This window comes from Schistocerca cancellata, chromosome 2 (assembly GCF_023864275.1).
Source record: "Schistocerca cancellata isolate TAMUIC-IGC-003103 chromosome 2, iqSchCanc2.1, whole genome shotgun sequence".
In the NCBI taxonomy this organism is placed as follows: domain Eukaryota; kingdom Metazoa; phylum Arthropoda; class Insecta; order Orthoptera; family Acrididae; genus Schistocerca; species Schistocerca cancellata.
This window is the reverse complement of record NC_064627.1, coordinates 383546604-383690782: the sequence shown is the minus strand read 5'-3', so window position 1 is coordinate 383690782 and position 144179 is coordinate 383546604. Positions and strand designations below refer to the sequence as shown.

Sequence of the window (144179 nt, the reverse complement as noted above, 5' to 3'; positions counted from 1 at the left end):
TTGCTGCGAAAGGTGGATATACACTGTACTAGTGCCGACATTGTGCATGCTCTGTTGCCTGTGTCTATGTGCCTGTGGTTCTGTCAGTGTGATCATGTGATGTATGTGACCCCAGGAATGTGTCAATAAAGTTTCCCCTTCCTGGGACAATGAATTCACGGTGTTCTTATTTCAATTTCCAGGAGTGTATTAAAGTACTGTGCTGCACATGTTAGCCCTGCAAAATATTAAAGTACTGTGCTGCACATGTTAGCCCTGTATTTAGCCATATTTGTAATTTTTCCTTTGGGAATAGTCAGTTTCCTGAACAATTGAAGTCCTCAGTAGTAAAGCTGTTTTATAAAAAGGGAGAAAGGGATAACGTAGACAATTTTAGACCTATTTCTATGCCATCATTGTTTGCTAAATTTATTGAAAAGGCTGTGTATGTAAGGATAATTGATCATTTTATATCACATGATTTGCTATCAAATGTACAGTTTGGCTTCTGATTTCATTTAAAACTGATAATACTATATTCTCTTTTCTCTGTGAGGTACTGGATGAGTTAAACAAAATATTTCAAATGCTAGGCATATTTTTTGATTTAACTAAGGTGTTTTATTGTGTTGATCACCAAATTTTGCTCCAGAAGTTGGACCATTACGAAATATGGGGAGTAGCTCACAATAGGTTCACCTCTTACTTCAACAGACAGCAAACAGTCAATATGGTCATTATTCACTGTGTTGAAAATGGGTGTGATGTGGGGTCTGAGTGGGGTACAGTCAAATGGGGGGTGCCCTAGGGATCAGCATTGGGGGCCACTCCTGTTCCTTATTTATACAAATGATATGCCCTCTAGTATTACGGGTAACTCTAAAATATTTCTGTTTGCTGATGACACTAGCTTGGTAGTGAAGGATGCTGTGTGCAACATTGGCTTGGTTTCAAACACTGCAGTTCATGAACAAGTTCATGGCTTGTAGAAAATAAACTAACGTAAATCACAGTAAGACTCAGTTTTTACAGTTTATAACATATTATTCAACAAAACCTGACATTTTATTTCACAGAATGGGCATATGATTAGTAAAACTACTCAGTTAAAATTTGTAGGTGTTGAGATAGATAGTAAGCTGTCATGGAAAGCCCAATTTCAGGATCTTGTTCAAAGACTTAACGCTGCCATTTTTACTATTTGATATCAGAAGTGAGTGATCGTTCATCACGAAAATTAGTCTACTTTGCTTATTTTCATTCACTTATGTCATATGGTATTATATTTTGGGGTAACTCTTCCCATTCTAAAAAGATATTTTTGGCTCAGAAACGGCTGGCTCGGGCACTAAGTGGTGAAGTTTGCGAACCTCTTATCGACCTCTGTTCACTAGTCTGGGTATTCTGACATTGGCCTCTCAATATATATATTATTTACTGTTGTTTTTTGTTAACAGTATCAGCTTATTCTCAAGAATAAGCATCTTTCACTCAGTTACTACTTGGGAGAAATCCAACCTGCATTTGGATCGGACTTCCTTAACTCTTGTGCAGAAAGGTGTGCAGTATATTGCTGCATCCATTTTCAATAAGCGATCACAAAAACTCAAAAATCTTAGCAGTAATCCATGAGCTTTCAAATCGAAACTGAAGAGTTTCCTCAGGGGTCACTCCTTCTATTCTGTTGAGGATTTCCTTGAAAAATTAAGCTGAATCTTATGTTATATTGCTGACTTCATTTACTGAAACTTATGGTTTGACTTTTTTGGGTTCATGAACATTTTATTTTTATCTGTTATTGCTTTTATGTTGCAATTTCATGTACTGACACATTCCATGATGTTGAAGATTTACTCCTCAATTTGGTCCTACGAAACTCGATGTGTAAATAAATAAATCGCAATACATTGAGGGCTGGACCCCAAACCTTGTTTAAATTGAATCCTCCACTTCTTTTTACTAGTTTTCTTGAGGTCTTTGTTTTGATTAGCTCCTTATCTACACTGTCCCAGAAACTCAGCATTTGCACAATAATAATAGCCTCATTATATTTTGTTTCTTGATTATATTCAAGGCAGCTCTTGGTGACAGCTGATTTACTTGGTCATTTAGTCAAGTCTGTTGCTGATGTTCCTTACATCTCTCCTTGATTGTTCCAATAGGCTGCCCCATATAAGACATGTCACATTCACATGGAATGTGGACTATGTTTAACATTACAAGGAAGATTTTACCTCTGTTGACAGAAGCAAAATACACTGGATACCATGTTCCAAAAAAAGTCTATGATTTTCTAGTTATTGTGCCAGAATAAGGCAGATAAATGATTCTTGGCTTATCTCTCTCTGTCTCAGTCTCAACTTGTTTCTCAGATGTTCTTGCCTGCCTGTAATGCCCATTCAATTTGACAATCTGAATACTCAATCCTTTGGACTGATATTTGTAATGTTTTGTAACTCTTCATCGAGACTCCCCTTGTCACAAAGAGTTCAAGCTCTATGGAGCAGAGTCTTGGGGTCTGCCTAACTAATACCTTAAGAGCTATGAACATTTGTTCAATAGAGGAGATGTGTTTCACACTAGCGAAGATGAGCAAGTGCTCATAGCTCCTCAGGTATGCATTCTAGAGCCCATGTTTACTAGACATTTTTTCTTGTTGTGGTCCATACTACCACCTCTGAAAGTTGTGTACCCTGTGTTCTCAGCAACAACTGTATCAATATATGTATTCCACTATCAGATGCATCAAAATGATTTTTGATTGCAGCTTTTGACTCATTAATTACCAAACAAGAGACCCTTACTTTGAACTGACACATTTACAAATCTCTATCATCCTTGAAAGTCTGTAACATCATCACAGAATTACTTTGTATATAGATGCATTTATAGGTGCTTTTGACTGTAAGTTTGACACTCTGTAGTGTCATTGGGTGATGTTTCCAGACATGGGTTCCCATATAAATTTTGATCTACTAAGTCCCCTCTACAGGCTCTAGAAGCATGTAACAAGAATTATGAAACAAATCGTATAAAGTTATTCGTACAAGGAAATGAAAAGTGGCCTGCTACATACTGATCATAGAACATAAAACAATGATGACATTCTTTTTGTTAATATCTTTGTGTGACAGCAATATTAATAACTAAAAACTTTGTGTTTGTTACACAATCCATAGGAATATCATCTCAGTGTAAGATCGAGGGAATTGCACCTTGCAGGTGAGAGTATTAAAATCCTAGTGGTTAACCATTGAATCATTCACAATAAAGCGCCAGAGTTTGAAGTGCTCATGAAATGCAGTGAAGTTCACATAATACTGGGTACAGATTATTGATTGAAACCTGAAATTGATAGCAGTGAGATTTTTGCAGAAAATTTAAGGGTATATAGAAAGGATAGGCAAATGGGAAATGGATGTGCTGTAGTTGTCACAGTACACAAGAAACTCAAATTCATTGAGATAGAAACTGAAGCTACATTTGAGATTGTCTGGGCAAGACTCAGCATAAAAAAAAATGGTTCAAATGGCTCTGAGCACTATGGGACTTAACATTTATGGTCATCAGTCCCCTAGAACTTAGAACTACTTAAACCTAACTAACCTAAGGACAGCACACAACACCCAGCCATCACGAGGCAGAGAAAATCCCTGACCCCGCCGGGAATCGAACCCGGGAACCCGGGCGTGGGAAGCGAGAATGCTACCAAACGACCACGAGATGCGGGCACTCAGCATCAGGAGTGGGCATAAAAGGATATTTGGATTCTCCTATTATCCACCAGACTCATCTCTAAATGTGACCAAAAACTTTAGGGAAACCATCAGTTTGCTTATATGTAAGTTCCCCAGTCAGATGGTAAACACTGTGGACTCTTTAATCATCCAACAATCAATTGGGAGAATTTTTGTTTTTTTTTTATTGGTAGGTATGGTAAGACATACTGTGAAACATTACTAAATTCCTTCTCTAAAAATTCCCTGGAACAGATAGGCTGAAACCCCAATCATGATAGGAATATATTGGATCTAATGGCAACAAATAGATTTGACTTCTTTGAGGATGCCCACATTGAAACTAGTATCAGTGATTGTGTGATTCTGACAACAATGATTACCAAAGTATAATGGACAATTAAAACAAGCAGAAAAATATCAATAAACTAGATTAAAAATCAGTAGTGTTGTATCTCATGGAGGATCTTGAAACTTTCAGTACAGGGCAGAGGCATATGGAGGAACTATGGCTCAAGTTTAAAAGAACAGTTGACCATGCACTGGATAGATAACATTGATGACCACATGCTTGATAGCTTGTCTGTCTGTCTTTGGAACAAAATACACCACTAATTCTATGTAGCAGAGATCCATCAGTTTGTTAATAGGTTTTTGGATGTGTATGGCATTATATGTCCACACACAGGTCATGTTATCATGGAAATAATGGGCCACTGATTTGGATACACAGTGATGGTGCCCGATAGCAACCCAGAGGAGTTCCATGGGATTTACATCACATGAACTTGGTCACTGAGACACCAATGTGAGTTCACTATAATGCTCCTCAAATCACTCAAGCATTATGGGATGCAGGTGGTTCGCAGTTGTCAGCTTGTCTTTGATTACTACCACAAGTCCCATGCAAGTGAAGGAGAGTGTCTCCCATAGCATAATACCTGCTCCCACTAGGCTGCATCCATGGCATTTTGCACATTTTGAGCTGCCTTTCACCTCGATGATGTCATTTGAGGAGACGAACAGGGGCCTAATGTAGCAAAAATGTGATTCACCTATAGAGCCAAAACATTTCCATCGATTGATGGTTAAATCCTGATGGTCCAATTCCCACAGCAATCATAACAGATGATGTTTCTGGATCAACATGTAAATATGTAGAGGTGGTCTGTTGCTCCATGTTCGCAATGTACAAGGAATGACGTGCTCTGAAACACTTGTGCATGTGATAGGATTTTGCTCCTTCAAAAGAGATGCCATAGATCACTGTCTATCATACTTTACAGAGCAGACAAGCCCCTCAACTCCATGCTCTGTGAAGTGTCATGGACTTACACCATTTCGCATCTAGTGGTAGTTCCACTGTCCTCTTACCACTTTCCATAAATGCTCACAACAGTAGCATGTGAACGTTTGACCAGCTTTGCCATTTTTGAGTTACTCATTCACAGGCTCTGCGTAATAATAATCTGCTCTTTGTCAGAATCACTTATCTCAATAGATTTCCCAATTTGCAGCTCATATCTTTGCTAGGGTGATCCCCCGTCTATGTTTGCTCCTCTTAAATACTTTTGTAACTGCATCATGTACCCGTAATATCAGCAGGCAGCATCCTTGTCACAGTGGACAGTGGTCATAATGTTTTGGCTTGTCAGTGTATGTACCCAACAGAACAGTTCATAATGGAAGGGATCCTCCGTGATATACAGTCACCTTAAAGGCTCTTTTAAAGAAACAGAGACAACTGCATAATAGGTGTAAAACATAGTTGATAGGTAGAGAGATGTTGAATGAAACATGTTTGGCTCTCAAGAGAAAAGTTTGTGAATCCTTCAGTGATTACCATAGCAGAATACTGCCAAACGATCTTTCACAAAACCCAAAGAAATTCTGGTCATATTTAAAGGCTGTTAATGCCACCAAAGTTAGTGAATGAGACAGAATCTGAAATTGAGAGTAGCAAAGCAAAAGCTGAAATGCTTAATTCTGTTTTCAAATGTTCCTTTATGAAAGAAAATCAATGAAAAGCCTCAGTTTAATACTCATACCACTGAAAAGATGAGTGAAATCAGTAAGACAGTGGTGTTGAGAAGCTGCTGATATCATCAAAATGGAACAAAGTTCCAGGGCCTGATGAAACCCCTATGAGATTCTGTATTGAATTTGCAGCTGAGTTTATCCCCTCTTCAAAGTATAATTTATCATAGATACCTCCAAAAAACTGTGCCCAGTAGCTGGAAGAAAGCACAGGTAACATCCATCCACAAGAAAGATATTCGAAGTGATACACAAAACTACTGTCCAATATGCTTGACATTGATTGGTTATAGAATCTTAGAACATATTCTGGGCTCAAACACAATTAGGTATCTTGAACAGAAAGACTTCCTCCATGCCAACCAGTGTGCATTCTGAAAACACTGATCATGTGAAACCAGACTTACACTTTTCTCCCGTGACATACTGAAAGCCTTGGATTGAAGCAGTCAGGTAGATGCAGTACTTATCAATTTGCCAAAAAGTATTTGACTCAGAACCATACCAATGCTTATTGTCAAAAGAATGATCATGTGGGGTATCAAGTGAAATTTTTGTCTGGATTGAGGACTTTTTGGTAGGGAGAAAATAGCATGTTATCTTGGATGGAGAGCCATTGTCAGTTGTAGAAGTAGCTTTGGATGTGCCTCTGGGAAGTGTGTTGCAACTCTTACAGTTCATGTTGTATATTTATGACCTTGTGGAGAATATTAACAGTAACTTCAGAGTTTTTTCAGGTGATGAAGTACTGTCTGAAAGAAGCTGTATAAATATTCAGTCAAATCTTGGTAAGATTTCAAAGTGGTGCAAAGATTGTCAGCTTGGTTTAAGTGTTCAGAACTGTAAAAGTATGCATTTCACAAAAAGAAAAAATGTGGTGTCCTATGACTTTAATATCAATGAATCACAGCTCAAATTGGCCAACTCATACGAATACCTAGATGTAGCACTTAAAGGAATGATCACATAACACTCAGTTGTGGGTAAAGGAGGTGGTAGACTTTGGGTTATTGGTAGAATACCAATAACCCAAAGTGCAGTCAGTTTACAAAGATATTGCTTACAAATCACTTGTTTGACCCACTCTAGAATATTGCTTAGTTGTGTGGGACCCTTACAAAATAGGATTAATGGATTATATTGAACTGTATCGAGAAGTGCAGCATGAATGGTCACAGGTTTGGTTGACCTATGGGGGAGTGCTGCAGTGATGCTGAAGAAACTGAACTGGCAGACTCTTGATAATACTTGTAAACTATCCTGAGAAAGTATGTTAATAAAGTTTCAATGACTGGTTTTAAATGATGACTCTAGAAATATACTACAACCAGCTTATGCACTACTCACATAGGGACCACGACCACAATATTAGAATAATTACAACATCCAGAGAGACATCTGAACAATTTTATTCTTCCTGGGTTCCATACTTAAATGGAACAGCAAGAAACCTTAATAACTGAGACAATGGGGCATATCTTCTGCCATGCACTTCCTGGTTGTTTGCAGAGTATGGATGTAGGTATAGCTGCAGTGCATAATGGCAGCATGCTCACATGTGCTACAACCATTACGGCAGTGTTTGCATTTGGTGCCACTGGCAAGAAGCCAAAATAAGGGTATGTGCTTCACTCACTGGCAGTGCCATCATTGGACAAGAGTTCCTGTTGGCATGCTGCCATTGTAGCCTCACTCTCTCTTGCTTCATCCATGCTCAGTGAACGTTCCACTCACAGACTGGGAGAGTTACGTGTTATTGTAGGATGAACTTTGAATGAGATTGGACTCAATCTGGACTATTATTTTTCAGTTAATGGTCTCTTGTGCTTGTGCACTTCTAGTGCTCAGCTCACTACTGTTGTATATGTTTTATGTGTTCTTGTTAATAAAGAAATGCAGATACTACAGTTTTCTGGTTATGAGGTTGTTCATTCTCACATGTGTTCCATGAGTATGATGGCTTTTGTGTTAGTTCAGTTGCTACACCAACAGCAGCGGCAGTAGCTTACTCAGCAGCAACAGTTTGAATAGCAGCAATGCTAGTTTGAGCAACAACAGCAGTTAGATTTGCCCCTCTGCACGATCTTTTCCACCATTTCAGGAACTGAAGGAAGGTTGGGTGGTGTACATGCACCATTTGCAGCAGCATTTCACAATGTTTCAGGTGGAGGACATATCTTTCCAAAACTCTTTCCTCTTGTCTTAGACAGAGGCCAAAACATTTAATTTACTCTGGGAATTTGCTCCATTAAAGAACCCAGCAGTGCTACTGTTCCTGAATTGCATGAGCTGCTCAATGCTTATTATCTTAACCAAGCCCACATTATTTTTTCTTGTGTGGAGTTTCATCAGTGACAAAAGAAACTGGGCCAGTCCTGTCAGGTGCTGGTGGCCAACCTCTGTGGTTTAAGTAGGAAGTACAAATTTATTTGTGCTCATTGTAAATAGTCCAGTGCCAACTCTCTGAAATGTGAAATTGTTGGATTTCTTCTCTGGACAGGGAGATATGGCATGAGGCCTTGGATTTAGAATTCGTATAGTAGAAAATGGTCTTTCTCTTGCTGGGGCATTTGAAGTGTCACAGACTGTGGCAGAACAAACTGAGTACGTCATGGAAGTGGCGCCAATCTGCATGTTACCACAGCAGAAACATCATTCACCAATGCCCTCATCATGCTCATCTGACTCGTGCAATTTGCTGTTGGATGGTGCCCCCTTTCAACATGGGTCCCTCTTGTGTCCTGATCATTTCCATGCACACACACATCTTCACTGCCTGTACTCATGGGCATAGTGTGCGGCTTGTCATAAACATGGCCATTTTGCAGCTGTCTGCTGTAGCTGCCCCTGCAGCCAGTCATTGGTCACGGACATAGAGTTTTCAGAAGTCCATAGTGTTACACCAGTGCATGGCCAGGAGCTCAGTGTTCCCAGTAAGATATGCACATTCAGCAGCAGCTATTCTGTTTCCAGGTCAACACCTGGGCTACTGTGTCTTTCATGAATCTTGAAACCTGTTTTTGTTAGAGACACCCCTCTCTTTCCCCAACAGACTTTCATTTGGTTGGTTATGGGGAGCAATCCATTTCTGTTCATGGCCAGTGCATGATAGATATTGATTATCAGCATGTCATGAGAGCAACCACATGTTTGACTACTGGCAGTGTGATGTAAAATATTTTTGACCTTGGTGCATTCATGGTTTTTTGATTTTGTCTTCAGGTTTCTGTATACCTTGTTTCCAACTGCCTCCTGTTCCAGGCATTGGACGAGCTCTGATGTGACTGGATTGGGTGCTGCAAAAGACTGGGAGGCTCACATCATCCTTAAACCTATAGCTATTCCTAGATTTTGTCAAGCTCAGTCTGCCCATTTTACTTTGTGACTGGCTGTCCAGGACAAATTAGGTAAGTTTCATGGCCTGTGTATCACTGAATCCATTCATTGTATCCAGTGGGTTATGTCTCTGATCGTTATTCGTAAGCCTATGGGGGCACTTCATTTGTCCAAAGATTGTAAGTCCACCATTAACACCCACTCAATAGCTTGATAGTAGATTGCTACTCCATACCTGGCACTGAAGAAATACTCATGAAGCTCGTGGGTGGTAAGTGATTTCCAAAAATTGACTTGATAGAGGTGTACCTACAGCTTCATCTTGATTCCACCTCTAAACAGATTATGATCATTAACACTCCCTCTGGCTCTACTTTTATTTGCACATGTGATTCAGCTTAGCAAATGCTCCCACCAAACTACCTTGATGACATCATTCTCACTAGTCCCAAGGTAATAGAATGCATCTTGTACCAACAATTATCATCTCACTTTGAGAATCTAGGAATAATTAATGCTACACAATACGGGTTTAGAAGAATCTGTCAACCATTGATACAATCAACACGGTAGTCAGTTACATCCTCAAAGTTTTCGAGAACAAAGGCTTTGCTCAGGTCTCATTCTGTGACCTAGCAAGGCCTTCGACTGTGTTGAGCACATGCCACTACTAGAGAAACTAGAATTCTATGGCATCAAAGGAAACAGTCTCAGACTATTAAAAGCTTACCTCAACAACTGTAAACAGGTAGTTTTTGTTGGTAAGGAAATGTCAAATATAGAAAATGTTAAAGTAGGTGTGCCTCAGGGATCTGTACTGGGGGCCTTCCTGTTTCTGATAATGACCAATGACCTCCCCACGTTTATTAGATCCACCACTGTATTGTATGCAGATCATACGACTTTTCTTCATAGCAGTAACAATCTTAATGATCTTAAAACCTGTGCTGAAAATACACTCACTAATGCAGCATATTGGTTCAGAGCAAATGGTTTCCTGCTAAATGAAAATAAAACTCAGCAGATAATCTTCACTCTAAGAGACAAGCCACTATCTGATGACCCTAGTTCTGTTAAATTCCTTGGAGTTTATTTAGACGAAAAGTTATCCTGGGGCCAACATGTAAACTATATTAGTAGTAAGCTATCTAGAGTAATTTATTTATTAAGACAACTCAGAAATTGTGTACCTGAAACATACATCAGATCATCTTATTTTGCATTTTTCCAAAGTATAATATCCTATGGCATTATCTTGTGGGGTAACTGTAGTCATATACATGACATCCTATTATTGCAGAAGAAAGCCATTAGGATCATTACAAATTCTTCACATAAGGCTCACTGCAAACCCTTATTTACCAAACAAAAAATTATGACTGTAATAAACCTCTATGTATACAATGTCTTAATCTTTACGAAGAAGAACCTACAAGATGTGAAACGTAGAGAAAATGTACATTGTTACAACACAAGAAGCATCAAACACATATACACGCCTTACCACGGACTATCAAAATCAATAAATAGCTATGAAGTCACAGGGCACAAACTATTTAATAAGCTGCCACATGCCATACAGGATCTTCCTGGACATACATTCAAAGAAAGACTGCATGAATGGTTTATTGCCCACCCGTTCTATGATATCAATGAATTCTTCAACTGTAAAATGCAGTAATCCAACAGATGACCCACTGTACATTTATTGTAATATAAGCTAAAATATTTCAGTAGTCAATACCTTATCACACTGTATTATAAATTGTAACTTCATTTGACGTTGTCAATTGCTGTAATGGCCTAAAGACAATAACATCTTTATTATTATTATTATTATCATGACAGGAACCTGTCCATTAATTTGCAAGATGTGAGCTTTAAGTGCAATTTGATGAAGTTGAATTTTTTTCTAGGTGGACATTGAATATCTTGGCCACCCTCTTTTAAAGGATAGTTTCAAACCTGTGAAACAGCAGATGGTGGCCATTGCCAACCTACCTAAACCATGGAATCTGAATGAACTCAAATCGTTTCTGGGTAACATCAGTTGTTATATAAAATTTCTCCCCAACATGATGGATATCATTCATCCACTCAACAGCTTGTGCAAAAAAAGGTGTTCCTCCCTTTCAGTTGGTGGATTGTGACAGAGCATTCACCTGCACAAATCACTGCTCATGTCATCATTGTGTCTTGCTACTTTTACACTGCGTAAACAGCTTGTCCTTGCCACAGATGCTTCCCTAATATGGAGTTGGGGCAGCCTTAGCTGACAAAAATTCTGACAGTTCTGTAAAGCCTATCATGTATGCATCCAAGACATTGACAGCTTAACACAATTAAAAAGGCAGCTTTGTGAGTTGTATAAACAGTCCAAAAGTTTCATCATCTTCCTCTATGGCAATAAATTCCATCTCATTACCAATCATAAACCACTTATGGCACTTTTTGGCAGTCATCTCTGATAATGTCCCACAGTTCACTTCAGCATTGTTTCATACTTTCTGCACCTGCAGTAGTGTTACTCACCTAACTTCCACTCCATTTCACCCACAGTCAAATGTGGAGGGGAAGCATATGGTGTGTACATTTTACACACAGTTAAAAAACTGTTGGCAGATTTCACTGCAGACTCAGCACTGCCTCTGCTTCTCAACACCTAAAGGGCCACATCCCCAAGGATCTCATTGCCTTCTCTATTAGGAGATCTGATGTTTTATTAGTAACTTTGATGATGCAATACTGTCATCACTGAAAATAACTTTTTCTCCAAGTCTGACAAACTCTGAAAAGTCATTGATATACAGGGTGCCCATTTATATTGACCACCCTAAATAGCTGTTTGTCTAGATGCAAATTGCAAAATGTTTCAAGAAAACGTTGTTTACCTGTGAGGGGGACACCAGTGAGCATGATTGCCTTCGTTATAGCTTTGTTTTTTTACAAAGATATGAACAGTAGTATGACTTTTCTTAAATGGCACCCTGTATTTTTTATTCAGTAATTCATTTCCTCTCCTAAAGACCTAGTCAAAAATGTATCACAGTGTACCATTCACCAAAACACAACATTATTAATTACATAACACAGCACTTAGTCAGGTACTCAGGGTAATGGAACACATCCACATGCTGACGATGACAGAGGACAAATGTAAAAATAAGTAGAATGCACACCCATCATTCCGTCAACCATTGTCAGTTGAAGAGTTGTGTGAGTAGAATGTCCACCAACTAAGAGAAAGTAGAATTGCTACTCATCTATGGCGAATGTAAGTTAACAGAACAGTAATTGCAATACTATTTTCTTATGTACAGGTACATTTAGTACAGTAGTTTAGTCCTTTTAAATACTGTTGTGTAGAGTAGGCATACAGAAAAGACTGTCCTTCCTACAAACTGCATCGACATAATGTTTCTTTCATTGTTATTGTTGAAGGTAGGTGAAATGCTATGCAGGCACAGAACTGTACAGAGAGCGATATCCTTACAAGAACCCACCTTCCTGATGGATGTTTTCTTATCTTGTTGCGACACTTCAGGAAACAAGAAGTTTTAACCCATGACAATGCAGCCGTCATAGCATTCGCACAGACGAAGCTGCCAAAGTTACTGTTCTCGCTTCCGTTGCTGTGAATCCACATGTGAGCACAAGACAGCTTGAACATGAGCCTGGTATTCCTAAAACCGGTGTACATCGTATTCTTACATGTCACCGGTTCCATTCTTACCACATACAACTACAACAAGAATTACATGGGAATGATTTCCAGAATAATGTACAGTTCTGTCAGTGGGCAAATCCTTGCCTACCTGAACTTCTTCTCCAATGTTCTATTTACTGATGAATGTTCCTTCTCAAACAAGGGACAGGTAAATAAAAGGAATGTGCATTATTGGTCCAGCAACAGCCCACGGTGGCTTAGACAGGTGGAACATCATCATCAATGGAGAGTTAATGTCTGGTTTGGGATGCTTGGTATTACAATTATTGACCCTTATTTCATCAATGGTAGTCTAAACGGCACAGCATACACCAAATTCCTCAGATGAATTCTTCCTCCTCTTCTGGATGAAATGCCGCTAAAACCGGATTGCTTATGTGATATCAACATGATGGATGTTCAGCACATAATGCCTTGCATGCACGTCATGTTCTGAAGTGAAGGTATCCTGCCAGATGGATTGGTCGAGGAGAAACTGTTATTGGCCTGTTAGGTCTCCTGATTTAAATCCTCTGGAATTTTTTCTTTGGAGATGCATTAAAGACATTGTCTATCGCAATATTCCAACAACTCCAGAGGACATGCAGGAATGTATCATGCTTGCTTGTAATTCTCTTCAGCAAGCAACCCTGGAAGCAGTAAATAATTATTCCATTCAACAAGTGCGCCAGTGTTTCAGTGTCCAGGGTCACCACTTTGTGCACCTTTGAATGTTCTACTCCTGGTCAATGGTACAGATGAGTCAAAGTCAATTTTTTGTTATGTTTTTACTTGGTTTTCATTTGTTTTCTGACAACTCCAGCAAGTGGACAATTTTGTGATCCCTGGCTCAAAGTCAATGTTGTGTTATGTAATTAATAACGTTGTGTTTCAGTGAATGGTAGTCTGTGATACATTTTTAATAGGTCTTTGGGAGTGGAAATGAATTACTGAATAAAAAATACAGGGTGCCATTTAAAAAAGTCACCTGCTGTTCATATCTTTCTAAAAAACAAAGCTACAATGAAGGCAATCATGCTCATTGAATGTTCCCCTGATGGCTAAAGAACATTTGCTTGAAGCATTTTGTAATTTGCATCTGGACAAACAGCTATTTAGAGTGGTCAAGATAAATGGGACACCCGTATAATAAGTACAGCGCTGGATTCTGTATGCTACCTGAGGAAAATCTATGTTTATGTTTCTTGTCTAACAATTGTTTTGCTAAACTGTTTTAGTAAAAATTTATTATCACAAAACGTGTGAAATATTTTATTGAGCCCTATTTTCCAGGTAAGACTGGAACCATTCTTTACTATTCCTCTTACACCTAGTGCTTTAGTTTTTTTAGTAGCATTTTATGGTCGAAAGTGCCAAAAGCCCTAGATAAGTCTAAGAATATGACTGTAAAACAGTCCATTTTTGTGATCTTTGTTATGGGTGAAACATACTTCTCCTACCTCTGAAACCAAAGCTAGCTTTGTTAAGAAAGTTGTGTTTATCCAGCTAACTAATTAGTCCATCTCTCATGATTGATTGAATTATTTTTGAGAATGCTGACGGTAGTGATACTGGTTTGTAGTGTTTCACAATTCTGTGCTGTGGTTCAGGCTTAGCTCAAGCACACTTTAGGTAATCTGGAAAAATACTTAAATTAAAGGACTCCTTTGTTATGCTTATTGATAGGGGTTGTACGATGTCTGTGCATGTCTTCAGACCAGAGTCTGTAACAACACCTATGTTGGCTTCTTAGTTTTTAATTTATGTATTGTCTTCCTAACTTCTAGTTCTGAGAAGGGAAGTTGCTACTCATCATATAGCAAAAATGCTGAGTCACAGATAGGCACAACAAAAAGACTCTGAAAATTAACGCTTTAATTGTGAGAGTCTTTTTGTTATGCCTATCTGTGACACAGCATCTTTGCTATATGGTGAGTAGTAAGTTCCCTTCTCATAATATTGTTACATTCCATCCTGGATTTCCCATTGCTTGGATTCTAGTTCTGTTGTAGGAAACAACATCATTTTGCTTGCAGCATAATTCATAGTGAGTGCTACATGCGTTTTAAGAAATTTTTGATTCAAACTTCTCCACAATAACAGAGAAATAGTCATTTACAATCTTTCAAATTCCTTCTTTGATATGTTTGTTACTATAATTTTGTCTACCTTACCTAGGTTCATGTTTTATAACATCCCATTCTATTTTGCTTTTATTTTTTGCATTATATATTATTTTGAAATTGAATGATGTTCTGCAGCAAACAGTAGCCTCCTGTATATCTTTTTGTACCTGATACTAATTTAGGAAATGTGGACTGGTGTAGTGCTTGTGAAAAGTACTGAGAGTTTTAAGTGTCTGGAGGACTCTTAATGCTCACAGGTATAAATATGTTTTCTGTAGCTGCTGTTATTGGACTGCCTACTTTTGAATATATCTCCTCAAAAATTAATTTAAACAATGACCAGAATTTAGAAAAATTAGCATCTAGATTTTTTTCCCATACACTTCAGCTCACATTCGTTTTGCCAATGCCCTAGAAAAATAAATGTAATTTTCATTCCATGAAGATCTGTTTGTAGATCTTTAGTATTGCAGGTTTTACCAAGAGTACCTTTAGCTTTATTATCTGACAGTAATGATCAGAGAGGCCAAGATCTGTTACAAATACTATAAACTTTTCCCATTGATATCTGTAAGACATGGTATAAGATTGATTCTGAACTTTTTGATACTGCAGTAGCAGTGTTTATCATTTATGCCATGCAAAAAGTGTTCAGAATATTTAAGAAGTTATAACTAATTCCATCCTCAACAGCTGTGTTTATACTCATAACAACATATACCAGTACAATTATATTACGTATATTGGCCTATGATCTCTTTAGGGACTATATTTTTGAAACTAATGCCTATTGATGGGGTATGCAGTGTCTGCACAGGTAAACCTAATGCATTTCTATTTGGTTATTTATTGGTGTGTTCAGTGTTTACTGCTGTTGTGAGGAAGTAATCATTGAATTTAGTTACAAATAATTTAAAAGTATGACAAGTTCTGACTGAGCTCTTTTCTAAGGGCTCCTTTTTATTTGGGTCACTGTTTCTGTTTGTTTCTTGTTTAATAATGATGTTCCAAACAATTTTTGCCTTGTTCTTTGGACATCATTTTGTTTTAGGATAGTATATGTGTTTTGCTTTTCTAATGACAGACTCAAGGATTTTACAATAGATGGCAATGAAGTTCCAAATCTTCTGAATTGGGTAGAGATCTCTCTTCCAACTGGAAGTGTCCTCTGCTCTCTAATAAATGTGACTGAGTCACTTTTTCTGATTCCATGATATAATACTTTTCTTCTGTGGTCTGCACTTAATTTATCTGTAAATTTTAGTGTTAAAATTTGACCTTCATCAGCAGATAAATCATTGACTATTGGTTTTACTGTTGAATCACTGAACTTTGTTGGGTCTAAAAACAAATTCACAGTAGCTGTTACATTATTCCTTCAGTCTTCATAGGGAATTTCTATGTGGAAAATGTGGACATCAACAACTGTAAGTGTATACCGTGAGTATTATCTGACAGAAAATCAACATTACAGTTTCAATAAACAATGATTCGCCAGTTGAGGGGACTTGTATGTGAATAATTGTCAAAATATTGATTTTTTAATTATTGTCTAATAAAATTGTCTGTAGTTTTCTGAATAAGTAAAAAGGAAAACAGACCACAGAAAGTACCAAAATTAGAGGAAAAGTGGCTGCACGCACCCTGACATCCCTATGGCACACAATCAGCTCTGTTAAAAATAAAGTTTTGCTGTCATGTGTTTTGTTTTCATGACTTTTTAGTCCCTTAAGTTGGCTAATCTGTGGAAGCTTTACAGTTGCTTATCTTTGGTTTATATAGAGAGTTTAGTCATTGTTTGCTGTTTAGGCGTGAATATTTTGTTTACAGCGAAGTAATTTTGTGCGTGAGTTTCATATTGCATGCATGAGTTTCTTAGTCCACTTGACAGCAATGAGAAGAATTAACAAGTTTGGTGTCAAACAATGTAAATGTTATGGAAATCAGTTCACCAAATGGATTAACTCTGCTAATACTGAAATACGTGATACAACACTTGAATCAGCTTCAACTGCTCCAAGTGCCTTGAAGCTAAACCACTGGACAATGGGCTTGACAGTATTAATGCTGATAATATAGGGAAGCCAACTATTGATTCAGGTTGTGTTATTGTTGAACCATCTGCTCTGTCTGAACTAATAAATAAACCTTTGCAGTGTAAGGAATGTGGCAATAGTAGTGTGGAGGTAGTTGATGAGATACATGCTATGAGGTGTATAGGCAGGGGGTACAGGAGTGCACAAATTTCTGTGCTCTTATGGACTTGCCTCCCCATACAAGATTTGACAGGTACAGTAAAATTATTCTACAGACTTAAGAAGAAGTAGCAAATGATAGTATGATAAATGCTGTTCAGGAAAGTGTAGACATGAATGACAGCAGTACATGTATGTCTGCAGCCCTGGATGCATCCCTGCAATGAAGAGGCCATAGATCCCTAAATGGTGTAGTGACAGCTACCCCCTTGGACAATGGTAAAGTCATTGATGTGGAATGTATTACCAAGTACTGTCATGGCAGTACTAGTGGAACTGATAATCATAAATGTTTGATTAATTTTAGTGGTTATAGTGGAGGGATGGAATCTGAAGGTGCTGTGAAAATATTTCACATGTCAGTGGAGAAATATGGTGTGATGTATACATCTTACCTAGGAGATGGAGACTCAAAAGGTTACCAAAAAGTTTGTGAATCCAAACCATATGCAGACACAAAAATTGGAAAAATGGAATGGACATGTTGGTCACGTCCAAAAAAGGTTAGGTACAAGACTGAGGAACTTGAAGAGTAATTTGAAGGGAGAGAAATTTGCTGGTGGCAAGTGCATTAGTGGATGTAGTCAGCTTACAGATAAAGAAATAGATAGGTTGCAGTATTATTATGGACAAGCCATAAGACAAAATAAAAATGACCTTGAGGGAATGCAGTATGGACTACCTACTTTCATAAATCATCCACAGGTGACAACTCATGTCATGCACTCTGCCCACTTGGCAATGACTCATGATAAGGCTACCAGAGGGCTGTTACTCAAGGTGAGACCTACAACCATAAACATTCATAGCCATTTGTTACAATGAAAGTTATAAAACCTGTATGTAGGGATCTTAGTGACACAAGATTATTAGAGAAATGTTTACATGGTAAGACTCAAAATCCAAATGAAAGTTTCAACAATTGTATATGGGAACAGATACCAAAAACTGTTCTAGTAGGACTGAATACTTTGAAAATAGGTGTACTAGATGCTGCTCTATGCTTCAATGACAGTGCTGTGTCAAGGCTTAATGTTATGGAACTGATGGGAGTGCCAGGTGGACTAAATATGCATAGAGCACTAATAGCCATTGACCGAAGAAGACTCTTCAAATCAGAAAAATCAATGTAAGAAGCCACCAAACTTAAACAAGAATGAGAAGAAGAAGAAATGGGAAAAAGGGAATGGAGGAAGAACAACGCAAGAAACAAGCTGAATATGGACCTGGGATGCATTAGTGCCATGCAAGTTCAATATAAAAAGCAAGTTTTAAGTTTAACTTTAATTTCCTGAAAGTTAAATTATTTCATATTCTAGTACACTTTGGCTAGGAACTATTAAATATAGAGAGCTGAAATGTTGTATACTGTCTTAAAAATACTTAACTAAAATGCAGACTACTGTTGTGACTTAACTTTGAAAATAAAACCCTTTTTTGAAGAAAAACCCTGAATTCATTTCCAAAATTTTTGATAATCATACTTTAAATTTCTTGTACCACAATTTATGACAGCAGCATCTTTTCAGTAGTTTGCTGGAAAGGGGTAGGCTGTCAAATGTGTTGACTTGGAGCAGAAGAGGCACTACAGGACATTTTAATTTCCATTGCCTATAATTTTACAAATAAATTCAAAAAACTTTGTCAGCATGACCGGGAAGGATTCAGGATTCGCACTCATAGCAGTGGAAGTAAAAAAACATACAAAATAATTTTTTTTGCATATGAAATTTCATAATTTTTTACTTACTATTGGCTGTATGTGTTGCTATAGGTACACTTTTCTTCATAAGCAAGAGGGATTCTTCCATGAATTTTGTGCAGCATACAAACCATACTTACAGGAGTGTGAAACTATGGAATTTATTTATGAAATAATGAATGAGATGTTACATTTTAAACTTCATGGTTAGAAAAAACTCAAATTTTATAGTTAATTATCTCAATTTTTTCCATAGTCTTTAATAGACTTTGAAAATTCTAGAGTTTTGCATTAAAGAGTTCATGTTTAATAAGCATACCAAGTTTGAAAGTAATAGGATATTTATTTAGGGTATTACATGAACTTAAGTACAGAAATTTGTGTTTTGTGGAAACTGGCCATTAAAGTTTCTGCATGCTTGTATTTGGCATTGTTCAGAACTGGCCAGCACCATAAGCAGGCTCTTTTTCATTTTCTAAATCAGTCGTCTAACTTTTCACATTCCTATGATGCACTCTTCTTGATTTTATCACCTCCAAAAATGATTTATCTGCTTTCACTACATGCTCTCTGTCTGTCACATACAAAACTTTGATGCAGTTCACTCCGGGCTTAAATTCCATTTTCTCTAAAGCATATTTCCTGTTTTGCACACCATCATTAAAACATCAAACTGTATCATAAACACCAACATCAATGCATTTCATCCCACAAAAATGGTTTTTGTCAATCTTTTCCATATAGATTGGTTAAAACTTCCATTTGGGTTTTGGGTACCACAGTGAAGACATTCCTTCAGTGGAAGTATCAGTATCAATAGTCCTTTGTTTCACATATGACAATCTCTGGTGTAAATAAACATTCAAATTCTGCAGAGCAAAATACACTTTGTATGACAGAAGAATGCTGTGCAAAGGGGTGTGGTGCTGCATTTTGGTATGTTTAAGACCAAATACCTCCCATGAACCATGGACCTTGCTTGCCGTTGGTTAGGAGGCTTGCATGACTCAGCAATACAGATGGCTCGACCGTAGGTGCAACCACAACGGAGGGGTATCTGTTGAGAGGCCAGACAAACATGTTGTTCCTGAAGAGGGGCAGCAGCCTTTTCAGTAGACGCAGGGGCAACAGTCTGGATGATTGACTGATATGGCCTTGTAACACTAACCAAAATGGCCTTGCTGTGCTGGTACTGCAAACGGCTGAAAGCAAGGGGGAAACTACAGCCATAATTTTTCCCGAGGGCATGCAGCTTTACTGTATGGTTAAATGATGATGGCGTCCTCTTGGGTAAAATATTCCGGAGGTAAAATAGTCCCTCATTCGGATCTCCGGGCGGGGACTACTCAAGAGGACATCGTTATCGGGAGAAAGAAAACTGGCGTTCTATGGATCGAAGTGTGGAATGTCAGATCCCTTAATCGGGCAGGTAGGCTAGAAAATTTAAAAAGGGAGATGGATAGGTTAAAGTTAGATATAGTGGGAATTACTGAAGTTCGGTGGCAGGAGGAATAAGACTTTTGGTCAGGTGAATACAGGGTTATAAATACAAAATCAAATATGGGTAATGCAGGAGTAGGTTTCATAATGAATTAAAAAATAGGAGTGCAGGTAAGCTAGTACAAACAGCATAGTGAAAGCATTTTAGTGGCCAAGATAGACACGAAGCCCATACTATAGTAGTACAAGTTTATACGCCAACTAGCTCTGCAGATGATGAAGAAATTGATGAAATGTATGATGAGATAAAAGAAATTATTCAGATAGTGAAGGGAGATGAAAATTTAATAGTCATGGGTGACTGGAATTCGATAGTAGGAAAAGGAAGAGAAGGAAACATAGTAGGTAAATATGGATTGGGGGTAAAAAATGAAAGAGGAAGCCGCCTGGTAGAATTATGCACAGAGTGTAACTTAATCATAGCTAACACTTGGTTCAAGAATCACGAAAGAAGGTTGTATACATGGAAGAAGCCTGGAGATACTAGAAGGTATCAGATAAATTATATAATAGTAAGACAGAGATTTAGGAACCAGGTTTTAAGTTGTAAGACATTTCCAGGGGCAGATGTGGACTCTGACCACAATCTATTGGTTATGAACTGTAGATTAAAACTGAAGAAACTGCAAAAAGGTGGGAATTAAGGAGATGGGACCTGTATAAACTGACTAAACCAGACGTTGTACAGAGTTTCAGGGAGAGCATAAGGGAACAATTGACAGGAATGGGGGAAAGAAATACAGTAGAAGAAGAAGGGGTAGCTCTGGGGGATGAAGTAGCGAAGCAGCAGAGGATCAGGTAGGTAAAAAGACAAGGGCTAGTAGAAATCCTTGGGTAACAGAAGAAATATTGAATTTAATTGATGAAAGGAGAAAATATAAAAAATGCAGTAAATGAAGCAGGCAATAAGGAATACAAACATCTCAAAAATGAGATCGACAGGAAGTGCAAAATGGCTAAGCAGGGATGTCTAGAGGACAAATGTAAGGATGTAGAGGCTTATCTTACTAGGGGTAAGATAGATACTGCCTACAGGAAAATTAAAGAGACCTTTGGACAAAAGAGAACCACTTGTATGAATATCAAGAGCTCAGATTGAAACCCAGTTCTAAGCAAAGAAGGGAAAGCAGAAAAGTGGAAGGAGTATATCAAGGGTCGACACATGGGTGATGTACTTGAGGACAATATTATGGAAATGGAAGACTATGTAGATGAAGATGAAATGGGAGATATGATACTGCGTGAAGTGTTTGACAGAGCACTGAAAGACCTGAGTTGAAACAGGGCCCCGAGAGTAGACAACATTCCATTAGAACTACTGACGGCCTTGGGAGAGCCAGTTCTGACAAAACTCTACCATCTGATGAGCAAGATGTATGAGACAGGCGAAATACCCTCAGACTTCAAGAAGTATATAATAATTCCAATCCCGAAGAAGGCAGGCGCTGACAGATGTGAAAATTACTGAACAATCAGTTTAATAAGTCACGGATGCAAAATACTAATGCGAATTATTTACAGACGAATGGAAAAACTGGTAGAAGCCAAACTTGGGGAAGATCAGTTTGGATTCCATAGAAATGTTGGAACACGTGAGGCAATACTGACCTTACAACGTATCTTAGAAAACAGATTAAGGAAAGGCAAACATATGTTTCTAGCATTTGTAGACTTAGAGACAATGTTGACTGGAATACTCTCTTTCAAATTCTAAAGGTGGCAGGGGTAAAATACAGGGAGGGAAAGGCTATTTACAATTTGTAAAAAAACCAGATGGCAGTTATAAGAGTTGAGGGGCACAAAAGAGAAGCAGTGGTTGGGAAGGGAGTGAGACAGGGTTGTAGCCTATCCCCAATGTTATTCAATCTGTATATTGCGCAAGCAGTAAAGGAAACAAAAGAAAAATTCAGAGTAGGTTTTAAAATCCATGGAGAAGAAATAAAAACTTTGAGGTTCGCCGATGACATTGTAATTCTGTCAGAGACAGCAAAGGACTCAGAAGAGCAGTTGAATGGAATGGACAGTGTCTTGAAAGGAGGATATAAGATGAACATCAACAAAAGCAAAACGAGGATAATGGAATGTAGTCAAATTAAATCGGATGATGCTGAGGGAATTAGATTAGGAAACGAGACACTTAAAGTAGTAAAGGAGTTTTGCTATTTGGGGAGCAAAATAACTAATGATGGTCGAAGTAGAGAGGATATAAAATGTTGACTGGCTATGGTAAGGAAAGCGTTTCTGAAGAAGAAGAATTTGTTAACATCGAGTATAGATTTAAGTGTCAGAAAGTCGTTTCTGAAAGTATTTGTATGGAGTGTAGCCATGTATGGAAGTGAAACATGGACAATAAATAGTTTGAACAAGAAGAGAATAGAAGCTTTCGAAATGTGGTGCTACAGAAGAATGCTGAAGACTAGATGAGTAGATCACATAACTAATGAGGAGATTGAATAGAATTGGGGAGAAGAGGAGTTTGTGGCACAACTTGACAAGAAGAAGGGACCGGTTGGTAGAACATGTTCTGAGGCATCAGGGGATCACAAATTTAGCATTGGAGGGCAGCATGGAGGGTAAAAATCATAGAGGGAGACCAAGAGATGAATACACTAAGCAGATTCAGAAGGATGTAGGTTGCAGTAAGTACTGGGAGACGAAGAAGCTTCCACAGGATAGAGTAGCATGGAGAGCTGCATCAAACCAGTGTCAGGACTGAAGACCACAACAATGACAACAAGATAAAATAACATGTCTTATAATCTCTCAAGTATATATGTTATATACATTAAGCTATTCAGGAATATGTGCACCACAAAATAGGCATATTTTTGAAAAATTGATTTGGCTTCTTGCCCCCCCCCCCCCCCCTTAAAGATAAAAGTGTAAAGAACTTACAGGGAAAAAATAAACCTTCTACTTTGTTTGTCTTTTGATTAATGTGTACCTGTGATGCACATAAATAATTAGCATGGTGTATGTCATTCGCAACAAAAAAATACAACTAAGAAAAAGTGAGAGAGCTAAAGCTGTGGTCCACACATGAAAATGTTCGTAAAAGATGTCTTAAAAGATGATAAGCATTATATGGGCTTACAAATCTCATTTTTTGAGTTACACTGTTTAGAAAACTGACAATTATTACAAGGTCTCCCTTGGTTTTGCAGATCAGTCCACTTAAGTCATCATAACTTTATTAGATTAGATTAGAGATTAGATTAGATTTACTTTCATTCCAATTGATCCTTAGTGAGGAGGTCCTCCAGGATGTAGAACATGCCAGAAAAACAATAATACATGACAAACATTTACAACTCAAACAAATAAGCTAATGTACCATTCCACAGGTCCCAAGTGAAATGATCATCATTTTTTTAATGAACACTATATGAAAGAATCATTTTACAAATACTAATGCAGTGAATTTAAAATAAAAAAGTTTTTTAATTTATTTATAAGGTAATAAATGTGTAATACAACTACTATAATACTTATTTACAATGAACACATTACTGTACTGAAATGGTACAGAAGTTAGATTGTACTTGCACACACACACACACACACACACACACACACACACACACACGCTTATTTAGAATGAACACATTACTGCACTGAAATTGTACAGAAGTTATATTGTACTTATATATAGATACACACAAATCAGTTGGTTCTACTGAGAAATTCATCGCTGGAGTAGAAGGAGTTGGCCACCAATAAATCCTTTAGGCTTCTCTTACACTGAATTTCATTGGTTGCTAAGATTTTATGGCTGCTGGCAAATTATTGAAAATGTGTGTTCCTGAACAATGCACACCTTTTTGTAAAAGACTAAGTGACTTTATATCATTGTGAAGACTATTCTTATTTCTAGTATTGATTCCATGAATTGAGCTGTTGGTTTGAAAAAGTGATATATTTTTAATGTCAAATTTCATTAAGGAATAAATATAGTGGGAAGCAGTAGTTAGTATCCCTAGTTCCCTAAACAGGCTTCTGCAGGATGTTCTTGAGTTCACACCACATATAACTCTTACTGCACATTTTTGTGCCTGGAAAACTTTAGCTTGGCTTGATGAATTACCCCCAAAAAATAATCCCATATGACATTATGGAATGAAAGTAAGCATAGTATGTCAGCTTTTTCATTTTTATACCCCCCTATGTCTGACACAATTCACATTGCAAATAGAGATTTGTTAAGATGCTTCAGCAGTTCTCTGATGTGCTCCTCCCAGTTGAATTTATTATCAAGCTGTAATCCCAAGAATTTAACACTGTCCACTTCTTCTATCTGCTTGTCATTGTATTTTAGACATACACTCGTGGGACACACCTTACAAGTTCTGAACTCCATTTAGTGTGTTTTTTCAAAGTTTAGTGACAAAGAATTGGCTAGGGACCAGTGATTAATGTCCAAAAATATTTTATTAGCCAATCTTTCTAAGACTACACTTGATTTGCTATTTATTGCAATATTTGTATCATTGACAAACAAAACGAACATGGCATCTAGTAATGTTACTGATGAAAGGTCATTGATACACACAAGAAAAAGTAAGGGCCCTAAAATGGAACCTTGTGGGACCCCACATGTTATTAGTTCCCAGTTGGATAAAGCCTGATAGCTTGATACATGTCTCTTTCCTAATAACACCCTTCATTTCCTGCCAGAGATATAAGATTTGCACCATTTTGCAGAATTTCCTGTTACACTATAATATTCTAATTTATGTAAAAGGATATTGTGTTTTACACAGTCAAATGCCTTTGACAGATCACAAAATATACCAGTTGCCTGCAATTTTTTGTCTAATGAATTAAGCACATTTTCACTGTATGTGTAGATAACCTTTAGAAATACGAACTGTGACTTCGACAGTATGTAATTTGAAATAAGATGGTTATAAAGCTGATTGTACATTACTTTCTCTAAAATTTTTGAGAATGCTGGCAAAAGTGAAATTGTATGGAAATTTGATGCTATTTTTTTATCTCCATTCTTAATCAGTGGCTTAACTTCAGCATATTTCAACCATTCAGGAAATATTCCACTGATAAACGACTAATTACACAGATAGCTTAGTATGTTACTTAACTCAGAATCACATTCTTTAATTAACTTTGTTGATATTTCATCATACCCACTAGATGTTTTTGATTTAAAAGATTTTATCATGGACATTATTTCTGCTGCGGTAGTGAGCATCAAATTCGTATTATGGAAGTTACTTGAAATGACTGGTCTGAGGTAATCCACAGCAGAATCTACAGAACCTGACAACCCCATATTTTCAGTAACAGCTGTAAAATGTTTGTTAAAAAGTTCTGCAACACTATACACATCTGTCACCAATGTATCATTTACTCTTAATGCTATTTGTTCCTCTTCATGTCTGGTTCTACCGGTCTCCTCCTTCACTATATCCCATATTGTCTTTATTGTGTTATCTGATATGACTGTCTTTCCCTTGTAATATATTTGCTTTGATGTCCGTATTACAGTCTTTAATATTTTGCAGTATTTCTTGTAATGTGCTATTGCATCAACATCAGAACTGTTTCGGATTGACAGATACAGTTTTCTTTTTTGTTTTACAAGATACTGCTATTCCTTGAGTAATCCATGGCTTCTTTGTAGACTTTGCTCTAGCCTTGGTAAGTTTTGGGGGAAAACAGTGTTCGAATAAGGTAAGCATTTTATTAGCAAAAGTGTTGTATTTTTCATTCATGCCATGAGCACTGTAAACATCAGTCCAGTGAATGTCTCTGAGGAGTGTCCTAAAATAATCATTTTTAGCTTATTGAATATCCTCTTGAGCTCAGATTTAACAGATTTTGTATCCTGTTTAGTATTAACATTTAACAGAAGAAACTGCATGCCATGGTCTGAGAGGCCATTGACTATTGGTTTTGTGATATAATTTTGTTCATTGGACTTCTCTATAAAGATATTATCAATGGCAGTTTGTGAGCAATTGGCTACCCTAGTGGGGAGCTTTACAGTGGGAATTAAGTTTTATGATAGTGTTAATAACTCAAATAAGTTCTTATTGGGAGAGTCTTTAAGGAAATCTACATTGAAATCACCAGCAACCACTATTTCTTTGTTTTTGGTTGTTAAATGGGCCAGTACAGCTTCAAGGTGGTTTATGAACAGATTAAAGTTAGCTGCAGGTGCTCAATATGCACTTAATATTATGAAGGATTTTTTGTGAAATTCTACTTCTGTTGCATATGCTTCCATATCCTGTTATAGGCAAAATTTATGAATGTCTATGTTCTTAAATTTATGACAGTTCCTGATGAATGTGGCAACTCCTCCTTTCTCCATTTCTGATCTACAAAAGTGAGATGCTAACCTAAACCTTGTAACACTTAAAAGTTCTATAACAGTGGTTACATGATGTTCAGAGAGGCAGATTATGTCAGCTGGGTTTGAAGACACTGATTCATCTATGCAGATAATTAATTCATTAATTTTATTTCTCAGTCCTCAAATATTTTGATGCAATAAAGATAGCTGACATTTCACATTGACTGAGTTAAAAATGGGTAGAGTTAAAATATCTGCTGACTGTTGAAAATTCTTAACCAGTAGCTGTTTATGCTGATGTAATAAGCTAGAATTATGCTTTTTGGTTTCTTTCTCAAACTGAACCTTTCTTAAAATTTGGTTTCTTTCTGTCCTCCCTACCCTAAAAAAGGGTCTTTTCTGAACCCTATAACCACTGGTATTTTATCACTCATGACAGTGCCTCCCCCCTTTAACTTTCCTGCTATTTTCCCAGCCAGTTTACCCTTCCCCTTCCTGTAGAGGTGAAGGCCATGCCTAGTATAATCCCACCTATTGAGAGAATCAACAGGAACCACACCAATGCGTGACCTTGCACCTGACATAAGCAGCCGTTCCAAGTTCCAACTCCAAATTAACTCTCTTGACAGAAGAGTTCAAATGAGGTCGGTCATGGCGCCCAAGAACAGATACAAACTCAACACTAGTATGCTTCGGTGCTGATGCAATCTTTGCCAGGCCACACTCTATACTGTACCCAGGATCTCTGTCAATACTATTACATGCCCCACCCGCTATAACCATGGTGTCTTCCTTAGTTAAATATTTGGAAAGTGATCCTAAACCCTCTGTCACCTGCTCCAGACAAGCACCAGGTTTAAAAAAATTGGTGACCTGGTATTCTGATCCTAGTTCATCCTACAAAAGTTGGCCAACACCTCTTCCATGGGAACTACCTAACAACAACACTTTCTTCCTCTTTACTGATTTCCCTACATTCTTACTTTTCGATTTGCTACCGTAAGTTAGTTGTGCCCTGTCTACACCTGCAACTGCTTGAGGCTCACCAGCTTCTCACTGAAGCAACAGGTCAAACCTATTTTCCACATTCACCATGAAGCTGTCAGACAAAGTTCTAGGCCTGTTCCTCCTGTTGCCTGTTGCCACTTCCCACCTCTCTTTACCCTACTCCCTCCTTAACCTCTCAAGATCTCCCCTGGCCTTGTCTAACTCAGCCTGCAGGGCAGCAATTTTCCCCTCCTGTTCTAGTATCTTCCTATCTCTACTACAAATCCTACAAAACCACTGATGAGTCTCATTTACTTCCCCTATTCCCACACCACTACAGTCACCCACATGGAAAAAACTACAGCACCCATCACACCAAAGCCCCGACCTAACAATTCTACGGCAAGTCAAGCATTTTTCATTTATGATAAACGTAATAGTTTATTAAGAATAAGTCAGTTAAATTACAGATAAAGTTAAATTACAGATAAGTTCCTAGTGAGAGAGCTAAAGCTGTGATCCACACATAAAAATGTTTTTTTCAGTAATATCCAGGCTTTGTCCAAGCTATAGTATTTTGCTAGTGTTAGTAGCTATTTGAACTGTAACTATATTGATTCTACAGTTATCTTTTGCAGATGCATTTATCATAAAAAGGCTTAGAGAACATATCAGAAGGCAGTTGCATAAGATGGATGCAACTTTAGTCAGACTTGATGCTTCTGTTATTTAACTGTGCAGGTAAAATCTTACTAGAAGCATGTAGTTGCAAACCATGCTGTGTATGATGAGACAGAGTGAGGGGCAATGCATGAATCATACCCATGTGTGAAAGTCCTTCTGTCCTGAGAGGTCTGCATTAACATATTCCATATAATGCTTCATCCAGGGTGATTCATATCACTCAAAGTGACATGATCTTCATATTAGTATAAGGAACTTTTTCAGCAAAGACCTGATATCATCCAGATTTGTACAGACCTTCCAGATTTGTGTATAAAATCTTTTCAGTGTTCAGATAGCAATTAATTGGAGTTAAAACTCAGACTGTCAAAGAATAACACAATCTTCTTTGTCAGAAAATGATTGTTTGCTGGGAGCAAAGTTTGCTTTCCTTATAGTGGTGTTCAAGCTTGTAATTAGTTTGATGTTGTCATTTGAAATTCTAAGTTATGTTGGTGGTGACCTGGAGGGCAGGATACATATGTGCAAGTGCATGAAATTAGTAACATGGTAGTATGCTCTGCCCCACAGGCCTGTGATTTGAGACCCAAGTTTCTCCTGGCATATACAACTTTCAAATAACTTCTGGGAATTCAGCCAGGTAACACTTTCAGCGACCGCCGATATTTTGGCGGGAGAACACCCCGCCATTTTCAAGGCAAACTGCAATGGACAGGCGACGTACATGCAAATTTAAAAGCATCTTGCTTCTCTGTTGAGTCCACAATTAGGTCAGTGTGAACATCATATCAGCAACTCAGCTGATTTTTTACGTTGTTTGGAGGGACTGCAGTTGAATTACTCTGATATTTTAGTGAGTTACGATGTGGTCTCTCTCTTTGCTCGTGTTCCTCTGTCTGATTCATTGTGGTTAATTGAGGCTAGGTTTGGTGCTGACTTAACTAATCTCTTTTGGCATGTGTTGACATCCACTTACTTTTTATTCAATGGCCAGTATTATGAGCAGACAGATGGAGTTGCGATGTGTAGTCCGTTATCTCCTGTGATTGCAGATTTGTTTATGGAAGACTTCGAGGAACAAGCATTGGAGTCAGCACCTTTGAAACCTGCCTGTTTCTTTAGATATGTTGATGGTACCTTTGTTGTTTGGCCTCATGGTAGGGAGAATTTGAATGACTTTCTAGAACATCTGAATTCGATCCACCCGAACATTTGTTTTACGATGGAGGTGGAAGAGGATGGTTGCCTTCCCTACCTTGACTTGTTGGTTAGGAGGAAGGATGATGGATCATTGGGACATGCAGTCTACAGGAAATGTACTCACATCAACTTGTACTTATAGGCTAATAGTTGTCACCATCCGGCTCAGCATGAAGAGGTACTTTACACCTTGGTACACAGGGCACATGAAGTTACTGACACTGAGACTTTGCCAACTGAGCTGTCCTGTCTTGAAGTTACATTTTGTCAAAATGGTTAAAATGATAGACAGACTGAACTTGCATTGCACTATCGACCAACTGTACATTAGGTGATTGATGATAATTCTGAGTCAACATCCAAGTCTTCTGCCTTTTTGTCTTATGTAGGAAACACTTCCAACAAGATTGGTCATATTTTATGGAAATATGATGTGAAATGTGTTTTCTGACCTCCATCTAAAATTATAGTGCTTTTGAGTTCTGTTAAGGATGATCTTGGTCTGTGTAAGGCGGGTGTATATCGTATTCCTTGTAGCTGTGGCATGGCATATGTTGGTCAAACTATCAGGACCGTGGAGGACTGATGTACTGAGCATAAACCACACACACGATTACAGCAGCCAAGTAGATCTGCTATTGCCAAACATTTCTTGGATACTGTTCACCCCATGTTATGTAATAACATCGAGTTATTGGCATGCACGTCCAGCTATTGGGACAGTATTATTAAGGAGGCAGTTGAGATTAAATTAGCGAGCAACCTTGTTAACAGGGATGGAGGTTTCTGTTTAATTTCTGTTCGGAATCCAGCTCTCTCCCTTGTCAAAAAACAGAGGGACAGAGTCAATGCTACCTCACCTGCAAATTCATAGCCTCACTATCGATAGCCCTGACTTTGGTAATCTTTGGTGGCATTAGTTTTCAGTGTGTGTGTGTTATCTTTCCTGCTTCAGTCCAAGAACTGAGGTTTTAAACTTGCATGTACGTCACCTGTCCATTGCAGTTTGCCTTGAAAATGGTGTGGTGTTCTCCCGCCGAAATATCGGCAGTCACTGAAAGTGTTACCTGGCTGAATTCTCGGAAGTTATTTGGAAGGACTGTGATTAATTGATGGGAGGGGAACAGAGAACAGCTCTAGCTTCATCTATCTCCTTAAAAGTTATTATTTTTGGTCATATTTCTTTGAAGACACTGTCTCAATTGCTTATTTCCAGGCACAGTGCAGATTGTAACCTCCTTCTCTGTTACAACTGTTATTGGATATGCAAATTTCTGTAGCTTCTTTGATTACAAAATCCCATTAGGTTGATAATGGGAGAGGACTTTTGTTTTCCCAAACTTGATCTTGTCCCTTTCCACTTTCCATAAGGCTGTGTTCCTCAACCCATGATTTCTCAAGATTTCTACATTTAATGTGTCATATATGTTCAGCACAGCACTTGGCTATGGTGCAGACTGCCTGTCCTAAGTTATTTTCACCACCTTTACACGTCATACTATAGACATAAGATACTCTCATATCCAGGCTGTCTTTCACTGGATGTAGCAAATCCTTAATTTTCCACAGAAGTCAGAATACTGGTCTAATACAATATGGGCACAATATGTGTCCAGTTTTGCTTGAGGTCACCTCACAGAATGGAAGGAATGCTATGGATTTGTCTTTTTCCATTGTCTACATTTATCATCAAATACAGCTCTAATTTGATGTGGTTTACATCCATATTTCCTAAACACAATCTTAAGTTGTTTCAGTTCAGAACTGAGGTGATTATGGTGTGAAATTGTCTGTGCACAGAATAACCTCTCCCCAGTGGGCTTGCCACTCTTTGGTGCATTTGTGCTTGGTTACCAGGGGGCCCCAGCCTTTGCAGAATCTTTTCCCTGCTATTCTTTTTCCCCTCCCTTGGAGAACATATCGGATGTTATTGGGAATGTTCTGCATTGTCCATTGCTGACGTAAGAACAGTCTCACCACTGTTTTTCATTCCCTTTTCCTTTCTTTGTTTACCTTCTCCTATCCTTCCTCTGCTTCAGTGTTTGAGTTTCCTCATTTTCTTCTTCCTCCCTGTGCACTCCTGAAGTCTGGCCCATGCGTCTGACATGTAACAGGTGTCTGGGTACCACTTAATTCCCAGCCCAGGATTGTCAGGTAGGGTTCATACATACCTCCTGGTACAGGCCAGCCAGCCCGGGATTGTCAGGTAGGGTTCACACATACCTCCTGGTACAGGCCAGGACCAGGGAGGGATGACTGCTTGAGCTCTACCTTCCCAAGTTGCCAATTGGTACCTCTGTCAGGTGTTTGGGAGGTGTGAACAACCACCTATGGTGGGTGCACCGCTCTCTGGGGCCAGGTCCCCAGTTGGAAGGAGCACACAATCGGAGATGCTGGCAATCATGAGGGATTTTCTCACAATGAGCCCATCATCTTCACAGTCAATGTCTACAAAATGTAAACGGAATGACACTAATGATTCAAAGACCCTTCCAGCTGCACCACTGTTCCTTGTGGTTTCACGTACTGAAGACAGTCAGTCCTTCATAACGGCAAATCCGTTTCTTATTCAGAAAGGTGTTGATATAATTGCTGGCCCTGTGAAATCCTGCTCTTGTTTACTGAATGGAACTTTGTATTGGGGACAACTTCTGATTCTCAAGCACAACAACTGCTTGCCACTTCACATCTCCATGGCTATCCTGTTCATTCAAGGCCCATAGAACTCTGAATTCTTCTTGTGGTATTATTTACAATAGGCTGTTCGACAGTCTGACTGAGGCTGAAATCCAAACATACCTCTCTGATCAGAGTGTCATTGCCATCCATGAGATGAAGAAAAATGTAGATTCCTCCTTAATGCCCACACACAATCTTTTTCTCACATTTGATAGAGGGGTGCTACCGTCCGAGATCAAAGCATGCTATGAAGTTATCACAGTCCAACTGTACATTCCAACTGTGATGCACTGCTACCAGTGTCATCATTTCAACCACACTTGAATCTCTTGTTGACACAAAGCCGAATGTGTAACCTGTGGTAGGGATATGCACAAGGGTGACTGTTCTCTTCCTTCTCCACGCTATATCAAGTTCAATGTCAACCATATCACCACATCTCAAAATTGTCCCACGTATCTCAATGAGTGATTTGTCCAGAAGATGTGGGTAAAAGAAAAAGTTCCTTACCCAGTCGCTCGCAAGTTATTGGCTAGTCTCAAGCCCTGCGTTATACCGTCTGGCACTTACAGTACTGTTCTTGCTACGTCTCGCTCCATGAAGGACATGGCCACACAGGCATGTGACCTCAAATTTAGTTCTGAGGTTGCAAAATCACTCAGTGTCAAGGTAGCATCACTATCCTCTTGTCCAGCTGTGCAACAAGCCATCAAACTCTTGCCTCAAGGGGCGAAGTCACCAGCTACACAACCGGCAGGCCGGAAAGAACAGAAGGAATACTCCCATGAAGACTTCCTATGTCCTTCCAGCCGACAAACACCTCGGTCTTCTTCTGCTAACTGAAAAGGCTTGAAGAAGTCCAACAATGGCAAATGGTCTTTTCCTTTGCCATCTCGAGAATCCTCTTTGATGGTGGTACCACATGATACCTTCGCCCGGTCAGCCTCCGTGTCGGTAGTGCGCACCACAAACCATTTTTCTGCATTGGACTCTGCAGAACAATAGCACAAGAAAGCAGATGCTTCTGTGGACCTCATGGAGCAGGATCCTCCTGCCTCTGTGCCCTGTAGCAGTGAGGCTTCACGGGCTGGCACTCAGCAGCCGCTGAGGTGACACTCCTTCATTTTTTCCTCATCATGACCCTTCCAGTGGAACGTTTGGAGCCTTTGATCCAACAAAGAGGATTTATGGCTGCTTTTAGAATTGCAGCATCCCCTTGTACTCTGCCTTCAGGAAACGAAATTGGATCCTCATGACTGCTTTGAGCATTCGCATTTCTTCCCAGTCCATTTTGACCTTCCCCCTGAGGTCAGCATTCCATCTCATGGAGGAGTCATGCTGCTCATACAGGGTGATGTAGATAGTCAACCCATCTCCCTGACTACCCATCTTCAAGCTGTTGCAGTTCACCTTTTCCTTCCTCACCTGACTTTTTCGCTTTGTACTATTTATATCCCTCTGTCATTTAATGTCACCAGGGCAGATCTCCTCCAGCTTATTGGGCAGCTACCTCACCCATTTCTGCAGCTCAGTGACTTTAATGTACACCATCCCCTTTGGGTTTCTCCCAGAACCTGTCAGAGAGATGCCCTTTTGGCTGACCTTCTTAATCAACTTACCTCTCCTGCCTTAACACAGGAGCACCTACATACCTTTCCAACTCCTTGCACACCTATTCCCATTTGGACCTGTCCTTCTACACTGCCCAGGCTGCCCATCATCTTGAATGGTCCATTCTATCTGACACTTCCTCAAGTGACCATTTCTCATGTGCTATCCATTTTCTAGTTCCTACCCCACCTGAGTTAACGCCCAAATGGCAGCTTACTAAGGGCAACTGGTAACTTTACTATTCCCTAGCGACCTTCGACAAACATGATTTTCACAGTTGTGATACAAGGTGGATTATCTTATAAACATTATCCTTACCACTACAGAACTTTCCATTCTCCACATTTCCTCTTTACCACACCATGTCCCAGTCTCTTGGCGGACTGAGGCATGCCACAATGCAATATGTGCATGGAGATGTGCTCTCCACAATGGCAAACTGCATTCATTATAATCAGATGTGTGCACAGTGCTGTTTTGTTATTCAGGATAGCAAAAAAGCTAGCTGGATTTCATTCACCAGTTCTTCTAACAGTTCTGCTCCCTACTCTGTTGCGTGGGCCAATCTCTGATGGCTCTCTAGGACCATGATCTACTCCCCCATTCCCCCATTTTCAGCCTGACAGTAGTAATGAGTGCTGCAGGGCTGCCTTTTCTATGAGGGAGCTAGATCATGCTATCACTTCACCCTGATCCTCTGTCCCAGGACCAGATGCTGTTCACATTCAGATGTTGCAGCAGCTCTCTCTTGCGGGCAAGAACTTTCTGCTTAATACATACAACTACTTCTGGGCAGAGGGTACATTTCCCAGAGGCTTGCATGAAGTCACTGTGATGTCCATACCTAAACCCAGTAAGGACAAACACCTTCCTTCTCTCTCACCAGCTGTATTTGCAAGATGATGGAACATATGATTCACATCCGGCTAGTATGATGGCTCGAGTCTCACAATTTACTAACCACTGCGAAATGTGGATTTTGAGCACGCCGTTCTGCTGTTGACCAAGTCATCACTTTTTCCACCCATGTCATGAATGGTTTTCTGTGGAAATACCAGACTGTGGCCATGTTTTTTGATTTGGAGAAAGTCTATGACACCTCCTGGAGGACTGGTATCCTTCGTACTCTCTACACATGGGGCTTATGTGGCTGCCTGCCCCATTTCCTTCAGAAATTTTTAACAGACCAAGTTTTCAAGGTCTGCGTGGGTTCTGCCTTGTCAGACATCTTCATACATACATACATACATTAATCCCGTCCGCCGCTCGTGGTCTCATGGTAGCGTTCTCACTTCCCGAGCACGGGGTCCCGGGTTCGATTCCCGGCGGGGTCAGGGATTTTCACCTGCCTCGAGATGACTGGGTGTTTGTGTTGTCCTCATCATTTCATCATCATCCAGGAAAGTGGCGCAATTGGACTGAGCAAAGATTGGGTAATTGTACGGGCGCTGATAACCACGCTGTTGAGCGTCCCACAAACCAAACATCATCATCATCATCACATTAATCCTTGTTCCATAGATCATGAATACAACATTTCATGATAATGTGGAATGTATCACTTTAATGTAAGTTTTCTTTACACAAAATAATTTATTTATTTATTACTTTTATTTTTATTTTTTTATTTTTTATTTTATTTTTTTTATTTTTTTGCTGTTACTACTTCATATCTGAGAATTCATCTACTGAGTAGAAGGAGTTGTCATTCAGGAATTCTTTTAATTTGCTTTTAAATGTTGGTTGGCTATCTGTCAGACTTTTAATACTATTTGGCAAATGACCATAGACTTTTGTGGCAGCAGAATTCACCCCTTCCTGTGCCAAAGTGAGATTTAATCCAGAATAGTGAAAATCATACTTTCTTCTAGTGTTGTAGCTATGCACTTTGCTGTTACTTTTGAACTGGGATGGGTTATTAATGACAAATTTTATAAACAAATATATGTATTGTGAAGGTATTGTGAATATCCCAAGTTGCTTAAATAAATGTCTGCAAGGTGATCTTGGGTGGGCTCATCCAGGAAAACAATGTGCCTCAGTGTTCCATCCTGATCGTCATCCTCTTTGCTATTGCCATTAACCCTATAATGGCCTGTCTCCCGCCAGGCATCTCCAACTTCCTTTTTGTTGATGATTTTGCCATTTATTGCAGTTCTCCGCAGACTTGTCTCATTGAATGGCATGTTCAGCAATGTCTCGATTGTCTTCACTCATGGAGCATCGACAGTGGCTTCCGTTTTTTCACTGACAAAACCGTTTGTATGAATTTACGGTGGTGCAGTTGATTTCTCTCACCATGTTTACATCTTGGGCCTCTTGCACTTCTGTTCATTGAAACTACAAAATTTCTGTGGCTTATGCTCAATAGGAAACTCTCTTGGTCCTCCCATGTGACTTACCTGGCAGTCCACTGTACAAGGCCCCTCAATGTCCTACATGTCCTCAATGGTACTTCCTGGGGCACAGATCGAACCACCCTCCTCCATTTGTACCAGTCTCTAGTCCATTCTTAACTAGACTATGGGTGCCGTGTTTATGCATCTGCATATCTATCCCTCTTGTTCTATCTCAATACTATCCACCAGTGTGACCTCCACTTGGCCACTGGCGCCTTTTACACTAACCCTGTTGAGAGTCTGCATGCAGAAGCTGCTGAACTACCACTGTCCTACAGCCTTGAATTTCTCATCAGCAGGTATGCCTGCCATTTGTCTGCCATGTGTGGCCACACATCCTATGCTTCCTTCTTTCATGACACCTTTGATCATAAGTATGGGGATCGACCCTCTTCTCTGTTACCTCCTGGAGTTTGCTTTTGGTTCTTGCTCCGGTAGCTTAACTTCTCACTCCCTGCAACTTTCCCGGTGGGTGTGAACACTTCAGCAGCTTGGCTTCATGTGGTGGTCCGTGTTCACCATGACCTTCATTCGCTTCCTAAGGACGCTACTCCAACCTCGCTTTATTGCCTACAATTTCATGACCTTTGCATGGAACTTTGCAATAGTACCTTTGTGTAAGCTACTCCAGCCTCGCTCTATTGCCTTCAGTTTCATGACCTTCTCAAGGAACTTTGCGATAGTACCTTTGTGTACTCTTGTGGCTCTCGGACTGACCATAGTGTCAGGTGTGCCTTCATCATTGGCACCAACGTTTTTCGGTATCAGCTTCCAGAACATCACTCAGTGTTTACAGCAGAGCTCTTCACCCTGTATCAGGCCACACAACATCGGGTGACAGGGCCCTTCAAAGCCTCTGTGTGCTCCACACCATCCATCCCTTAGTGCAAGGGTCCAGGAAAGCTGTCATTTGCTCACTCTTGGTGGAGCCAATGCGCTGTTTATGTGAGTTCCTGGTCATGTTGGTCTTACAGGAAAAAGGCTGCTGACGCTGCTGCCAAGGCTGCAGTCCTCATACCTCAGCCCACTAGTTCTTATATTCCCTCCAATGATCTCTGTGTTGCCATCTGTGAGGGGGTGGTGTCACTGTGGCATTACCACTGGTCCTCCCTTCATGGAAATAAGCTCCAAGTTATTAAGCCTCTCCCAGCAGCTTGGACGACCTCCTATCATCTCTCCCGCCATGAGGAGGTCATTTTAGCTAGGTTGCATATTGGGCAATGCCTTTTTAGCCATCATCATTTGTTAAGTGGCACTCCCCCACCACTTTGTAAGCATTGCACCCAAGTTTTAACCATCCGCCATTTCCTGACAGAATGCCCATTTTTTAACCATTTACGTTCCCACTTGGGTTTTCTGTCTGAGTTATCAGCCATTTTAGCAAACAAAGAGTGGGCTGTCCACTGCATTTTACTTTTTATCCATCATAGCAATATAGTGAAGTCCATTTAAATTTTAATTCTGGACTTTCATTTCTTTCTGGTGTATTTTATAGACCTTTCTCCATGTACCTGGTTTTAGCTGTCTTCTCTTACATCAATTGGGATTGACGTGTAGTCATTTTTTAACTCCTCTCTGTCTTTGTGTTCTATAATTTTAACCTGGGCACCTAGTTGTTTTTGCACCCTAAAGACAAAATGAACAAACAGAATGACTTAATCATCCATTCAATTTACATTCAACCAACACATCCAAAAATGGCAACTTGCCTCTCATTTCTACTTCTACAGTAAATTTTATGACAGTATGTATGGAGTTCAAGTGATCCAAAAACTGATGCATTGCACGCATTCCATGAGGCCAGATTAAAAATGTATCTTACACATACCTATAAAAACAAACTGGCCAGAGAGGAGCAGAACATAAAGCTTGTTCTTCAACAACTTCCAAAAAAAAGGTAGCAATGTCTGATGATAATGGAGAGCCCACAGGCCTTACCATCAGTCATTTCATAACATTTCCAACAGTACAGAAAGTAAGTGGTTGTCAAGATGTATTGAAAAAGTTAGATAATGCCAGGTGGAAAATGGGCAATTAGAAGTTCCAATGTGTCTACTATCGATACTTTTCTAGATAAAGACACCATGTCTAGGTTCACCATAATGCTGCTGAGAACTAACAGTACCATTTAATCATCTCAACAAAAGCTTCATAGTTCCAAATGTGGTGGCTGCAGTTGATGACTTTAGGTGCCAAGAACTTTGTCTGATGTTTTATCAATTTTTATTTGGGAGGCACTATGGTATTAATGATTAGGCTGAGTGGAATGCCCTCTTTTGGCAAACCACATGTCTAGGTAGTCTGGCAATATGAGATATGAGGCCCTTAACAACCTTATCAGGAAGCTAGAGTTTTTCAAAAGCTGTCCTATTTACCTGATGCTTGTGGACATTGGGTCCCTCTTGAGTAAGTGATATGTGCTATCAGAAACTCTGGCTTTTTTTATGGCGCGTGCAGAATTAAGGACCACAGGCACAATCAAAGACCTTGCCTCTCTGCAAAGCTGATGTTGAACTTTGTTTGCTTAGCCATAGCCATAGCACAGCCTGCTGCTCATCTTACCCCATCTTCTGCATTTCGTGAGAGGTGCCTGACAGACTGTTGCACTCCATTAATATGTCCATGATGTGGCAGTTGCTGCAGCACTGACCCAAAATTTAAACATTTACTCAGGGCCAAAATAGTTTCAGCATCCAAACCTTAGTCAGAGAGATTGATAAGAGTTTTCTAAGCCCCTGCTTTTGCAGGCACTCCATTTATTCTGGTGAGTCATTCAAATTTGTTTATTTCCCTCATGGTCTCTTTGCTTAGGCTGGTGTGCTACTGAGCAGTGGCTGTTGCAACTGCCCAGTTCCAATGAAATGCAGACAAGACTGTGAACAGAAAGAGAGACAGTTAAATAAACTATGTGAATTAATGTCAAGATTGTAGACCTACCTGGTGTTTTGAGTTCTCTCTATTACAATGGCATGGCTTCTCCTTCTTAGAATCCTGTCTGTGAAACCAAATGAATATGATGTTTCATCTCTGCTACTTGTGTTCTTATCCTGCAGCACTGCAGGAAAACTAATGTGCTGAGCAGCTGTAAACATTTCATGCACAGTTATTCCAGTTGGTGAACACGGAACATTATATTCTCCCCACAGAAGAATCTGATATGACACAAAAGTTTTTTTGTGTTGGCATTCTTCTACAAAATCTTCTTGCATTTGAACTGCATCATATCAGAGTTAAGATTTGAGCTTCCAAAGATTAACACCATTTTCTTAGTCAGGAGATGATTGTCTGCTGGGAGTGAGGTCTGCTTTCTGTATAGTGGAATTCAAGCTTGTAACTGGTTAGGTGACATCAACTAGAATTCCAACTTCTATTGGCAGTGACATCAACTGAAGGGTGAGATTTGCTTGTGAAATGCAGGAAAATGGCAATGTGGTGGAATCCCAAGCAATATCGTCCAACTGATGACTAGCTGGAATGCCACTCTAAAGGAAGCAGATTTTTCTCCCAGCTGACAGTCATCTCCTGACAAATCTATCTTCAAAAGCTTGAGCTTTAACTCTCATCTGACACTGCATGCTCATCAAACCTTGTTAGGCACAGTGCAAGTATTCAGGACAAGAAGGAAACCACTGTTGCAGTACAATGCTTGACTCGGTGTCACATGGGGCAGCATCCAGCATCAGTTATGGCCACAGCAGCTACAGGCCACATCCCAACAGTGACCATGTGCCCCCCTCATCTTGCCTGTGCTGCTTGATCCAGCATGAGTGTGCTGCATGCTCTAAGCATTCGGCTGTTTGTGACAAATGTTGAAAGAAAGGCCATATTGCATCAGTATGTAACTCCTCTTTAAACTTGGTGGACACAGCAGTACCAATGGACATAAACTGTATCTTGGACTGTCTCCCTGAACAAATTGTTGGGCTCCCCTCCTTTCACATGGGTTCCATGGAAGTTGGTTAGCTACAATAAACAGCAGATTCCAGTATTCGATCAGTTCTCCGCTCCTGTCTCTTACAAATCTATTGTTCACCTTCTCACCTTCCTTGTTGTGAATCATCTCCATGCTGCAGACTTGTTTGGGTTAAATGTGTTTTTAGCACTTTCAGTTTCTCCTTTGTTGATGAGGTAAATTTAGTGTCAGATGAAGTTCTGTATCAACAGTTGGAGTGCCCCTGCTCTGAGTTTCCTTCTCTATTTTCCCCTGGGCTTGGTTGTGCTAAAGAGTTTCAGGCCCACATTACCATAAAAGAGTCCCCCCAATCCCATTTTTTTCGGGTATGGCAGGTGCCCGTCACATTGCCCAATTCTGTCGAGGACGAATTATACCATTTGGCAATGTTTGATGTAATTTGACCTGTTTCTTCTAGTGAATGGGCTACACCACTGGTCATTGTTAAGAAGCCAGTCGGTATGCTTTGCTCTGCGGCAACTTCAGTATCACAATTGATGCATAGTGCATGATGATAGATACATACCCTTTGCCCCACCCTGATAGGTTGCTGAAAAATTATCAGATGGCCACTACTTTTCCAAGATTGATTTGTTGGAAGTGTACCTCCTTCTCCCCTTGCATGATGGCACTGATCATCTTCTCATTGCCAATACACCTTTTGGCCTGTACCAATCTCAGTGCTTGCCTCTTGTCATTGCTAGCATGCCCAGAATTTTTCAGAATTTTTTAGAACAATTGACAGCCTCTGTGCCTGGCTGTATAAATTACCTTGATGATATCATTGTTTCAGGCTCTTCCACTGAAGCAGTCTCCAATCATTGTTTTCTGTTTTGTAGTCTGCGGATCTCAAGTCCAATCTTGCCAAATCTCAGTTTTTCAGCCATCAATTGAGAATGTAGGTTTTGAGGTTTTTCACACAGCCCTTAGCATCATCTTGGGATGGTGTTGGCATACAAATAAGCAAACAGGTCTGAATGACAGATTGCTTATGCTTCTAAGACTTCAGCAACAGTATTCTCAGATTGAAGGAGGCTTTAGTGATTGTGTTCACACTCAAGAAATTTCACATCTTCTTGTACAGTTCAAAGTTCCACTTAATCACACAACGCAATCCTTTGGTTGCTCTTTTTAACTCTTCAGATTCTATGCTGGACAAGGCAGCACATTGTTTGCAGTAGTGAGATCACCTCCTCTCTCATTGTCATTATAATATCTATTACCAGCCAACAGGAAAACACATCAAGACCAATCCATTATCTCACCTTCCCATTGGGCCAGACATGCTGTTCGATCAGGATGAGTTGCTTTTTTTCTATTTAGAAAATGAGAACCAGAACACAGTCGACGGTTTTCTCATCACTAGTACCATGATAGCATCACACATTGCTGCAGATCCTGTACTTAATCAGGTCCTCTCTTTTGTGTGGCATGGTTGGCCAGAAAAACACAAGGGGCCCCAAAGCTTTGGCCCACTGGCATGTGTATTAGCCAGGCATATACAGGGACATTACATGGCTTATTACTACTTGCACTCCCCGTGTTCAGCAACAGGCAGACCTGCAGGCATCTTTTTCCACCTGGACTATGCTACAGTGCCTGTAAGAGTGTCTAAATGTCAATTTTGCTTGGGCCTTCCTAAATCCGTATTGGCTCATTGTGGTGGATGCCTATTCCAAGTTTACGTACATGGTTTGTTGTCTGCGGCGGTGACTCTTTTGGCCCTGTCTGAGATTCTTGCAATTGAGGGTCTTCCACATAACACAGTTGCCGATAACGGCCCCCAGTTTGTTTCTCAAGAATTTGCATCTTTTTGTCAGGCTAGTGGTGTTTGCCACCTTACAGCTCCCCCATTTCAACCTCAATCCAATAGTGAGACCGAATGCATGGTTCGGACATTTAAAACTCAGATGCAGAAGTATGTATCTGGCAGGTCCCCTGAAGCTGCTTTAGACCTTTTATTAAGTTTTTACTGTTTGACTCTGGTGGGGGACAAGAACCTGGCTGAGCTGCTACATGGACACCAACAACATACCCTCCACCCCTGCTGCATCCAATGTCACATTTGCCGGCATATTTGGCTTTGAGATGGTTCCGGCCAGGTATGCCTGTCTGGTCTCGTGGGTTTGGTCGCCAGCTGAACTGGGTTTCAACCATCATCAAGCATTATTGGGAGCAGTGCCTGTGTATTGTCTGCACTCCTGACTGGAGACACCCCGTCACTTTGACCAGCTCCAGCCACATACAGCGGGGTCTGTTTTGGAGGGTCCATCACCTCCCCTACCCCTGCCACTGCCACTGCCAATGCATGTTCCTGTGTCATAGATGGTTCAGTTTACATTGCGGCAGGAGTCACTGCCTGGTAGATCACTGTCTGGGTTTCCTGACTCTGCCCCCACTCCTGGACTGCCATCGCCAGTGCAACCCTTGCTGCATCTGATGCTGCAGCCATTGCCACCTCCGTCGCTGGGTCCTGTGTGGCTGTCATCTATGATACCGGCATTACTGCCACCAGCACTGACTGCTGACCTCAACGGGGTGGTACTATCCCTGGTCCTGCCCTATGGCCTCTCACAAGAGGGAAGACAACACACCAACCTGCCCGTCATCAGTTCCGCTCCTACTTGCTGGTGCCTGCCCACCACATGCTGCAGCAGCCACCATCATCAGGCAATGAAACTGATGTGAGGAACATCATTGGTGCTTACCATGACTCATAATCTCAGTGCTTTGTGAGGTCAGTGCTTTTTTTTCATGGTAACATAGCTTTTTCGGTAGCAGTGTTTTTCAGTTCCAGTGCATTTTTTCAGTACCATGCAATTTCTCTCTACCATGTATTTTTTGTGCCAAGTATTTTTATGTATGTATGTCATTTTCCCACCCCCAAAGATGAGAAGAGTGATGTATCTTCACTCAAGATATGCATGATTTCAGAGATTGCGCATTCATACAGCTCACAGGCCCGCTTATGGAGGCCACTTGGGTTGGCCTCCAGGCACACTCTGGTAAGTTGCGAAGGAAACAATGTTATTTAAGTGATCACCAGCAAGTGCTAGGCCTATTCTGCAACCTGCATTACTGCTGTCCAGTCAATGTGTGTAGTGCTATGCACAACCTGTATGTATCTTACCTAATGCTCTACAAAATACTGTGTTCCATAAATTGTGTTTCTTCTTGCTATAACAGTTTTGGCATTATCTTCCAGTCTGGTTGTGAATGAACATAGAAGTGGCACAAGTAAATAAAGAAATAAGGAAACTTTGTAAATACTTTAAAAATGTCTCTTTTGTAGACGTAACTGACTAGGGTAAAAGCTTTCATAAGACTTATGGCCTCCATCTGAATAAACTTCGAAACAAATATCTAAGTAATGAAATCATAAAACTTGCTGATGAGTTAGACTTACCACAAACTGGTAGGTTAGAGTCAGTACCACTTAGTTTTATGGAAAATGAGCTCCCAACTACCAACAAACCTACCCTCTGTGAATGCCCAGACCTTGTGGGCCGAGAAGCTTCCTCTGGAACAGGGTGGATGACTGTATCCGGCTCAGAGACATCATCAGCTACAGATAACACCCAAAACCTGTTCGTCAAACGAACCGGGGAGGCCCTGTGATCAGCCCCTTGGTAAGTTTTTTGGTGCGTGCCAGATTTTGAAATGATCTCCCACTCGAACACCGGTGAGGGGTCAACCTCAGTGCAGGCAGTACCTGGGGTGGCCACAGCAGTGGACCGTTCGGAGGACACATGGGATGTGCTCGACGTCCCTCACATCCCCGCGTCCGATCCCCTACAGTGACACCCCTTGCAGGAGCCTCAAGCTGTGTGATGGAAGCCAAAGCAGCCTGGAGCTGTGAGCGAAGGGTCACCAACTCAGCTCACATCTGTACACAACCATCACAGTTCCTATCCATTACTGCAGTCGCTCCTGTTTGAAGCTCGTAAAAATATGCAACAAACAAATGGTGTACTCACCTTATTAGCAGGGGGAAATCGAAGCGCTCTCTCACTGATGGTCTAACTGACACTGAGCTGTTGTAGCCAAACAAACAAAAAAACAAAGTCGATAGCAACAGCAGTACTGTACACTACACTGTTATTCAAGTGCCTAGTAAGCACTCAAATACGCAAGAAATTACAAAAATAAACTAGTAACTACTAAGATAACTGAAAGTAAGTCGCTCCTGTTTGAAGCTCATAAAAATATTAACAAGCAAACGGTATATTCGCCTTATTAGTAGCAGGAACTAGTGGTACGCACGAATTCTCATCCATGAAGACGAATGCCTCGCCAATATGCTGCCGATATGGTTGCACTATCGGTCAGGGGATGGCATTCACGTATTGTACACCCATTACAGCACCTTCCATGACCACCAGTGGCATACATCGGCCCCATATAATGCCAACCCAAAACAGCAAGGAACATCCACCTTGCTGCACACGCTGTACAGTGTGCCTAAGGCGTTCAGCCTGACTGGGTTGCCTCCAAACATGTCTCCAATGATTTTCTGGTTAAAGGCACATGTGGCACTCATTGGTGAAGAGAACATGATGCCACTGAGCTGTTCATTCAACAGTTGTTGGGCCTATCTGTACCGCCCTGCATGGGGTTGTGGTTGCAACAATGGACCTCACCATGGATGTTGGGAGTGACGTAGCACATCATGTAGCCTATTGTGCACAGTTTGAGTCATAACACGTCATGTGGCTGCACAAAAAGCATTATTAAACATAGCGGCATTGCCGTCAGGGTTGCTCCGAGCCACAATCCATAGGTAGCAGTCATCCACTGCAGTAGTAGCCCTTGGGCAGCCTGAGCGAGGCATGTCATTGACAGTTCCTGTCCGTCTGTATCTCCTCCATGTCCAAACAACAATGCTTTGGTTGACTCCAAGATGCCTGGAAACTTCCCTTGTTGAGAGCCCTTCCTGGCATAAAGTAACAGTTCAGACACGATCGAACCATGGTATTGACCGTCTAGGCATGGTTGAACTACAGACAACATGAGCCGTGTACCTCCTTCCTGGTGGAATGACTGGAACTGATTGGCTGACAGATGCCCTCTGTCTAATAGGTGATGCTCATGCATGGTTGTGTACATCTTTGGGCTGGTTTAGTAACATCTCTGAACAGTCAAAAGGACTGTGTCGGTGACACAATATCCACAGTCAATGACTATCTTCAGGAGTTCTGGGAACTGGGCTGATGCAAAACTTTTTTGATGTGTGTAGTACAGCCAAACCTATGGCATTTAAAGCACTGTAGATTATTTAGAATAAAAGCTCTTATGCTCAATTGAAGGAAACAGGTAACATCAGTGGAGTGGAAGTTAACACAAACATAGTAACTTTCTTTAGTATCCCATCAAATATGTCGTTATATTATTTACCTCCATGATACCTTCTAATCACCATTCTTTCTACAGTTCTGTTAGGTCTGGATCCATTGAATATTGATATCTCACAACATCCATATTTGAATTATGTATTGTACACAGCTTGACTTCAATTTTCTCACTTTTTTAAAAATTTTGCTCCCTACTGAATTGTTATCGTCTTGATAAGAAAATGCCATATTTTAATTTCCTGTGATCTTAGTGTATCAGCCATAGGCACTATACCTCTCAGTTCAAGTCAATTGAATTTCTTTATTTATTTGTTAACAATATACACTGTGTAGTTGTAGGCAATTCATAGCCAAGGCTAGTTGTGATAAAATTTCTTATTGTAAGTTGTTTACAATCTTACATAAAAATACAATTATCTTACATCATTATAAGTAAATAATTTTACTTTTTCATACTCAGATATTCTTCGACAGTGTAAAAGATGTGAATTATTAAAAATCGGTTTTGCTTCACCTTTAATTTATGAAATTCTTTAATTTTCTTTATTGTAGTAGGTAATGCACTAAATTGAATTGATAATGTACACTTTTTTGGTAAAGGGCTTTTTTGTTGGTGTCTCTGTGAAAGTCATCTCTCTTTCTTGTTCTGCAGTTATGAACCTGATTGTTCAATGTTGAAAATTAGTGGTGAGCCTTCAGAAAGCACACATGTTCATAAATGTGTAAACCAGGAAGCGTCATTATTTTAAATTCTTTAAATAGTACCCTATATGGCTCTCTACAGGAAACTTCTTTCATTATGCTAACAGTCTTCTGTTTAAGTTTGGAAGTTTGTTTTGACATAGGTGCATTATACCAGAAGATCACACCATATATAAGAAAGCTATACATATCAGCATAATAGGCACAATGATGCAATGCTGCAGCAGTGCAGAACAGGTAGTTAGGAACCCTCCTCAAGATGGAAATATTTTTGATCTAACGGCAACAAATAGACCTGACCTCTTTGAGGATGTCCACATCAAAACTGGTATCACAGTTATAGCAACAATGATTAGCAAAATACAAAGGACAAGTAAAACAAGCAGAAAGATATATATGTTCAGTAAAGTAGAAAAAAAGGTCAGTAGTGTCAAATTTCAATGAGGAACTCGAAATTTCAAGCAAGGGGCGGTAACATGCAGAGGAACTCTGGTTCAAGTTTAAAAGAATAGTTGAACATGCACTGGATAGATAGGTACCCAGTGGAACAATTCATAATGGGAGGGCACCTCCATGGTATACAGTCACTGTAAAGAAACTTGTAAAGAAACAGAGATTACTGCATAACAAGTGTAAAACAAAGCATTGGGCTATGGAAAGAAAGATGCTGAATGAAACACATTTGGCTGTCAAGAGATCAACCCATGATGCCTTCAGCAAGAATGTTGTCAAGTGATCTTTCACAGAATCCAAGGAAATTCTGTTCATATGTAAACACTGTTAGTGTCGGCGAAGTTAGTGTATAGTCCCTAGCAAATAAGACAGGAACTGAAATTGAGGGCAATAAAGAAAAGCTGAAGTGCTAAACTCCATTTTCAAATGTTCCTTTACAAAGGAAAACCAAGGAGAATTGCCCCAATTTAATCCTTGTACCACTGAAAAGATGAATGAAATAAGTATTAGTGTCAGTGATGTTGAGAAACTGTTAAAAACTGAACAAAGCTCTAGGGCCCAATGGAATCCATATCAAATTCTTATACTGAATTTATGGCTGAGTCAGCCCATCTTCTAACTTTAATCTATTATAGATCCCCGAACAAAACACAATGCCCAGTTCTTGGAAAAAGGCACAGGTCACACTCTTCTGCAAGAAGGGTAGTTGAATGGTCCATAAAACTACTGGCCAATATCCTTGACATCAGTTTGTTATAGAATCTTAGAACATAGTCTGAGCTCAAACATACATCTATCCTTGACATCAATTTGTTGTAGAATCTTAGAACATATTCTGAGCTTAAATATACTGAGGTATCTTGAACAGAATTACCTCCTCAATGGCAATGAGTATGGATTTCAGAAACATCAATTACATGAAACCCAACTCATACTTTTCTCACATCACATAGCGAAAACTTCAGATCAAAGCAAGCAGGTAGATGCAGTGTTTATTGATTTCTGAATAGCATTTGACTCATTACCACATCTATGCTTATTGTCAAAAGTAAGATCATGTGGGGTATCAAGTGACATTTGTGACTGGACTGATGACTTTTTGGTAGGGAGGACACAGCATTTTATCTTGGGTGGAGAGTCATTGTCAGTTGTATGAAGTATGTTGGGACCAGTGCTGATCATGTTGTTCATTAACGGCCATGAAGACAACATTAATAGTAAAATCAGGATTTTTGCAAATGATGCAGTTATCTATAATAAAATACTACCTGAAAGAAGCTGCATAAATCTTCTATCAGATCTTGATAAGATTTCAAAGTGGTGCAGAGATTTGTAACTTCCTTTAAATGTTCAAAAATGTAAAATTGTGCTTTTCACAAAATGAAAAAAAAGTAGTGTCCTTTGACTATAATATCAATGAGTCACTGTTGGAATTGGCCAACTCATAGAAATACTTTGGTGTAACACTTTGCAGGAATATGAAATGGAATGATCACAAGGGTTCAATCATGGATAAAGCAGGTGGTAGATTTTGGTTTCTTGATAGAATTCTGGGGAAATGCAATCAGCTTACAAAGGAGGTTGTTTACAAATCACTCGTGTGATCAGTTCTAGAATACTGCTGAAGTGTGTGGGACCTATACAAGATAGAACTCGGAGGGAATATTGAATGTATACAGAGAAGGGCAGCATGAATGGTCATGGGTTTGTTTTAATCCATGGGAGAGTGTCACAGAGATACTGAAGGAACTGAAATGGAAGACTCTCGAAGATAGACATAAACTATGGATCATGAGGATAAGATTAGAATAATTACTGCATGCACAGAGGTGTTCTTCCTGCTCTCCACTTGTGAATGGAACAGGAAGAAACCCTAATAACTGGTACAATGGGACATTCCCTCTGCCATGCATCTCACGGTGATTTGCAGAGTTTGGATGTAGTAGTTGGAAGCATTCTCAGTACATAACAGAATTTACTCAGTTTTTTACTCATGCTTGTCCCATCTCAAGTGCTCATCCACCCACATGCCTTAAAATTTTGTGGATGGAGCTTGCACAATAGAATAATTACCAGACTTGACTTTTATGCTGCTTTTAGCTTTACTTCTAATATTACTTAAAAACATTCATACTGTTTTTTTCCTTATCTATGACCAAAATGTTATCCCTAAACCATCAATTGCCTCAGAGATATTCAGCTGTAGGTCACCAGCAAACATCAATGTGTCTGCAGTGCTCACAAGGTTTGGCAAATCTTTTAAATATACCAAGAACCATGGGGCTCTCCATAGCTATTTTCTTTCTTTCTTTCTTTCTTTTTTTTTTTTTTTTTTTAACTGAAAAGTATTCCTTGCGTTCATGACATATTTGTACTTTCTATTGTCTATCAGAGAGATAAGGTTTGATCCATTTGAAGGCCAGTCCCCTGACCCCATAACAATCTAAGCAAGACCTTACTAAGCAGTAAGTCATGGCTGATTAGATCTAAGGCTTTGGTTAAATCTGAGAATATCCCACAGTTTACTTCATTCCTAACCAAGCCATTTAGGACCATTTTCATGAATCGAATGACTGCTGTTTCCTGTTTATGTATGGAAGCAATGCGTAACAAATAATCCTTCTTGACTTTTTATTACTATAGAAACATGCTGTATTACAGCATACACTACTCTGGTGCCATGTCCCTTTTTTGTTTGGGAGCTTATACCCCCTGATGACATACCCATTCCACTGAGTTGCTTTCAACTACAAGGTCAAGGACTATGTCATTACCATGAACTGCTAGGAGTATATACAGGCCATACAGGCAGGGCTGCACTTACCTGCATTAAGGCTTATGCAGTAAGGAGTGGCAGGCACCCCGGAGATTGCCCACTAATGGCAGTCATGCATCAGTAGCTATTCACTCCATTGGTTTGCTGCACACTTTGAGCTTGAGGATTTTGTGATGGAAAATACACATTCCGCACAATCTGATGATTAAGCCAAGATCCTTATTCTCTGTGAGAAATGACTTTCAACTGACACCTATCTTCGTGTGGTAGGTTCCAGGACTAATTGGTACAAGACATCGGTTGGGGCATCATGCAGAGAGGGGTGCCAGAGGCACCACAAGATTTTGGTGCATTACAATTACACTACTGGCCATTAAAATTGCTACAGCAAGAAGAAATGCAGGTGATAAATGGGTATTCATTGGACAAATATATTATACTAGAACTGACATGTGATTACATTTTCATGCAATTTGGGTGCATAGATCCTGAGAAATCAGTACCCAGAACAACCATAACAGCTTTGATGCGCCTGGGCATTGAGTCAAACAGAGCTTGGATGGCGTGTACAGGTACAGCTACCCATGCAGCTTCAACGCGATGCCACAGTTCATCAAGGGTAGTGACTGGCGTATTGTGACGAGCCAGTTGCTTGGCCACCATTGACCAGACGTTTTCAATTGGTGAGAGATCTGGAGAATGTGCTGGCCAGGGCAGCAGTCGAACATTTTCTGTATCCAGAAAGGCCTGTACAGGACCTGCAACATGCGGTCGTGCATTATCCTGCTGAAATGTAAGGTTTCGCAGGGATCGAATGGAGGGTAGAGCCACGGGTTGTAACACTTCTGGAATGTAACGTCCACTGTTCAAAGTGCCATCAATGTGAACAAGAGATGACCGAGACGTGTAACCAATGGCACGCCATACCATCACGCCGGATGATACGCCAGTATGGCGATGATGAATACACGCTTCCAAAGTGTATTCACCGTGATGTCGTCAAACACAGATGTGACCTTTATGATGCTGTAAACAGAACCTGGGTTCATCTGAAAAAATGACGTTTTGCCATTCGTGCACCCAGGTTTGTCATTGAGTACACCATCGCAGGCGCTCCTGTCTATGATGCGGCGTCAAGGGTAACCACAGCCATGGTCTCCAAGCTGATAGTCCATAATGCTGCAAGAATCGTCCAACTATTCGTGCAGATGGTTGTTGTCTTGCAAACGCCCCATCTGTTGACTCAGGGATCGAGACGTGGCTGCACAATCCGATACAGCCATGCGGATAAGATGCCTGTCATCTCGACTGCTAGTGATATGAGGCCATTGGGATCCAGCATAGGGTTCCGTATTACCCTCCTGAACCCACCGATTCCATATTCTGCTAACAGTCATTGGATCTCAACCAACGCGAGCAGCAATGTCGCGATATGATAAATCACAATCGCGATAGGCTACAATCCGACCTTCATCAAAGTCAGAAACGTGATGGTACGCATTTCTCCTCCTTACATGAGACATCACAATAACGTTTCACCAGGCAACACCGGTCAACTGCTGTTTGTGTTCGAGAAATCGGTTGGAAAATTTCTTCATGTCAGCATGTTGTAGGTGTCGCCACCGGCGCCAACCTTGTGTGAATGCTATGAAAAATTAATCATCTGCATATCACAGCATCTTCTTCCTGTTGGTTAAATTTCGCGTCTGTGGCACGTCATGTTCGTGGTGTAGCAATTTTAATGAACAGTAGTTTAATATCACAGTGATGGCTTGGGGTGCCACACTGAGAGGCAGAAAGACCACCCAAGTTCAAGACTTGTATAGAGTGTATACCACAATTAGTAGCGAAACTGACTTAGGAGAAAGTATGCAATGGAGGAAGAAAGGGGGGGGGGGGCAGCATATAACAATTCGCTTGTGTGGGAAAATGTTAAAATGTTCTCGAACTGGCCCTGTATCAGTGGCCACTGAAGCATGACCAGAGATTATGTTAATGATGGACATGTGCTACTGGCAGTCCCTCCTGCAGGGCTCTGAAACTGCTAGGCCTGCGGAGGGGAGTGTATAGACCAGTAGGATGTTAGACTTGCTACACAAAAAGAAAAGTAGTATACTACCCACTGCAAATGCTCAGGGCCTCATGTTCGACAATTGTATACTTGCAGGAAAGTTACCGAGTTGCATGGTGTGTGCGTGTGCGCACATGTGTGTGTGTTTTGGAGGTGAGGAAGTGTTATCCATGATGAAAGGAAAATATGGATTGGGAAGAAAATGGGAAAAAAGTAAATGTTGGTAGGTGAAGGAAGAACCTGGAGATGAATGGAAATCAGCAACCATAGCCAAACCCCTAGGAAGAATAAATCAGCTCCCCTGCTTGTACATGGACATTGCAGGGATGTACAGGATGGGACAAATAGGGGAAGTTGTACCTTGGACCACTAAATCATATTTTTAAATAAAACACAAATATACAGTTTTTATTACATCAATACCATACATTTTATTAGTGTATAGTATAATACATTATGACACTCTTTATGCATCACTTTACATCACACATTGTGGTGAAGTCTACAGGGAAATACAACCATGAACTTTGCCTATGGGATGTCCCAACAGTGGAAGGTTTAGGAAGCGTCAGTACAACATCTTCCATAGGTGCATGGTGTCCGGTTTTGGCATAGAGAATTTATTGCTTTTCCCAATTCTCTTTAGCTACTGAACTTCATACTCATTACCAATGACTTTTGATACATAGTATGAAATATTCTTTTTTCCAGCAAGACAGGTCACACCATATTCTCCTTCTTCCAGTTCTGTTCCAATTTCAAAATCATCAATTTCGTTTTCGAGGATCTGTGATCTTAATATTTCCAGATCATCATCACTTGTATTGTTCAAATTTATTTCGCAGTTTTCGTCTTCTGAGGAAGGGTCTGGAAATTCCAGACAACGTGTGACTGACAATTTATTCTTCTTCTTGTCTTTTTTTCTTGTTTTCAATTTCATTTGTCTCTGGTGTATCCGTTAGGATTCTAGTCTTTCCAGCTCTTTGTCCACAAGTTATCTTCCGTGGTCCTGCTTTGGGTTATGGATGCAACATTTCTGATGATATATCTTCTGTCAACTGTGCTCCCTGTTGAGAGACAGCAGTGTGGACAATTTCTTCAATTTACTTTGGTTCATCGGACTCACAAGGTCTATCATTCAGGAATTCAAAGTCACCAAAAGTATTCTCATCTACTGGATAAATTTCAGTAATCTTAAAGCCTTTTTCAATATTTTCCTTGGTGAACGCTATCCTAAATGCCTTACCTACAATGACTGAGATATCATAAATTGATGCTGGTTTTCCAGGATTAGTCAACATCCATTCATTCATGGTAGTGTTGTAGAGAGCTTTAGATGGTCCAAACACTGTGCAGTCAAGTGGTTGCAGTTTGTGCGATGTATGTGGAGGCAAATTTAATAAAACTACACTAGTCCTGCATAGATCAATTGCGTTCAAAGAAATGTGAGACTCATGGTTGTCCAGGCCCAGTTCTGTGACAGTTGGCTTCTCACATGATATAAAATGGTTTAAAAAACCTAGAAAGAGTTCTTCATTTGACCACCCTGATGGATTTGCTCGTCCGATAGTTCCAGCTGGGGATCCTTATAGTGCACACGTGGGTATATTAGCATTGGTGGAACACGATTTTCTATGGCACTGACAGCAACTATCATCGTAATATTCACTCGCCTCTCTCCAGAAGTCATGCTACCAATCTGCCTGGTGCCTTTCTCACAATAACTTTTGGTGGAATATGGACAGTTGTATTTCCAGTTTCATCAATATTTTAAATTTTGCTTGGTGGAAAATGTGTCCTAGACATAACAGTTTTCAAATTCTTATAAAATTCAGAAACATTTGCATAACTGAAGGCCTTAGTTCGAGACAAGCTTGTTGCTTCTGGTTTTCTTAACAAAAGGGAATGAAACCTCTAAACCACATTAAACCTCCTGATTTGTTTTTATCCCATGCATCTGGAATACTTACATCATCGGCTACAGCATTATCACAAGCAAGTTTCAATGCTTTCCCTTCTGTCAGTCCATAATTCAGTCTTGCTGCTTGCTTTAAGTATTCCACTAGTTCCATTTCTTGTTGTTCTGAAAACACTATTTTTTACATCGTTCCTGGATGCATATACAAATATGTCTTCTTCATTACCCAGCATAGTTAAAAAATGTCTTGTCTAGGCAGTTCTTGAAAGTCCACACTTCTTTGCTGCAGATCTAACCTTAGTTTTATTGGATAAAACATACTTTACAGCTTGAGAGAGTGCATCACTGTCCACCTTTTTCCAGTTTTATTTGGTGGCATTTTCCTATAATTAAAGTAAACAAATAGGAGATCGAAATAAAAATATTTAAAACATCATGGACCAAAGTACAACACGTGATGTAGCCCAAGGTACAACAACCAGCATCTTGCTGACCAGGATCCTCTGCTGTGTTTCTTTGCACCCTGGAACTCTGTTCTCAGTGCCAATCTGATTTGCCCCACCTTGTATTTTCAATTTCCAATTGCAAGCAATTCATCCTAGATGCAAGTCGCACTATAACAATCTACCGCCATGAACAAGACTGTAGCGTGTCATCACAGCCGTGAGGGAATAAAATGTATTGTACAGGGAACAGCAATCTCTATATATAAGCGTGATAGCGGCAATAAATGTTTATCTGCTATTTGGCTAAAAAATAGTTACAAATGATGATATCGTGACTTGCATAGACTGTGTTGCATAGACCAGAGAGATCCTTGTGGGTAGTGTTGGCAACACCGTTTGGGAGCGAAATTTTGTTTCATGTTTGTATACAACATGTGTCACATGTGTTTGGTGAATATACAGCCGTGAATAAAGAAGAGAAAAATGAACAACTACAAAGCATTCTATGATTTAAATATCGCCATAAACGAACAAGATGTGACAAGATTACGTGATATCTGCGATACACTTGTGACTTGTAAGTTTACTTCTTATAAATTATAACACGTAAACAAATGATGTCCAGTTGATAATCTGTTTCAGACAATACTGTGTTTGTAATTTAACTTACATTTTTAGACAGTTGCTTGCAAGAGAATACTCAACCAGTTTCCTAATCAGAACGGGTTAGTCCTGTCTTAGCTTGGCTAAAACAAAACCCGAAATGCCCATTGCTGTACATAGCGCGAGTTCCTGTAGGGCCCAAACGAGAATAATGATAATAATAAACTAAAAGAATGTTGGCGTTAGCTGACTTTATAGTACATATGTAACAGTCAGTTGTGCTAAATAGAAAAAAAGTCCTGTTTCAGTATGGGTTTAGCAAAAACATACCGCGCATTATAACAATACACAGCTGGCTAAATTAAATTAGCAGGAGGCCATCGGTATTTCCTACTGCAGAGAACTGCTTGGGCTTAAGGTCTAGACATAGTTTCAGTGTGTCTTCTTTTCTCAAATGCAGAAGCAGCGTGTTGCTTCTAGCAAAACCACAATGAAACAGTAAAATACCGAATGAATCAAAAGTTTCAAAAGTGTGCAATAACGATTTCGCATTAAGACTCTACTATATTACTTTAAAGTAATCAATAATTCATATGTATGAAAGTCGTAATTAGAAACTGTATACTATAATGAAATTCTGAACGTCCATTTGTATCGGTTTCCGATGTTTATTATTTCAGGCATGATGAAAATAGAGAACTCAGTAAAACTGTTTTCATTGTAAATATCACGTAATAGTTGTATGTTTTGTGGGAAAAGAGTATCTTGGCAGTTTCTTCGGGAAAAGGTCATAATAACTGGAACCAAGGGATGTACCTGTTGTCATGCAATTTACTGTGGTTTACACAGTATGGTTGTAGATGTAGGAGGAGCAAAAATGAATGTGTTTTTCTTGTCCTTGTGGTGGTAGTCAGCTCGAAGACTTGTTTGACGCCGGTCTCCCCAGTAGTCTATCTTGTGCAAGCATCTTTATTTCTACATAACTAATGCAGCCTACATCTGTTTGAACCTTCTTGTTGTATTCAAGACTTGGTTTTTCACTAGAGGGGAGAGGAGGAGATGGACAGAGAGAAAGGGGCATGGAGAAAAATGACAGTGGGAGAGAGGAGTGAAGATGTGATGGACAGTGAGTGGGAGGAGGGAAGGAGGTGGGCAGAGAGAGGGGGGGGAGGGGTAAGAGGAGATGGACAGAGAAAGGGGGAAAGAGGAAATTGACAGAGAGAGAGGGTGGAAGTGGAGATGGACAGAAAGGGAGTGGGGAATGAATATGGTCATAGAGAGGGATGAAGTGAATATGCTTGTAGAGAGCAGGGAGATGGTCGTTTAGAGGGGGAAAGTGGTGATAGAGGGATGGGGGAGGAGGAGATGCCTGTAATACATGTATTATTGTAAGAAGCTATGATTCAGTGGTGACTGATGTTAGTATCGATTCCATAGTTTTTGGGGTTCATAGACTTACTGGTGACAGTTACAGTGATGTTTCAGTGCAAGATTTGACTGAAGGGGGGCAAGACAGTGACATATCGGCATAACTGTGTAATACGTGAAGGAATTTCTACCAGTTTCACTTACTGTTGGGAAAAATTTACTGTGACAGTAACACCTCTACAGCTCCCTATGCTGAGGGTTTGGAGTGAAAAGGCATTAGGCCCTACATAAAACCATAACTCAGGAATGTCTGAACCAGTTTCCCCAAATTTTGTGTATGCACAGGAAATTATTTGCATAAAAATACTGTGGGAGTAAGATGATCCTACCACAACCAGGGGTGAATGTGACGTGTGGGAATGTCCAAAAACGACCTGCTCATATTTTGTTCCTTGGAATTAGGTGAATTGGAACACATTGAACGTATGAAGTTCAATCTGTGTCTCATTTGTGTTGTTCAGTGCAGCAACCACATCATATAGTGGAGCCAAAGATCCTACTGCATGGCTCAATACCACAAATGCATTTAATGTCCTCTCTAGTGTTGCTTGATACGGAGAATCAGGCAGTTGCCCGCGATAGTCTTTTTTCTCAAAACTACAATCAGTTGCTAGCAGAATTACAAGTATCCTCAGAATTCAGATGAAACTAAAGGGTTAATGTTTGCTAAATGTATAAGGATGCAAGTACCTTCTGCATGATGTGTCACTTCCAGGTAACATAGTTTGGTGAAACTTGGACCATACGTAGAAAAAACTGCTATGGTATAGAACAGAAGGTAACTGATGGAATACACAATGAGATGAACGGAAATGACACTTCTATTCAGAGACAATAATTATACTGAAGTCTCCACAATTTATTATGGGCTCGTGAATTCTACAAAAGATGAGATAGGATGCGTCATCATCATGGATGGCAGTGCATGCTCTGCGACATGCTTACTACAAGGTTGTGGTAGGGTGTTCAATTCCTACACCAACAGAGTTCAGTACTGCTGGATGGTTGTCCTTGTTGTGGACATGCTGCAATATTGTCTCCCCCCAACGTGTCCCACACGTGCTCGATGAGATTTAAGTCTGGGGGATGGGCAGGCCAGTCCGTTTGTTGAATATCCTCTTCTTCTAAGAGCGTCTCCACCTGCACAGTTCAATGTGATCAGACATTGTCTTCCATAAAAATGAAGTTTGGGCCAACTACACTTTTGCCCATGCACATGGGAAGGAGTACAGTGTCACACTAATGTTGACTGGTGAGTGTACCGTGTTCAGAGATTTGGAGGGCAGTATGCCCTTGCAATTTTTTATTTTGTGAAGATCCGTTTAAAGACTGCAATTTTGCAGCTTTTACCAAACTTCTCTTGAGCTGTATTATCTGACAGTAATGAGCAGAGAGACCAAGATCTTTTATAAAAACTGTACACTTTTCCTCCATCAATACCTGTAATTACACGGTATAAGGTTGATGCTGAACTTTATGATACTGTATTCATACCATTCCAAAAATGTTTAGAATATTTAGGAAGTTTTCACTAATTTCACCCTCAATGCCGATATTGATATTCATTTCCAAGATTTAAGTTAAGTTGTTGCAGAAAGTGTTCATATTACCACTAGGTGAACGTACACACACAAAATGATTAACTTTTTAAGGACGCCTAGCTCATTAATTGAACAGCTGATAGCACAAAATGTTTATCAGCACAAATTGCTATCAGAATTTCTTTAGCATTAAAATATGTGTTGTTTTTGATGTAAATACATGATCCCTCACCTTTTAACTTAGTCTTGCAGTAGCACCTTGCTGTTTCATATAAGGACAAGGCTGTGTACAGTATTTCAGTGTCTCTGCTCCAGTTCTGCCTAGTATATACTACTATGCTGTTCAGAGACTATTATTCAGTTTCAGGCTAGTGTACTTTATTTTTAATAGACTGCATATTTTGATGGAGAATAGGTAACTTACTTATTTACTGTGGTGGCCACACAAACTGTAGTCAGTCTTTGGTCTTGCCAGTCAGTCTTTTCCATTTCTTCGGTCCACGTATTCTTCTCCAGCTAGTCCCATCGTACTCATATCCTGTGTAATCCCATCAATCTATCTTGCCCTGGTCTGTTATCTTTGATTTCCTCTTCCATCATCTGCCTGGTGATTTGGCTTCTCGCTCAATTATGTGGCCCTATCATTTCAGTCTCCTCACAGTAATCACTGCAACTATATCCAGTGATTTATACAACTCGTGCTTGTCACTGTTTTTCCTTTTTCTCTAGTTGTCTGTATCCTTCACTGATCCAAAAATATATGTCTGAGCAGCAATCTCAGATATCAAGAATTGTTATTCTTTCTTCTGGGTCAGAGTCAAGGTCTCTGCTGCATTTAGGACCACAGGTCGTATTACAGTCCTGTGCATCCTAATTTTTGTGGACCTCAATGGAATCAGAGACTTCAATAACTTTCTGAGTGTAAATATTGACCTACTTCATGGTTGAATTCTTACCATTATTTTCTGGTCTGTCTTATTCCTTCAACTTTGTATTGCCCAAGAGATTAGAACTCTTTCACCCTTTCCGTCCGATCCCACGCGTCGGCTTTGACCCGTGACGTAAGGGTGTTGTCGTGTGTGACGTCATGACGGTGTGGAGTTTGGTTTGAGTGTGGCTGTCTCCAGTTCTGTTTTATCTTATTTTGTTTACTTTTCTGATCTGTTCGTTCTATCTCGTGAGATTTTTTTTAAATTTAAAAACGCTTATTACTTATTTTAATTATCTGTTTCCTCCAATTTCTGTTTTAGTTTATTATATTTATCTTTCTGATCTGTTCGTTCTATCCCGTGAGATTTTTTTTTTTTGAAAAAGACAAAAAGCACTTATCAGCTACTGAAGCATCTTTATCTTCTATGGGTTGCAGGGGTTACGACCCTTGGGGAGGTGGGTGGGTATTCATGCATGGCTGTCTTCACTTACACGTTGTAGCTACGCAAGGCGTCTAAATTTGTTTATATTTTGTTTGCCCCCCCACCCAAAACACCCCATTTCCCGCACTTGTCCCGTTAGTGTCATTAGGCTTCTTGTGGAAAGTGTGTGTGTTTGTTTTTGTTTCCGCCATATTTGTGACATCATGGGTCAAAGCAGATGGGCGGGATCGGACGCTTCCGTATTTCCCATGATCATCCACATCTGAAGCTTTGTCATTGTTTTCTCTGCTTACTGTGAGGTATTGGATCTTATCCATATTCATCTTCATGCCTGCTCTCATTGCCTCTTCTATGAACACTCTTACCATCTGAACCAGATCTTGCTCATTCTGTGCGATTAATATTACATGATTCACTTAGGTTGAACTTCTCAAACAGCTTTTCATTCACTTTCACTGAGCATGTTGTCTCTTGAACACAAGCTTGTGCTAGTTTCCTTAGTTATCTTGGAACTTGCACCTTTTTCAGCTTTTGCTATATTGCTTGAGTGCTTTTTGGAAGTCCACAAAGAGGCAGTGAATATCTGCAAAATTCCCAGCTCGTTGATAACACTTGCCTCATTATACGCAGTTGCTCAATGTTTGACTTTTCCTTCTGTAAACCTTGTTTATTGGAATTCAAATATATCCTCAACTATAGTGTTAGCTGTCCTAGCAGCAGCAGTATCTTATAAGCTGTACATAGGAAATAAATTCATCTGAAGTTGTTGCATCCCTACAGAATAGATAATTATGAGTGAATTTCTGTTGTTTTTGTCTTTGTGATTTCTGTTTCTCTCATAACTGGCGAGTGTACACTTCAGTGTGGTACATATACATCTACATAGAAACTCCGTAAGCCACCATATTTCGTACTCTGGCAATATCTTGAGGAACCTCTCCCCAATTCTGGTAGCTGGAACCTGTTACCTCTTAAATATGGCAAACAACATGGACCTAAGCAATAAACAGTCAGATGCATATTTCCTCTGGTAGACAGCGAGTGTACTACTGAAATGCTGTAGTTTTATGCTGAGATAAAAATGAACACTAGAATCCTACTAAAAATTAATCACTAATATTAATTAACTGAACAAAATACTTATGTCCTTGTTTCATAAAACTTTATTGTTCTGTATAACCTAGATTTCTGGTTTTAAATCCATTTTACAGTACAAAAATGTTACCAAAGATGGTAACAAACAAAGATAAAAACCTGTCAACTTCTTAATTTATCGCTTCTTAGTTTTAAACCATAAAAGTTATCTCTGTAATATGTACAGTTTAAATACAAATAAGAAAATACACAGTAAATACAACTGTCATGAATGAGCACTGGTGACTATGCAGACACATGGACAGAAGCAGTCTAGTAACAGGCAAGTCTATCATAAAATCATTGAGCAGTCCTAATCGACAAGTACAGCCTTCAAAGAATGCGAATGATGCAAGAGAGCCCAGGCCACATTGCTGGCTTGCAGCTGTCCCCACTCAGCCAACGGTAGTGTTAGGAATTAGTGAAGCAGATGCTCTCATTTCATGTAATGTTGATTGTGTATGTGGACATATTGTCACAACTCTCCACCCTTAGGAGAGCTGGCACCACAGTTTTTAGTGGAAAAAAGTGGGAGGCCAAACAGATGGGGCTTACACCACAGATGCACTACCATTGAAAGTTGACAGAAGGCTCAATGTGGCTGGTGGCCACATCTTGAGATCAACCCTACAGCTCCTCAAATGATGGCACCTCATACCACCTGGCTCCTGGAATGAAGAGATGCTTATGAGTGGACTTCCCACCAGCGTCTGCTGTGGCTGTGGGTGTGATGGGTTAGTGCCCACTGAGGGCACTGCCCCCAGAGGGTTCACTGCTCTTGGATGGTTTTGTGCTTGGCTACCATGGGGCTGCAGTCTTTGCAGCATCTTTTCCCTTCCATGCTGCATGTCTAGCCTTTGCTATTCCCTTTCCCCTCCCTTGGGGAACATGTCTGGGATGTTTATGGAAGTGTGTTTTGCATATTCAATCGCCAGTATCAGAACAGTCTCTCCACTGTCTTTCGTTCCTTCTTTCTTTTTTTCATTCCCCTTTCCTATTCTTCCTCTGCATTGGTGTTTGAGGTTCCTCTTTTTCTTCTTCCTCCCTGGTCGCTCCTGAAGGGCAGCCCCTGTGTCTGATGTGTAGCAGGTGACTGAGTAACACGTAATTCCCAGCCCCGGGTTGACAGGTAGGATTCGCACATATCCCCTGGTAAAGGCCAGGCTGAGAGAGGGGTGATTGCCTGAGCTGCTACCTTCCTAAATTGTCGATTCTTCCCTTTGTCAGGTGTTTGGGATGTGTGACCTGAGGTGTGAACAATCACTAAGGCGGTTGAGCCCCCTTCTGAAGGTGACCACCAGTTGGAAGGAGTGTACCATTGGAGATGCTAGCAGTCGTAGGGAATTTTCTCACAATGAGCCAATCATCTTTTTCACTGTCAGTGTCTACCAAACGTAACCGGAATGAAGCTAACTATTCAAAGACCCTCCCAGCTGCACCATGGTTCCTTGTGCTTTCACATACTGAAGACAGTCAATCCTTTGCTACGATAAATCTGTTCATTATACAGAAAGGTGTTGATGCAATGGCTGGCCCTGTGAAATCCTGCTGTCATTAATGAAATGGCACTTTGCTCTTGGAGACTACATCTGATTCTCAAGCACAACTACTTGCAGCTTTGCTATCCGCAGCTATTCTGTTAGTGTCAAGGCCCATCGCACGTTGAATTCTTCCCGTGGTGTTATTTACAGTAGGCTGCTTGGTGGTCTGACTGAAGCAGAAATCCAAATGTACCTCTCTGATCAGGGTGCCATTCCGGACCATTGAGTGCCATTGCAGTCCATCAGGTGATGAAAAAAGTAGATGCATCCTTAATGCCGACACACCCTCTTTTTCTCACCTTTGATAGAGTAGTGCTTCCATTAAAGATCAAAGCAGGCCAAGAAGTTATCACAGTACGACCGTAACTTCCGAAACCAATGCACCGCTACTAGTGTCACCATTACAACCACAGCCAAGAGATCTGTCGCCACCCAGCCAAATACGTAACCTGTGGTAGGGACACTCATGAGGGTGATTGTCTGCCTCCTCCTCCCCGCTGTATCAACTGCAACAGCGACCATGCTGCCTCCTCCTGAGATTGTCCTGTGTATCTGGATGAGCAGGATATACAAGAGATCTGGGTGAAGCAAAAAGTACCTTACCCAGTCAGTCGCAACTTGTTGGCTGATCTCAAACCCTGCATTCTACCATCTGGTGCCTACGGTACTGTTATTGCTAGCTGCATATTGCTCCACAAACGACATGGCCACGCAGACATGCGACCTCAAATTTAGCACTGCGGTTGTGAAATCACCCAGTGTCATGGTAGCATCCCTGTCTCCTCCTCCAACTGTGCAACAAACCACCAAACTTTCACCTCACGGGGTGAAGTCACCTGCTTTGCAACCGGCAGGCTGGAAAGGACAGAAGAAATACTCCCGCAAAGACTTTCTACATCCCTCCAGCCAACAAACATCTGAGTCTTCCTCCGCCAACTGGAAAGACTCGAAGAAGTCCAACAAAGGCAAACTGTCTTCTCCTTCACTGACTCGGAGATCCTCTTTGACAATGTTGCCACCTGATACCCTTGCCCAGCCGTCCTCTGTGTCACCGGTGTGCACCACCAACCATTTCATTCTTTCTTTATTTTATTTACACATCAAGTTCCATAGGACCAAATTGAGGAACAAATCTCCAAGACTATGGAATGTGTCAGTACATGAAATTACAAGAGGAAAATAATAACAGATAAAAATAAAACGTTTATGAACCTGTGAAAAGTTAAGCCATAAGTTTACGTAAATGCAATCAACAATACAACAAGAATCGGCTTAATTTTTCAAGCAACTCCTCGACAGAATAGAAGAAATGATGCATGAGGAAACTCTTCTGTTTCAATTTGAAAGCACATGGTTTACTGCTAATATTTATGAATTCTAGTGGTAGCTTATTGAAAATGGATGCAGCAGTATACTCCCACACCTTTCTGCATGAGAGTTAAGGAAGTGCGATCCAAATGCAGGTTTGGTTTCTGCTGAGTATTAACTGAGTGAAAGCTGATTATTCTTTGGAATAAGCTAATCTTGTTAACAAGAAATGAGAGTAAGGAATTTATATATTGAGAGCACAATGTCAAAATACCCAGACTCGCGAACAGGGGTTGACAATAGGTTCGTGAACTTACACCACTTATTCCCCGAACCACCCGTTTCTGAGCCAAAAATATCCTTTCAGAATGGGAAGAGTTACCCCAAAATATAATACCATACGACATAAGTGAATGAAAATAAGCAAAATAGACTAATTTTCGCGTTGAACGTCACTCACTTCTGATATTGTTTGAATAGTAAAAATGGCAGCATTAAGTCTTTGAACAAGATCCTGAATGTGGGTTTTCCATGACAGCTTACCATCTGAACACCTAGAAATTTTAACTATTCAGTTTTACTAATCATATGCCCATTCTCGAGTCTCACAATTTACTAATCACTGCACCACCTTGTCTCTGTGCAGTGGCCCATGTTCACCTTGGACTTCATTTGCTTCCTAAAAACACAACTCCAGCCTCACTCTATTGCCATAAGTTCCTCAACCTTTGCATGAAACTTTGCTGTAGTATCTTTGTGTACACTGATGGCTGTCAGGCTGATTGTGGTGTCTGGTGTGCCTTCGTCATTGGCACCGACGTTTTTCGGTATCGGCTTCTAGACCACTGCTCAGTATGTACAGCAGAGCTCTTCACCCTGTTTCAGGCCACACAGTACATCCGGTGACACAGGCTTTTCACTTGCATTATCTGCTCTGACTCTCTCAGTGGCACCGTGCGAGATGGCGCAGTGGTGAGACACTGGACTCGCATTCGGGAGGACGACGGTTCAATCCCGCGTCTGGCCATCTTGATTTAGGTTTTCCATGATTTTCCTAAATCACTCCAGGCAAATGCCGCGATGGTTCCTCTGAAAGGGCACACCCGACTTCCTTCCCCATCCTTTCCTAATCCGATGAGACCGATGACCTCGCTGTCTGGTCTCCCTCCCCAAACAACCCTCTCTCAGTGGCCTTCAGAGCCTCAGTGTACTGTATGCTGTTCATCCCTCAGTGCAATGCATCCAGGAGAGCTGTTACTTGCTCACTTTTGAAGGAGCCGTTATGATGTTTATGTCGGTTCTTGTTCATGACAGTCTGATGGGAAACGAGGCTGCTGGCACTGTTCCCTATACTGCAATCCTTGGCCCGCTAGTTCTTCCATTCCTTCCAATGATTTCTGTGTTGCCACTGTCAACAGATAGTGTCACCATGGCATCACCACTGGTCCTCCATTCATGGGAACAAGCTCCAGGGTATTAAGCCTCTTAACATCAGCTTGGACGACTTCCTATTGCGCCCTCTCCCTGCAAGGTCCATTTTAGCTAGGTTGCATATCGGGCACTGTCTTTGTAGCCATCCTCATTTCTTAACTGGTGGCCCCTTTACATTATGTGCTCATTACCCTCAACCTCTGACGGTTTGCCATTTCCTGACAGAAACAGCTTTTTTAAACCACTTGTGTTCGCAATTATGTTTGTCGTCTGATTATTGGCTGTTTAAGTGAACGGCACGCGGACTGTCAACCACGTTTTACTTTTTATCTGTAGTAACAATGTGGCGAAGGACATTTAATCTTTATGGCATATTTGATGGACCTTTCTCCAGTCACTGTTTTTAGCTGTCTTTCCTTCCGTCAATTGGTGATCGTGTGTAGTCTTTTTTAACTCCTGGTTTTCTTTGAGTTTTGTGGTTCTGACATGGCCACGTATGACCCTAGTTGTTTTTACGTCCTAAAACAAAACAAAACCAAAGGCACTGCTGGATCTGATGGTGGGAGAGTGACTCGTTACTAGTGTCCAAAGTGAACTTCGCTGCTGCACCTCACTCGCACCATCGACCTTCCAGGCTGCCAATTGAGGCTGCGTGGGGTCTATTGTGAAAGGCATAAGTGCACATCGGCATGGGGCTGCATTGTCCAGGGCTTTTGCCACGCAGCAGTGCGGTCTTGTAGGTGCTGACAAACAGAGTCATTATTGGGTCTACTGACGAATCTGCCGAGCACTTTATTTAACTGCATTTAAAGGTGCACTCAATACTCTCTGCCTCATCATTTGATTGTGCATGAAACGGTGTGGACATGCAATACCATTGCTGGCACAGAAATCTTGAAACAATGCTGATGTGAACTGTGGCTATTTGTGACACAGTCATCTGGGGCAACCTTTCAGTCACAAAGACGTGGGTGAGACCCTGCACTGTAGCTATCATGGTGGAGGAACAAATCTGCAGAATGTATGAATAATTGGACAGTGTGTCGACCACCATCAACCACGTAGTTACAGAAGGGTCTCGCAAAGTCAATGTGAATTTGGTTCCACTGCTGATGTTGTGTGGACCATAGAGTGAAAGTTCGTGGTGGCGCCACCTGCTGTTGAGCACACTGTTCTCGCAGATGATCCTCTCAATAGCTCAGTTGATGCCAGACCAATAGACAAAATGCAGTATGAGGACCTTCATCTGGGTCATGACCTAGTGGCCGTGGTGTAAGAGAACAAGGATACGATCCTGCAGGACTGAAAGCTTGATGACCTGCGGTTCGTCCAAATTGGTGCCAAGGAGGAGAGTGTTGTTGACTACTGCCAGCCGATGACAGAGGAGAAAGTAAGTTCAGAGCAGACCAGGGTCTTTTGCAGGCAGGTACACGGGACAACCATTACACATGAAATCGACCATCTGTTGCAATTCAGGATCTTGCTGAGTGACCTGCACAGTGCAATGGACCATCATTGGAAGTCTATGCACTGTGTGCTGTAAGTGAGCATTGATATAGAGATTGACAATTTCAGCTTTGGTGATGGCTGGGTCAGATCCCATGAGTAGGTGTGTCAGCGCAGCATACTGTGCCACGGATCTCTTAATGAATCTCATAGTGCTATGCACTCACTCAGAAACAAAGCCCAACACTGGAGATGTTGCATGGTCCTGTCGGAAAGTCGTGAAGGGAGCCCAGACAGTGCCACAGATGGCTTATGGTTGGTGATGATATAGAATTTGTTGCCATAGAGGAAAAATTGAAACTTCCAGATAGTGTACATGATGGCTAAAGCCACCTTTTCTGCCTGAGAATAATTGTGTTCAGTGGCTCTCAATGTTTTGGAGGCACACTCAAGAAATTGCACAGAGCCATCAGTATTAGTGAGCTAATGCCACTTCACCCGGTATTGGCAAGTATTCATTGCTGGGATGAGTGTCAGCCTGGTGTAAAGGTGCCAAGTCATGGCAGTGACTTTGTGTGGGTGAATGCTCTGTCACAGGCTGCTAACAAAATGAAAGGAACATCATTTTTTCGCAACTTGTTCAACCGATAATTATGTCTGCCTTATTAGAGAGAAATTTTGAATAATATATTATTCTGTCCTGAAATTAACAAAATTTCTTCATGTTATGCTGTTCCTACATAGTGCTTTGTAGGTTTTACACTGTCCTTTAAAAGACGATGTCTCAAATATATAATTTCTGTCTAAAAATCTTTAATTTTCACAGATTGCAATTGGCCTTTGCAATTTAGTGAAGGGAATGTAGAGGTTAACTAGATGTTCCTGCCATGAGGAATCTGTGACACTGATATCAACAAGATGGTTTGCACATCATGGAAAACCTCACATTAACTGGTCTAAAAAAATCTCAAAAAAAAAACAAAAAACAAAAACAAAAAAAAAACGGTGGGAGTGCTTACGATGTCGAACAGCAGGTGCATAAAATGGTACAACCCAAAGGGATTGTTAATGACTACAATTTGTTGAGATGGAGACCCCAGCTGAAGCTGCAGGTACACCTCTGCTGAGTAAATTTTAGGAAACACTCGTTGCCCACCAGTTGTTTTGAGTATTTCTCCCAGGCGAAGAATGTGGTTGCTAATGGAAAATAGGGTTGCTATCCTCTATAGATGGGGTGTTAATGGTGGACTTGAAATCCCTGCAGAAATGAATGCAATGTAGACTTTCAGATTACTTCCAGAGGCGTAGCCCACTGGCTGGAGGGAATAGGTTCAGTGATAGCCGGATCATACTACCTGACCAATTCCTCCTTAACTGCCTGTGGCAGAGCAAATGGAATATGCCGAGCTGACAAAATTTGGGAACGGCCATTGGTTTAAGGGTGATGTGCTCCTTTTAGTCTTTTGCAGCACACAATCACAGTGAAAAAGATGACCAAACTCACGGTGGTGGTTGTTGTAATGCCTGGAATGAGAGGGAGTCAGAAATGAAATGCGCTGCATCCTGAATTTGAAAACCAAGTGCTTTGAGCACATTGAGACCAAAAATGATTTTGATGTTGCACTTTTGACAGGCAAGAATGTGACTGCCTTCTTGTGAAATGCTGATACTTAACATATATTTTGAAGTAGCCATGAATAGAATTGGCTGATCACCATGACGAACCAAATGGCAGTCGGTGGAGGAAAGAGAAGGGTGACCCCAGCAGTGGTAGTTTTCAAGATTGATGAGATACACACAGGCCTTGGCATCAATCTGGAAATGGAATGGCTGTTGCTGAAATCACAGTTTAATTTAGATCTTGCTGGAAAAGCTGAGCATCTGCGTTACACTGTGAACCTCCAGGAAATTTGCATCCAAGGACTGGCCACGCAGGCGTTCATGAGAGACACTGCATGGCCTTATTTATGGCAAGCCGTGCAGTGAGCACATTTATGTGACTATGGGTGTGTGCTTGGAAGCAATCAACACATGAGGGGGAACTGTGGTGGAAAGAGCCATAGTCCAAGGGTGAATGATGTGACCAAGAAGAAAATGAAGAGGGTGTCAGTGAATTATACCATTGCTGCAGATCCAAATGCCCCACCACTACTCCCACTACATCCTAAAGCTGTTCAGTCACAGCCTGTGACACTGAATGATAATCAGGACCTCCTTGACTGTGGAATCTTCCAACTGCAATGCCTTCTGAGGAACCTCTCTGTCCAGAGCTGAATAGACAACAGCATTGTGAATCAGAGAGCTTGCATAGAACTGATGACAATGAGCACAGATAAACTTTCACTTCCGACTTAGCTCTCGGAGGTCGGCTACCCATACCTGACACATATGACCAGCTTTCTGTCATTGTTGGTGAACATCTCTGTAGGAAATCACAGCATGGTTTTGCTTAAGATAATAGTCATTGAGAAACTTGTACATTTGAGAAAATGACTATGTCACAGGGTCCTTTAACAGAACAAGTTTCAGAAGAAAATGAACATTTTGGGCTCGATCCAAGACAAGAAAAAGGATTTTTGTAAAGTCAGGTCCACTACCGGAAATGCTGCATAATTCTGCTGCAACCACAGTAAGTACATGTCCCACTCTTCCTTCATCTCTTGGAACAGCAGAAAATCTGGGAGTGCAGGTTGGTGTGCCACGAGTGTGTGCAGAAGACCACAGTACCCTGGGAAGTCATAACCAACTTATGAAGAAGTCTATTTGCTGTTGTTGCATTTCAAGCTGCTGCTGCTGCTGCTGTTGTAACAACGGAATCAACACCAGATCCATAGTGCTTGCAGAACAAACAGATTGATCTTGTTGCCAAAAGCTGTAGAAATCTACAGTTTTACTGCAAATAACAAAAGCACACAGTAAATATAATTTTTATGTTCAAGCACTGGTGGTGACACAGACAGGTGGACAGAAACAACTGGAAAAGGCCAAGTCCAGTAACAAGCAAATCTGTCATAACAATCGATGAACAGTTCTAATCTTAAAGTCCAACCTTCATGGAGCATGAATGATGGAAGAGACTGTGGGCCATGCTGCTAACATGCAGCTGTCCCCACTTGTTCTGCAGTGATGCTGGCAGTAAGGAAAGTAGGAGCTCTCATTTTGTTCCCTCACCAGTGGCGTCAAATGTGAACACTGCAAGTGATGTGGTGCTGGTTAAGTAAACATGTCATCACAATCTCTGTTGGCTATTTTGACACAGTTACATTTGTATAGTAATATCTTATGACATCCATTAGGATAATATTATTCCAGCTACAACTAAACATACACTGCAATAACACTAAGAACACAAAACTGCATATTTGCGTGATTACCTGTTTATGAATGAAGGCACTAAGGTTCCACTCCTACATAGAAGGTGCAACATAATCTAAAAGGGGTAAATAATTGAGCTGAGTCTACTGATTCAGTAGTAAATGTGAGGATGAACATATCTGTTTTTAACTTCTAATATTTCTCATTGAATGTGCTTTGCACCCTTTCCCTTTGTGTGACTTGTACATCAATTACATATTTGTAATTGTGGTTTAAGCAGTGTTCAGAAAAGGATGAATCTGCCTTCTTTAATCTCCATCGTGTATTGTGTTCTTTGAGCCTAGTGGAGATTGACCACTCAGTCTGACTTCTATAACAGGTTTGCCACTCCTGGCATATGATCTTATAAATCTCACTTGATGGCAAGGTGTTTCTCTTTTGAACTGAAGAAACATCTATCTGTGTCTGTGGGACAGAAATTTTACCTATGAAAGACAAATTGCATTATTCAGAGAACATAATTGTAGCTGAATATCAAAGACACCAGATCCTTTGCTGCACATTGCTTAAATCATGAAGACAATTATGTAACAGATGTAGAGGGGAAGCTCACTCACTTAGAAAGAAAGAAAAGATGAGTGCATCCCCACATTTACTACTGAATGAGCATACTCAGTTTAATTATCCCTGTGCTAATAACTCCATTGTATTGTATGTTTAGTCTTAATGACAGTAAATATTATTCCAATGGATGTCATAAGGCTTTAAAATGCAAATTTAACTCTGACAAATGGTCAATAGAGATAACTTTTACAGTTTACCTTGAAAAGCAATAGTCTGAGAAGTTGATGTGTTTATCTTCACTTATTTGACATCTTTGGAAACAGTTTTGTACTGGAAAGTGGGCTTACAATCCGAAATCAAAGTCATACAAAGATAATAAAGTTTTGTGAACCAGGGAAAAAGTGTTTCATGTAGTTAATACAAAATACAATGTCTCTCCATGAACCCACAGTTGAATCAGTTTAAAAATTCAATAATAGTTGTGACATGACTGTATTTCTCATAGTGCATCAAAACCATGTGCTAACTGATGGAAACACCTCTCTGTTGTCCTTTCCTTATAGTCAGATCATGGCATATGGACAGAGGTAAATATGGGGGAAGGGTGAGGAGAGCTGTGGTGCTACAGTCCACCTCTCCCCATGTCCTCAAGTTACATCTGTGTCTTTTTAACACAAATAAAAATATTCTTTGCAGCATAGCTTCCAGCTTCACAGTCTCGATAATTTTCTCACTGTTGTAGTTGCAATTGTAATAGATTAAGAAAATGCCTTCATTTACTTACGAGAATTTGGAAATGATACAAAAGCTGTATGATTCCCCCCCCCCCCCCCCCCTCCATCCTTCCATATACACAGTAAAGTCCTAGATTTGATTATATATATTGTGTAAGTCCTAACAGAAAACCAGCTTGCATATACTGCTGTATTGAGACAAACAAATCACAACTAACTGTTGATTTGTTTTAGCAACCATTCCATCAACTGTTGTTTTGATTATGGAATGACATGACAAACCCAAGTTTCATTGTCGATCACAGTTTTGTTTAAGAACTTGTCTCCCTTATCACTGTCTCAGGTAAGAAATGTCAAGGCACTGCCAAGTCGCTTCATTTTGTGAACATCTGTAAGCATTTTTGTAAACCAACAGGGACACAATTTGTGAAAATTTCTGTGATTTGTGACAATCTCAAGAAAAAGAGTTTCTGAAATCTGTGGAAAAGCATCACGAGTATTCTTATTGTGAAAAGTCTGTTTTTCACGTATTTTCTTATTCATTTTCTCAACCAAACCATCACTGACAACAGAAGGCTGGCCACTCTGTGCTTCATCATGAACATTGGTTCATTGATCAATGAATTGTCTTGCCCATGTTTTCACCATCAGTCATTAAATTTTTACCATAAATGTCCACACGTTGATGATGAACTTCAGCTGGCAAAACTGTGACACTAATGCTACGGTGGTGGTAGAACGAAGTGGCATGTACTTTCTGGACAGATCTTGTAAAAGTGTACAAACTACTATTAAGCTCTGGGGCTGAAAATCCTCTCTAAAAACAGCAGATGAAAGAATGGCAGAAACATCCATGCTAAAGTGTGACAAAGCATAAGGTAGTGCAAAATAAAGTTTAGATGTGACATGTCAATATGCAAAACTGAAATAACAATAAAACATCTTGGGAATGCAAAGGAGTAATGTTAAATTACATCAACAACATAATCTACGTCTTGTGTTCTTTTAATCTTAATTTTTTAAAAGTGTTATTGTGGCTTATTTCAGATGGCTACAAGACTGTAGCTCTCAATTATGAAATCGAAGATCTAGGCAGTGACACAAAGAAGAAGAAAAAGAAGAAAGGAGAAATACGTGAAGTTACCGATATTGTACCAGAACCGCTAGAAATAAGTACACTTGTTAAGGTAATGTTGAAGACATTCAAAGATAATTTGTCCAATTCTTGCATTGTTATTTGTGGAGTCCGTCATAAGATTCCCATCAGCACAGCACATTACCTTACATTAGTCACATTCCACATCTTTAAGATGTTGAAATATGTCAAGGTTGTACGATTTATTTAAGAGAAATGAAGTGACATTGCATAAGATTACACGAAATATAATTGTATTGTAATACTAATTACTAAATAAACTAAAACATGAATTTTACTAAATCCTTTGAAGATACTCTTCAGTGGAGTAGAAGGGGTTACTCGACAAAAAGGTCTTTGTTCAGTTGTAAACTCCACCACATTACCTATAGTATATTTAATATACTCTGGCAGGTTGTTGAATACATGTGTGCATACTTACCTGATTCCTTTTTATACTAATGTTACACCCTTGAAGTATTTGTGGAGGTTTAGTGCTTTTAGTGTTATATGCATGCTTTACTATATTTTGATCAAAGAGGAATAGTTGTGGAAATTAGTGAGTACATGTGTGTGAAACAGTTGGCAAAATGCCAAGGTTACTGAAAACTTCCTGCAGGATGTTCTGCAATTAAGATCAGATATAATTCTTGTAATGTGCTTCTGTATTCTGAAAATACTATCCATCTAAGTTGCATGCATCATTCCTGCTATAAGTAAGAATCATGCATACTTTTTAATGATGAATTGTATGTAATACATGCTATTACTGAAAAGCAAATTGTAGATATCAGTGCAACTAAAATCTGTACAGAGAAGTGTAATCATGTGTTTCATTAGGCCGCAATTAGTAATTTTTCTTGTTGTTTCTAGGAAACTACTCATGAAGTAACAACATGAAATATGAAATGGAAAACATATGTTTTGACTGCAATCATATTTGCAGATCAGATATAGAGATACCAACAATGCTATATTGTTTACCCAAAGTTTATGTTAAACTTTGATGGTGAAAAAGAATGTATGCGATATCTTAGAGTTGTCTTGTTCATAGTTTTAATTTGTCGAAAAGATTCATTTCCATGTCTTTTGGATTGGAACTAACTTTTCATTCTGAATGTCTCAGAGTTTACATATATTTGACACATGTGGTTTAAATGTAATAATTTGCAATTCCCTTTTGTGAGCAACAGTTCTGCCTTCAAGATTTCTGGTCTGCTGTGAAAGCATGAAAACATTTTGATATGAACTGAAGAACTCAATTTTTATAGGTTAAAATTTCTTTATCTATTGGATTTGTGTATCTTACATGCTAAATATTAGTTAGAACAGTGAATGACTGTAGCTGTCATTTTCTGTGTGCACAATAAAGAAATTATTTGTTTCAGGAATTTGGTGACAAATTGACCTTAGTACACAGGCTGACATTTCCATTTTCTGATCAGCAACAATTTCACATGCTGGTATGTGTACAGTATTCCTTGCTTTGTGAAAATATTTTAGTAACATCCTTCCTGGTAATTAAAGAGTCATAATCTAATCATATATGAATGTTAAACATTCTAAAAACAAAACTTCATTAGCACGACACTTTACTCTATTGTCATGAATTTTCAAAGTCTGAAATACATGGCAGTAAATTACAAGTCTTGTTCCACTTTAGTATAAAGGATCTTAACTGTTTCCGATTATTTAGAAAACTGTAATTGCAGGAGAACTGCATCAAACTAGTCTATGAACTGAAGACCACAACAACAATAAGAGTAAGAACACTTATCTGATCCCTCCATATATAGTTTTTAAATTATAATTTGGTATACAGCAGATAGAAATTATTTGAGGTAAATTATTTCAGCCACACTTTCACTATTAAATAATTGTATCTTTATCAAGAGGAAAGTTCTAGCTCAATGGAAATAATTTAAGAGTGAAGGAGACAACTTACCAAATAATCGAGGCATTGAACCGTCTGACATGCACAGAAAAAGAATGAAAAGATGGATCCTTTAATGAGCCAAAGTACGCATAAAGTCGTGTTCACCCTCCTGCCCCTCACACATACTCACACTGCTACACTGAAGAGCCAAAGAAATTGGTACCCCTGCCTAATATCATGAAGGGCCCCTGTGAGGACACAGGAGTGCCACAACATGACATTGCATGGACTCTACTAGTGTGGAGTGCTGGAGGGAATTGACACCATGAATCCTGCAGGGCTATCCATAAATCCATAAGAGTACGAGGGGGTGGAGATCCCTTCTGAACAGCATGTTGCAAGGCATCCCAGATATGCTCAATAACGTTCATTTCTGTGGAGTGTGGTGTCCAGCAGAAGTGTGTAAACTCAGAAGAGTGTTCCTGGAGCTACTCTGTAGCATTTCTGGATGTGTGGGGTGTTGCATTGTCTTGCTGGAATTGCCCAAGTCTGTGAGAATGCACAATGGACATAAATGGATGCAGGTGACCAGACAGGATGCTTAAATACTTGTCAGCTGTCAGAGTAATTTCCAGACATATCAGGGGGCCCGTATCACTCCAAATGCACATGTCCCACACCATTATAAAGCCTCCGCCCCATTACAGAGCCTCCACCAGCTTGAACTGCCCCTGCTGACTTGCAGGGTTTGTTGTTGTCTCCAAACCCGTACACATCTGTCTGCTCGATACAATCTGAAACGAGACTTGTCTGATCAGGCAACATGTTTCCCAGTCATCAACAGTCCAATGTCAGTGTTGATGGGCCGAGGCAAGGTGTAAAGCTATGTGTCGTGCAGTCATCGAGAGTACACAAGTGGGCCTTCAGCTCCGAAAGACCATATCGATGAAGTTCCATTGTATGGTTCACACACGACACTTGTTGATGGTCCAGCACGGAAATCTGCAGCAATTTGTGGAAGGGTTGCACTTCTGTGATGTTGAACAGTTCTCTTCAGTCATCTTTGGTCCTGTTCTTGCAGGATCTTTTCCTGACCACAGAAATGTTGGAGATTTTATGGACCACAGAAATGTTGGAGATTTTTTGTTTTACCAGATTTGTGATATTCAGGGGGCACTCATGAAATGATCGTACGGGAAAATCCCCACATCATCACTACCTCTGAGATGCTGTGTCCCATTGCTCATGTGCTGACTATAACACCACATTCAAACTCACTTAAATCTTGATAAACTGCCGTTGCAGCAGCAGTAACCGATTTAACAACTGCACCAGACACTTGTTATCTTATATAGGCATTGCCGACTGCAGCGCCGTATTTTGCCTGTTCAGATATTTCTGTATTTGAATATGCATGCCTATACCAGTTTCTTTGGTGCTTCAGTGTATATTGTGCCAGCTGAACATACAATCCTGTGTGTGCGTGTGCGTGTGAGCGCGCGCGCGTGTTTGCGCGCTTGTGGGGGACGGGGAGGGAGTATTTTGTTATAGAAGTACTGCTCTTCAGTACAAAGAATCCTAAAAGATGGATTAATTTCAGCAGTGTGAAATTCAGCATCGGATTCGTTAAGTAAACATTTATGCACATCTCAACTATGCCAGTGTTACTTAATGTAGTTGGCTAAAGGTGCTCACTGTGTAGTTACAGTTAGAAAACTAGAAAAGTGAAGCAGTCAACAACTGATGGTCGGACTGAAACTCATGGTGCTTCACTAAACATGTATTAATACTTCCTTTCTTCTGATCAGAGGAACTACCTCGTCCAACCTGTTACAGGAGAATCTATAATTGAATGTGAGTTTCAAAATACAGTCTAACATCTACAGTAATGACATGTATTGTTATGGAAGTAGTTACTGTTTGACAGCTGTAGTGACATTAGTGCTCCAAGTGGTGAGAAGTGTGGCTGTTTGTTTCATATTTTTTCTAGTTAATGAATGAAATAGTAATTACATTTTCTGCTCCAAAATTTAGTCTAATACAAAGAGACTCAAATGATCATAAAATAATTGTAAGCAAAGCTACAATTTATGAAACTAATAACTTAAGCTGCAGTGTAGATGATTTTTTTTTTTTTATTCTTACTCCACTGGAGCCGAGACACTGTAATAAACTTATTGTTTCACATTTATGAAGTATTGTAATGTACTTCCATGTATAAAAAGGGGTGACACACTATTTGTCATTTCATTCTGTTTTGTAATAATTAGGACAATGGTTGCCAAAAATAAACCTTACATAATTATTATTGTTCTATGTGGCATGAGTTACTTCAAGTTAATGGTGGAAGTATGCCTCAAAATTATTATGAAATGCTGATTACATTATGCCTCAAAATTATTGTAACAGGTGGATTACATTGTCACTGGGAAGGTACCCAGGTAACAAATTATAATGAAATGGAAATGTTGGACAAAAAGCTATATTAAACAAATGTTCATGAGTGCCTTATTAAAAGCATAATGGTTATTCACATAGAAAGCAGTGCTGAAATTAGCTTTTTGGGAAAAAAACCATTGCATATGCAGGAAGTTGAACCCCCAGTCAAAGACAAATGCCATGGTAAGAGCATAAACTTATATGAATTAGTAAATTTGCAATATGTGATCCCAGTAATAAACAAGTGGCATACAAATAATGAAAAGATGTAGGTAAGAACTAATTTCTTCTGTTGGTGTCAGTGTATGGAAGTGGGTGTGAAGGCCAAAGCGATATCATATTTGTAATAGTGAAGTACTCCATTTTAAAGAGAGAGAACTACAATAAACCTTAAATAATTACCAGAAGAGTAAAACTATTTTAGTCGATGTTTATGTTATTATAATTATGAAAAGGCAGGTGGAACCAGTAGTGAGGATGATTTGCTGCAGACATCACAATGAACATAAACTTAAAGCTTGTGTTGACCTAAACTTAAAGCTTGTGTTGACCAATGGGCAGAAACACAATTATTCAATTATTCAAACACATTCATGTGGCAGTTTTAGGTGGGGGATGTTTTGAACTATAGTTGCATGAGATATCAATTTTCTCATCAACAGTCACCTGAACTGAGCCTGCTGCTACACAGCCTATATCTTTGCTATCTGGATTGAAGGTGAGGAGGACACCTTATTCACATTCCCCCAGAACCTCAACTATTTCTCCCGCATTTGCTTCACCTGGTCCTACTCATCTCAACAAGCCACCTTCCTACATGTTGATCTCCACCTCAGAGATGGCTACATTAGTACCTCCATCCATATCAAACCTCTAACCACCAGTAATACCTCCACTTCGACAGCTGCCACCCGTTTCATACCAAGAAGTCCCTTCCGTACAGCCTAGCCACCCGTGGTCGTTGCATCTGCAGTGACGAGCAGTCCCTCTCTAAATATACCAAGGGTCGCACTGAAGTGTTCACTGACCGTAATTATCCTCCTATCCTTGTACAAAAACAAATCTCCCGTGCCTTATCTTTCAAGTCTCCCACCACCTCCCAAAATCCCAGAGTCCGGCCACAGAGGAGCATTCCCCTCGTAACTCACTACCATCCGGGACTGGAGCAACTGAATTACATTCTCCGCCAGGGTTTCGATTACTTCTCGTTGTGCCCTGAAATGAGAAAGGTCCTACCCACTATCCTTCCCACCCCTCCTACCGTGATATTCCCCCATCCACCGAACCTACACAATATACTCGTCCATCCTTACACAACCCCTGCTCCCAATCCCTTACCTCATGGCTCATACCCCTGTAATAGGCCTAGATGCAAGACCGGTCCCATACATTTTCCTACCACCACTCACTCCAGTCCACTCACTAACATTACCTATCACACCAAAGGTAGGACTACTTGTGAAACTAGTCATGTGATCTACAAGCTAAGCTGCAACCACTGTGCTGCATTCTATGTAGGCATGACAACCAACAACCTGTCTGTCCGCACGAATGGCCACCGACAAACTGTGGCCAAAAAACAAATGGACCACCCTGTAGCTGAACACACTGCCAAACATGATATCCCTCATCTCAGTGACTGCTTCACAGCCTGTGCCATATGGATCCTTCCCACCAACACCAGCTTTTCTGAATTGCGCAGGTGGGAACTTTCCTTACAGTACATCCTGCATTCCCGTAACCCTCCTGGCCTCAACCTTTGTTAGTCACTGTCCTCGACCATCCATCCCCCTCCCTGTTCCCATTCCAGCACCACACAGCCGTCATTTCACCGCCACACCCAGTCTTTTAATTTCTTTTATTTTTATTTCTCTCCTTTCTGCTACTTACTCCCTCCGCACCTTCTCTCCTACCTTCCATCTAAACTGCAACACTTCACTGTCCACCACTCCCACCATACTATCCCTCTCCCTCCCCACCCCAGCCTCCTCCTTACCCCCACCCAGTCGTCACTCCCATCATGCAGTGTAGTTTCAGCTCTCTGAGACTGCAGGTGTGTGTGCAAGCTGCACTTGTGTGTGTGTGTGTGTGTGTGTGTGTGTGTGTGTGTGTGTGTACTGCTCACAAAGGCCTTAATGGCCGAAAGCTATGATTGTGTGAATCTTTTTATTGTGCCTATCGCGGCTTGGCATCTCCGCTATATGGTGACTGGCAACTTTCCTTCTCTCGTATTGTTACCTATATCTTTTTATTTTTGTAATGCACCTTTTGGCTTTTATTGAAGGCTACCAGGATCTTGCTGCTCATTAAGATCTAGAATGTTTTTCATATTCCAGTCCAGTGAAAAAAGGGGGCCAGTCACTTAATTTTTCCAAATAGGAAAACAGAAATATCTGGAGCCTGACATGACAGTGTAGTGAAGAAAGTACATAACCTTTGATATGCTTTTGGGAAAGAATTAAAGGAGCAGCACAACTGCAATCACACAACAAACAGAGATTCTCGTTCTTCTGTCACCCATTGTCACTTTGTCATTGTGAACATCCTATGGACTGCCAGAAATGAGGGGAAACTTGAACTTAATTTTCACACCGTAAGCTCAGATAAATGACTTTGATGAATAACTGCGCTGGTGAAGTGAAGATGTGCAGTCCCCTTGAATAACACTTGGAGATGCGCACTCACCATATGCTACGATATGATGGCCTCATTTGACAGATACAATTTTGACTAGAAAACAACAGCCAGCTCACACAGTGCCAGGTAATAATCATAGCTACGACCCCATCAAACTTCTTTCTTGGTCATGCTGTGCCAGAGCTTAACCTTTGGGCAACACACTTGCTGACTTACATTTAGATAATAATCGACCACTACATAAGAAATAATGCAGCACACTGTGTTAGTGCGTGTGTTCAAAGGCTTGACACTGCATAAATTTCATTTATGGTGTTAGTTTGGTTGCCTTAGAGTAGCTCTGTTGGTCTGGTGACTAATGAATTATTATCAATTTATTGTATAAAAGTGTTACGAGTTACTAAAACTATAACTTTCCAATTGTGACTCTAGTGTTATGAATACCGTAACTTTGTGCATATTTTTATGTACTGACATTTGACTTAGTTTAACAAACCTATGGTGGTCTGTTGACTATCGCATTGTCTTCAGGGCCTTATCAGTTTGTTGCTTTCCTTCTTACTTTCTTTTTTTAATGATATTATAATGTTTACTATTTATCTATTATGAATTTTCTCTGTGTGAATGAAATTTATAATAAAATATTTTAAATTTGTCTGCTGTTACTGTGTTACATAGTATTACAATTGAACATTATTTCTTTAACAAATAAGAATTATCTGTTTCCTGTCTATGTGTATCCATTTTTCAATCATAGTTGAACTTGGAATAATCTCTAATAAGTGTTATGCAACTCGAAATATGTCATTTTTTATTTTGAAAACTAGAAACTAAAACTTGCTCTCGCATAAATCAGAAACTGGGCCAGAGAAATTTGGAATTTCAATCTTTAAATATCAAGGAAATCTTCTGATAAATCAGTTCAGGGAACTCTTCTGATAAAACATTCACCACTCTATCTGAATTGTGAGAACTATTTTAAAACTGATATGAACAATAAGATCCACATTCACCAGACATCATAGTCAACAGTTCTGCTTGATGCACTGCTATTGCAGTGGATGTTAAAATAAATTAGAGACATACAGTGTTAGATTTTACCTAACTAACCTGAAACATGCACATGGTAAATAAAACAGTGTGTATGGTTACACTTATATTTGTGGAGCAACTAGTTGGTTACAGTTTTAGAATGGAAGGATGTACATTTAGGAGATGTTACACTTTATATGTGTCGTATCAAGAGGATTAGAGTCATTGCGTTTTAAATAAAACAGTTACAAAGAAAAGTTTGTGGACAGTATATAAAGTTAAATTAGAATAGAAGAATCTCCTGCACTTCATTTCAAGAACACTGTCAATTCAGTCCATTGTCCTGAGTCAGCTTCTTTACGCTAGTATTTTGGTCTTTTGTGCAATGTTTTTTGCACTTTTCTTATGTGTGTTCTGGGGTTCATATTTATAAAGTTACTTCTCTCTGCAGGAACAAATAAAAATTGTGTGGCACACAGTTCGATTTGTAGGTTATTTTAATCATCTTTCCAGGATTGTAATCCGTGTGTTCTATAGCATTCTCCATAAAAAACTTCTAAGTTTTCTGTATACATTCGTGTTTGTCTATAATGATTAACAGGTTTACTTTACCTGCTTTAGAGGTCGTGGTGTTTCTATGTTTTTGTTTTGAATTTATTTCATTGAAATTGTGCAGCCTAATTTGTTTTGATACCTGTCGCATCACAACTCACTCAGGCAGGACCTGGGCCGGCGTACGTGGTCTTGCCAGAGGGCACTCTTCTCAACAGGTGCCATCTTATTCATGGTGCCGCAGCAGTTGCGCCACTTCATTCAGATCATTTGTTATAATTCAGAAAATCATCTTTACAGTTGAACATGATCAATATAAAGCTTTAAATGTTTTAGACTAATCATATCTAAAAATAATGGAGGGCAGATGCTCAAAATGTATGGTAAATAATCTTTTAAGATAACATAATGAGCACAAATTCCTCCCACCCTATACAACACAAGATGGCTTTCGTTAGCAGCAGAAGTAACAGACTTTTTAAACCACTCTTGATAGAAATTGAAAAGCAGCACATACGAGACATGCTTAAGCAGCTTGCAACAGCCAATGATTTTATACTGACTGACATAATCAAAATGGTTTAAATAATTAAAAGCAAAGTTTAACAATTTCCAAGAGGCTAAGTAATACGCAACGGAAATACAAAAAATACAATGCTTCCATACAGAGGAAACAAAAAAATTGAATTTTTTTTCTAAAACCTCAGTATAGCATTTCATACACAAGTTTCCATTAAATTGAGACTACACAATAGTATTGACTATGATGTGGAAAAATTAAGTGTAGCTGTTGAAGCATCTTCAGCTAAATCAGTTTACACCTTGAGAAAAGCTGCTTCAACATGGAGGAAATGTGAGATCTTTTAGTATTTTAGCATTTGAATAATTTTATAAGATTGTGTGGCAGTATACCCAGAAGAAGTTTAATGAGATTGTCACCAACCACAGGTGTCTACATATTTATGGGGTTGTAGCATAAAAAATAAAATGTATAGAGTGCAAAAACCCCTACATAGGACAGTCCAAACAGTTTCTATACATGGTTTAAGGAACATGTAGGCACGAATAATAAAACTGTGTTAGGTATACACCATAAACCATGCAAAGCACAGCACGCAAAATATACACCAGCGAATGAAAGTGATTCATGCTACCCCATAGAGGTATTTCCTTAACTTACTGCAGGAGCCTGAAATTTTAACTCATCGTTTGAAAGAGCAAACTGCCCAATGAACAAAACAATCATAAAATGCATAGTTTAAAGAAGTATATTTATACATTGCTGTACACACGCTGACAACAGTTACTCTGATACAACATTTCCACCGTGAGGTGAACCAACCTGGCAGCGATGAGGCCATCTCCAGCTGTAGAATGAGACTGTATGCTGTATTGATCAGAACACACACACACACCCACACACACACAATGGTCTTTGGTTGAATTCTGGCATAAGGAAGCATGCTCAGGATGTAGGGCAGAATAAACTGTGTTCCTGGTGTGAACCGCAAGACTCTTTTCTTTTCAAATTTACATACTGTTCATAAGTTTATCTTTGTAGCCTTTCTTATTTTTATTTAGTTTTTTAACACTCTCTCTTTATCATTGCAGTCTTTCAGACTATCCTGTATCTGCTGTCTAAATATATCGTGAAAGCCTGGCTTTCAGAAGCCGTATTGCAATATTCCATAATTTATCACCAATTGTGTAGTGGCGCCACCCGACGTTACTAAGGAAACAGGGTAGCTTGCACAACATTACTGTCGACTGCCGTGGAGCTGTGACTCAAATGGCACTTGTCGAGAGAAATGCCCTCTGATGAGACCATGTAAGCTGACCCGGGGAATGCCTGAGTGAGTTGCAATGCGATCTGTAGAGTGAGCAGCAAGTGTGCTATGGAGTTTCACTAAGGTGTTAATATTGAGAAACTTTGATAGGACGTGGACTGGATGCTACTTTGGAATATTGACTTAAGTTAGCTTGCACTGTTTCCGAGAAGCTGAGGTATGGTTGCACTCAGGAGTAATGGTCTAAGAAATGTTCGGAACCTCTGCTGTAACATGTAGCAGGCAGTTGGCACTTTACCCAGTAGAAATGCCAAATGTAACCGAGATTGTACTAAGCAACTGCTGCTGCCCCACCCACCAACCACCCCACTCCCCCCATCCCACACCCCCAGCCCCTACCCCCACCCGCCACCCCCATATAATGAAGTCTGAGATTGAACCTCTGCATCATATGCATGTGACCTCTGGAATAAGCAGCTTGCCTGTTCTATGTCAAACACATGTACGTCCATCACTCACCTGCAGGCAGGACCTACTCTCATCACTGAAGACAACAAAGCACCATTCCAGTCTCCAGTCTGACTTCCCGACTCCAGAGTAGCTGTGCTTGGTGGTGTTGTGGTAGCCTGACCAGAGGCACATGTGACCTTAATTTTGCTGCGAGCAGATGGTTCCCATTGGCCCGGATGATACAGCAGGTGCATCATGTGCCCGGATTCCATCCCTGGATGATGTTTGGTTAGCCACCACTGCATGCACAATGCTTTGAACCTGACAACTGCCTGTACTATACGAATGTCCAGAACATAGTCCACAAGTATGGAGATGCAGAAATGTTCCACAGACCGCTGTTGAAAGCAGTGACATAGCACCAGTATATTCTGCCCAACATGTACAGTAATCTGTTGATAGACTTCCAGCTTCCTTCATGCCTACAGTGTCTCTAGCGTCAAAACAGACGATGCAAGACAGTATTCTGACCACTGTCTGATTGCCAGTTACTCTAACAAAAATATCACTAACACTACAATCTCTCAGTATGCACAAATTATACCCCAGTGCTACTGAACACAGTCCATGAGGATGTTGCCTTTTAGAATAGGAGAATGTCTATACATCACTAGGGTGAAGTGATGTGTTGCACAGTGTGTACCAAAACAATGAATGATAATCATCACATTGAAAGTATTTGTTTTTATAGCTTGTCAGTCTAAAAAGGCATACTGTTTGGCAAGTGCGCAAATATTGATGGATGCCACAGGTTTGCACAAGGACAATGATAGCAGCTTTACTACAATTCACAGGACTTACTGGTTTAGCAGTTTATTCCATGCTGCCATGTCCTGGCCTGGAGATGTGAGGCATGCCATGGAACTGTGCACGCCATGACATTAAGAATAATGTTGTCTTTCAGAAAGGGCTAAGAGAACTATCATTAATGTTAAACAGAATGGATATAATTTTTTTTTATAGTGCTTGTATGAATACGAATCTTTATGAATTGTTTTTGTTTTGTAAGTGAAGGATCAATACAATCTTATTTTTGAAGAAATGCTGTCTCTTAATTGCTAGAAAGTTAAGAATTTGAATGAAGTTTACAGTTTCCAGCACCAAAAACGTTGCATTAGGGAAAGAGTCTACATAAAAGAAAAATTACATGGTTTGTGTGAACACTTAATGAAGATACAGCAGATCATAAATAAAAATGATGGTGATTGTAATCTAAACAAACTGTCTCACAGTAGGGAAAACATTGAAGTGTAACTTACCTTTACAAAAGATTGCAAGTAAGCATAGTAGATAAATTTTGCATTCTCTTCACTGCAGTTTTGATTAATATCCTTTGGGTAAAGAAAACATTACTCATGGCTTTCGGTGTTCAAAGTGTGTCCATTCTGGTGTGGCCTGTTGTTTGTATTGACCCCAATAAATTGTATGTTGTGTACTACTACAATCTTTTGTCAGATTAAAATTATATTAAAGTAGTGCATATTTTTGTGATTGTTGTTGAAAACTCAAAATTTCTACACTTTATTTTTTCAAGTTAAGTATCGGTTTCTGTATATTAAACCAGTTTTGGATATCAGATTGTCCACTGATGACTTTTACATTCAGCTTTAAAAATTTAATATAAATAAAGGCAACAATGGTGAAAGGCTTGTAATTTTGGTTATGCATGCTGTTATTTATTTCAGTTCTAAATTTGACATAGTGATGATTAAATTTTCGTTATATACAAAAACTAGAGATTTTCTTGATTGAACATTGCTGTGAAAATCAAGTATGTGTTACATGAAAAAATGTGTCCCAAAGAAACTGCTGTCAGGGAATCCCATATCCACAGTTTTCCATACAGATAGTTGGTACTCCTTGTCTTTCATGACATACTTTTCTGTTTAGTATTTTCCCTGACAGAGGGCTTGCTGGGTCTGAAAACTTAGTTTGATTCCTTTATGAGTGTTATAGCAAACCATATTAGTAAGTGGTTCCTTTGTGTACATTTGCTTATTGTTGTTTATCAAAATAAAATTGTCTCTCTCTCTGAGCTACCATTTTTTAAAAGTAGCTTTTAAAAATTATGATAAGTAAAAGGAAGAACTGTGTAATACTCATAATTTTGATATGTTAAAATTTCTAATGGTTTTGTTTCAGAATCAGTCGAAAAACCTGAAGAAGTATAAGATCCTAGCAGCTGTGCCAAAAACACAATCAGCATTTCAGGTAACTTGCTTTAACTGGTTTTTAACTTTTAAACATCACCTACAATTGATACTATCCTTCTCCTGAATCCTATATCTGCCATGTGTCTTGTATCCTATCTGGATGAACAGATGATAGCCAACTACCCTTTTCTCAAATCTTACATCAGCACCAACCCCTGTGAGTCACATGTGCCAATCCTGTGGCCTGCAACTGGGAATAAAATCGATACTGTTGTTTCCCCATGGGTGTTCTCAGCACATACTGTGTGCGTGCGTGTGCGTGCATCAATGTGCAGAGTGGGACAAAGTGACGGGCATCCAGGATAGTTACATAATTGTATAAATGAGGACCAAATTTAATCTGCTAAAAATCCCTTGGCATTTATTTTATTTATAAGGGATGCATATGGTGCACCTAAAGGAGTTGCCATGAGTTTAGAGGGGCTGTTATGGCCAGAGTTCAGGAGGGAACCTAGGAGAGCAGGGGAGGGACACGTCAGAAGACAGCAGCCAAGACACTGGAAATTCTCTGCCCAGATCTGTGAACATGTGATTGTTTCCTACTCTCCTACTAGTTAAGGATTGTGACCAAGGCTTTGCCAAGGCATCTCTCCACCAGCAATCCTCACCATGAGAACCCTACTAAGCCTAGTGGGTGGGACAATAAAATGCTGTGAGCTGTTTCTCAACGGTATCAAACATAATTACTGGAACAATCCAGGAAATAAAAAATTTGGATATTTTCTTCCTGACCCCTCCAATTGGGTCGCCCATTGTGCACTCCTCGACCCCCTTCTGTAGAATTGGAGCAACGAGTTTACAAAAGTAGTGAATTGTGGAAGGCTCTTTTGGACAGACTGTTCATCGATAGAGGCCGTACAAGCTGCAGGAGTGTAACAGTTGTTATTGTATAATAATTAATTTTGTATTTAGGACAAAGATTTACAATATTTATAGTCGTTAAGTGCTTCTTGGGGCACAATTAGTTACAGGGAAATTGTCATTAAAGAATCATTCTTACAAAGTCGAGCAGATTTGTGGCTGCTGAGGGTTGATGATGCCTGTCAGGCTGCTTGTGCCCTATGAACCATATTCTATAGGAAATGCAACACTCCATCTGGAGGGCATTAGAGGGAAATCGGGTGGTGTTTAAAGAGTAAAGAGGTCCAATTTAAATGATGATTGGTGGTTTAGGTCATCGGTACCCTCAAATTTATAGAGGGACCTTTCAGTAAGTTACCAAATGATTGAATTCTTTCAATGGTTCCACTAGAAAGGAGTATGGAGGGGTGAATCTTATAACTAATACAGTTTTGTTAATACTTCTCCTTTTGTCAAAGGCATCTTTAAAATTCCTATTCTATTTACCAAAGGAGGCTTAAGAAAAAGAACGATTGCAATTGATGCTAAAACTCTAATTTTAGATTTTGGATCAGTATGCGCAATAGGGGCAGTTAATCTGTAAGTGTTTTATCTGCTGTTAGTCCCTGTTATAGTGGTTGTAACCTAGCCCCTTTAAGGTGAAAACAAATTATGCAATGTCCAAGGCCATCTACTCTACAAAATGCATCTGGTCTCTTATACCAAGTATCACTCAGTGTACCAGGCAATCCAGTGCATTGTTCATTGCTATAGCCCAGGTAGAAATATGTGTCAACATGACCTGCTTCCGCGATGTGGAGGTATGCCAGCCCTGGATTGAATCTGCGTGGTGGATTAACAATGAGGTATTGGTGTGCCAGCGACCATGGATGTGGTGTTTTAGGCAGTTTTCCACATCCCACTTGTTGAATACCAGGATGGTTCCCATGTTCCACCTCAGAAACATGCTGTGCGAACATTTGAATATTTTCTCACACTTGCACACAGAATGTACTCTGTACGCAAAGAGACTGGGTACACTGCTTCTGGTCCTCAGCTCATGGTCTAGTGGCTAGCATTGTTGCCTCTGGATTACCAGGTGCTGGGTTTGATTCCCAGCCAGGTTGGGGATTTTCTCTGCCTGGGGACTGTGTGATTGTGTTATCCTCATCATTTCAGCATCATCATCATCATCATCATCATCATCATCATCATTCGTGACAGTGGCTACATTGAATTGTGTAAAAATTGGACTGTGTAAAAATTGGGTCTTTGCACGGGTGCTGATGACAGTGGAGTTGAGCACCCCAAAACCAAACCAAACCAAACCAAACCAAACACTGCTTCAGTTCTTGGGGGTGAACAGGAGACTGATGTCCTTAGCTGTTTGGTCAGCTTAACATCCAATAAGAATCAGAATCATAAGTGATGTGGTTGTCAAATGTTTGTAACAGATGGTCATCAGTAAAACTGAGTGGCATCGAGAGTGTACCACCAAGGGTAATTTAGTTTAAGAGTGTGTGTGATGATACCACAATGGGAGCTGTTAAACAGCAAATCGCTACCAGAGTAACATGAGGCTTCAGGGACGAGCTCATGACCAAAACAGAGTAGGGTAATGATTAATGGTACATGCACTAAGAACAACTGTCTGTTACTAAGAGGAGTAAATCCTGGTTCTCATGAGAAATCAAAACTGGCATTTGTAATCTGAAAAACTACAGTGTAAGGCTCAAACATCAGTATTACAGACTGGAGAGGAAGGAAAGGCAACGTAAAACAGACATCTGTGATGCAGTATAGCTGAATGCTGGTGCTGACAGCTTTATGCTTGTGGTTTATTGTAAGGAAGATTGTATATAATGAATGATGCTTGGGGAATTTTGGTGGGTAAATTGGTAGGGATGTTCTGGGCAGGACTGAAAAGCACAGCCAACTGTTTGACCCTCAGTGTCCCAGGAAATCCAGTGCATTGTGCATTGCTAAAGCTTGCCTGCTTTGCAGCAGTTACAAGACAGGTGTTCGCAGAGGAGGATAGGGAGGAGTCTAGGTATGCATTATATAAGGTCTGCCACAGTCCAGTGGTAGGAGTGAAATGACTTTAGCGAATGAATGTGTGTCAGCTGACAAGAAGGTAAATAAAAAAATTTTTATGTATCATCTTGAGTGATAGCTGTGTGGCAAGATATGTCGAAATATAAATTTTTTTACTTACTTCGGTAATATAGATGGCATTGTAGTTAATAACCAGTGGCAGTTCCATTTCAGTTGCCTATTTTCCACAGGTTAATCACTTTTCACTATAATACTGCTTGTCAGTTGAAACACATGACAAATTGTGGTACCCCTTGGGGAAATGACAGTAACGGACGCGAAAGGACACAATATGCACTCTGTGTATGCCTGTCAAGAGAGCAATGATTGAAGCATTCAGTCCATAGCAGATTCTTGTCAAATGATCTTCCACAAAACCCAAAGAAATTGTGGTTGTATCTAAAGGCTGTTAGTGGCACCAAATTTAGCATCCAGTTCCTAGTGAATGAAATAGGAACTGAAATTGAGGGTAGCAAAGCAAAAACTGAAATGGTTAACTCCATTTTCAAATGTTCCTTTACAGAGGAAGTCCTAGGAGAATTGCCCCAGTTTAAATTCGTGCCACTGAAAAGATAAGTGAAGTATTAGTGTCAGTAGTGTTAAGAAACAGCTGAAATTGTTAAAACTTAACAAAGCTCCAGGACCTGATAGAATCTTTATGGGATTCTGTACTGAATTTGAAAGTGAGTTAGCCCCTTTTTTTTAACTGTAATCCATCCTAGATCCCTTGAACAAAAAACCATACCCAGTTCATGGAAAAAAGCACAGGTCACACCCGTCTACAAGAAGGGTAGTAAAATGATTCTCAAAGCTACCATCCATGTCCTTGACATTGATTGGTTGTAGATTATTAGAACATATTCCAAGCTGACAACATAATGAGGTATCTTGAGCAGAATGACCCCCTCAATGCCAACCAGCATGGATTCCGAAAACGTCAATCATGTGAAACCCAACTCTCACTTTTCTCACATGACATACTGGAAGTGCTGGATCTCAGCAGTAAGGTAGATGCAGTATTTCTTGATCCTGGATAAGCATGTGACTCAGTACTACACCCATGCATATTGTCAAAAGTACAATCATATGGGACATCAAGTGAAATTTGCGTCTGATTGAGGACTTTTTGGTAGGAAGAACACAGTATGTTATCTAGGATGGAGAGTTATTTTCATATGTGGTAGTAACTTCAGGTGTGCCCCAGGGAAGTGTGTTAGGACCCTTGTTGTTCATGTTGTATATTAATGATGCTTTGCTGATAATGAAGTTATCCATAATGATTTACTGTCTGAAAGAAGCTGCATAAATATTTAGTCAGATCTTGATAAGATTTCAAAGTGGTGCAGAAATTGGCAACTTGCTACAAAAGTTCATAAATGTAAAATTGTGCACCAAGTTTCACAAAATGAAAAAAAAGTGGTATACTAGGACTATAATATCAATGAGTTACTGTTGGAATTGGCCAACTCATAAAAATGCCTGGGTGTAACACTTTGTGGGGATATGAAATGGAATGATCACGTAGGCTTAGTTGTGGGTAAAGCAGATGGTAGACTTCCATTTGTTAGTAGAATACTGGGGAAGAGCAATCAGTCTACAAAGGAGATTGCCTAAAAATCACTCTTGTGACCAATTCTAGAACATTGGTCAAGTGTGTACGATCTCTACCAAATAGAATTAACAGGGGATATTGAATGTATTCGGAGAAGGGCATCAAAACTGGTCAAAGGTTTCTTTTCACCTTGGGAGAGTATCACAGAGATACTGAAGGAACTGAACTGGCACTCTCTGAAGATAGACGCAAACTATCCTGAGAAAGTCTATGAACAAAATTTCAAAAACCAGCTTTAAATGATGACTGTAGGAATATGCTACAACCCCCCTCCTTATCGCACACACAGGATCGTGAGGACAATATTAGAATAATTACAGCATGCACAGAGACATTCAAACAATCATTTTTCCACACTCCATACATTATTGGAATGGCAAGAAACCCTAATAACTGGTACAATGGGACATACCATCAGCCATTCACTTCATGGTGGTTTGTGGAGTATAGATGTAGACGCAGATGTAGAAATATGGTAGCATCCAGAATGTGCTGTGCAACTGATTTATATTACAAAAATCTTCACATAAAAATATGACATACTTTGCTCAGATAAAAATCCAAGTGGGCACACTCTATGACTAAGTGAAACATATGATGCATACACTATCCTTCAACAAGAAGACAGGGGTATATTTCACAGTACAAATACTGTGCAGTACTAGATGAACATTGACCTACCCACACAGCCAGAGAATGTGGTGCAGATATTGTCCACCTCCTTTGTCAACAAACTAAGTAGACCAGCCCATAGGCACTCTCTGGCAACTGAAATAAAATTCATGTAGATACAGTTCAGGATTGATACTGGTAATTCATTTACAAATCACAGCCTGACAACAACCTAAGTGTGGCCCATTACCAAATCAATCTGTAATTTTAGTAAGCATCTTTAACTGTGATAGATAATATACAAAGCATTAAAACATACAGAAAAAAGTACACATTGACAGTGAAGTCATAGAACAAGTTGATGAGTTTTTGTATTTAAGGTAGTTAAAGAGAATTATGGGATCACCAGAAAAAGAAATAAACAAAGAATAGTAATAATGCAGAGCAATTTTTTAAAATTAAGTAGAATTGTCAGAATTGGCAATTCCTAAGTGTCTGAAAAAGTCTATTGTCAGTGTATATTTGAGTTATCAGTGTGAGACATAGACTTTTAATGTGAAAACCATTCAAAAATCAAGGGGTGCTCAATGATCAATGGAGATATGCATATTGGGAACTATCAAGAAAGGCAGGAAAACAAACGAATGGTTTAGGGAACAGGCTACGGTGGAAGATGTTATGACGGTAATGAAAATGAAATGGGGACATGGGACATGTAACCAGGTGAATGGAATGGAAATGAAATGGAGGTGACTGGCATATGTAACCAGGTGAATGGATGAGAGATGAACCAAGAAAATTCTTTACTTATGTTAAAGGGGGGCAGTGCTGTGACTTTGGTGGCTGAATAATCATCTCATCTAAGGTGGGGAAGCTCTTACATTTGCAAGCGGAAAGTGTTAGGTCATCCACAAGACTGTAGGGTTTGGGATTGTGGGTAGCAGGGGAGGGGGAGAGGGGAGGACAACAAACTAAATATTGGAAGACTATTAAGAAATCTGTGTGGAAAGAGGTAGAGAAGCCATAATAGGCCCAGAAAGGAACTGGGTTATGTACAAGAAGAGTAACAATAGAAGAAATAAACAAGGGAAAGGAAAAGGGAGGGAGGGGTGTAATGTAATGAAATGGGGTAGGATAAAGTCCAGACAGTGAGGGGCAAATACAGGATCCTAGTATAGATTTTGGCCAGAAAGGATGCAGAAGAAGAGGATGAATGAAGATGATTTCTAGTGGCCAATCATAGAGGAGTCTGTGTTGAGAAGACGTGGAAACAAATGGCGCTTGTTGGAAATCAACAGTTATTGAAATTTCTCACTTTGTTGTGTGTAGCAAGCTCGCCCACTTGAAGGCAACCACTATGGCTGCTTATAAAAGTGTGCAATAGGTATTTAGTTGTGCACACACACTTTGCTGAGCAACAGCTGCACTAAATATAATATATGAATGTATTGATATATTGAAAAAGAAAGATGATGAGACTTACCAAACAAAAGCGCTGGCAGGTCGATAGACACACAAACAAACACAAACATACACACAAAAATCTAGCTTTCGCAACCAACGGTTGCCTCGTCAGGAAAGAGGGAAGGAGAAGGAATGACAAAAGGATATGGGTTTTAAGGGAGAGGGTAAGGAGTCATTCCAATCCCGGGAGCGGAAAGACTTACCTTAGGGGGAAAAAAGGACAGGTATACACTCGCGCACACACACACACACACACACACACACACACACACACACACACACACACACACACACACATATCCATCCGCATATACACAGACATATATGCGGATGGATATGTGTGTGTGTGTGTGTGTGTGTGTGTGTGTGCGCGAGTGTATACCTGTCCTTTTTTCCCCCTAAGGTAAGTCTTTCCGCTCCCGGGATTGGAATGACTCCTTACCCTCTCCCTTAAAACCCATATCCTTTTGTCTTTCCTTCTCCTTCCCTCTTTCCTGACGAGGCAACCGTTGGTTGCGAAAGCTAGATTTTTGTGTGTATGTTTGTGTTTGTTTGTGTGTCTATCGACCTGCCAGCGCTTTTGTTTGGTAAGTCTCATCATCTTTCTTTTTAAATATATTTTTCCCACGTGGAATGTTTCCCTCTATTATATTCATATCATTAATATTGATATATTGATATTGAGTATATTGATTTGTGATAGTAGCAGTGTGATAGAATGTGCTGATGACGCATTTAGTAGATGAATGAAGGCAACATTTTTCCACTCGTACTGTATATATGAGGTGCTACCCAAAATATCTTAGAATTTCATTTTAAGAATTATAAAACTGTACTTATGTCCTCCATCACCTTCAGAATACTAACCTCGGACATGTATCCAATGATTCCAGCATTGGTCCCATTTTTGGAAGTACTCTTGGAAGTCTGGAGGGTGAAGGGTGTTCAGGACCTGTTGCAATTCCACTTGGATGTCTTCAGTTGAGTCAAAAAATCACCTGTTTCAATGCAATTTTCATCTTGGGCAACAGATAGAAATCGCTCGGGGCCAGGTCTGGCAGGTAGGGAGGGTGGAAGACCATTGCCATAATGTTTTTGACCAGGAATTCCTTCACAGCGAGCGAGGTTTGCACAGATGTGTTGTCATGGTGTGTCAACCAGTCTTTCTGTTTGGACAACTCTGGACATTTGCAACAAATATTTTCCTTCAGTCACCTCAAAACCTCACAGTAAAACTGCCCATTGAAAGTCTGACTACATGAAACAAACTCCTTATGCACTATTCCCCAAACATCTGGGGGGGGGGGGGGGGAATCAGCATTGACTTCATGTTGCTGTGAACTTGTTGAGCTTTTTTTGGCCTTGGAGAAACTGGCATTTTCCAATGTGATGATTGCTGCTTTGTTTCAGAGTCATAACTGTAGACCCAAGATACATTACCTATTATGGTTCTGGATAAGAATTTTGGACACTCTCAAATTCTTTAGTGTAGCTCAGTGCATGTATGAATCCTGGGGTTTCATTTGTTGATACTGATAAGGCGAGGGACAAACTTTAGTACAATTTGTCTCATGTTCAGTTCAATGGCTAGAATTAATTGACATGTACCATACAACAGGTTAAGTCTGTTGCAGAAATTATGAATTGCCTGCCTTCGGTCTTCGTGAATCACATCATGCACTTTCATGTTCATTTCTGATGTTGTGCATGGTGACAGTTGACCAGAATGTTTGTCATCTTCCACAGATTCTTGGCCTTCCTGGAAGCACTTGAACTACTTACATGATCTTGCTTGACTCAGTACATTCTTAACAAATGCCTCTGTCAGCATGCAGTGGGTTTTGGATGCAGTTTTCACAACTTGAAACAGAATTTTATGCAAATCCATTGCTGCTTTACGTTATCCATTTCACAATTTGCAGAAGCACTGAAACATGTCCTGACATGCACCACTACAACTCACAACTGTGTGCACTGAAGATGACATAAATTTATTACACAGTAGCAAAGCCATGTACTTTGAGACATCTAGCAGAAGAATGTTGTACTGCCACTAGTTTGACCAGTACAATGAAATTTTTGGATATTTGGGGTAGAGCCTTGTGTATTAAGACCTCTTCTTATTTACACAACTAGCTTTGTACAAGAAGGGAAGCAAAATGGAATGCGGTAACTACAGAGGAATCAGCTTGTTGAATGAAACGTAGAAGGTGCGGTCCATCATTATCCTCAGAAAATTGCAACCATTAATACAGAACAACATACAGGAGTACTAAGTTGGCTTTCGACCAAACAGATCGTCAATAGATCACATTTTCACACTACCCCCCAGGGGGTCCACAACTCTTTTGTGGATACGTGCGTAGCGAGCACGGGACCCCGAGCTAATGTGGCCCTCCTTCCTTTCCAGGCTGCATACCTTCCTTTTCCGCATCCTTCCCTCTCCCCCATCTTCGCCTCTCCTCCCCTCGCCTCTGGCTCTTTCCTTCTCTTTCTCCCCCTCTGGGAGTATGGTTTGTGCCTACGTCCGGAGACGGACGCTCGTAAATGTACCGCATTCTTCGCCTTCTCTGCTTGTCTGTCTTCATCCTTCCTTTGTCCTTCTCTTTTCCTTACCTCTTCTCTTTACCCTTTTCTCCGCTGCAGCGTTTGAACCCTCTCCTCTTTCCTTTCCCTTTCTTTGTTTTTCCCTTTCTCTTTCTTCCTCCCTGTGCATGTCTGAAGGCCGACCTGCGCATTTTTGTGTGTAGCTGGTGACGGGGTAACGCATAATTCCCCGCCCCGGGTAGACAGGTAGGACACGTACGTACCCCCTGGTAACGGCCAGGCCCAGGGAGGGGTGATTACCCGAGCTGATACCTTCCGAAAGTGCCGATTGGTCCCTCCATCCGTTTGTCGGGAGGTGTGACCTGAGGTGTGAACAATCACCTAAGGCGGGAGTGCCCTCAGAGAGGGCCCCCACAAGGGAGGAGCGCGCCATCGGAGACGCCGGTAATCATGGGGGATTCTTCCGCAATGGTTTCCTCATCTTCCACTATGTCTGCTCACAAGCGTAAGTTCACTGAGTCTCAGCCACAGACAGTTCTTCCATCGTTGCCACAGTTCCTTGTTGTTTCTCGGTCTGACGAAGGTCACGACTTCTCCACGGTCAACCCTTTCATTATTCAGAAAGGTGTCGACGCAATTGCAGGTCCTGTAAAGTCTTGTTCCAGATTACGGAATGGCACCCTGTTGTTAGAAACAGTCAGTGCCCTCCAGGCACAAAAATTACTGCGTACTTCACTGCTCCACACCTTCCCTGTCCGGGTTGAAGCGCACCGCACTTTAAATTCCTCGCGTGGAGTCGTTTATACACGCTCCCTCGATGGATTGTCTGACGCAGAAATTCAGCACTACCTGTCTGACCAGGGGATAACGGCTGTTCATAGAGTTATGAAAAGGGTTGACACGAACATCATTCCAACCCGCACTGTCTTCTTGACATTTGACAAAGTTCAACTCCCATCCAAAATCAAAGCAGGCTATGAGATAATTTCCGTTCGTCCTTATGTCCCAAACCCTACGCGTTGCTATCGGTGTCAGCGGTTCAATCACACCAGCCAGTCTTGTTCCAATCCAGCCAAATGTGTTACGTGTGGCAAGGATGCCCATGAGGGTGCTTGCCCACCTCCATCCCCTCGCTGCATCAACTGTATGGGTGACCACGCTGCTTCCTCTCGAGATTGCCCCGTTTTTAAGGACGAAAAGCTCATCCAGGAAATCAGAGTGAAGGAAAAGGTGTCGACCTTTGCTGCTCGAAAATTATTCACCAGTTGACAGCCCACCGTGCCTCAGACAGGAAAATACAGCACTGTCCTTGCTTCTCCTCGGCCAACAAAGGAGGCGGCCACGCAGACTTGTGACCTCACCTTTAGTGCCACGATCGTCAGATCGGCCAGCGCAAAGATCGCCCGTTCAACCTCACCACTTTCGCCTGCCCACTCTCTGGCTCACCCTTCGTCGGGTTCTGCTAAATCTCGAGCCCAAAAGTCAGACACCAAGACTTCAAAAAAAGATCATACTCGTGAAGATTTTTTATGTACCCCAACTTCACAACCATCGGTTCCTCCTTCATCTAAACATCATTCTTCCAAGAAGGCTACAAAGAAACCCAGTTCATCTCCTTCTCCGCCAAGGCGTGTCCCATCTACAGCACCACCTGGCGGAAATCGCCCTCGGCGGTCTTTTGTGTCGCCGAGGCACACTGCTGGCGGCCGATCAACCGGCCGATCGCTGGTGGCGGGAGCTGCTCCTGAACAACCTATGGATCAGGATCTTCTGCCTTCGGCTGAATGCCATTCCATGCTGTCGGTCGCAAGCTCTGAGCAGTCGTTGAGTTGACAGCAACCTTCGTCACATTCCTCCATTTTCTGTTCACCCTATGTCCATTATCCACTGGAATATCCGCGGCATTCGAGCCAATCGGGATGAGTTGTCGATCCTCTTACGATCCTCCTCGCCGGTCATCTTCTGTCTTCAGGAAACAAAGCTGCGTCCCCATGACCGCTTTGTTCTCCCTCATTTTCAGTCCGTCCGATATGATCTCCCCTCTGTTGAAGGCACTCCAGCCCATGGAGGACTCATGATTCTTCTCCATGATACTCTCCATTATCACCCAATCCACTTAAACACTTTCTTCCAAGCTGTCGCCGTCCGTCTTTCCCTTTCTGGATACACGTTCTCTCTTTGTACTGTATACATTCCATCGTCCACACCAATGGCACGAGCTGATCTCCTTCATCTTCTTGGTCAGCTTCCACCCCCCTATTTGCTGATTGGGGACTTCAGTGCCCACCACTCGCTTTGGGGGTCTCCACATCCTTTTCCACGTGGCTCACTCTTGCTAGACGTCTTCCACCAAGCGGATCTAGTTTGCCTCAACACTGGGGTCCCTACATTTTTGTCTGCCTCCACGACAAATTTATCTCATTTGGACCTTGCGGTCGGTACTGTTCCGCTAGCTCGGCGCTTCGAATGGTTCGCCCTTGATAATACACACTCGAGTGACCGCTTTCCATGTGTCCTTAGACTGCAGCCTCAACTGCCATATATGCGCCCGAGACGCTGGAAGTTTGCCCAGGCGACTGGACACTTTTTTCGTCTCTAGCGACATTCGATGACCGTCACTTTCCCAGCGTCGACGATGACGTCACACATATTACCCATGTTCTTCTTACAGCTGCGGAACGTTCAATACCACGCACCTCCGAATTGCCCCGGCACCCCCCAGTTCCTTGGTGGAACGAGGCATGCCGTGACGCAATACGTGAGCGGCAACGTGCTCTCCGCGTTTTCCGCCACCATCCTACTTTGGCCAACTGTATCCGCTATAAGCAGTTCCGAGCGCGATGCCGTCGTGTCATCCGCGATAGTAAGAAGGCAAGCTGGAAATTCTTTATTAGCTCATTTAACACCTTCACTCCCTCCTCGGAAGTTTGGAGTCGGCTTCGACGGTTCTCAGGCGCACCTAGTTTCTCCCCGGTCTCTGGGCTCACTGTCGCGCATGATACATTAGTGGACCCCGTCGCAATTTCTAACTCATTGGGTCAGCACTTTGCTGAGATTTCGAGCTCTTCAAATTACCTGCCAGCGTTTCTCCCGAAGAAACGTGCAGCGGAAGTGCGACCTCTTGCTTTCTCCTCTCAAAATCGCGAAAGCTACAATACTGTTTTCTCCATGCGGGAACTCCAACATGCACTCTCTTCTTCTCGCTCCTCCGCCCCAGGACCGGATGGTATCCACGTCCAAATGTTGCTGCATTTATCAACCCATAGTCTGCGTTACCTCCTTCGCCTTTATAATCGAATTTGGACCGACAGTACTTTTCCCAGACTATGGCGGGAAGCTATCGTCGTTCCTGTTCCGAAACCTGGAAAGGACAAACATCTCCCCTGTAGCTATCGCCCCATTTCTCTCATGAGTAGTGTCTGTAAGGTTTTGGAGTGTATGGTGAATTACCGTTTAGCTTGGTGGCTGGAATCCCACAGTCTTTTAACACCTGCCCAATGCGGATTCCGAAAGCATCGTTCTGCAGTTGACCATCTTGTTGCTCTCTCCACTTATATCATGAATAATTTTCTCCGGAAACGCCAAACAGTAGCAATATTTTTTTATCTGGAGAGAGCATACAATACCTGTTGGAGGACAGGTATCCTCCACACACTGTTCTCTTGGGGCTTTTGAGGTCGGCTGCCTCTTTTTCTTCACAAATTTATGGCAGAGCGCACATTTAGGGTGCGGGTGAACACTACTCTCTCCCGTACTTTCTCCCAAGAAACGGGGCACCCCAGGGCTCCGTGCTGAGTGTTGTACTGTTTGCCATTGCCATCAATCCAATTATGGATTGTCTCCTTCCTGATGTCTCGGGCTCCCTCTTTGTGGACGATTTTGCGATCTACTACAGCTCTCTACGGACCAGCCTTCTTGAACGACGTCTTCAAGGATGTCTCGATCGCCTCCGCTCTTGGAGCATCGACACCGGTTTCCGTTTTTCTCCCAGTAAGACCGTTTGTGTTAATTTTTGGCGATGTAAGGAGTTTCTTCCACCCTCCTTACATCTAGGTCCTGTCAACCTTCCGTTTTCAGACGTCGCTAAATTCTTGGGTCTTATGTTTGACAGAAAACTGTGCTGGTCCTCCCACGTTTCCTATCTTTCGGCTCGCTGTCTGCGATCCCTCGACACCCTCCGTGTCCTGAATGGTACCTCCTGGGGAGCAGACCGAGTGGTCCTTCTCCACCTCTATCGCGCCTTAGTGTGCTCGAAATTGGACTATGGAAGCATAGTCTACTCCCCTGCTCGGCCGTCTATTCTTCGGCGTCTCGACTCTATCCACCACCGTGGATTACGTTTAGTGTCTGGAGCTTTTTACACTAGCCCTGTGGAAAGCCTTTATGCTGAGACTGCTGAACCTCCACTGTCCAATCGGCGAGCAGTCCTTCTGAGTCGTTATGCTAGCCATCTGTCTTCCATGCCTGCTAATCCAGCCCATGACATTTTCTTCAACGCCTACTTTGATGTAGGGTATGCAGGCTGCCCCTCCTCCCTACTACCACCAGGAGTCCGCTTCCGTCAACTGCTCCATTCTCTTTCCTTCCGCTTTCCTAAAACCTTCTTGACAACTTGGGGTACAGCACCACCTTGGCTCCGTCCCCGGATCTGCCTGCTCCGAGACCTTTGTCGATTTCCCAAGGATGGTACCCCTTCACTTGTTTATCGTCGGGCATTTGCTGCTCTATGTGCACAAATGACGGACGCCACATTTATTTACACCGACGGCTCGAAAACATCATTAGGTGTAGGGAGTGCCTATATTGTTGGCGACACCCCAAATCACTTTCGGCCTCCCGACCAGTGTTTGGTTTATACTGCGGAGCTTTACGCTGTTCTCCAGGCTGTCCACTACATCTGCCGCCATTGGCGGATACACTATGTTATCTGCTCAGATTCTCTCAGCTCTCTCCTCAGTCTCCAAGCTCTTTACCCTGTGCACCCTCTGGTCCACCGGATTCAGGACTGTCTGCGCTTGCTCCACCTGGGGGGCGTCTCGGTGGCGTTCCTCTGGCTCCCGGGACACGTTGGTATCTGTGGAAATGAGGCGGCCGATATTGCAGCCAAGGCTGCAGTCTCTCTTCTTTGGCCAGCTATTCAATCGATTCCCTTCGCCGATCTACAGAGCGTTTTATGTCGTCGTGTTGTTCATTTATGGCATGCGCATTGGTGGACACTTCCCCAAAATAAATTGCGGGACGTGAAAACTCTTCCTTGTGCTTGGACCTCTTCCTCCCGAACACGTCGTCGGGAGGAGGTAATTTTAACTAGACTCCGGATAGGGCACTGTCTTTTTAGCCATCGACATCTTTTAAGCAGCGATCCTCCCCCACTCTGTCCCCACTGCTCTCAGCTGTGGACGGTAAGACACCTTATAATTGAGTGCCCCTATTTTAATCCGTTACGCGCACGTCTACAGCTGTCGCTTGATATATCATCCATTTTAGCAGATGACACGCGCTCGGCCGATCGCGTTCTAGAGTTCATTAGTGCCAGTGAAATGACGTCAGTCATTTGAGGCTTTTTTTGGGGACAACCATCCCCTTTCTGTAGTGGATTTTTAAGCCTTCCTTCTGCTTTTAGTTTCTCCAATATTATGACTTTCGTTCCCATTGCTGCTGGTTTCCATTTTCGGTTTTTTACTGCTTCCTAAGTCACAGACCGGGCGCTAATGACCATAGCAGTTTGGCGCCCCAAAACAAAAAAAAATAAATAAATAAATCACATTTTCACACTAAGACAATTGTTTAAAAAACATTGGGAATATGATAAAGATATCTACAGCCTGTTCGTCGATTTTCAACGTGCATATGACAGCATCCACAGGAATAGCCTATACAATGAAATACGGGACTTCAGACTCCCTGAGAAGCTAGTGAGAATGGTGCAAGCTTGTATGGAAGGGTCAAAGGCAGCAGTATGTTTCCGAGGAGCCACATCAGAAACATCCGAGATTGAGACAGGCCTCAGACAAGGGGATGCTCTCTCATGTGATCTGTTCAATGTCATCTTAGAGAAAGTAATAAAAGAGTGCAGGCAACAGGAGTGGGCTGGAGTAGAGATGGACGGTAACTTCAATTGTCTCGCATATGCAGATGACATGGTACTATTAAGTGAATCAAAGCACGAGTTGAAAGAAATGTACCAGCAAATGGACAATTATGCACAGAAGGTAGGGCTCAAAGTGAATCGAGACAAAACAGAGTTCATGCAGTTAGGAAGAAGACAAGAGCAGATAGAATTTCTTGAGATAGATGGCAAGAGAAGCAGGAGATTAGTGTTTAACATCCCCTCGACAACGAGGTCATTAGAGATGGAGCGCAAGCTCAGGTGAGGGAAGGATGGGGAAGGAAATCGGCCGTGCCCTTTCAAAGGAACCATCCCAGCATGTGCCTGAAGCAATTTAGGGAAATCAGAGATGGCAAGAGGTTCAAGAGAGTAGACCAGTTCAAATACTTGGGATTGTGGTTTACCACGGACAACAACATATAAATGGACATCAAGGAAAGAATAACAGTGGGAACAAAATGCATGCATACCCTCAGAGAGACGCTTGGCTCTAAATCGATCTCAGTGAACACGAAGATGAAAATCTACAACACAATGATATGCCCAGCAGTAATGTACTGTTCAGAAACATGGAACATGACTAAGCGAGAAAGGGAAAAGCTATTAATATTTGAAAGAAGAGTAATGAGGAAGATATGGGGACCAGTTTTAGATAATGGAGAATGGAGGAGGAGGAAAAACGAGGAAATCTACCTTCTGATGCGACAACCAACTATCCTACGGAAGATAAAGAGCAAAAGAATACAATGGGTGGGCCACGTAGTCCGTATGCCAAATGGAAGACAGGCAAAGTGGGGAAACTAAAAACCAAACGCCCCATTGGACAACCAAGGCAGCACTGGATGGACGACCTGGTGAAGGACCTACCAGCCCTGGGAATTGAAGACAGCTGGTGGAACTGGGCACAAAACAGGAAGGAATGGAGGCAGTTTGTGGAAGCAGTGCATGGTCTGCAGGGCCATTGATTGCTGAATATCTATCTAGTTAACTTTGGCTGCAAAGTCTGTCATGGCTGTTATACCTACTATTAAGAGAAATTAGTAGATGCATGAGGAAGTTCTTCTGTCACATTCTCACATTATGCACCCTTGGCTTTAAAACAATCTACATGTTTTGTCCAGCTTAACATCATTTGATGTATAAGATATTCTCTTTATACATTTTGTACCCTTTATTACTTAATCTCTGGTTATGTTACTTTATTTTTATAACATAAACAACATGCTAATACTGGGAAATTGCTTCATGCTATCTATCTGATAACATGGCATTGGACATTTACCTGTTTTTAAAAGGGAAAAACCATATCCAATATTTAACCGTCATGAAGCATTGGTAGAATGGACTGTAATCCCTTTTGTGCAATCATACTATGTACAGCATCCTGTACTATTATAAATGCTTGAATGAGTTAAGTATTTATATCAATACATTATGGAATGGTGCTAAAGAAATAATGTCTCTAACATTGACCCACCATAACTCATTCATCCATAAATAATTTTGGAGGCAATTTTTTGAATTGTGCTTATATCATTCATTGCCATAGAAAGTAGTGTGTGAATAAATTAAATATCAAAATTAATTTTATTAGTTGACTTAACTGAAAATATCTAAAACATTTCAGAGTGCCTGCAGTAATCTGGATATTGATATTATATCTCTAGATTGTGAAAGCCGAACTTCTATACGAATTAACCGGAAAATGTATAACCTAGCAGTGGAAAGAGGAACTTTCTTTGAAATAACGTATGCACCTGCCATACTTGATTCAACAGCCAGAAGAAACACTATATATGTGGCACATATGTACCACACATTTGGGAAGTCTAAGGTAAGTCTTATTTATTAAATAGTGGAAAGTCCAGAAAGGAATAACAACAATATGGAAAGGACAGACTGCCATTCACAACATAGAGGAGGCATTGTGTCACAGATAGGCACAGTAAAAAGCATGTTAGAACTGTTCAGCTTTTGTATAAGAGAGAACACACACACATTCACATAGACAAAACCAACACACACACAAGGTACACTCGTCTCTGGACACTAAGGCCTGATTGCAACTGCATGTCTGGTTAGTAGCAATCTACCTGGGGTAAATAGTGGTGGGGCAGGGTAAGAGGGAGAGGATGGGAGACATACTACGGCCTACGGGAGCATGTAGGAATATAGTGAGGACAGGATAGGGCTGCTGGGTGGGTATCAGAATGTTTTGCTGCAGAGTTGGGGAGGGGGGGGGTATAAGGACTATGTACTCACATTGACGGGATAGAACGCGCATGTAGTACTGGAGGGGAAGTAGGGAAGGGGATAGGCAGGTGGATGACAAGGAGTAGAGCAGGTTGAGGTCAGCTGGGTTACAGGAATGAAGGATATGTTGCAGCGAGTGTTACCATGTGCATTGTTCTGAAAAGCAACCTTGGTGACACAGGCAGTGAAGCAGTCATCAAACTGAAGCAGTGTGGTCAGCGGCTGGGCGGTCCACCTTGTCTATCAGCCACAGTTTGATGAAGCACATTCATGCAGACAGACAGCTTACTAGTAGTCTTCCCACAGTGATTACAGCCAATTTTGTAGATCCATGGCTGCTTTCATAGATGGCCCACTTTTGACTGTATGGGAGATGCCTGTGATGGGACTGGACTGGATGGCCGTGGGAAGACAGTGGTATATGTCTTGCATACTCTGTCTAATGCAGGGATATGAGCCTTGAGGCAAGGCATTGGAAGTAGGGTTAGAGTAGGAACAGACAAGGACATTGTGTGGGTTGGATGGATGGCAGAATACCACTGCTTGAGGGGTGAGGAAGATTTTTCTCATTTCAGGACATGTTAGAAGTAGTTGAAACCCTGGCAGAGAATGTGATTCTGTTGTTCCAGTCTTGGGTGTTTCTGAGTCACAAGAAGAGTACTTCATTGTGATCAGACAGTTGGCATGTGGGGTTGGGGGTTGGTAGGTGGCTGCAGAGACAAGGCACCAGAGATCTGTTTGTGGACACTTGGTTTGAAATGGGTGGCAGATGTCAAAGTATAGGAGTTGTTAGTGGTATTAGGTTTGATGTGGACTGAGTTGCTGATGTACCATCCTTGAGGTGGAGGTTGACACCTAGGAAGGTGGTTTGTTGGACTAAGGAGGACCAGGTGAAGTGAATGGGAGGGAAGGTATTGATGTTCTGGAGGAATGTAGGTATGGTGCCCTCATCCTCATTGCAGATCATAAAAGATGCCATAAGTTAATCTGAATGAGGAAAGAGATTTGGGATTCTGGGTGGTTATGAAGCATTCCTCTAGATGGCATGTGAACACGTTTGCATAGTATGGTGCCATGCAAGTGCCCATTGCTATACCAAGTATTCGTTTGTAAGTGATGCCTTAAAAGGATAAGTAATTGTATCTGAGGATATAGTTACTTTTGGGGACCAGGAAGGAGCTTGTGTGTTTAGGATATCCCCTTCCCTGCTCCCATTCCAGTACTACACATGCCTTATATCCTTCTGATGCATGTATGCAGTCCTCTGCCCCCCACTTTCTCCCCTCTGTCCTCCCCGTCTCCTCTCACAAGGGAGCTCACCACCCTGTGGTGAGTTCGTGCTTGGCATCATGGGTTCAAAAATGGGTCAGATGGCTCTGAGCACTATGGGACTTAACATCCGAGGTCATCAGTCCCCTAGAACTTAGAACTACTTAAACCTAAGGACATCACACACATCCATGCTCGAGGCAGGATTTGAACCTGCGACCGTAGTGGTTGCGCGGTTCCAGACTGAAGCGCCTAGAACCACTCAGCCACACTGGCCGGCTGGTTGACTGGCATCATGGGTCCCCAGCCTTTTCACCACTTTTCCCTTCCGTGCTGCATGTATATCCTTCTGCTACTCTTTCCCCTCCCTTGGGGCCTGACACCAGAACAGTCCCTCCACTGTTTTTTCGTTCCTTTTTATTTCCCTTTCTGCATTCCCCTTCTCCTATCTTTCCTCTACTTCGGCATTTGAGGTTCCGTTACAGGCCATGCCCAGGGAGAGGTGATTGCCGAGCTGTTAGCTTCCCAAATTGCCAATTGGCCCCTCTGTCAGGAGTTCGGGAGGTGTTAACAATAACCTAAGATGGGTGAGCCCCCCTCTGAAGGGGGGGGGGGGCAGTTGGAAGGAGTGTGTCATCGGAGATGCCGGCGATCATGGGGGATTTTCTCGCAATGAGCCAATCACCTTCTTTTCAGTCTATGTCTACTAAACATAAATGGAATGAGACTAATGATTCAAAGGCCCCCTCCCAGCTGCACCTTGGTTCATCGTGGTTTCACGTACTGAAGATGGTCAGTCCTTCGCTACGGTTAATCCACTGATTATTCAGAAAGGTATTGATGCAATTGCCCTGTGAAATTCTGCTCTCATTTATGCAATGACACTTTGCTTTTGAAGACTAATTGTGATTCTCAAGCACAACTGCTTGCAACTTCGCTCCTCCACGGCTATCCTGTTCGTGTTGAGGCCCATCAAATGCTGAATTCTTCACATGATGTTATTTACACTAGGCTGCTCAATGGTGTGACCAAGGCAGAAATCGAAACTTACCTCTCCGATCAGGGCAGCACTGCAGTCCATCGAGTGATAAAGAGGTTAATGCATCCTTAGTGCCCACATGCACTCTTTTTCTCATGTTTGATGGAGTAGTGCTTCCATCAAGGATCAAAGCAGACTATGCTCTGACCGTACTTTCCGAACCCAATGCACTGCTACCAGTGTCACCACTACAACCACTCTCAAATGTTCTGTTGAAACCTGGCCAAATGTGTTACTTTGGAAGGGATGCTCACGAGGGCGATGCCTGCATATGACAGTGCAGCATCCTTCCAAGAATGTTCCATGTATCTCGATGAGCAGGCCATCCAGGAGATCCAGGTGAAGGTAAAATGGGTTACCCTATCATTCGCTAGTTGGAAGCCATGTGTTTTACCATGTGGCACTTATAGTACCACTCTTGCTACAAACTCACTCCACAAAGGACATGGCCATGCAGACTTGCAACCTTAAACTCACCACCACAGTTGTAAAATTGCCCAGTGTCCTGTTAGCACACCGTCTCCTTCTCCTCCAGCAGTGCAACAAGCCACAAAATTTTCACCTCACACAGCAAAATCATCTGCTACGCATCCAGCAGGTCGGACGGGATGGAAAGAATACTCACATGAATGCATTTTATGCCCCTCCAGCCATCATTTTGAATCTTCATCTGCCAAATGCAAAGGCTCCAAGAAATCCAACAAAGGTAAATGGTCTTTTCCTTTCCCAACTTCAGCAATGTCGCTGTGTGATACCCTCATCCAGCCGACCTCCATGTCGCTGGCGCACACCTGGAATCCACAGACCAGCTGCGAGAGAACACAGACGCCTCTGTAGATCCCATGGAGTACGATCCTCCAGCCTCTGCGCCCTGTAGCAGAGTGTCTTTGAAAGTTGGCACTTGGCAACTGCTGAGGTGACACTCCTTTAATTTTTTCCCTCCTCCCCTTTCCCATCATGACTCCCCACCCCAACCCCCCCACCCCTCCCCAATGACACATTCACAGCCTTAGATCCAACAAGGAGGAATTACAGCTGCTCTTGGAATCTTAGCATCCACTTGATCTCTGCCTCCAGGAAATTAAATTGCGTCCTCATGACCAATTTGACATCTTGCGTTTCTTTCTAATACACTTTGACCCCCCACCCCCGCCGAGGATGGCATTCCATCTCATGTGGGAGTCATCCTGCTTATCCAGAATTATGTTCATAGTCAAACCATCTCACTGAACACCCGGCTGCAAGCTGTTGCAGTCCACATTTTCCTTCCTCTCTTCACCTTTTCTCTTTGTACCACCTACATCTTTCCATCATTCAGTGCTACCAGGACAGACTTCCATGCGCACCATCCCCTTTGGTGCTCTCCCAGAATCTGTCACAGAGGTATCCTCTTGGCCGACCTTCTCAACCAACTTCACCTCATCTGCCTTAAGACTGGAGCAACCACATTCCTTTCGGACTCCGCACACACCTATTCCCATTTGGACATTTCTTTATGCACTGCCCAGCTTGCCCATCATCTCAAGTGGTTTGTTCTCTCTGACATGTACTCGAGCAACCATAACTTGTGTGCTATCCATTTGTTGACCCCTACCCCACCTATTTGCCGACCCCTACCCCACCTACGTGCAAACACAATTGGTAGCTTTGTAAGCTTGGTAGCTTTCAAATATGAGGTGTCTAGGAAACCCGTTTTCTCAGATCGCTAACCAACAATTCAAGCAAATTATATTACTGAGTTTTATTACAAAATGAGCAATTACAATATTTATCTTTGCTTTACATATGTGTCACAAGAAAAGGGTGACATGTAAAATAAGCAATATTCTTCAATATAAACAATCATAAGTTGCTGCTATACAAGTCACTAGTCTTGAAGCTACTCTTGAACTGGGCCGCAACCAGTCGGATGTGGCGCTTATCTCCTCTTCACCTAGGTGCGATGCTGTCGCAGTGTCATCCTGGAGGGAGGTCCGATCAGCGTGCGATTGACTGACTTCTTCTCACAGCCTTCTCTGGTCTGTCGTTCCTTACTGGTGTGCTGATGCTTGACTTTATGCTGTAACCCCCCCCCCCTCCCCCCCTCATAGTGACAGATCATCATCAAGAGCACGACAACAGGAGGGAAGGCAAGAGCATGGATGCCACGATGGACTGGAAGCTGTGGCTGCAGGGGACGTCAGACTTCCAGTCGTACCCCACCATCTGGCCTTTGCTCTGGTGGAAATATCGTCTGGAAAACACCCAGAAGGATACGTGTCCACCTTCTGAGGCTTATAACAAGATGCAGAAGGTTTTGGCTGCTGTGGTGTGGGCGGGTGCAGCTCCATCGGTAGGACGGGAGGAGGTGGAGGAGATGAAGGCTCCATCTCCATAGCGTCATCCTGCTGTGTCATGCTGCCACCCTCTGGCAGCTGCTGTGGCTGTGCTGTCCTCAGTATCCGTGAATCTGGTGGAAGAGATACAGAAGGATCACCATGCACATGACAGTGGCAAATTTGATTGTGATGCCGGCACTGCAATCCGTCTGGGCCTGAAATGAGATACATGCATGCGCCAAGTCAATGGAGGATCTTGCCTCTTGCTCACCATCTGCTACCACTGAAAACCATGTAAAACGCAATATCATGTGGCGCAAAATGATACTTGTGGCCTTCCTTCAGTACTGGTTGCTGAGGAAGGTGGAACAGTGTCTGATGGCGGCAGCCGTGAAGCAATTCTGCCACCGATGATCCATCTCCTGGATGCGAACGATAGGAGGTGAGAAACACTTGCAGTGCTTGATCACTGGTGTGTGTGGTGTGAAGTTTGGCCATCTGCTGCATGAAGGCTCTCACAAAATGTTCTGCTTTGGGTCAACTGTGGATGGAACAGTGCACTAGTTAGATGCTGTATGCCACTGTGTTCACAAAATGTTTTAAATTCATTCAACGTGAACTGAGGGCCGTTGTCCGACACTATGGCTTCACACAGAACTTCGAGGCAAAAAATAGAGAACAATACCTGAATTGTGCTATGTGACGTTGTTGGGTTCATTGGCTCAGCAAAAGGAAACGTGCTGTAAGAGTCTACCACAAATTAACCAACGAGTGTTCCAAACAGATCCCGCAAAGTCTATGTGCACACGTTGCCATGGTGATTGCGACTTGGGCCAAGCAGAGAATTTTTGTGGTGGAGTGGATTGATTTTCCACACATGCGTGACACTGTGACGTCATCTGTTCTATTTGGGTGTCCATGCCCTGCCAAATACAGTGTCGATGTGCTAAATGTTTTGTACAAGCAATCCTTCAGCGTCCTTGGTGAAGTAACCGCAACACTTATTTCTGCAAAGCTTTGGGGATCAACACAAGTGACTGTCCACTGTAATTTTGAACAAGAATCACACCTTGCTGTATAGCGAGGCTGTGTCGATGTGCAAAATAGTGATGCATTACAGAGTTCTTTATGCTATGCAATGAGCGAGGCAAAGCTGTGTGAATGTGTTTTAGCAAAATGTTTAAATCTGAATCAGCTTCCATGCCCTTTACAATTTTCCTATAGTTCAGAGGAAAGGATCGAAGCAATTCAGAATCGTGAGCATCGATGTGACACCAAGATACAACAGAAGCATCAAAGTCTGTATCAGGGCCAGTTGGAAGACAGGAAAGTGCGTCTGCATTACTATGTTGAGCTGTTGGACAATACACAATCTCATACTGTTACTGAAACTATAACAAAGCTCTTCTTTGCAATTTTTGGGCAGTTCGTACAGGAAACGGCTTTGTTGGATGAAACAAGGACTGCAATGGCTTTTGATCAATTACTGTAGAATTTTCTGTCATACAAATAGTGGCGGAATTTGGTGGCACCATACACAATAGCCAGTGCCTCTTACTCTATTTGTGAATAGCTGCACCGAGCTTTGGACACACTTTTCATGCGAAAGCAGTAGGCCTGTCTTTATCACCAAATCTGCGAAACCACCCCGATTCCATGTGAGGAAGTGCCAACTTGCAACACAACTAGTTTGTCAGGATCAAAGTGAACCAAGCGTCGATCACTGAGCAATGCATCTTTAAGTTTTTGAACAGTTTCTTTTCACTCATTTGTCCAAACAAAGGAAACATTCTTGGGATGCAAGCAATGCAATGGAGCAGTGATTTGTGCAGCATTTGGTATGAACCAAATATAATAGTTCATTTTGCCCAAGACTGACAGCAATTCTGTGACATTGCAAGGATCTGGGAGGTCACATATGGCTAACAAATTGACTGAAGAGGATGTACACCTTGACTGTTTATAGCCTGACCAAGATACTGCAACTCCAGTTTAAAAAAATCACACTTGTCCAGTCTCCACTTTAGTCTTGCATCGGATAACACATGAAACAAAGCATGCAAATTTGCAATGTGTTCTTCAGCTGTACGACTTGTTACGGCAATATTGTCAAAATAGTTGGATCAGTTTGGTACTTGAGCTGTTCTAAATACCATCGAAAAATGGTGGCTGTGGAAGTACTGCCAAAAGGCAAAAACAAATATTCAGGCAAGCCCAAATGATTGTTCACAACACACACGCTATGAGATTGTTCATCTTGTGGTACTTGAAGATATGTGCCACACAATCAGTTTTTGAATAGTAGAGACCAAGCCTTATCTGTCCATGAGATCCTTTGGTCGTGGCAGTGGTTAAGTATCAATCACAGTTTGTGGGACCTGAAGGTTTGGGGAACAAAATCAGTGGACTTGCCCATTGACTAGCTTGTATAGGCACAATAGCCCTGCTATCTTGCAATTCTTTAAGTTCAGCAGCGACTTTGTCCCGTAATGCAATTGGAAAAGTTGTGGCCTGGCAAAATTTCAACTGAGCATCGTCTTTTATAGTGATATGTGCAAGAAAATTGTTAGCCTTGCCTAAACCATCAGAAAAGAGTTCAAGGAATTGTTTCACTGTCTTTGGCATTGAATGCAGTCACTGACAACACATTGTCCTGAATGTTAAATCCAAATGAATCAAGGCCAAAGATGTTCTCACAATTGCATGATTGTAGCACAGTGAAAGTCACAGTTCACATATGCGAGCGATACATGGCATGCAAAGTACATTTTCCAAGAACGGGAATGTCTTGTCCATTATAAGCAGTCAGGTGCGTGCTAGTTTTAGGCGGGCATGGGGAGCCTAACAGTTCATATGTGTTACAATTCAGCAGTGTAACAGGGGCACCCATGTCCAGTGTAAATTTCATAGTTTTCCTCTAATATGCAAATGAACAAAAAATTTGTTGGACTGGCGTATCACTGTAGAAACTGTTCACTTGCTAGTTTTGCTAATGCCTGCAGCAGGCATTGAATACACTGCATTGATTACTTGGGCCTCGTGACTAGATTTTTGTGAGTGGGCGGAATTCTTGTGTTAGTTCCGTTGCAAACATATGGATTATACGTGACCTTTCTTGCCACAAGAGTAACACTGCGCATGTTAGGACGGGCAGTCTTGGTGTTTGTGCCGTGAATAGCACTGAGAGCATGGCTTAATTCTATTTGCCTGTGTAGAGAACTGTTTGTGTCGTGGCAAGTGCGTGCTGTTGCTGCCTACTGGGCTGGTCGTAAGCAAGGGCCGACTCAACCCGACAAATCGATGGCCACTCATATTTATCAGTGCCTGTGGCACCTGAATCATACTGATCTAGTTTTTGCACTATGTGCTGAAATGATAAATCTGATTGTTTCAAAATCTCTTCTCTAATTCTGACATCAGGTACATTGTACATGATCGCATCATGCAGCATAATATCTGAATATAAAGCACCACATGGGCATTTGAATTTGCATTTCCTCGCCATACCCTGCAAATCTGTTACTCACTCATGATAAGTTTGTTCTAGCTTTTTCTTTCAACAAAAGAATTCCGCCCACTCACAAAAATCTAGTCATGAGGCCCAAGTAATCAATGCAGTGTATTCAATGCCTGCTGCAGGCGTTAGCAAAACTAGCAAGTGAACAGTTTCTACAGTGATACGCCAGTCCAACAAATTTTTTGTTCATTTGCATATTAGAGGAAAACTATGAAATTTACACTGGACATGGGTGCCCCTGTTACACTGCTGAATTGTAACACATATGAACTGTCAGGCTGCACATGTTGGTCATAATAGTTAGTCAGTGAATCTACAATGTGATCATAGGAAAGTTCACTTGGAATGTTGTTGGGGAACAATTTCTGAAGGAGGCGAAATACTGCACTTCATACTGTGACCAAAAAGTAATGTAGTTTCACAGTACCTGGTATGTTGTGAGTAATTACATGGGCTTCATACTGTTGCAACCAGTCGAGTCCTTCCTCTTCTTGTCCATTAAACTGGTGAAAAGGCAGTGCCTGAGCAAGGGGTGGGTGAGGTTGGTTGTTCATCTTGGAATAGACAAATGCAATAAACAGAAAATGCAAGCAATAAAAATAAGCACAAAAGCAAAGAAAATTTGTGCAATGCCTACCTGAAAATACTGATTAGCAAAAACACTCTAAGACACTGGGTTGCCGCTATGGGATCCGTTGACCTCTCGTCGACAAATGTTAAATCCTGCCTAGTCCTCACATATGAGGTGCCTAGGAAACTTGCTTTCTCCGGTCACTAGACAACAATTCAATCAAATCGTATTAATGAGTTTTATTACAAAAGGAGCAGTTACAATACTTAACTTTGCTTGAGACACATCTGTGTAACACAAAGGGCGACATGCAAAATAAGCAATGTTATGCGGTATAAACAATCCTGTCACTGCTGTACAAGTCACTAGTCTTGAAGCTACTCCTGAACTGGGCTGCAACCAGTCTTGCATGGCGCTTATGTCCTCTTCACGTAGGGGCCACTGTCGTCGTGTTGTTGTCCTAGAAGGAGGTCCGGTCAGCGTGCGATTGGCTGACTTCTTCTCACAGCCTTCTCTATTCTGTTGTTCCCGACTGGCATGCCAGCTCTTGACTTTACGCCGTAAGGCACCGTTCATACTAAGGCGATATAAGATATGTGATGTATCATAAGCGACCTACAATACATGACACGAATGGACAGATACTTGAAATCTAAAGGGCGGCGATAGAAAAGGTTCACAGCGGCACAATTGTGTGACATACCGTAAGTGACATGTCTCTTCCAGTGCCGCTTGCCGGTCTCTGCGGTAATCAGTACTGTACAATATTTCAAGCTGTTAACATGACGGGAAGAAGAGAAGACAATCTGTACTTTGTTTCATTAATTTAGTGAAAGCTCATCAGTGCATCTAGAATTATTCCTTTGCCGCATACAGTAAGACAGATGTGACGAGTGCCACATGGAGGGAAATTTCATCAGGAATAAAAGACACAGGTAAGTGCATTATTTATTTATTTATTTATTTATTTATTACATAAAAGACAAGTAAGTAATTAAATTGTAATATTATTAACTCATACTGTAAATATTTTGAAATCCTCACACGAAATAAGTAATTCAATTATATGTCAAAGATTAATTATAATTGATTTACAAAAATGTTGCTTCAACTTAAATTTTCATTAACATGATAAATTTAAGAACTTAACATTATTTTAAATTAACTAATGGTGTTCTGTAATAAAGTATGCTCAACTGTTTTATGTTATATTTTCATATTTTTTAAAATTTTGATTTGAACTGTTTACAGGTATATAAAGAATTTGTTGTACTAAATGGCTGGGTCTTGTGAACCTGCACATCTCCATTGTGTAGGGATTCCACCAGTTGGTTTCAGAAAGTATTCACCTAGTTTATTTCATAAGTGATTTGCTTCATTCATATTATTGCTTTGACTGAATGCACTTTTATCTGGTAATGCTGATATCACAGAACACTTATTAAATTGTTGTGGAACATACAATTGGCCTTCTCGTCTGCATATAAAATTATGAAGCACACGTGCTGCCTTAATAGTCTGTACAGCATTACTTCTGTTGGTATAAATTGGTTGGTCAAATAGACGAAATTTTGAGGTTAGCATTCCAAATCTGAATTCCACACTTTTTCTGCCTGTCGATAGACAAAAGCTGAATATTCTTCAGGCATCATTTAAAACTCTTTTTGGAAAGGGCCACATTATATAATGCTAGAGAGAGAATGATTCATCTGCCACAAAGTAGAACGGAAAAGGATTGTCATTTGCCTTACCCGGCAAGGGAGGTTTTCTCAATTTATTGCTGTGCAATAATTCTCCAAGTGTTGATTTGTGGAACACAGTACCGGCACTATTCTTTCCGTAGTCTCCAACCTCTGTTGCGGTGAACATTCCATCTGCTTCAGACAAAGCCATTAGAACTATTGAAAAGAATCCTTTATAATTATGATCTGTGGACCCAGTATTTGGGGAACACTGAATGCGGAAATATTTGCCATCGAGAGAACAAATACAGTTTGGTAAATTATATAACTCATAATAATGTTTTGATATTTGCCTCTAAGTTTCCTCCATTGGTTGTGGCATATCAGCAGTTTTGAGACCATATAGCAGCACAAGTCAAATGAACAATGTAACTGACAGTTGATTTACCTCTGTAAAATTGCAACGAAAGATCGTGAAAACTGCTTCCAGTAGCTAGATACCAGAAAAGTTACAAAAATTTTTTTCTTTGTTTTCAACCAGTTTGACACAATAATAAAAATAAAATTAGAGCTATAACGTATACGTTAACTAAATTGAGGGTTTTAAATCATAAATTGTTGCATAAGTCTCACTGTGTTTTCATTTTAGTAAACAAAAATTTTAAATAAATCCTATTGATGTCTATTTTTTAAAATCTTGTCTCAGAAAAGAACTGTCAGGAGCAATGGAAGAATATCAGAACAGCATATGTGCATTCGCTGAGACCACCAAAGTCTGGTGCTAACCAGAATTCAAAGAAAATTTCTTATTTGACTGAGAATTGAGCTTTTCTGCAACCGTATTTGAAAGGAGGAAATACATCCAGCAATCTTCGTGTTGAACATACAGGAGTAGAGGAGTCCAATATTACTCAAAACGATAAAAGCGATACATTTGTTGAAGAGAAAATGCCTGGCAAAGCTTCTTCCGTGCAAGTACTTGGAAAAACCTCTCGTAAAAGCTCAAGTGAAACACACAAAAAACAAAAGGGAAAAGACCAAGTTGACGATGCTTTTATAGAATGGATGAAAATGAAAAAATCTGCTAATAAAAGTGACGAAGATGCTGATCAGCATTTCCTACTTTCTCTTTTGCCTGATCTGAAAAACCTTAGCATGCATCATAGGAGGATTTTCAAAATAAAAATAATGTATCTTTTTACATAAGTTGTTGGAAGAAGACAAACAATAGAATGTGGAATCCAGTGTTTCATTTGGTTGCAGTCCTTCTACTTTGAGTTCGTCATCCTATCATGACATCTCACAAACTCAGTCTGACATGAGCAATATTGCATTGACTTCGGGATTCAATCTGATTACCCCAGTGCCGCAAGAAAGTGAAACTAATTGGTACAATTTGTAAAATATTATTAACCACTATAAAAATAAAACTGCTAAATTTCATTAATACCACTGTTTACATTTATTTCTGTTTAACTTATAGTAATCAGAAGTTTTTCATCTGGAGAAATAGCCTTCCTGAAATGTGTATCTTGTTTCTTTTTAAGGGTTTGTGACACTAGGCACTTCAGAAAATGGAAGTTTTCAGGATTCGTTCAATAAAACTCACTGAATTTTGATTCATGTTGTGACAGGTCGAGAAACAAAAGATTGTAGGGATGTGCCCAGTATTTCCTTTTTCTCATCCTATGCCTGAGCCAATAAGCCACCACAATTCCGTCCTTACTTGAGCTCATATTTGTAACTGAAGTAATGAGACTTGTGTTCACACCACATTTTTATTGCCCATGTCACACCAGTTTATTGCCTGCTGTCATGAACCTTACTAGCAATGTATCGTCACAATATATTTCTTACTACATATCACTTATATTGTGTTGCCTTAGTATGAACGACGCCTAATAGTACCAATCCCTTGTGTGATCGAAACTAGACTATGGGTGTTTCGTTTACCCGTCTAGACATCTGTCCATCTTATGCCATCTAAATACAATCCACCATTGTGGCATCTGTTCGGCCACTGGTGTTTTTACAGTAGCCTGGTTGAGAGTCTGTATGCAGAAGCTGCCAAACTACCATTGTCATACCGACATGATGTTTTCCTCAGTGGAAACGCATGCCATTTGTCTGCCATGTCTGGCCATCCATCCTATGCCTCCTTCTTCAACAACTCCTTTGACCCCCAGTATGGGGCACATACCTCTTCGCTGTTACCTTCTGGTTTGCTTTTGGCTATTGCTCTGGCAGCTTAACCCATTCGTGGGCTGTAGGGGATATACTTCCCACTATATGTATTTCTGTACAGCATTTATGGAAATATGTGTTACCACTTCTGTACACTACTGGCATTTAATGGCAGTCCACTGCACCAGCTGTAGTTTCTGTTTGTTGTGAAATATAGCCTTCAGGACTGTGGAAAGCATATCTCTCACCAAACAATGGTATTTTAATGGTTATTGGGAGGTATGGTTACCACCAAAGTAGTTTCTGGGAGGGGCTTGGGAAGAATTTTTACCACAAAATTAATCTCTCATTTGTGGTCCTTGGGAAGCACTTAAACAACCAACTTAGGTGTGTCCCAAAGCTTTTGGGAATATATCTTACCACCTCTGTCAATGCCTGACATCTGTTGGTAGTACACTGCACCAGGTGTGTGGAAACTGCTACAACAATTAATCAATCAATTTCTGTTTGTCATGCAATCACTTCTATTGTCAGAATACATTGCTTCGCTTCTGCAATATACATCATTGTTATCTGTATCAGTTCATACCTTTGTTTGATAAAGTTTCTAGGATTGTTTTCACATTTTGGTAAGTAAACTTTAATATTGGTAACAAATATTTTTAAAATAAAGTAAAAGAAAACATAAAATAAAAACAGAAAACACTGTTCATTAATTTTTTACGTGTAATACAACAAACAATAAGTCACAAAAGGGAAGTGGAAATCCATTTACCACCACAGTTTTAATACCTCACAAAGGTGCCGTGGTGATGTATGTACTACCGTAGTTTTTTATCCTAAATCATAAAAATAAAATTATCAAACAATTAACATAGTAAGTTGTTCATAATTCTAATAGGATAGCAAAAAAATTATCTTCACTGAGTTGCTACAAAAAATGCTTCTGTGAAACGGTTAAGTTGACGTTACCTGCCATTTACCCGGTGGGTATGAGCCCTTCACCAACTTGGCTTCATGCAGTGGCCCGTGTTCAGCTTAGACTTCATTCGCTTCCTAAGGACACCACTACAGACTCGCTCTATCACCATAAGTCACTCGACTTTCGCACAGGAATTCGCGATAGTACCTTTGGGTACACTGCTGGTTCTTAGACTGACCATGGTGTTGGGTGTGCCTTTGTCATTTCAGTATCGGCTTCTGGAGCACTGCTCAGTATTTACAGCAGAGCTCTTCGCCCTTTATCAGGCCACACAATACATCTGGCGACACAGGCTTTCAGATTGTGTAATTTGCTTCGACTCTCTCAGTGCCCTTCAGAGCATCTGTATGCTGTACACAGTCCATCCCACAATGCAATGGGTCCAAGAAAGCTTCCACTTGCTCACTCTTGATGGAGCCTTTGTGTTGTCTATGTGGTCCTTCATCACGTCGGTCTGATGGGAAACGAGGCTGCTGACACTACTGCCAAGGCCGTCTCAGTTGTCGGCCATTTTAATGAATGACGCATGGGCTGTTGACCGTGTTTTACTTTTTATTCACCGTAGCAATATGGCAAAGGACATGCAGTCCTTAGTTCAGGACATCCATTGTCTATAAAGCATATTTTATGGACCTTTTTCTGAAGAGAAGTCCCTTTTTTTAGCTGTCTCTCCTTTTGTCAGTTGGGCTTAAGGTGTAGTTGCTTTTAATCCTTTTTCCTCTTAGTGTTCTGACATGGGTGCATATAACCTTAGTTGTTTTTGCACCCTAAAACAAAACAAAATAAAAAATCCCCCTCCTCTGGCAGCACAGCTTCCCTGTGCTGCACCTAACAGCCCTATCCTGCCCCCACCATGTCCCTGCATACCCCCACAGACAGCACTAGCATCTTCTCCCACCCATTTCTTGCTATCCTTCCCCTTCCCTGCCACACACCTCTTCCATATCCCATCTGTCTAACCAACTAGAATGCTGTTCACATGAGATGGAGTTGCAGTCGGGCCTTAACACTGGGAGATGACTGTGTGTGTGTGTGTGTGTGTGTGTGTGTGTGTGTGTGTGTGTGTGTTTTCTCTTTCTGGCGAGGGACATAGTCTGAAAGCTGAACAGTTCTAGCATACTTTTTCAGGTTGCCTGCATGTGACTGGACGTCTGCTTTGTGTAAAGAGTAACGTCTGTCCTTTCCATATTGTTGTAAGTATTACATTAGATTTTGTTACTTCTTCATGTTTTATAAAAGCGTACATACATTCTCTTTTTATAAATGAAATGTTTAGTGACACAGAGCAGTATATTTTGACCCTACCTGAGGGCTTTGGTGTACATTTACTGTACAGTCTTAAGCTTCACCTGACACAGTTGTGCGCCTCCCAACTTCAGCTCCCATGATACATATATATCCACTTACTCCCCCGTATATCATAAGTTTGTTGGTACAGTGTGTAGTAGTCATCCATGCTTTGTCCTGGTATTATTGTACATATAATGTTTTGGGCCTCTTGTACTTGGTAGACACTAATTGTTTCAGCCTGAGTACTGTCTATAAAAAGTGTTACCAGTTATCTTGCTGCACACAAGTTGGAAGATTGAAATGACCAAATACTAATTCAGTTAATTTTTCCTGTAAGAATCTTTCAAGAAATGTATATTGAAATCTCCACAAACTACTAACTGTTTTTTCTTGTGTGATAGGTAGCTCAATAATGTATATAGAGTTCTCGTAGTTATCTACATCTACATCTACATCCATACTTCGCAAGCCACCTGACGGTGTGTGGCGGAGGATACCTCGAGTACCTCTATCGGTTCTCCCTTCTATTCCAGTCTCATATTGTTCGTGGAAAGGAGGATTGTCGGTATGCCTCTGTGTGGGCTCTAATCTCTCTGATTTTATCCTCATGGTCTCTTTGCAAGATATAAGTAGGAGGGAGCAATATACTGCTTGACTCTTCGGTGAAGGTATGTTCTCGAAACTTCAACAAAAGCCCGTACCGAGCTACTGAGCATCTCTCCTGCAGAGTCTTCCACTGGAGTTTATCATCTCTGTAACACTTTTGTGGTTACTAAATGATCCAGTAACGAAGCGTGCTGCTCTCCGTTGGATCTTCTCTATCTCTTCTATCAACCCTATCTGGTGCAGATCCCACACTGCTGAGCAGTATTCAAGCAGTGGGCGAACAAGCGTACTGTAAGCTACTTCCTTTGTTTTCGGATTGCATTTCCTTAGGATTCTTCCAATGAATCTCAGTATGGCATGTGCTTTACCGGCGATCAACTTTATATGATCATTCCATTTTAAATCACTCCTAATGCATACTCCCAGATAATTTATGGAATTAACTGCTTTCAGTTGCTGACCTGCTATATTGTAGCTAAATGATAAGGGATCTTTCTTTCTATGTATTTGCAGCACGTTACACTTGTCTACATTGAGATTCAATTGCCATTCCCTGCACCATGCGTCAATTCGCTGCAGATCCTCCTGCATTTAAGTACAATTTTCTATTGTTACAACCTCTTGATATACCACAGCATCATCCGCAAAAAGCCTCAGTGAACTTCCGATGTCATCCACAAGGTCATTTATGTATATTGTGAATAGCAACGGTCCTACGACACTCTCCTGTGGCACACCTGAAATCACTCTCAGTTCGGAAGACTTATCTCCATTGAGAATGACATGCTGTGTTCTGTTATCTAGGAACTCTTCAATCCAATCACACAATTGTTCTGATAGTCCATATGCTCTTACTTTGTTCATTAAACGACTGTGGGGAACTGTATCGAACGCCTTGCGGAAGTCAAGAAACACGGCATCTACCTGGGAACCTGTGTCTATGGCCCTCTGAGTCTCGTGGACGAATAGCACGAGCTGGGTTTCACACGACCATCTTTTTTGAAACCCATGCTGATTCCTACAGAGTAGATTTCTAGTCTCTAGAAAAGTCATTATATTGGAACATAATATGTGTTCCAAAATTATACAACTGATCGACGTTAGAGATAGAGGTCTATAGTTCTGCACGTCTGTTTGACGTCCCTTCTTGAAAACGGGGATGACCTGTGCCCTTTTCCAATCCTTTGGACCTACGGTACACCACTGCAAGAAGGGGGGCAAGTTCCTTCGCGTACTCTGTGTAAAATCGAACTGGTATCACATGAGGTCCAGCGGCCTTTCCTCTTTTGAGCGATTTTAATTGTTTCTCTATCCCTCTGTCGTCTATTTCGATATCTACCATTTTGTCATCTGTGCGACAATCTAGAGAAGGAACTACAGTGCAGTCTTCCTCTGTGAAACAGCTTTGGAAAAAGACATTTAGTATTTCGGCCTTTAGTCTGTCATCCTCTGTTTCAGTACCATTTTGGTCACAGAGTGTCTGGACATTTTGTTTTGATCCACCTACTGCTTTGACATAAGACCAAAATTTCTTAGGATTTTCTGCGAAGTCAGTACATAGAACTTTACTTTCGAATTCATTGAACGCCTCTCGCATAGCTCTCCTCACACTACATTCCGCTTCGCGTAATTTTTGTTTGTCTGCAAGGCTTTGGCTATGTTTATGTTTGCTGTGAAGTTCCCTTTGCTTCCGCAGCAGTTTTCTAACTCGGTTGTTGTACCACGGTGGCTCTTTTCCATCTCTTACGATCTTGCTTGCCACATACTCATCTAACGCATATTGTACGATGGTTTTGAACTTTGTCCACTGATCCTCAACACTATCTGTACTTGAGACAAAAGTTTTATGTTGAGCCGTCAGGTACTCTGTAATCTGCTTTTTGTCACTTTTGCTTAACAGAAAAATATGACTACCTTTTTTAATATTTGTATTTACGGCTGAAATCATCGATGCAGTAACCGCTTTATGATCGCTGATTCCCTGTTCTGCGTTAACTGTTTCAAATAGTTCAGGTCTATTTGTCACCAGAAGGTCTAATATGTTATCGCCACGAGTTGGTTCTCTGTTTAACTGCTCAAGGTAGTTTTCGGATAAAGCACTTAAAAAAAAATTCACTGGATTCTGTGTCCCTGCCACCCGTTATGAACGTTTGAGTCTCCCAGTCTATATCCGGCAAATTAAAATCTCCACCCAGAACTATAACATGGTGGGGAAATATTTTCCAAATTATCCTTCAGGTGCTCAGCCACAAAAGCTGCTGAGCCAGGGGGCCTATAGAGACATCCAATTACCATGTCTGAGCCTGCTTTAAACGTAACCTTCACCCAAATTATTTCACATTTCGGATCTCCGTCAATTTCCTTCGATACTATTGCACTTCTTATCGTTATAAACACGCCTCCCCCTTCTCTGTCCAGCCTGTCTCTGCGGTATACATTCCAATCTGAGTTTAGGATTTCATTACTGTTTATGTCTGGTTTCAGCCAACTTTCTGTCCCTAGTACTATGTGGGCATTGTGACCATTTATTAACGAGAGCAGTTCTGGGACCTTTCTGTAGATGCTCCTGCAGTTTGCTATTAGCACATTAATATTGTTATTCCCTGTTGCATTTTGCCTACTCCTACCTTGCCGTATCTCAAGAGGCGTCTTGTCGGGCCTAGGGAGGGAATTCTCTAACCTAAAAAACCCACATGTGTACTCCACACGTACTCCGCTACCCTTGTAGCCGCTTCCGGCGTGTAGTGCACGCCTGACCTATTCAAGGGGACCCTACATTTCTCCACCCGATAGCGTAGGTCGAGAAATTTGCACCCCAGATCTCTGCAGAAACGTCTGAGCCTCTGGTTTAAGCCTTCTACTCTGCTCCAAACCAGAGGACCGCGATCGGTTTTGGGAACGATACTACAAATAGTTAGCTCAGTAGTTATGAAGTGGAGCAGTCAGTTTACAAGATATGTGTACTTGATTTGCTACCTGTCAGACATTTTATGGTATTAGGCAAGTGATCCAAAATTTTTATTGCTCTATATTGATTCCTTCTGAGGCGCTGACAGCTTTAACACTGAGTGATAAATGTCACTTCTTCCTTTAGTGTTGTTGGTATGGATATCACTGTTTTCCTCAAATTGTGATAGATTATTTATGATGAATTTCATTAGTAAATATAGGTATTGTGATAGTGCAGTTCAAAGCCTCTCCCCTTGAAAAGGTACCCTTATAATGTTCGTGGGTGAACATCACATATTTCTATTACTGCTCACGTTTGTACAATCAATACTTTTTTTCTGAGTTAACCCAGAAAATTATTCTGTAAGATATTATTGAGTGGAAGGATGCAAAATATGCCAGGAGGTTAATTCAAACAGTGGAAAATCCAGGATGGAATGTAACAGTATTTTGAAAAGGAGAGTTGCTACTCACCATATAGCGGAAATGCTGAGTTGCAGATAGGCACAACAAAAAGACTGTCTCAAATATAGTTTTTGGCCAATAAGACCTTGTAAAAATTAGGTGACACACACACACACACATACACACTCATGCAAACGCAACTCACACATACATCAAACTCTCACATACATCATACAGGAGATTAATTCATTTGTTTCCAAGATCAGTGATTTCACATACATCATACAGGAGATTAATTCATTTGTTTCCAAGATCAGTGATTATACAAAGGGCAAAAGTGGCTGAACTTAATTGTTTGAGAAGCTTAGTAATATGCTCCTTTCACTTCAAGTTTTTGTCAGTATGTGCACCTAAAAACTTGGAGCATTCTACCCCATTTACTGACTGCTGCTCATATGCTACACCAATCATTGGTATGACTGTAATTGTTGTACAGAACTGAATACAGTGTATTTTTTCCAAAATTTAGGGAGAGTCCATTTTCTGAGAACCACTTACTAATTCTTTGCAATCTCTTTTTTTTGTTTTTTTCTCTTTAAGAGGTTTTATTGCAACACTAGTATCGTGTGCAAAAATTACCAATTCTGCTTGTTGAATGTTAAGTGGAAAGTCATTAACATAAATAGCTGGAAGTTTCCTAGATGGTATCTATAGATTGTTACAAGTACACAAGAAGTGTTCTGCAATAACAACTCAAAAGTACATCCTTGTAGTTGCTGATCTACACCACAGCTGCTTGTTTCAATGTTTTTTGAGATTGTCCAACTTTTACATATGTTGCAACTCCTCCTTTTTCCATGTTCACACTGCACAAAAATGACACTAGTCTATAATCCCGGATATTTAACTTTTCTATACCTGTGGTTACACGGTGTTCACAAAGACACTTCAGAATTTTCCACTTCATCTAGACATACAAGACGCTCTTGTATCTTGTTTTTCAGCCTCTCAATGTTTGATGAAACCAATCTTTTACTTTTCTGGAAACTGTTTCATATATTATGGTCATTTTCTGTTCTAATCTCTTTCAAGACTTTTCTGTCTGTAGCCAGACTCTAACCTAAACAAATGTGCTCCTCTGACTCCATTAATCACAGGGATTTTGCCTTGTGTGCTTATAGTCTCTCTTAAATTTCTGCAAGATACTCAGTTAAGCTAGCCTTCCCCAGCCTGTGCAAGTGCACACCATGATTTGTTTATCCCTATCTCCCAACTGCAGCAACAGATGTGGTACAATTACAAGACTTTGTTTCAGGCAGAAGCAATCCACTCAGCTCTTTGTTTATGCTGCTGACAGCTGTGTTAACCCAGTGCTGGCCAATACACTGTAAAGCCATCACAGACCATGCTTGTGTGTGTGCTGTTGATGCTCTTATTTTCTCCAGGTGACTCTTGATACTGTACTCTGTAAATCGCTAGCCAGACTGTTTTCTGCTCCACCTTCTGCTTCTTCAGCAAAATCTCTACACAAAACATCATATGTTCTGTCACCTGGCTAAGTTTGGCATTAGGTTTCATTATGCTTGTGACCTGGTAGTCTACACCTAGCTTAACAGTAGCATTTGGCCTGCACCTCTCCATGACAGCTGCTAGCAGCAGGACTCTTTTCTTTCTACTTGAATTTTCTACCAACCTAACCTTAAACTTATTGCTAAGAGTCTGTGGTACTCTACTTTGCTCAAAAACTGTTGGAGGCTCCTCTCCTATTTCAGGTAATAAGTCCAATTGATTTGTAACCAGAATCTGAAATGTGATTTCTGTTGTTTTCTCCTTTTGCTTATTACCTGTTACCGTTTTCCAGTTCCCATTGTCTCTTTCCCTCTTCATCCTATCTAATCCACAATAACACCATATCTACAGGGTGTGTTCAATAAGTAATAGGGCTGAATTTCTGCAGCACGAACGGAGCAATGGAGAGGGTTGGACTGCTTGGATGTGATAGTGTGGAGCCTTCCGGAGAGACCGATATTTTTTCCAGTCGCCTGCAGGGAATCAAAGAGAGAGCACATCAATTTTTGTGATCCTTCATTCAGTAGTGCGGTCACGTTTCAAGATGGAGAAAAATCTCGAGCAGCGCTACGCGATCAAATTCTGCATGAAACTCAGGGAAAACCGCAACCGAGACCCTCAGAATAATTAAGGACACTTATGGGGATGCTACCCTGAGACAGTCAATAGTGTTAGAGTGGCACAAGCTGTTCCAGAAGGGGCGGGAGCTCATTGATGATGGCCGGCGTGCTGGTCATCAGCTTCAAGGATTGATGAAAAAGTGGCCAAAGTGAAGGCACTCCTGGACCCTGACTGGCACTTAAACATTTGTCTGATGGTTGATGAGTTGGGGATTTTGTACGGTATCATCCGAAAAATTTGTTAGTGAGGATTTGGCCATGCAAAGGGTGTGTGCCAAGTTTGTGCCAAAAATCCTGAGTGATGAACAAAAACTGAATCATGTGCAAATTTGCTAGGAAATTCTGAACTGTGTCCAAGAAAGCCTAAATTTTCTTCACAATGTAATTACCGGTGACGAATCCTGGTGTTTTGCGTACGACCTGGAGACCAAACGCCAGAGCGCTGAGTGGCACACCACCAATTCCCCGTGTCTGAAGAAATCCAACATGAGCAAGTCAAGGGTCAAAACCGTGCTCGTTTGCTTTTTTGACCATCATGGTGTGGTTCAATGGAAGGTTGTGCCTTCTGGACATACTGTGAATGCTAAATTTTACGTGGAAGTGCTTGAAAGGTTGTGCAAATGCATCCTCCGAGTGCGGCCAGACATTGCCGCTTGTTGGAAGTTGTCGGAATACCTGACCAAACACGGGGTTGCCACATTACCAACCCCTCCATACAATCCAGATCTGTCAGCGGCAGACTTCTTCCTCTTTCCCTGGCTCAAGCAGGACCTCAGGCAACATCGATTCAGCTCCGTAGAAGATGTCCAAGATGTCGCGATGGCGTCTCTAAGGAGGATCATGGAAAGTGAGTTCCAGAAGGCATACATGCAGTAGGAATCAAGTTATATGTGTTTTGTTGAAACACAAGAGTGCTACTTCGAGGAATACTAAGGATTTGTACCAATTAGTTCAATAAAAAAATTTAAATTAATCCAGTCTGCCTGAAGGACACAAATCTTTCTTCACTGTTCCATGATTCTCTTGTCTCGACTGCATAATCTACAACTCTGTGGAAGAGCCCTATCTGATACTTTACTGGTCTCCCTAGTACAATAGCTCCAGTGAAGTGCCAACATGTTTCTCCCATAGTCACTATCCTACAACAACATCCACATTTATCACATGTGATGCTACCAGAAAACGCTAACACACACTTGAAATGCAGTAAAGTAAGAACTAGTGAATGCTTACCTTCTGATGAGTTGCATAGGTAACTTCCAGATCGGCAGATGTAAACATGACACTGCACTAACTCTGCACTTGAACTTGGCCTCTCTGTGATCGGTGGAGTTAGGCTGACTATGGGCTCCTCTTGAGTGTTTATAGTCAATACAACATTAGCTATGTAGTGGTATTGTGCACTAGAACAATAAGTAGCCATTATGAATATAGTGTTGATCCATGTGTGCTGTTGTGCATATTGATTGACAATATTATTTGCCAAAATGATCCTTCCAGCAACTTGCCGTCTACTTTTGTGTCCCTTAACGTATTAACCTGTTACGTTTTTGTTTCCTTTATAAACGGCAAGCTGGCTACTCTGGGAGAAGAAGGTGCTGCTTGTCTCAGCAGCCAGTGTGCTATGAGCTGACCAAAAGCTTCCACTGTCAGCATCTTCTGGTCAGGGGCCAAGTAAAAGTGTGCGATTGATACACATCCGACTGATATTCTGCGAGCGTAAGTTTAAGATCGCAGAATACATGAAATGAATGGAAACTAAAGAATGTGATTTTTAAGAACTATCTTATACAAATGGTATCAGGAAGATATGGATGTATCGAAACACACACAATGATTGGACGGCTGGCAGACGTAAACACAAAAATGTGAACACCCCATAAATATTCACTGACTGTAAGTTTTAGATTGAAGAAGACAGAAATGAATGAAAGCTGACTAAAGCATATTATTAACAACAATATTAAATGGACACTATCCCAAAATTATGAAAAGCACTGTAATGTATGCAAAACAACACTTAGCATTCCAAACTGATAGTGTTGATCTCAAAGTGTTAAGAGTGAGTGACAGACTGCCAACTGCCAATTGGTTTACTGGTGGTAGTTTTTGGTATTTCACAGAGAAGGGCTGTAGATTTTGTGACTGGTTTGTGTAGCTGGCGGGTGTCCCATTGTAGAGAGGGCCAGTCAAGCCCCAGGAGGCATTATAAGAGAGATGCCATATGCCATATAAAGAACTCTTAATATTCAGAGAAAAACTTATCACAAAAAAAGTTTTTGAACACATAGTTGCCAGTTCCCTCCAGTAAACAAATAACATTGGTAGAAAGAGAATAATAGTACACTGGCTGAACCATACCACATTTCTTTTCCCAGTGAGTGAAATAGGGAAGGAATAAGCTGATTTACTGAATATAAACATTAAATTTGGATGGTCGCTCTGATATTTCTTCACACCCAAGGTAATAACCCCTCACAAGCTTGAAATTTTTTTCCCCAGAACAATCGGCATGGTCAGAGAGATGTAAACAAAGTAAATAAATTAATTTTGAGTTGCATGCATTATATTGTTGATGTTTTAAGTCTTTTACAATGGATTAAAGATATTTAATTTTCTGAAAATATTTTTTGGTATGTCAGAGTTATCAGGTGGCCTTGGATGTAAAAACTGAAAGTTTAATTACAGATTATTCAGTATGTAAAAGCTAAAGAAGGTACTTGGGTGACTGTACTAGTTTTGGTTGCTGAACAGTTGCAGTGTAGGGTTTAATGTTCTCTCAGTAGTGGTATAATCAGAAAAAACAACCCACCATTCATATGAAATGAGTTTGTAAAAATGGAAACACTAACTCATGTTGAATAGGAAAATTTTCTGTGGCCAAGATCACTTGGTATTTTATTTTATTTCACAGTGATTGGTTCATCAAAATCTTGCTGCTATCATTGCATCTTCGGAAAATTCTTATCAACATGCATATATGTCACCATTACAATGAGAACACTTCCCACTCATAGGAGATGACATCATGTTGGCTTGTCAAACATATAAAAAGAACATATAAAATATGCATTGCACCATTTGCATGCCCAGCAGTGGAGGTGCACACATAGAAGGCCTGTTTGTGACGCAAACATGTCACAGGAAAAACTCAGCATGATTCTGTGGAAACCGGTCATTTTTAAATAAAATAAAACACCGAGCTATCTTGGCTGCAAAAGATTTTCCTATTCACCAATGACAGATCGCTCCTTAAAAACATGTGCTTAGTCCATTTTGGTTTTTTAACTGAGCTGTTTCTAATTATTAGCCACTTTACATGGTAGGTATATTTTTTGTTTCAGTTTATGTGTTAAATGAAGAATACAATTAGAAATTAAAACACTTTATTGTCAGTGAATTAAAGTGTATATTGATCTGTTCATGTATGACAAATAACTGGAAACATCTATTCATGTTGAGTGATTATTGAAAAGTCAGCTTGTGGTAATTAACAGTTTAATGGTGTAATTTTTATTCTAACACAAGTACTAGGAATACTAATTTATCAGCTGCATTTACATTATATTATGTCACTGAATGCTGCTGTACAAATTACTGTTTTATGATTGAGCCATATGTAACCCTTTTACTCTCAGAGTTCCTCTATACTCTTAAAGTAAAAACAAGAAGGGCAGAGTAGAGATTATTAACTACTCTGCTAATTGTGTAGCAGTCAAGAGCAGTTTATCTTATTAGCATATAACATGGAGACTATGGTGAAATCAAGTTTTCAAAGTTGGTATGAAAGCCGTACTTACAATTATTTTCTTTTATTTCAGAATGTCATAATTTCAAGTGGTGCACGAGAATCAAAATATATTAGAGGGCCATATGATATAGTGAACTTGTATCCTTTTGCATTTCTTTTTAAAAGTCCAGCAAACGTAGCATTAAGTTTTTGTAATTCATGGCTCAGTTCTAGCATGGAATGGGGTATCTTGTTTTGTTGTTTTTATTATATAATTTATATTTCTTTTTGTGTTAACATACATCTGTGTGGGTAGGTGTGTGCGTGTGCATGTATATTTAACAGAATCTATAGAACTCTGAAAAACTGGGAATCATTTCCATCAACTGAAAATTAAGAAAGTTGTGGTGTCACCGCCAGACACCACACTTGCTAGGTGGTAGCTTAAATCGGCCGCAGTCCATTAGTACGTGTCGGACCCGCGTGTCGCCACTGTCAGTACTTGCAGACCTAGCGCCACCACATGGCAGGTCTAGAAAGACGGACTAGCACTCGCCCCAGTTGTACAACGACTTTGCTAGCGACTACACTGACGAAGCCTTGCTCTCATTTGCCGAGAGACAGTTAGAATAGCCTTCAGCTAAGTCCATGACTACGACCTAGCAAGGCGCCATTAGCCTTACAGTGATTGTAATTAACCGTATCTGGAGATAGTCTCATTTGTATCTTCAATAGCGATGTACCACAAGGATGCATTAAAGTTAAGTATTCAAGGAGCTGCATACTTTTCTTATAGCATTAATTAAGTATCCTGTTCCAGAACTCACGCCAGCCGGCGTGTGTGTACGCGTGCCTTTCGGCTACCTCAAAGTGGCGTGGCTGTTTTGCTACGCCACAACAAAAGTGATGAAGGATAGATGCAATGTCTCTTCATTATATCTAAAGAGGTTTATGTTTATGGGTGGTTATGATAACTGTAAAAAAGTAAGTTGTTTGGTATCAACAAGCTATGACCCATGATCATAGGACACTGTTGGTAAAGAGAACAGCTGTCACTAGTGCTTCTTAGTCAGACTTCTCTAAACTCACTACTGCTTACTATCAAATTGAATAATGTAGATTGCTATTTAATGATGTCTTGTTTCAACATGACACTTATTGTCCTTGGAATATATACTGATCAGCCGGAACATTATGACCCCCGACCTGCAATCGATATAAACCCATCCAGGCAATAGCAGCATCATGTGGGAAGGAAGGACTGCTAGTCAGACACATGCACAGTGCATTTAGTATCAGTTAGTGTACTGTCTGTGTAGAAAGGAGAAGGTGTGCGATATATCTGAGTTAGCCCAAGGACAGATTGTGATGGCCCAGAGGTTTAGCACGAACGTTTCAGAAACTGCACAACTTTTCGGGTGTTCGAGGAGTGCTGTGGGGAGCGTCTTCAGTACGTGGTGAAACCACATCCATACATCATGGGGTTGGGCAGCCACCCCTCATTACAGGTGTCAGACATTGTTGACTAGGCAGACTGGTTAAACAGGACAGGTGGTGAACTCTGGCAGAATTAAAATCGGACTTTAATGGTGAGCAGAGTACAAAAAGTGTCCGAACACACAGTGCACCGATCACTCCTAACGATGGGCCTCCACAGCCAATGACCCATGCATGTACCATCCTTAACACCGTGACATTGGCAACTACAACTGAAATGAGCATGTGACCATTGACACAGTGGCAGAGCATTGCATAGTCTGATATGCAGAGTAGAGATGCTGATGGGAAGGCATGAGTCTTGCAGGGGAACAACTGCTTTGCACCTGCCACTGCGGCCCAGAGACTAGCTGGCGGCAGCTCCGTTACGCTCTGGGGAACATTCATGTGGGCATTCATTGGTCCAGTGGAGCTCATGCAAGGCACCATGACGGCCAAGGAGTATCATACACTGCTTGCAGATGACTTACATCCCTTCAAGACGACCATGTTTCCCGATAGCAGTGGTATTTTTCAACAAGATAATGCACCATGTCACAAGGCCATGAGTGTGATGGAGTGGTTCAAGAACACAGCGGCAAGTTGCACTTGATGTGCTCTCCTCCAGCTCACCAGATCTGAAACCCATCGCATACATCTGGGATATGATTGAATGTGGTGTCAAAGCTCATCGCCCCCGTATCTGGAACTTACAGTAATTAGGTGACTTGTGTGTGTAGATGCTGTGCCAATTCCCTCCAGTGACCTACCAAGGCCTCATTGCCTCCAAGCCACAACACATTGCTGCTGTTGTATGTGCCGAAGGCAGACATACCAGCTGATCAGTGTAGCTCTACATACATATTCTGTAAGCCACCATATGGTGTATGGCAAGGATATCTAGTACCACTGCTAGTCGTTCCCTTTTGCTGTTCCACTCACAAGTGGAGTAAGGGGCATAAATGATTGTCTGTAAACTTCTGTACAATGTTTGATTTCCCTTATTCTTCTTCGTGGTCCTTACGTGAGATAAACATTGGTGATGGGATAACCATTCTGTATTCTGTCATAAATGCTGATTCTCTATAGTTTCTCAATAGTATTTTGCAAAAAGAATATCTTCTCCCCAGGGATTTCCATTTGAGTTCACAGAATATCTATATAATACCCGTGTATTGATCGAACCTACTGGTAAGAACTCTTGTGGCGGGCCTCTAAGTACTTTTAGCATCAGAAAGCTGTGGTTGATTACCTCCCTGTCATTGTGCTGTTTATTATGTTTCTTTAATACTGAGACGTATATTTATAAGTTACTGAAAATAGTATTTCCTAAAAATTTGTTTTGAAAATGTTTTTTCAGCTGCACTGAGTGAAAATTTTTCTCCGGATACAGAAAATACCATAGACTTTTTAGGCGGCTATATTGTTTAACTTATCGTTACTGTTTCTTTCCATTTTGTTAATTAACATATATTTATTTCAAATGCTTGAGTTATATACCTGTACTGTAATGAGTTTATGTGAGTGCAAATAGTATTATTTTAAACAGGTATCTTCTTTTAACATAATTCTACCAAGAAACTGAAATAAAGTGAAAAACAACCAGTTCTCTACAATAGCATATAATCATGTGTATGATGATAGATCACTGTTCACAAAATAGAAAATGCACTGATTAGCAGAGAGACATGTAGAAAAGAATTATTAGCACTAACAAGCTGGTACATGGGCACATTCTCTCTCTCTCTCTCTCTCTCTCTCTCTCTCTCTCTCTCTCTCTCTCTCTCGGTGTGTGTGTGTGTGTGTGTGTGTGTGTGTGTGTGTGTGTGTGTGTGTGTGTGTGTGTGTTTTGTTGTTTGTAACTAAAGTGCAGTGTCTGAGGTCTAGAATTTTATCATACTTTTCTAGGTGCACATCTGCATCTCATGACCTCAAAAATTAAAATATGAAATTTTTTTAGTTTATTTTTCGTTTAATATTTTGCCTTAATACTGACTCAGAGGGTTAATTTTTGGACTGAGTGAGGAACAGACAAAGAAAGCAGTTAGCTCTACATGCAGATCCTTACTTACACACGCAGGTACCAGCATATAGTGTTTTGTTCTAAACTAATTTAGAGTTTACTTCCAAGTACGCATGTTTTCTCTAGGTGCACTTACTGACAAACTTTTGGATTCTGTTGAATTTTCATGACAGTGTTAGCTTTTTACAACTGCAACAACTTCTTTGAATAGGTACAGAATGTAGTTTTTCGTTCTACAAATGTGCTTCTTGAAAGCTGCAAAAACCAAACTTATTAAGTAACCAGTATTTCCTAACTTACTTTCAGAAACTAGTGTCCAAAAAAGTTCTCTTGTGTAAATGGAAATTCATGAGACATAAAGTCTTTTGATGCCACTTATAGAGCCCTATTAAAATTAATCACAAAAATTTGATGTAAGGTAGATACTGGGCACCATAACGTGTTTGATACGCAGGAGTAAGATACTCAAATGTCTTGTGCATAATGTATTGGAATTCAAGACTGAAGTAAAGAACTTTCTGTTGGTCAGTTGCTCCTACTCCCTTGGGAAGTATCTTCAGGGGAACCCTTAAAATTAATATCCTATGTTCCCATAACCCCCCTGGCCTCAACCTTTGTTAGTCATGAAATTGCAATGAAATACAGACCATTAGCTGCTTACGGGCATTGATAAATATCAATGGGGACAGTTGAAAATGTGTGCCCCGGCCAGGACTCGAACCTGGGATCTCCTGCTTACATGGCAGATGCTCTGTCCGACTGAGCCAATGAGGACACACAGGATAATGCAACTACAGGGATTTATCTCCAGCACACTCCCCACGAGACCCACATTTCCAACTTACTGTCCACATACTACATTGTAGTGCCACTGCCCGCTATATTCATTACTTGTGGCAGTCAAGCTACCGATTCTCGTAAGAGTTTGAGCAATGTGAGTGCATTCACACTGAAGAAGATCATTGGCTGGTAAGCCTTATCTGTAGGAAGACAGTACGATACCATCTTCCTATATATATTTGCTAGTCATTGTCCTTACTCGTCTAGAACCTTCTCTATTCACATTCCAGCACTAGACAATCCTCTATCCCACCAACACACTCAGTCTTTTTACTTCTCTCCTTTTCCATTACTCCCCCCCCCCCCCCCCCCATGCCCCCTCCTATTAACCTTCTGATTGCACCTTGCTGCCCTACCCTCTCTCCACCTCGTCCCTGTACTATCCACAAGCCACACTTTACCATCCCTTGCCCCTATCCTGCTATCCCTCCCCCTCCCCATCCCCATCCCCATCCCAACCTCCTTATCCCCACCACTCAGTTGCTTCTCTCGTCATGCACTGCTGCTCACTGTTTGGCTTCAGCAGCCAGCGACTGTGGCCATGTGTGTGAGAGTTGTGTGTGTGTGTGTGTGTGTGTGTGTGTGTGTGTGTGTGTTTTATGTATTTCTGACGAAGGCCTAATTGGCCGAAAACTCACTTTCTGACAGTCTTTTTGTTGTACCTATCTGCGACTCAGCATCTCTACTATGTGGTCAGTAGCAAATATCCTTTTCATAATAGTGTTTACATTCAATGCTGGATTTTCCATTGTTTGATTCTGCCTGTAGGTTTTTCTTTCATCCTGTAACCCAGTACTGTTTTCCTTTGTTACTATTTTCTGATGCATTACTATACTCAGTGTCCATCCTTCTTTCTCTTCTTTCATGTTTTTCTCTTGTTACCTTGCAAACCGAACTGCGTGCTCTGCTTACAAGCCACACCATATGAACCATCTTGGCCATGCATAACAGACAGCAACAAGACCACACTGATTGTTGGTGCAGCATCTCATGTCCCACATCACTCCTGCCGATATCATATATCCTATACCAGTACCTTCAAATTGATCACTCTTCCTATGTCACTCTGAGTATTTTTGCATATTATTTGTTGTACCTTCCTGTGCCCCATCCACCAATCACACCCCCCCCCCCCCCCCGCCCCCCACTTTTTCTCCTCTCTGTTCCAGTATTTAACTTCACCTAATCTAGTCACATCTGTTCCTCTTTTTCACACTTATCCACCCACATTACAATCTTTTTATTTTATTTTTTCTTTGATCTCTTTGTGCATTCAAGCCAATTTCAGTTGGTTTTTTCCTTTTGTTATCGGCTTAAGTCCTCAGATTTCATCTTGTTTCGCCTTACTTAATCTGTTTCATCCTTTTCAAGATTTTTCTCACGTTTTGGGTGTATTTTTGTGAATTTGTTCAGGAATATTTGTATGTTGTTTACATATTTTTATGTATTTTTATCCATCACCATGATCCTTGTTCCTTCTATCTGCATCAGTACAGAAAAGTTTCCTTATCCCTAGCCCGAACCCAGTTCCACATACTATTCCTGCATTGTTGCTTGGCTCATGGAATCCCCCCAAATGGCCTTACTATCAAATTACCAATCTCCTGCTGCCACCTATCCTTCCACAGTGATCTCCATCTGTCCAGATTCCACCAGTTCTTAACCCTCACCAACGTAGTCCTATAAAACCATATCGATCAGGCCCAAACTTCCTTGCAGTAGCTCTCCCTATCAGCAAAATTATCCTGCTATTCAATCCCAAATTCCAGTATCTCGTATCACGTGTTGAAACTCTTGCCCCCCCCCCCCCCCCCCCCAGGACCTAGAGCAAAATCCACAACGCCACCTCAAAAAACTCTCCACCCTGTTCACTTTCTTGTCCTGCCTTGGATTGCCACTATCCACCACCTCTACAACCACCTACAAACCCCCCACACATCTCCTCATAGCTGAGAAACCCGATCTCACAGACCTACTACATGTACCCCACCCTCAAAAATTCCCTCCCACCACCATAGAGAATACAGAATCCAGAATCCAAATGGACCTGGAATACAGTTATGAACCTTTCCTCCAAAAGCCTTAGCACTGCAGAAATATCAATCTTTTCTCCCAAATTCAGTCATGCGGGACTTGTTAAAGATGTTCTCTCTTTCCTGCAGCCTCACAGTGGAAACATTTTCTTGCCGCCAACACTACCAATCAGACTCAACCGAAGGACAATGTTGAACCCTGCCCAAATTAGTTCATTCCTCCATCCAACTGTGATCCACCCCCACTGCCCCCACATCACTCCTGTTAACTTTCCAGAATTTCTTTACCTCGAACCTGGCCTCACCATCATTTCCTAAATCCTTCAACATGCAAACTAACCTTACATTCACAGAAACAATCGCAATCCACCACCTAAAAACTGACCCCGACCTTATAATCCTACATGCTAACAAAGGCTCCACCATTGTTCTTTTGAACTGCAAGGATTACCTGGCAGAAGGATCTGTCAGCTACCAGATTCATTCACCTACAAACCCTACCACAGGGACCCTATTCCAGAAATCCAACAGGGTCTCCAGTCTCTTTGAATCCTTAGGCCCATTCTAGAACCTCTTCCATAAGTCCATCACTCTCTTCACCTCTACCACTCCCTGCACTCTTACCTTCTGCATGATTCCTAAAGTCCGTAAACCCAACCACTCGTATGCCCTATTGCAGCCAGTTTCTGTGTCCCCACGGAGGGAATCTCTGCTGTCATATACCAACACCTTAAGCCAATTACCCGCAACCTACTGTCTTCTATAAAAGATATCAACCATTTCTTCCATCAATTCCCCACAGTTCCTGTTCCTTTCCCCTCATGACTCAGTACCACCCAGGACTGGAGCAACTGAATTATGTTCTCCACCAGGGTTTTGACTACCTTTCATGTACCTTGAAATGAGGAATGTCGTATTCACTATCCTTCCTACACATTGTCCTTGTTCATCCCTACCCCTCCCTGGTACCAACCACATGCCTCTGGGCTCATATCCCTGTAATAGACCTAGATGCAAGACCTATTCCATATATCGTCCCACCACCACCTACCTCAGTCCTGCCCAAGCGTCATCTGTCCCATCAAATGCAGGGCTATCTGTGAAGCCAGTCCTGTGATCGATAAGCTAAGCAGCAACCACTGTGCTAAATTCTACGTGGCCATTATAACCAACAAGTTGTCTGTCCACATGAGTGGTCACTGACAAACTGTGGCCAAGAAACAAGGGCCACCCTGCTGCTGAGCGGACTGCTCAACAGGACGTTCCTCATTTCAGTGACTGCTTCGCAGCCTGTTTCATCTGGATCCTTCCCACCAACAAGAGCTTTTCTTAACTGCATAAGTCGGAACTTTCCCTGCAATATCCTACATTCCTGTAACCCTCCTGGCCTCAACCTTCATTAGTCATTGTCCTTACCCATCTAGACCCTTCCCTGTTCCCATTTCAGCATTACACAACCCTCTATTCCACCAACACACCCACAGTCTTTTTACTTCTCTCCTTTTCTGCTGCCCCATCACCCATGCACCCCCGTTCCTCCTCCTAACTTGCCGACTGCACCTAGACGCCCTACCCTCTTCTCCACCGCATCCCTGCACGCTCCCACAAGCAGCCTTTACCGTCCTCCTCCTCTATCCTGTTATCCCTCCCCTTCCCCTTCCCCCTCGCCATCTCAGCATCCTCCTTCTCTCCATCACTCAGAAGTAGAAGTTTATTGTCTCATAACATACAATTTCAAGCCATTGACTTGAAGTACAGGAGACTCGTCAAAACACAAAAACTGGTTTACATTTTTCCTTATAATACCACTAATATAATATACAGTACTGAATAATTACTTAATTAAGCAATTAATAATTTTTCTTCAAAAGTAACAGACTTTTAAAATTAACAGTCCTAATTCTTCTACTGAATAGTAACATTTCTGCACTAGTTTCTCATATAAGGATTTTTTTCAGTGTTTCTAAATTTTTGCTGAGCAATTCTCTTCCTTTCCTTTGTTATAAATTTTCAAACCCATATAATGTGGAGTCTGAGCATAAAGTTTCAAACGGTGGGTGGGCAGCATAAAATTATTTTGATTTCTGGTGTTGTAATCATGTTGAAAATGATTTGCTACAAATAAATCAGGGTTACTGTGTACAAAGATAATCAGCTCACATATGTATAGTGAGGGAACACTTAATATACTTAGACTTTTTAGGAGTGGGTGACATGATTTTCTTCGCCCTACATTGTGCATATTTCTAATGACAGTTTTCTGAAGTTTTGGTATTTGACAAATATGGCTTGCTTCTCCTATCATGTGCTGCTGCTCACAGTCTGGCTTCACTAACCAGAGACTGGTGTGTGTGTGTGTGTGTGTGTGTGTGTGTGTGTGTGTGTGTGTTTCCGACAAAGGTCTAGTTGACCAACACCTCATTTTCTGGCAGTCTTTTTGCTGTGTGACACAGCATCTCTGCTATATGGTGAGTGGCAACTATCATTTTCATAATATTGTTAAAATTAATATAAACTGCTGAAAAAAGTTTTCCATCAACTACCTCTCTCTCTCTCTCTCTCTCTCTCTCTCTCTCGCTTGCTCGCTGTGTGTTGGCTTCTTGGTGACATTCAACACCATATTGTTCCAATGTGGTGGAACATGCTTGAATCATCCATGGCTTGCTGTCCACAATTATGTCGAGACATTGCGGCTCAAGATTGTCCCTCTCTTGGAGAGTAGCCCTTCTGATGTCACCCAGTATGTGAAGAGGGTTCCAGTGATGATGCTGAGCAAGTCTTGACTGGCCCCAAGCCTGCTCAGTCAGTTTCATGTCAGAAGATAACCACAAGCCATTTCAGTCTCTAGATCCCTACATACTGGAGTAAAATGTTCAAGAGGTGGGTGAAATATGAATCCATTGTTAAAATGATGGCTGTAGTGCTAGAGGATACATTGAGGTCCCTGTCCGAATACTGCACAGCCCTCAACTCGCCCATAGTTGTGATACTAGCCAGAAAACAACTGACCCACCTGCCTGGTGAACCTGTGGGACTGTGTGCTTGAGATATGCATTGATATCTCAGTGCCTCCATGTTATTGTTAGATGATCATGTGCCCTCTGACAAAGCATGAATCCAATTTATCACTGTCTCTATTTTTAAATGTTTTTTGTAACATTGATAAAAGAACTTTAATTCTTTGTGCAGGCAGGATTTTAGTCATTAATGATTTAACTTCAGGTCATGACTTAGAGTCGTGCTGTGATGGAGAAGATCAAACCAGGAATTTTGTGTACTGTGACTCAACACCTCTGCATTTGCCATTGTTTTTTAAGTCAGTATACCACTTCAGTTTCAAACTACCTCGATTTCAGCACCTCATCATTAAACAGTTGTTGGGACCCTTCATAGCCGTTTAAGTGTAGCATGGCCTGTAAGCACTTTTAAATGATGCCCTGAAATGTAGCATTAAAATATGGAGTGCCATATATAAGTGTGTTTGCTTGCATCACTTGACAAGATGAATGACTTTTAGTAGCTGGGTTATATAAGAACGGTCTGTGGCGCCAGATGACTCTTCAGCTATGTGAAAGCCTCCTTATGAACTATTGGTAGTACAGTAGAAGCCCTAGATAACACAAGTGTTGGGGACTTGCTAAACCCCCTCATTATAACATAATTGCTATATATAAAGAGTGAGCTGTGAAATGACAAAAAAAGTATGGAAAGTTTGGAAAAGCACACAGTGCAGTGTTATATGGTTCTGTATTTTGTACAGTATTTAGATTTAAAGAGCATTAGAAATAAAACATTTAAAAAATTTACTAAATACACCAGTACTTCATTCAAATGATGACCGAACTGTAACACAACAGTAGCTCCAAATATAATATTGTGCAGCACTACCATGTATTAAATACACTCAGAATACAGACTTTTTACAACACTGTCAGTAAGCTGTGTAGTTTTATTTTTCTACTGCTGTAAAGAAGTCCACTAACTTTTTTCAGGTAGTCACTTCATGAATCTTCTTTTATGTGTATTATTTTATGTTCATTAGGTAAAGCAACTGACTATAGTTTACATCGCCTTGCCTTTCCATACACACAATTATTTTGTTTATATTATTCAATATTTCACATTTACGGAGAACATCTTCTATGCTTTCATCCTTTTCCTCCTCATATTTGACTGCACTGGCAGCATCATTTATTACAGCATCAGTAACGTATTTGTCATCTGTGATCTCTAAATTCAGTTTCTCATTGATGACTGCTCAACAGTTCAAGCCTTCAAGATCAGTACAATACTACAGAACTTCACGTCCTGACTGGATGTCATTGCTGTTGAAACCTGTGTCAGTATATTGTTCATCTGCTGTGTTTTGTTCAATGAAACACTTGTTCCAGCAATTCTCAATATTGGTCAGACTAATTCTTTTCCACAGCACACCTACTGAATAAGCACCATTTTTTTATCTGCTGAAGTGAGCAGTCAACGTGATAATGAGCCTTATGTACTCACATGGTGAGTGATGGTGTGTGTGTGTGTGTGTGTGTGTTTTTTGCAAACACGAAGTTTTTATTTTTCTATCTTGTGACTGCAGTACATGAGAAGGTGGGTGAACTAGATAGACATTGATCCAAGATCAGTAAGCTTCTTTTCTCAGCTTGAGTGATGAGAGGTGCTTTCTGACTGGTGGAACTAACTCTTGAATCTTCTCTACAAAGATTTCACATGTCATTCAAGCATTCTTTGAAATAATTGAACTGTAATGATGACATGTTTACATACAAAGTATCTCAGACTTTTCCTGTTGCCCGCAGAAAGTGTTTTTAACTTATGGCTATCTGATTTATTTATGGCAAAGAAGACATTACTGTTTTTATCCATTTTGAAACCTGTCTTATTTCCTGAATATTTTACATCAAAAATTCTGGTTGGAAGCAGTTAATAATGAAGTGCTCTTTCATCATTTATATAGCCAGTGATCAATGCTACGATTGCTTTATGAATTTCAGCACAGTGTGAAGCAGATTCAAATTGCCATGTAAATCAAAGTGAAATTTTGTAGTTTGGGCTGTATCAGTTGGCTCATAAAGTAGTACACCTTCATTTTGCTTTATTAAAACCCATCTATAAAGATGTTCATTAAGTACACTGTCTTTTGCTATTTCCATTCTTTTTCTGTCCATTCCCATATCACTTTCAACTGAATTTACAAAACTTGTAAGGTTATTTTCTTCTTTAATCCATTCCTAATTATTTCTTTATGTACACCATACTCACATGCTAACCTTGCTTGTGTGTCATCATTCTACACATGATCAATAATTTCTAGTTTATAACTCACAGAAATAGTACATAGTTATTTAGTTGAGCATCTCTCAATGTTAAGCACGAGACATGTATTCTTTTAGTTGTGCCTAACAACAGTCCTGATACAATGATGATAACACACAAATCTAAGGTTATGTTTAGTTACACCTGTCCCATTTGGTTATTGTTTCTATTCCTTAATGGTTGCAAGGGTAAATGAAGCTACAAGCAGGCTGTTAGGGCACTGCACAATATTTGTATCTGTGGTATGTTGGAGCATACAGTTCAGAGTAGTAGGTAATTCTTGATCCTTGCACTGCTTTTAGTAACCAAGGGTCAGGGCAGATTTGTGGCTGATGACAAGCTGTAGATAACTGATTTCATTGAGAAAGTGGCATTTTACTAAGCTTCATTTCAGTCAGACATGTTTTAGTATTTCCAGTAAGTGACACAAATGGTTAGTATGTTCCTAAATGTCACTGAAAGATGCTATCTTGTCACCCAGGTCCACAATGCATGTATCAGGCTTCAAATATTGTAGAATGCCTCTGGAGTGTAGGTGGCATGCTTCTCAACCTGGAAGGCAATCTGTGACACTGATAATAGCCTGAGGAGATGTTTGATTCCAATATTATGGCATTAATTGTAATTGATGGTATATATTTTGTAAAGTCACAGTGGTGAAGTACCTACATTGCCACAGATTGTGTAGCATCTTTGTGATTTGTTGTGCACTGGTACAAGTGGCAGTAATCATAACAGAACCAGTAAGGCCTGGCTCTGTCTCAGCACCTTTTAGGCACATGCACAATTGGAGAGACCTGTGAGCTGGTGCATTTGTCTATGACATTGTCATGCAACTGCAGGCTGTGACTCTCCTCCACCACCTATTTTTGGTAGTGATACTGCTTCCAATAAACAGGCAATGCAATCCTAGTCAGTATACAGTGGTACATTATAGAGGTGGTCAGTACTGGGTCTTCCATATCAAACAGTGCACTTCTACAGCACATGATATGCTCTGCCCCATAAAACATTTCCTCCTGTCCAGTTCTTCATTCTCTGTCAGGATCTCTAGCATAAATTGTGTGTGCACTGGCATTTTTGTGCCAGCAGCAATCCAGAGTACCTTCCCCATTCCTGTGGAATCTTATCCAGGGAATCTTAACTTGAAGGACCATACACATTTTGTGGCTAGCTTCCACACATGTTTAGCTAGCTTCCTGGGCCTTCGGAAATTGCTTGTGGCAGTGTGGTTATCTCTGCTTTAGCACCTAGAGGGTACTACTGCTGTCCATCCAGTAAAACAGTTAGCTATGACCTGCTAACCATCTGGATAATGTATAAAGAGAACACGGCTGTGCTTTGTAGGTTATTGCCTCATTCACACTTGTTTCTCCTGAACTCACAGGACTGAACATTTATTCTCCTAATCCAATCCATAAACTGCTTAAGACCTTCACTGCTCTTCTGTGTGATATCGTTCTATTGTTCCCTGTAATACTGACTTCTTTTCCAATGACATAGTACATCCCTCAGTTTTTCATACCATCTCATAAATTTGTATGCCGTACCCACTAATTAACAATGTGTCTCCCTTAACAGCTTTTCCTCACTCTACTGTCCTGGAGCTGTTACTGTTTTCAATTCTTGAAAAACATTGTGATGTATGCAGTCTGCAGATTTTTCAGAAAGTAAGGTGATCAAGTTATAGCACTACACACCAGGGATAAGGCCTCAAGATCAAGTCTTTCACCTCTTCTTCATTCAATTTCACTACCTCCTTAAGACACAACTGTGTTACTTCATTGAGCAAATGTTCCACAACGTCCTGGGTACTAACCTGCTCCGCTATAGATGCTGACCAACTAAAGCAGAAATAAGTTAAGCCTTGGGATGAGGTTATTGATTTAGGTTTTCAAATTCATCATGCATTATTGGTACAGGATTATGGAGGCTGATTCATATATGATATTGATAGTCATCAATATTTTAAAGTGTGATCCGACCTGGTTTAGTTGTTCATGTTTTGTCATTACGTAAGTATATATTCTCCTAAATACACTCATTGTCTTACTTTGTGTCAATAATACTGTTACTGTTGCCTATGAAAGGTGTAATTATTTGTTTAAAAGGATATTCAACAAGATAGTGGGAAAAATATATCTAAAAACAAAGATGATGTAACTTACCAAACGAAAGCGTTGGCATGTTGATAGACACACAAACACACAAAATTCAAGCTTTCGCAACCAACGGTTGCTTCATCAGGAAAGAAGGAAGGAGAGGGAAAGACGAAAGGATGTGGGTTTTAAGGGAGAGGGTAAGGAGTTGTTCCAATCCCGGGAGCGGAAAGACTTACCTTAGGGGGAAAAAAGGATAGGTATACACTCGCGCACACACACACACACACACATATCCATCCGCACATATACAGACACAAGCAGACATTTGTAAAGGCAAAGAATTTGGGCAGAGATGTCAGTCGAGGCGGAAGTACAGAGGCAAAGATGTTGTTGAATGACAGGTGAGGTATGAGCGGCGGCAACTTGAAATTAGCAGAGGTTGAGGCCTGGTGGATAAACGCCACTCATACCTCACCTGTCATTCAACAACAACTTTGCCTCTGTACTTCCGCCTCGACTGACATCTCTGCCCAAATTCTTTGCCTTTACAAATGTCTGCTTGTGTCTGTATATGTGCGGATGGATATGTGTGTGTGTGTGTGTGTGTGTGTGTGTGTGTGTGTGTGCGCGCGCGCGAGTGTATACCTATCCTTTTTTCCCCCTAAGGTAAGTCTTTCCGCTCCCGGGATTGGAACGACTCCTTACCCTCTCCCTTAAAACCCACATCCTTTCGTCTTTCCCTGTCTTCCCTCTTTCCTGATGAAGCAACCATTGGTTGCGAAAGCTTGAATTTTGTGTGTCTATCAACATGCCAACACTTTCGTTTGGTAAGTCACATCATCTTTGTTTTTAGATATATTTTTCCCACGTGGAATGTTTCCCTCTATTATATTCACAACAAGATAGTGGGATAGATATTCTATGCATTGCATACCCTCAGTTTCACTCCCAGTGTTACTTCCCTGTTTGTTACGTTTTAGGTACTTGAATTGTGTCAAGTGAGTCATGGAATGGTTTCTTAATAAAAACCGTAGTTGATCCTACTGGTGTACTGCTGTTGAACCACTGTTTTTGCTATGAAAATAGTAGGCATAAAATTATAAACCCCCATCTAGATTTTAGTTTTCCATTGCTTCCTAAACCCACTTCAGGGCTATGTCCAGAGTTTTCATCTGAAAGGCCACAGATGATTTTCTTCTTCTTTCTTGTCTAACTAAACAAGTGCTTTGTCACTTACCTTGCTCCCAACAGTATCTTATGAACTCAAGATGTCTTGCAACTTTTATATAATTGATAAAAGACATAGTTATTTGTGATTATAGAACAAGCAGCCTTTTCTTTACATTGAGTGAGGCGGTGCATTGGTTAGCACACTGAACTCGCATTTGGGAGGATGATGATTCAAACCCATGTTCAGCCATCCCGATTTAGGTTTTCTGTGATTTGCCTAAATCACTTCAGGCAAATGCTGGGCTGGTTCATTTGAAAGGGCACAGCCGACTTCTTCCCCATCCTTCCTAATCCGATGGGACTGATGGCCTCACTGTTTGGTCCCCTCTCCCAAATCAACCAGCCAACCAACGTTGTGTTTATGTACACAATAAAAATGTCTTTTATCAACAGGGTATGAAGTACAATATACTTTTATATTATTGCCACAAATACTGCTTGCACATCTGCTGTATTCCTTGTTGAACAAGAGAATGGGAAATGGACCATGCTGCTTTCACAAGAAGTGTAAACTGTATTGATTTCTGAACACTGTGAATATTTAACTACTGTTCATTCATTTTGGTTTAATGTATGAATAAAAATCAAAATACATCAGTTTGTGGACTATGTGGATTATCTTGCTTAAGGTTGCGAAGCTTCTGTGCACTGAGTTTTGTCACGTTATCCTGTTGCCCCCACCTGTAGTGGGGAAAATAGCATATGTGGTACAGACTGTTCTTTCGTATGTCACCAGGACACTGTTGCTTCATCTGTACTGAGTTAGATGGTGCAATGAACAAGACTCTGTACACCTACGTGGGAAGGTTTAAATTCAAATCCAACCATACAGATTTAGGTACTCTGTTTAGTGACAAAATCACTTAAGGCCAGTGATTGGATGTTCAATATGGGTTGAAACTGCAAATTCTGTTCATTGTCCTCCACCTATCAGAACTCGTGCTTCATATATAAGGATTTCACTGTCAGTGCCATGTCAAACCCTAATGTTCCTCCCTTCCTTTCTGTCTGCAGCAGTATTTGGCAGTGATTTTTACTGTATTTAACATAGTTTCCTTGATTTTATTTTACAGATGGCCGACGTTGTGGAAAGATCATTGCGTGTATACAAAGTGATACATCACCAGGAAGAGGTAATGAAGTGTCAATAACAAACATCTGTGACCAGGAAGTGAACATGGATGAAGAAGATTTGGGACCCACACAAAAGAAAATGAAACAGTGATATGCGTCTTTTTAATTGTACTATTGTAAACAACTTTGACTGTTATCAGCATAAATTATTGTTATTATTTGTGTGATATTTTTTATAAAATTCTTCATATTTCCATCTTAATATTAGTGTTGTAAGGAGATTCCAGAAGGTTTAAGATTGATATTGTAATGATAAAGACAGAAATTTCAGAACCAGATTTTAAACTACAAAATATTTCCAAGGACACATGTGGGCTAGACTGAAACTGAAGAAATTGCAGTGAGGGAGGAAATTAAGGATATGGAACCTGGAGAAATTGAAAGTACTGGAAGTTGCTGAGAGTTTCAAAGATAGCATTAGGCAATGATTGACTGGAACGGGGGAAAATCAAGTTATTTACTTATTTAGTAAGTTTGATTCACATTGCATGAATCATTTGCAGGATAAATCATGATGATGTGAAAGATGAACAAATGGGTTTGGGAAATGAGCTAGGGAAGGTAGCAGATGATCAAATAGGTAAAAAGACAAGGCCTAGTAGAAATCTTTACATAACACAGTAGATACTGTATTTTTTTGACGAAAGGAGAAAACTTAAAAATGCAGCACATGAAGTAGGTAAAATGGACAAAGACATCAAAGAAAATGAGATTGACAGAAAGTGCAAAATGGCTAAGCAGGAATGAATAGAGGACAAATGCAAGGCTTTAAAAGCATGCATGACTAAGGGAAAGATAGATATTGTCTGTGCAACTGTATGATGTCTTTGTCCATTTTACCTACTTCATGTGCTGCATTTTTAAGTTTTCTCCTTTCGTCAATCAAATACAGTGTAGAGAGGGTATATTCATATTACTGAGTTATTTGTAATGACATGTCTGAGACATTCCATGACAGCATATACTGAACCTGACAATCCATCTTTTCAGTAACACTTATGAAATGCTTGTTAAAAAGCATTGCAACACAGCATTAATCTGTTACCCACATATCATTTATTCTTAATGCTATCTGCTCCTCTTCCTCTCTGGTTCTGTCAGTCTTCTCCTTCATTGTACACTAATTGTCTTAATGTTGCTATAGGATGTGCCAATCTTTTTCTCATAATGTATTTGTTTTGATGTCTGTATTACTAACTTCAAAACTGTTTTCAAATAAGGTATAAACTTTA

At 40.8% G+C, this 144179-nt stretch overlaps 1 protein-coding gene across 1 annotated transcript; it reads left to right on the top strand.

Moving 5' to 3' along the window:
- Positions 1 to 54314: 54314 nt before the first annotated feature.
- On the top strand, positions 54315 to 143817 carry LOC126161790 (ribonuclease P protein subunit p30). Its single transcript, XM_049917864.1, has 8 exons — positions 54315 to 54500; positions 71389 to 71528; positions 72865 to 72939; positions 84452 to 84520; positions 101428 to 101634; positions 126876 to 126943; positions 130261 to 130340; positions 142887 to 143817. The coding sequence occupies exons 1-8, from the start codon at positions 54407 to 54409 to the stop codon at positions 143036 to 143038; spliced, it is 885 nt and encodes a 294-aa protein (XP_049773821.1). The 5' UTR covers positions 54315 to 54406; the 3' UTR covers positions 143039 to 143817.
- Positions 143818 to 144179: the final 362 nt, after the last annotated feature.

Coding starts and splice junctions, on each gene's coding strand:
- LOC126161790 (XM_049917864.1), top strand. CDS start 54,407: ATGAACAACTACAAAGCATTCTATGATTTAAATATCGCCATAAACGAA. Junction 71,529..72,864: donor AAATAAGTACACTTGTTAAG/GTAATGTTGAAG, acceptor TATTTGTTTCAG/GAATTTGGTGACAAATTGAC. Junction 72,940..84,451: donor AGCAACAATTTCACATGCTG/GTATGTGTACAG, acceptor GTTTTGTTTCAG/AATCAGTCGAAAAACCTGAA.